Source organism: Brachyistius frenatus, unplaced genomic scaffold, assembly GCF_029030835.1.
Source record: "Brachyistius frenatus isolate BFR_SWC_R1_liver_20210118 unplaced genomic scaffold, ASM2903083v1 Contig_63, whole genome shotgun sequence".
In the NCBI taxonomy this organism is placed as follows: domain Eukaryota; kingdom Metazoa; phylum Chordata; class Actinopteri; family Embiotocidae; genus Brachyistius; species Brachyistius frenatus.
The window spans coordinates 39,849-184,027 of record NW_027210662.1 but is presented as its reverse complement, the minus strand read 5'-3'; the positions used below and the strand labels follow the sequence as shown (position 1 = coordinate 184,027).

Here is a 144,179-nt window from a genome sequence, read left to right as displayed (position 1 = left end):
TACACTCAAATGAGAGCATTTAACAAACGGTCTTAACATAGCAAAAGAAAATATGGACAATGAAGCTCGACTCAGAATTGAAGAACTGTGTTCTGTTCCTTTCATCACGGATTCTGCAATCTGCCTCCCAGTGCTTCAGTACATGCCGGACTTGTAATCCTCACCACAGAGCAGGAAATTATTGTATCACTCGCTGTCAAACCTGATGTGTGTTCCTCTTGAAATGCTCGTACTATTGTCCAACAAATAATACCAAAAAAAAAAAGGTTTAGCCAACAATGTAATTTCAGTGAAAATTATACTGAAAGACTAAAATAAGGTTTTATATCCTGTTATTAGTTGCAGACACTGAATTTGGATTAAAATGAATATGTAACATTGCAGTAACTGGGAGATAAAGCTGGTTTGCTGCAAGTGTATTTATTTATCTCTCCCCTCTGGTTTCAACCACTTTACTTCCCTCTGCTGTGTTTCATTATCAAACTACAGCCTGTTTGCGCTCCCATCTAAATTTGTGATTAGGCAATGCACTCCGCTCAAATTACATGCATGCACTGTTTATTAGCTTTTAAACGTATCGTGCTAAGTTTGCTACATTTCACGAGACCAGTCTCCATTAACCCTTTAGACTGTTTTACACAGGTCATTAGGTTTGTGCTCTAACCTCGAAAGATATGTCGTATTGTGTCTTCAAACCCATTACCTCGTTGTCTACTCGCATTTGACTGATTAATCCTCCTCTGTCTCCCGCTCAGGAGAGTCGGGTTGTTCATTCCCAGGTATTCAGGGGTGGCTGGCCTTGAGGCAGTGCCATTTCCCTGAGTCTAAATAGCCAATTAGCCGAGACCTTAGAAACCACAGTAAGGCAAGCATTAATAATTAGCCATTGACATTTGGGCTGCTGTAGTAATGGAACAGTGGGCTGATATTCAGACTGAATGGCCATTTTATTGAATCACTAGAGAAAATTTTAGATGTGGGCAGTCATTCAGAAGTCCAGGACCCGGGCTGGTGGTTAAGATGTTCATTTTTCAATAAATTCAAATCATTTTCTGGTCAATAAGTAACCCCACTGTTACATCTGCATTGTATCACAGGCATCATGGGATCTCATGAGCTAATCAGTTGATGACCGGTTTTCATCATCCTTTCTGACCCACAATCTGCATTATATTTTCCTGTAAAACAGTTGATACCAAGGCACGCAGCACAAGTGTTAAGCTCTCTTTCTCCGATAGCAAAGAAGAAAGGTGTTATTTGACTTTTATGGTTTATTCCTTGTTTTCCTTTGTGTCGCAGCCGTTAAAGGGCAAAGAAAACACAAGAAAGAACAATAAGTTGTGTCAGTTCGACTGAGAGAAATGGAGACAAAGCTTCAAGAGGATTTGAGAGATTTGAGATGGTGTCGAAAATACAGCGTTTGTCATTAGCATGTAAGAGAGGTTTTTTTTTCAAGTCAAAGTAGGCTAATCGTGGTTACTCTGAAGCTCAAGCCTTGTCTACAAGCAGCTGTGCAGCTAAAGCAGCACAAAAGCAGCATCTGGAGACCTCTGTGCTTTCTAAATGATACTACTGTGCAGGTGTTTTCATCATGCTACTAAACAAAATTCTGCATGAAATAGGGGAGAAAGTAGAACCAAGAGGTAGATTATCTGTTGTATCAGGTAGACATTCAAAAGATAGACAGCGACAGCTCTGTCGTTCGCAGAGCGGAGGTGTAAATGTGCTCCATTATAGTGTCATAATAATAATAATAGCTGCAGCTGAAGGTAAGGTGCGTTGGTTCTTGCAGGGTGAACAGAAGGTAGAACAAAAAAGGGTTTACCTCTGGGGATGGGTGTAAACTGGATGTCCAGGCAGTGAGTCAGGAGCTGTGTCAGCCTGAGCGGTAGTGTAAATCTACCTTTCAACACAACATCAACAAACTCCCTCTGACCTACATTCTCAGAGACCGACAATAACAGCAGAGAGAATATTGTGGAATTAAGAGCAAGCAGGACAATTTTATCAGGACGGCGCGGTTGTGGGTACGTTCACAGTTCCTCCAAATCTCCTGGGAAAGTCATTCATATTACTGGAGGCGGAGGATGATTTTTGTCAGGCATTTCCTGTCTCACTAATACAGCTATTGTTATTTTTGCTATTCTACGAGCAGGGAGTTTTGGGGGGAGGGTAAAAAGTATTTCAAGGCTTTCAAAATCAATTTTTCATGAGCTCCATGGCCTTCAGAGAAAACTGCTGGAGGTAGCGTTCATTTTAGTAGGACACAAATGTTTAAAATATTTCGGAAGCCTCTGGGTAAAACTTAAATTGCACATGAAGAACAAAATATGAATGATAGCTTATAGAGTCAGTACAGTGCAGTGATGGTTCAGATCTAAAAGTGTACGACTATTTGCAAGAAATAAAATAATCTCAGTGAAAGTGCAGCTAAAAGCATCTGAAGGACCATTTGCAGAATCTCAGTTGACAAACTCCAGATAAAAATACCATAGAGGAGCAGTAGTTAACCACATTTCCTCCACCATGGTGTTTCATTATGACAGTCCACAATGAAGATTTGTGCTGTATGATTGACACAAACAAAATGCTCGGAGATTCACTGGGTAAAATAAACAACATTGCTGAGGTTCAAGTGTCATCGATGATTTCATTGAGCAACACCTCCAAGTGTGATTTTCTCCATCTTCCATTCTTTAGCGGCTCACATCTCCAGCATGAATATTACTTTTTGGTATTATATAATAAACCTGATTTTATACAATGTCAAATGTTGGGCCATTCTCTGCAGACGCTGTGCCAGAGGAGACGACACAGAACAAGTGAGCGAGCAGAGAAGGACAAAGTGTAGGAGGTGCATTCAAAATGCCAACAGCTGCAGTCTCATCTGTAAAACACTCAGGTGGCATTTACCTGACAGCAGGGTTGTGAACGAGTAGAGTCTCTTTCCCTATGTCTATCAAGTCTCTGTCCCTTGTGTTTCCCTCCTCCTTCTTGTCCTCTTTGTCTTTTCCCTTTTTCTACCTGCACCAATTGCCCCCACCTTCATCCTCTCCTGCCTCCCCCTAAACTCCTCTCCACCCCTCTGTCATTACTCCAGATCAGCCACCCCGCAGGCGGGGACACGGTCTTGTGCAAGATGTGCGCCTGATAAATGAAGATCCAGACTTCTGCTACAGAGGGGGCCCCGGAGCTCACGAGGAGCTAAATCACCACCATTGATTGTGCAGCTTCAACGCACTGACAAAAGGCCATGATCACTCATCTTGTTAAAAGTGGATTATTGGCCTGTTTGTATCTTGTTACACCCATAAAGATTTTTCTTCCTCCCTTTTCTCTCCCATTTTAACACATTAGCTGTTTTTCTTTGGCCTAATTTGCTGAACGGATAATCCTCCACGTTGGGTTTTATCTCCTATGGAACTATGGATTTTGAAGCTGTTTAGTATTGTCTCTGACTGAAACGGCTGACGGTGTGGAGATGGGCTGATTCATTAAGTGGCTGCTTTGATTTTCTGGCCGGTAAATATGGCTGGCATGGTGAATGGTGTTCAGCTCTTGGCCTTGTCTGCATTTTCGTTGAAGCTGACAGATTATCTGTTCTGACTCCGCTGCTTGTCATACAAAGAGCGTTTTGTCAGATCTCCGAGAGGAGTTAATCAAACCTCCTCACCCCATTGTTCTCGAGTGTAGGAGCTTCGTGGAGCCCATGTCCACCTTTTCAATGTATAATGACATCCTCCTGATCCTATCTACAACGATTAACATATTTATTGATCAAGTAATTACACTGTAACTTATGAGAGAATTGGACCTGACGATGTGTTCTTCCACGGTGTAGGACTGAATCATCTGCATAATGGTTCATAAGAAAATTAGTTGTGCTGTTCTGACTCTGTCATGAAGGATTGTGTCATCTGCATAATTTTTTGCCAGCTTTCCAAGGCAGCATGAACGTATCTGCGTGAATGAGTGCGCACACGGGGGAGCAGGGGTCCAATGACACATGGCTGCCAAATCCTAAAGTCATCAGCACAGAATCCATTTACCTACTCGAGCTCTTTGTCCAAAACTGAGCACTTAATCCAGACAAATGACAAATGAATCCCAGAGGAAATGGAACACGAGCATGTCAAAGCTGTTGGTAAATAAACCGGGTGACTACTGTATTTTAATTACAGCTAGATGTAAAAAGTTAAAAAAAAAAAAAAAAGCAGAGACAAGTCTTATTCATGGAGCTGGAGAAGGTAGTCCCTGGATTTACAGTACATCCAGTAGCTGTTTCTGCACCAGACTCCTGAAAAACATTTATATACTCTTGCTTATACTGTGCCATGTAGATGAGGCGCACACAGGACAGGAAATACGAAGGCTGAACGGACATTGAGTTGATAACTTCTTCAAAATTTCAATTAGAAAAAAAAAAAGAGCAAAGTTCAGTAAATTTCCTAATTATCCAAATTACTTTTTACATGGAAGTCACATCATTTCAGACGGAATTGGTATTGTCAGCGTGATCTATGTCCAATGATAAGATGGGTAACCAAAGACACAACGGCCATCCGTTTTCTTTCTAGAGTTTAAGTGCTTAACAGATGATTGACAGACCAATGATAAGACTGACAGTTGTAGAACAGAAAATTATAATACTTTCTGAACAATTTATAAACAAAATAGAAAAGTAAAAATTAAAAATTGAGACCAGTTCACGCAATATAGAGATGATAAAAATGGAGAGTATAGATTTAAAATCTAAAATAACAGTACATGTAGGAAAATAGCGTGAAATTATATATACATTAAGAAAATAAGAATATTAAAAAAAACAATAAAAACAAAAACAATAAAATGCATCAGAGATAAAAGCTGTAATAACAAAAAGTAAACAATAATAATAAAAGTTAAATACAAGCTGGGATAAAATATTAGAATAGATTCTAAGGCAGATTTTCTGACATCAGTATCCATATAGAGCAGACTGTGTACTGACACTGTATATGGTATATATCAGAGGTCTTCAACAGGGGGTCCGCGACCCCTAGGGGGTCCGCGGAGGTACTGCAGGGGGTACGTGAAATTTTTGGTTGAGTCACAATTTTTCTTTTCTTTTTTTTCACATTTAAAAAAAATAATAATACATTCCACAAATTTAAATGTCTTTAAATACACATTAACATGAATCCAACATATTGTAGCGAATGAATAAATGGAGGCAGAAGATGTTATCTTTCAGTCAGAAATGGACACATTCAGCGGCACACAGGAGCTCTCTCAAGCTGGACACCGGTTCACTCACAGCGCGACACTAGCCTGGACCTGTCCCTCCAAGCCTCCTGCACTCCTCCAGTTTAATATAAAACACAATTTTATATAATATATATAGTAGGGGTCCCTGCTCCATCTCTCTATCAGTTTGGGGGTCCTTGGCCTGAAAAACATTGAAGACCCCTGGTATATATGAATATTTGATTCTCAGTGAACAGAGGGTTCTGAGGAAAAACTGGGAAGCAGACGATGGCAGGAAAGTTAACCATGGTAATGGTTAACTTTCCTGCTTTCATAACTTTCATGGTAACCATAACTAATAGTGTTGCACACACTGGTCATCCTGCTGCAGGCTAGTCTTATCTATCATAGCCGGTTCCAGATGTCTGTATTACCGCCCACATTGCAAATTTTGCTGAATAAATAGGTCTGGTGTTACTCTTGTGAAGAGATATTCCTCTTTCATGTTCAGGGAAACAACTCAAATTGTAGAAACAGAGGCTTTGTGGGTTGGTGGTTACTACTCCAACATCAGCACCACAGCAAGTGACTAGACACTGAAATCAAAAGGGAATAATAAGAACATGTAGAGCTTGTTTAGATCAACACTTCTGTTCCTACTGTAATTCAATCTGTAATGACGATTTTAATGATGGAACATCATTAAAATGTTCAATGTAAAATGTTCAATGATGCAGAATTGTGTCACAATATGAAGTTAAAAGCATAAAAGTGTGTTTGTGTATTTGTGGTTTGTCTTCTGGTGAGTTGTGGTCTAATGGCAGGTCCATGCGAAATCTTAAACTCCCTGCACACAGCTCATTTACCTCCTTGAGGTCTTTGTCCAAGGCGAGCTCTCAACACAGACAAATGAATCATAGAGAAAATGGAACACCGGCATGTTAGAGCCACCGGTACACAAATCCATTGTAGTGGAAGTGCCTGCTCCATCTAATTACAACCAATGGAGGTTAATCCCTGCTTTTAAAGGAAAAAAAAGAAATTCTCGATGGCGCTCTCCCTCAGCGAACCCACTGCATCTATCATGTCTGAAAATATGTGCCAACACGGCGAAGATATCCAGCCCACCTTTTAACTGCGAGCCCTCATTCTGCCGTTTAATCCTAATGACATCCAGTTAGAGGCCTCAGCCTTTGTGTCAAAATAACTTATCACTTTCCAGTGATTGCAGTGAGTGCAAAGCCGTTTTAAATAAACTGTCATTTCGACTGATTGTCAGATATATGGGAAATATTCCACATTTACCATGAACTAGGTTGAATAGTTGGCCATTGATTTGCTGATCCTTCCTCCTTTAACAACCTCATAACTGGACTATTATGACAAGTTAGCATAACAACTACTTCCTATTTTAAGGTTTATATTAAGAGTGTTTTTAGAATAATTATGATGGCATTTAGAAGTCTAAATAAATTGCATCTCCAAGTTTACAAATTGCTGAGGACACCAGTCGAGACAGAGCTATAATCATCTTACAGTGGAGCTTTTAAATTAGAATGCCAACCAACAACAAGGCGAGTCAAACCAGAAGAGATCTACAGGACCGCATAATTGATGATGTGTTTTCCTTGCGGTATCAAGGGAAATGAAGACATCTTTTGGGGAAATATTTGAATTAATGGTACTGGCTGGTGGCGTACGGCGTCAACCGTGCCAAGATTTACGTGAGCCGAAGCAACACCGCTTAGATGAAGTTGCACAGTTGCATACGCTGCACCGTTACACGTGATCCCGTGACAAGGTACATTTTTCCCTTTTCCACAGCACATTACAGCAAATTACACAAATCTAATAGGTTCTTCAACTGAGCTTCAGACATACACCACAGAATGGACAATTTATTGTAAATGGTTATACAGTTGTAAAGCCCTGCATGTTGAGAAAGCGATTGAAGAAGTCAAGCAGCAACAAGGAATCTGCAAGGAGAACAAATCTCTCCCTAAACACATGTAAACAGCATGAACACAAGACCGTAGCAGGACGACAACGTTTCAATCACAGGATGGTTAAGACATTTTCAGCAGCAAGTAGTGTAAGCTAATTCAGGTACCATGCCTAGGCTACCTTCTCCTCTACTCCCTTCTGAAATCTAGGTAACCTCTCAAAGGATTTCTTTCATCTGTCTTTTAGAAAAAATAAAGCATGACAGTTATTCAAACTGGTATCCACTAGGAATGGGACATGATTTTGAAAATGCAAGTAGTCATTGAAATATAAACAAATCAATTAGAATATGTGACAATTGCTCTTATTAATTTCCCGTTATTACCAGCGCCTGGTTGTAATGTGTTACTCCCGTCAGAGAGTGGCAGTAATGCACCTAATAGCTGTTACCATGAAACAACATAAGGAGAAGAAGAATGTTGCTACTCATGGTGAGATTAGATGCCATGGTGCGAACAGCAGAAACACACAAAGACAACTAGAGTGGTCAAAAAGCCTTTTCTTTAAAACACAAGTGAAGATGAGGTGCGGTGCAAACTGCACAATTAACAATCTAATAGTTCCAATTTGATTAAAATGCATATTTCTAGTATCCACAGGATTGCTATTAGAAATTAAATTCGTCCTGATTTTCACAAAGTTAATAAAATATTATTTTGAGAATAAATGGAATGTAAGGTGGATTAAATTCACCTCTAACAGTGTTTTCAGTTCCGGGAAATGCGATGTTAATTTAGTGCAGATAACTCAGGGAGGATGTTGGAGTTCATGACTGGCCGTGCAAAGCACAGGACAGGGTTTGAATTCTTTATGCCACGTGTAACTATTAAAAGACGTGATTTAGATGGTTAAGGGCTCAGCAAAAGAATCAACATGGAACCCAAAAGAAGCAAACTAAAAGCTGTGAATTATTCTGATGGTGTAGAGCATGAAGAGCAGATATCGTACCTATCGAAATGTATTTTTCACCAGACACAAAGAGATCCACTCTAATTTACAGACATAACTAATTCAAGTGAAGTGAAAACTGGGTTTTGTGCACACACTTTCCCTCTTTCTGAAAAAGGAGGTGACAAAGTGTCTTGGTATAAGGGTGTCAGACAGAAATTAACAGCAGTTGATTAGAGATTATTGCAGTTATAGCTATTACTGCTGAGGGAAATGTTGATAACTCCAGAGGGGCAGTGCTGCTCGGAGCAGAGGGGAGCTTGATTTATCGAGGAGACCATATGTGAGGCAGATTAAAGTACCAAACTACCAGATTAAAAGACTGCTATCCTCTCTGCAGCTGATGCCTACTGAACAAAATGTGACCGCTTCTCTTTCTGAAGGGAGACAGTCATATGTTTCAAGCTTCCTGTGTTTTCATCGTACATATGAAACAAAGATGAATGCTTTCTGGTGAAAAATTGAACCAGAGTTTGGAGCAATAGAAGGCTTTAAAGTGGTTAAATTAATTTTTGGATCACCTCTACCAAGGTCTATGGAGCTGGGATTAACTAAAATGGCTTCCTTGAGGGTGTGACATGAGGAACGCTGTAGTTTGTTTGCTGCTTTTCCTAAGCCCATAAAGTGTTTCCAGTGGCTGTCAGTGTTGAACACTTTTCGGGGGCAGGGGGTTTGCAAATCACTTCTCATTGTGCATAAACACGGCGAGACATATTGAATATGGCTCACAAACTTGACTGAATTAAGCCGCTGTGTCATTTACAGGGTGTCTCTGTGCCGCGACACAGTCCTCTGTGCATGTGAATGAGCACTGATTCTGAGCCAAGTTGGGAAAATCACCATTTAAATGTGCTAGCAAAATAAAACGGCAAACCAAAACCCTTGGAATGTAAAACATTGCTTAAATAAAGTGACACTTAAACACTCAGGATGCATTTTCTCAGTTTGCCCACAAGAAGAAAAAATATGTCCTTTTCACGTAGAATTAGAGGACTGCATGTGTCACAGTTTAGTTGCAAGGGATCTGAAATCATGCGCTGGTAATAGGATTATCTACAGCTGAGAATTTGTCCATCACTTTATCAATATCACTGCACTGATTCATATCAAACCACGCCACCTTTCACAAGATATCTGACATCTATCTAAGCTGCTTTGAAGTTGCTCCACCTGCCCTGTCTCCTCATTGATACCATCAGACAGAGCTGCTGCTGCTTTTTTTTTTTTTTTTTAACCAGCTGTCATGTTCCCCTTCAATCCTGTTTTCTGTGAGTCCTGAACCATCACTTAGACCATAGCCTGCAGTAAATGCAGCACATAAAAGGTCACAACATGTGACAGACTTCATGCGATCGCTACAACCTGCCACATGGTACGTTTCAGAAAGCCACACACACCTCACTGACAATGATCTTCTTATAATTGGCATTAATAAAAACAATGTGCCACTCTGATCAGTGCTGCTCAATGATTTCAAGGTGTCTAGTTTTTATTCTTTCGAGGCATCCCACAGGAATAGTGATTAGTCTGGACAGATGTCTCAAATTCAATCAATTTTGAATTCCAATTAGTATCCTAAATTAGATCTCACAGCAGTGAGTTTGAATACTCGAACGCAGATGGAACTAATGCATAACTATTAAAAATGGCTACATGGAAATACGACATCAATAATATTGTTCTTTGTGCTTTTCCTGCTATGACATGTCAAAATATATGCAGAATGAATGAAACTGAAATCGTGAGATTTATTCCACTAATGTGAAGACAGTAGATTCACTTTAAGAACTTTCCAGACTACAAGTAGCTTTCACGCCTGTCTGACCCGCAGCTACAAACAGTAACCCTGTCCTTGATGACAACAACATGACCACACAGGTCTATGACTGGCAAGATGGGTTTAAACAACCTGCGTTGGCAACTTGAAAATTATTTGTGGCCATTTTTGTGCACAGATAATAGGAGACAATTTGTTTAATTATGGAACTAGTTATGCAAAAAATGATAATGAAGAGCAGATGTTCAAAAAGTGTCTGATCTGAGGTTGTTATCAAGCCGTTACTTGGTAGTTAAGCTTTTTAGCACATGATTAGCTTAATTTCCAGTTATGTTGCATTAACTGCATCTTTGAAGTGCATAAAATAAAGTAAAAATAAATAATCAGTTTACAACAAGCAGCAACCCACCATGAAGTCTCCCACTGATTCGTAAACTGCTGATTTTAGGCGTCGAGTTCGGCTCCACAAAACCAAGATGGCGACAGACAAAATGTCAAAGTGGTCATATTTGGTCGAGGATTAGCAGAGAATCTGATTCAATCAAGAACCCGAGGACACTTCGCTCTGCCCAGGCCTGTCAATCAAACTAAACACCCCCAACTATACCACTATTTAAGCCCTAATATTTGTCTAATTTTGGAATTATTTTTTTTTAAGATGGACCACCAGGACACAGATCAGAGAGAGTTAATTTAACAAATAATTGTAACTTCTGGAATAAATTATTGACTTTGGCTCCATAGACTCCCATTCAACCTCTCATAAAATACAGAGGCTTTTCGGACTCAACCCCTAGCGGCCCTCGTTGGTATTGCAGTTTAATGCACCTTCACACTGGCCTCACTTTTCAAACAATGTCCACTTTTATATTCAGTCTATAGTTTACACCACAATCTTGTAGTATTTGTTGGCATATTTGTAAAGACATGATTCATCAAAGTTTAAAGAAAAAGTTTGTGTGATAAATATAATTTCACTGCCGTGAACAGGAACCTAGTCTCACAATCTATCCAGTATTATGGAGGCGATAACCTTGTATATAGCCACTTTCTTTTTTATCTGCCTTACTATCTAACCGCTGGAATACAATGACCCAAGGAGAACATGTATTCTTTTTTGTGCTTTAGCCTTAGATGGTGATGGTGATATCACTGTAGCCACATAAAACTAAAAGGAAAAGTGACAGTGTGTTTTACGGAAAGGACATTTTCTGCATTGCATTTTGGGCTTTTGAGACTGAACTGTCATTGAAGAAGTTCTGCTCTCGGCAGCTTCTGTTGTGGTTGTCTTCCTGTGTGACAGTTGAACATCAATGCAATATTGTGTCACTTGAAAAAAAAAGACGTTGCTCTTTGATACTGGTGGTATGACACCAAAGCCTGACATTTACTGTTGATGTTATTTTTCCAATAAAGTCTACTGGAGATGCACTGACATGTTTTTGACATTACATTACTTTATAATTGGTTATCCCCAGTGCAGTAAAGTAAAAAAAAAAAAAATAAAAAAATAAAAAAACACACACACAAAAAGCACACCAGCAGATAACAAAATAGACAGAGAAATTTAAGCTACACTGCCAACAGCTGTATCTTCCCAATGTTAAAATGTTTCACAGCAGATTGTTCCTTTTAAATAACCTGAGGGGTGTGTGTGTGTGTGTGTGTGTGTGTGTGTGTGTGTGTGTGTGTGTGTGTGTGTGTGTGTGTGTGTGTGTGTGTGTGTGTGTGTGTGTGTGTGTGTGTGTGTGTGTGTGTTTGCGTAATGTGTCTTGGCTGGCAGGAGGAGTTGTGTAACACTAGCGGGTGGTTGTGTCCAGCGGCGAGCGCATAAGGATTAGGAGAAACTCCAGCCTACAGAGATCTGGGTTAATTAAAACTGTTTCGGTGAGCTCGGTGACCCACCCAGCAAGATGCAAAGAGATGCCGCCTCCATCTGCTTAAGCAATGATAAAGCTGCACAGCACCGTCAGCGACTCGGTTTAAAGCATCGGCGTAGTAAATACAGGCTGGATTGTCTTTTGGCAACAGTTTTACATCCTGCAGCTCAGCATGTGTAGTGTGACCAGCGTGACACGAGCAACAAGTCTTGAATTATAAAGCAGTCTGGCTGTTTCTGGTATATATTAACGTAAATGATATGATGAACACTGATGCACGCAGTAGTTTTCCATTGATGAAACAAAGTAAGTGAAGTACAATGGCTGAGTTAATTGCTCTATACTTGTGCATATTATGATATAGATTTATTTTCTGTGCTACGCTACACTTTTTCATTACATTTCAGAAGTTACTTTTCAGATAAAGATAACAGTCTGGATACCGGACTCAACAGAACGACTCAAAACACCAGGTAAAGTTTCAAGATCCACAATCTGTGTCAGGTCAGTCGGCAGTCAGGAAGCCAGGAATACAATTGATGAAGAAGTGCGAGGAACAGGCGAGAAGGCAGAATTCAGGGGACCAAAGGTCAGGTCAATGCACGAGAGACTCACTGATCACAAAGCAATGCTGGTCCAATGACTAGAATACAACAGTGAACTGGTACTGGAGATAAGGAGCATGCAGACTATAGACACATGAGGGCGGGGAGATGTCACGCCCCTGAAAACGGGGAGAAATAATCACAAGAGTGATGTGGTGATGTTTCCTCAATGAACGCATTTACTGGATTGAGGAGAACACCGCGAATTCCCCGAGTTTACAGGCGAAGACAAAAGCAATCGACCTCAGGATAGCTGATCCCCTGAACTTAGCGGATGATTGATAAAACAATAATGAATTAATTTTGAACACAAAAATAGATTAAATAAACAATGAATAAATCACTTGATATTTTAACCTATTTATGAATATAAACGGACTCTTTTTAAAATGATTACAGACCATCAATATTTATACTTGTCACAGAGACAATTGGACACAGGTGGAAACAATCAGTGGGAGGACACGAGAACTGGAAGTGAAGCGGCCTAGAACAAGACAAGAGGTGAGTGATTGAAATAAAACAGGAAATGAATCATGAATGACTGAAAAGAAAAAAAAAGAGTTAAAAATCGGGATGAGATGTGACAGATTCTATAATGAAAATATATGTTGTTACTTTAATAAAATGTTCATCGTGAAACCAGTTATAGGTGCTACCCGGGTATAAGGATCAGTCTCATAAAGTCTTACTAACAGTCTCATAAATGATTAACCATGCTATTGGGAATTTTAATTAATAATTTGATTAACAGAATAAAAGGGATAATCTAGTTAAATTATTAGTCCTTGAATTTTGTTATAATTACGCTACAAATAGGTTTACAACACCAATTAAAAAACAAGATAATGAAGGCAACTGGGAGTACACTGTTGGCAGAGGATGGCTTCAAACAATATACGAGCAAGGGCAACCGACGACTTCTTTTTAAAGTATTGCAGGGGTTGTTACATTAAACAAAAAGTAGTTACGATGCAGCCAATAGTATTGAAGTATAAACACAAGGCACAAATTACAAATGCTAACTAGAGGAGACAACCTGCTGAAGCAGGGATGGTGCAGGCGCCATGGAATATCTAATCTGATTGAAAGCACTTTACAGTGTGGTTAAAGTTCCCCTGAAAACATTGTATAGGAAACTCCAGTAACATACATGAGGATTGCGCTTGCAAGCAACAAAATGTGTGTGAGGCTGTTTTTCTCCTCTGAATTGCATTAAATGTCTCCAGCGGTGTGGCGTAACGCATCATACCTGTTGTCTCAGCATGTCAGTTGCTTTGGGCTTTGCCTCTCTGTCACAGTGCAACCTGTGAGGCGATGGAAGGAGTCCATAGAGTCTTCAGCAATGGTGACTGCTGTTGTTTTCTCACATTACCTCCTGACAATGCCTGAATAGTCAGGTCCAGACATTGTCCAGAGTTGCCCTTTCTCACATGTTGAACACAGCAGATAATATCTGTGTCATAGTCTCACCTACTGGAAATACTCTTGTTTAGGGAACAGGTGGCGGCTGGGCAAAGTGTGTAGGAGTCATGATAGAAATGTCAACAACCTCTCTGCATCTACTTTGTTTTGTGAGATGGGCGGGGAGGCTCTTGGCAAAAACACAATGAGAAAAATGTGTTTCTTTTAACTTTCTCTGAATGACCATTTTATGCAGATGTAAATATACCTGAAATCATAGCACAGCCTATCTTTATATAATGTATATGGTGATTTTGTTAGACAACATCGTAATTATAAAATGTAAATTGTAGCAGCTAGAAAATGGCCTCCACCTGAGACATTCATGTTTTTGCAGGGGTGTCCCGTCTGTGGCAGTCTAGCAAATACATATACATGAATCATCTCATGACTCCCAAAAGTATCATGTGACACTTTGGCCGAGGTCAAACTCATAATAGTTAAAACTACAGTAGCTCCACCTTCAACAGCTTTCACAATACAAGTTATACACTGATGCAGTAGTATTAATACAATTGTATTAAACAGAAAAATATGCAGTCAATGGGAGTTTTTATATCACTTTCATATTTGGCGTATTTTTCCTTGAGTCTTGAATTTGAATACTTCCACTATTAATGCTGTCAATGACTTTGGAACCACTAGTGTGATGAAAAGTTTTGTGATTAAGAACATGCAAATTGTCCATTGGTAACTTAGACATTTGCCATTTTCAAAATTATAAAAATAATTCAGTCACAATACACAGCATGATATTTAAGTTATGTGTCCCTACCTTTCAGCTGGTCAACCCTCATGGTCATACATTTTTATAAATTCACTGTAAAGGCCGAGTGATTAAGAATAGTACCTTTTTACTTTACTATTAAAAACTGGACTTATGTACAGTGCTTGAATAAAAGTACTTTATATATAATTGCTAAAGGAAACTGGATTGAAAATTACAAGGACAATGGACTGATGCATGAGAAGAAAATATGCATTATAATAAATGTGGTCACGATTATGAAAGGTGTTACTAAGTGTTGGACTTTTTATGATGAAAAGTAGGGTTATTTATCTAAATCTGTTTGAAACGATCAGGGATATTAATATGATGGATCTTGTCTCCAGCCCCCGTTGACTTTCAATTTTAGAAGCAGGTATAGGCACATATCTGCTGAATTTCTGTTTCTGTCAAACACACCGTGTTCCCACCCTGCATCATTTTCCGTACGTCCTTCAGGTTTGCTTGCTTCTCTGTATACAGCTCTGCTGCGACTCCTCTCTCTCATACATCCTCCCAGCATCTCCCTTTTCAGCACTCACTGTGTACTCTCACACAAATTCTATCTGTCTGTCTCTTTCTTTTTCTCCCTCTGATCTCTCTTGCTGAGCGTGTCTCGGAGGCAGATTGGCCGCAGCCAGCCAGGCAGCTGTGTGTTGTTGGTCTTGTGCCACCACAGAGGCGCTTTGGCTAACCTGCTATCTATTTGTTTAGCGGAATTAAAGGATGCACTCTCTCCAGGGACCTCTGGCCTCCGCATCGCCAGAAGGGGCCTATATCAGAAAATTCACTCAGTAAACACACACTCAGAAGTAGTTAGACAGAGCTGAACTTGCTGAAAGGAAAAACTATCCATCACTGATCTTTGGAATGATCATTACATCTCATTCCCCACCACTGACCACTGCATCGTGTCATAGGGCTCGGGTGGGGTTTACAGATGTGGGCTTTTGAGGTAGCTCTCATGGGTGTGATTATACTTACTACTTGACTGCTTTCATTTTTGTCCTCTGTGCTTATAGGGGACCACAGGAATGATTCAATATCTGTTCTGCCACACAGTTTGCACTGCACAATAATGCAATCCCTTTTCTGTTTTCTACACACGCTTTAGGTACGGAGCAGGAGGGAGGTTGGTTTCCCTTTCCTGCTGAATCATAGACTGTGTATTTATATGTGTAACATGGCAAAACATTAATAAGATTTGTGGAAAATTAAAAGGGTGAAAAAAGTATTCTTATTAAGCAACAGATATGGTAAAAAAAAAAAAAAAACTGGGAGCATCAATCAGATGCCTGTAGGACGAGACTATTTGTTTAAAAATGTCCCTGCTGCCTTTCCCCAACTTAATTAATAGATGTCTCTTTTGAAGCCAAGCAATGTTTGTTTGTTGTTTCAATGTATGGACTTGCTGCATGTGTAATGGGAGGTATATAACTAGCTCAATGGGTGGGGAAAACCAAATTTTCTCCTGTCCGTTCACCTTGACAATCACAGTGAATGGGCTCAGCATACCATGTTATTTGCTGCTCCCACGCTGTGAACCATGTACGCACAGCCTGCTCAGCTTCGAATGGGCAATGAGCTGAGCTCACACAGGCTGATATCTGCTCAGTTGCCAGCAACTCTTTGGGGAATTGCATGACTCGGAGGCTGGCAAAGGTGAGCTTTAATTCTGACAAAAGACTAGCAGGAACAGTTGTACTCTCAGGAGTTCTGTGAAATTTGGCCAGCGCGCATGCCGAAAACACGATGGAAAATAAAAGCTGCATTTTACACACAGGGCAGAGGGTAATAGAAAATGCAGTTACAGCTAATTAGCTGCTATCTCTTTCCTTCCAGAAAACACACACTCTCGATACATGATCCCGTTCCTTGCATTAACCGGAACCCAAGGCTGCAGTGAAGTAGGCTAACGTTAAACTTTATTTTTCCTACTTGACTGGTCACACGAAGTAATTATGTTGTATATTGGTGGAAAAGAAACAACCATCTATATCCATACAGCTGCAGATAGAGGGTGAGACAGAGTTCTCGGCACGGACTAATCATTATTGATGGAGATTCACTTTCACTTAACAACCGGATGCCTGGCTGACTGCTGATGCTCGGAAGAGGAGGATTGCATTTGAACCGCCATTGGCTGCTTTTCACGGCCTATTGAGCCAATCAAGGTGACAGTATGAATGCCTCCTGTTGGGTGCCACGGAAAACTTTGTGGAGTCTCGGTTGAAATTTTGTCTAGTTCTACCACACTTGTATTCACCCCGCACTGAAGTGAAGTGGTAAGATTAAACGCTGTCATATTGGCACTCAACCACGTAGAGGTGGCCCGGCTGTCAGAGCAGCAGACATGGTTCATTTTTAGGCTAATTTTACAGCATTTCTATTGTGTGGGGAAACTCCAATTATTTTAATTTGGCTTTTCCTTGGGGCAATAAGAGAGACAATCTCCACAAAGAAATTGTACATAAATCATGTGGATGTATTTACAATAACATGCTCTTCTGCTTGTGTTGTTATGTTTATGCTTCACAGGATTACACTGTGCTGCATACTCATGTATATTCATGACCCATTATATATATGATCTCTCGTTACCCTTTCAGCTGTATTTACAGTGCTCTAAATTTTGCTACCATCACGCAATTTGTGCACCAAATTTATGTTTGACTGTATGACACGTTGTGTTAACCGGTGGTGTGTTCACTGTGATGACCGACGCCACCGCAGTTGTTGCCATCAGCATGGTGTGCGTGTGCAGGCCTGTGTGTTCACTGAGCATGAACGCATGTACCAGTTCTAGTCATGCGTCATTCACAGGAACATCCCCACTGTGAGTTGTCTATACAGGTGAGAGGCCCACTCTGGCAGGTGGACATGACTTCAGGCTGGAAACGCCGTGTCGGCTTTCTGCATGCAAAGTTCTATACATTGCTGCATGTTGCATGCACACGTCACTCCGCACTACATAAACTTCAAACTGGAGACAGCATGTTCAATTTGTGAGATGGAGGGCATCATTTTTATTCAACCTACTGCTATGGTTGGCCAGAAAAAGGATAGAGTCAGAACTATTGGTATTTCATTTGTCAAAATATGAGGTAAAAAGGAAAAAGTTCAAATTGAATGTGAATGTAACAGAAATGTGAAATACTCTTCATATTGATGCTAAAACAATGCAGCACTTGGTATTTTCAAAAAGAAACTAGACAAATTTAGATTTATTTTATTTTTTTTTTTTTTAATTTGAAGCACTTGTGCTTCCATACATTTTTCAATTTTCTTTTTGGTGTTTTAAGTGTTATTAATTCACTTAACATTGTATTTTTTTGTGTTTTTATATGAACTGTGGGGTTTGGGATTATCCTGATATAAATTGTATTCTCATCCCTAATTAAATACTCAATGTGAGCTGGTACTCACGAGCAAGCAGTTATCTTGGACATTGATAATGGCCCTAAATAATATGTGACGCTCACCTGTTTCCGTTCTCACCTGTAGGCAGCTATTTTAAGTAATGTCACATTAACCTTCCATAAATGTTGAGCTGACTCTAAAAGGGCAAAAAGAGAACTCGAACAGAGTCAGACGTTGACACAGCAGAGCTTCGAAAGTCAAATGCTACCCAACTAGTGCTGGGAGCAGCACGCTAACTTTAGCTCCACTAAAACTGTTTCACAAAAATGAAATAAGACTTTATGAACCCAAAACCAACTTTATCCCCTGCATGGAGAGAAATTTTCACAAATTATATGAAACTCTTGAGACAAATTCATTATCACGGTTGCTCAAAGATACTCAGCCCCTTCAGCGAGGATGTATCTGCTCTCATTCCTTCACCTGAAGCCTTGAAATATGATATTTTGTATTTTCCATCCACACGAAGAACAGTGGTCATTTTGATGATGTTGTTTACTGTAGTGTAGAGTTAATCCACTTCTTTTATGTCTATTAATGCACCTAGTATATTGCAAACAAGTATTAAGTTCAGTCAGTTAATATTTAGTTTCCATAGGGGTGTTTGGATATGTAGTTTCCACCTTAGTATCCTTCCCCGCTGCTATGGCTTTCATTGCTTCAAGGGATCCCAATATTTCACAACGTCAAGCATCTTTAATTAGCGATGGCTGGTCAACAAGCATCTCCTACGATTTGCCGTAATTTCACTATCCACCTCCTTTCCACACCTTACCAGCTGCACGGCCTGGTACCGGTACCGACGGTCTCAGGATACCTTTCCTCTGCCGGTGGGCTGCCTCTTTTCACTGCCTTGCCAAATTAAGGACCTGGGAATTACTCTCGGCACAGAATAATGATGAGGCGGTCCCTATCAGGACAAGCAAGTGTGTTTATAATGAGATCGTAAACATATGCTCGTGCCAGCGCAGCAGCTACCCATCAGCTTAATTGGCTCGATGTGGAATCTCAGCTCTCGTTGGTCCTCTTCAGATGAGGAGGGGTATGTGGAGGAGGAGAGTGCGGAGGTGTGTTGTGACATTAGTGTGATGTTATGGTGCAAAGTTGTATTTTTGGCCGGAACAACACAAATACAAGCATAAAGACATTCACAGAGCAGCGATCCTATATGATGCATATATGTAAGCACTGGTAATTGCAAAGACACACACACAAACGCTCACCATAGAAAGTATTAAGGCTAACAGGTACAGTAATTGGCACCTGCTCGGACGACATAGAGGGTAAACAGAACCATTGTGCATTGTACTTGCCTTTGTGAATCAATGTAATTGTGAAGCCAAATGGGGTGCAAAATAATGAATTGGCCCAACAATTGACAAAACATGATTTATGCCTGTTTCTCAGTGTAATCAGTCTCACAGAGGCTGGATGTGGTCTGGAGGGTAAGTGAATGAGCAGAGGTTAAATTGTACTAACCTCTGTCTGCTTAGGAACTAGTGGGTACAATTTGGCAGCCTGGAATAATAGGAACGCCATTAATCATCACTCTGCTCATCACACATGTGTGGACACACATTTGACACTGGCACACAGCCACACTCACACTTATCTGTCCATATAAGCTCCCTGACAACACGTCATGAATGTGAGCAAATCACAATGAGGGGAATACATTTCTGCACTGATTGACTCAACTCAGCTGCTAAAACTGGTGGTCAGCCATCCTAGCATCCAAAACCTCATGTGTATCGCTTAGGATATATGATGTGAATATTAAATGTTAAGTGTTAACACAGGAGTATATCTGGCGATCAATCTCTCAATGTAGTTAATGAACATCGTGGTGACAAAACTGAAAAGGAAATTTGAATTTTTTAATTTTTTTTTTCAGCTTGACAATTAAAGTTCCTACTTATGCATTCAGCAGATGGACCCTTTCATCCTTGTTGTTAATCTCATCCCTTCTCTTGGCGTGTTTGGTGCCCATGCATTCCTTGTTATACACTCCACTCGTGCACCCAGGGTAATCATACGTGTGATGATGTTCTACGTACAGTGCAGTATTGGCAGATTATGCATGTTAGCATGTCATAGCTCCCCTGTGGGTGCACTTATGAGAGGCTAGCCTGACTGCACAGGACTAATGTGTACTGTAGCTTCCGGCTATGCACTGAAAGCTCATTTCAAGCTGAGAAGCCACCAACTTAAGTAGTGACAGAGATGTGATGAGCCTGTGAGCATAATCCAAACCACCTGCAAATGTGTCATCATGCTTTATTGCAGATGAGCATCAATTTAGTTAAAATGACAGTTTGTTATCTTAATAAAGTCGCCTGGAAGTATAATCAATTTAGGCAGATGTGCTAATCAGTTACAGTTAGTAGGTAATAATCCAGAGTTGTGTGTTTGGTATGTGAAAGGACTTTTGCCTTTTTAAAAGCGAAAAAAAAAAAAGTGTGAAATTTGTGAGTCATAGATTTTTTTATCCCTCTTCCAGAAGTAAACATTAAATTGCTAAATGAGCTCCTGCAATAGTTGACAGGTTTAGTCACAAGAGCATTAAATTCAGTATTGCTGCAATTGGGTGTGCTGCAGACGTCACCAACCATGAAGAGTTTCTCTATACTCGCTTATTTGACACAGACATTACGTGTGACTATTTTTATGATGTTTTATTATGGTTCTATGTATGCTTGTGCAATCATGGAATTTACAGCCACAATACCATGAAAATCAACTTATGACATTAATTACTGCTAAATAAATGCTAAAATAAATTTACCGTTACCTCCTGGAAATCAACAAACACTTATCGGTGCCATATTTTTCTACCAGAGGGTCTAAATGTAATGCGCAACCAATAAAACGACCACAAATGTTTGCCCAATTGTTCCCCTACACGCATCCCTTTACATATAACTTCCTTTCCCGTCTTAGTGTTCCCACTGGTTTACAACGTGCAATAATCTCTCTTTGCATGAATGTCAAATAAAAATAACAACTCTCAAAATGCCATTTTGTTGCAATTTTAAAGGTTGGAGGAAATGCTGAACCGAGGAGATGTGACAGCCACAAGAGACACAGTCAACTTGCAGTTTACAACAGACAATAAAAAGGTGATTGCACATTTACCTTTTCATTACATTGCCATTCAAAGTTGCCAAAGGGTGCACTGAACGGAGGAAATTATCACAGGATTTTTCTTCTTTGATGCTCCTTCATCACTTTGAGCAGAAATAACCATCTTTATCTTTCAAAGGCGTGCTTGTTGAACTTTTTTCTTCTCGTCCACCCCAAAGAGACCATTTGCTTGTTGTTTTAATGCATTTAGTTTATATCTAGTTGTCACCCTGTTGTCAATGCCAACAAGGAAACTGCTTCTACAACCAGTTAATCAGATGTGGTCATGACATCTAAGAAGTTGAAGAAGCAGAATTTGAGTGGATGATCACAGTTATGAAGCATGTACTCAGTTCAGTTGAGAGACAGCCAGGTTATATGTCTCGTAACACAACCAGATGTTCGCAGCTGTTATTGCCTCACAGCTTTGGGCCCATAATATGCCTCCAAAAATCAGAAAGTGTGTCACATTACATGATTGCTTGTTTTGTGTACTTTACAGTTGCCATAGCAACTTCAACCTGGAGCAGTCTCAGCCGCTTTAAATAAAGTGAACCAACCTTTTGCTCAGTGACAATGAAAATACTTTCCAATATGTTCAGGACAGTGTCTCAGAGATACAAAGGTCAGAATGAAACAACGGATTGAGGCACTCACTTGAACTTGGCTGGCTGGAGAAAAAATATATAAAAGAATGCATTGCTTTTTGAAGACTTATCATCTTAATTATGTCCTCTAAACAAGGGTGCACTCGTACTGAATTTTCTGTGGATACTCTTTGTTGGCAAGCGATACAGAAATTTGATTAACAAGCCAATGAGTACAGCATAAATATGGAAAAATGGGAGCACAAGACTTACGCTGCGCATTATGATCAAATAGCTGTAGATGGAGTTTATTGCCCTGGAGGTTTTTAAATGCATTATATGTTATTGTTTTGATTTCCATGTAAAATTTGACACCAATAGACTTAAAACGTACACCATTTTTGTACGCCCCCCCCCTTCCCCCAATAGGTTACAGTCAAATATTTTTCTCAACTCCTTTTCATTTAGACTAGAATATGAATAAGTCTAATATTCACTCCTTCTTAGAACTTTTTGTCTCCACCAACTCCTGAATGAAAAATCTAATCTCATATCCAATAACTAGAATCTATTGCAATGCTATATTCACCGACTACAGTCCCTAGGTTTGTCTGTCAACAATTTAGCGCTGGTGAGTGGTGAGGGTAGATCAGACTACTAAAGTTGGTGGCAGAAAATTAAAAAAAACAATAAGCTGAAATATTCCAAAATGGATTGCAGAGCTGAAGGAATCTGCAAGGTAATGACTCACATTGGGTTTGTCATTACAAGTGATACCCTTCACATCATCTGACCTGCTGTAAATTTAACAATATTGAACAGTGGACCTGTGCAGTGTCAGGTTGTCACTTAATGAGCTGGTTTACATCAAAATGTAAACAAGCAACTGAGCAGCATATAAGTGCATGAAGAAGCATACTTTGCAGAGTTATAAGATAACAGCAACAAAGGCCAAATATGTAAAAATAAGTAAACAGGTTAAAGACAAGTCTGTTCCAACCTAGTTTGAAATGTCGAACACATCTGCTAAACATCAGCGCCTCTGGCCTGTCAGCAGCACACACGGGAGGGTGAGCAGTTGGATCGACATCCACTAAATCCTCGCGTGTGCAGCTTATTTTTCTCGATTACCATTTCATTTGTCAGTCAAATATTTGATTGGCTGGCCACTGGTGGTGTGTGTGGGGCGGCGGGACACTGTGTGTTAATCAGTCTGAAATGAACAGGCCTCTACCACTGTCCCCCGGACCACAGGGGGATAGCCCTTGTGCTTGGTAATACTGATTTCATTAGACAGAGAGGAGAGTGATTGTGGGAGTTTGTTCGAGAACGGAGAGGAGGAGGGGAAGGACATGGAGTTATACGCTGAGGGTTTCAGGGGGAGGAAGGAGAGGTATAAAGAAGAGAGACATGAAAAATACAGAAAAAGAAATGGAGGAAGGAGGATGATAATTATAATGAGACCAACATGATGAAAGGAAGGAAAGCGAGGAATGACCACAGGGGGAAGTTTCGATAGAGTAGGGACAATTGCAACAGTGGCCACATGTACAACTGATGCATATCAGATGGTTGTAAAATACAATTTAGTGGGTTAATCAGTTTGGTTATTATGTTGTCATGTGGCTGTAATATACTGTAGATAGATATGATCACATTTTACTGGGTCAATTAAAGAGACAGTGTTGAATTAAGTACAAAAAAAAATCCTTCTTTACTATTTGCTTATTCAAAAGGTACACTTAAAAGTTGTCTTGTGTACAATGGTTGTTGATGATTACATTCTGATTTATTCTTTACTCAAAGGTATAAAAACAATTCTTGTCTCGAAACATCTGCAAGGCAAACTTTTCTGCTAATTTTAAACCTGCATTGTTTACATTTATATAGCAAGAAGTCGCCTTATTCATACATTTCTGGGAGTATGTCATGTTTCTGGAAAATGGGTACTGCCACCAAGTGTTCATCCAACCCGGTCTGTCATGTGCAAGCATGAAAAACACTTTACTATCCAACCAAACCCGATCTCCATATGCACCCTTTATTACTCTTTGTCCTTCGGTCATGTGACCTCCTCCTTACACCCTGTTCATATGCGTGGACTTGCCAAAGCCAAGGCAAAACAAAGAAGTGATAGTATGTTCTACACAACTGACAGCTGTATCAAATGCTGTCGAGTATCACTGGGCTGGTTTATCAGTAGAGTAAAAGCAACAGCAGTATTGTATAAAATGGGGATCCTTTCACTCTATCAATTGATCATTTATTTCTCTATTTTGAACCAATTGGAAGTGTTTTTCTGGTGGCCAGACACTCCACACTTCATAACAAAAAAAGCTTCTACAGTTGCTCCTGTTATTCTTGCCGGTCAATAAAGGTTAACTGTCACACACTGCTCAATACCACCTCAAATAACCCCAATGTTTGGGGCCTAAAATTCACAGTCAGCCAGTTACGGTTTGATCTGTGCTCCCGCCAGGTGAGCGACGACCGACTCCTGTGCAAAGACAGAATCTCTTGATGCTACAATAATCCTGACTGTTAAAGTTAATTACAGGCACATATTTGATACTGAAAATGCCACCAATGTGTCAAGAATGGGCCACAGAAGAATACTTTTTAGAACATGGAAGTAATGATGGAAATTGGCCCCGGGCTAGCCTACAGGCAGCAACATCGGATGTCACATATTACACTGCTCAAAAAAATAAAGGGAACACTTAAACAACACAATGTAGCTCCAAGTCAATCACACTTCTGGGAAATCAACCTGTCCAGTTCGGAAGCAACACTGATTGTGAATCAATTGTACCTGCTGTTGTGCAAATGGAACAGACAACAGGTGGAAATGAGGCAATTATCAAGACAACCCCTGTAAAGGAACGGTTCTGCAGGTGGTGACCACAGGCCATTTCTCTGTCCTCGTCCTTTCTGGATGATTTTTGGTCACTTTTGCATTTTGCCAGTGTCCTCACCTCTAGAGGTAGCATGAGGTGTCTACAACCCACAGAAGTTGCTCAGGTAGTGCAGCTCATCCAGGATGGCACATCAATGCACGCTGTGGCAAGAAGGTTTGCTGTGTCTGTCAGCACAGTGTCAAGAGGACGGAGGACATACCGGGAGACAGGCCGGTCCACCAGGAGACGTGGAGGGGGCCGTAGGAGGACAACAACCCAGCAGCAGGACCGCTATCTGCTCCTTTGTGCAAGGAGGAACAGGAGGAGCGCTGCCAGAGTCCTACAAAATGACCTCCAGCAGGCCACTAATGTGCATGTTTCAGCTCAAACGGTCAGAAACAGACTCCATGAGGGTGGTACGAGGGCCCGACGTCCACAAGTGGGGTCTGTGCTTACAGCCCAACACCGTGCAGGGCGATTGGCATTTCCCAGAGAACACCAAGATTGGCAGCTTCTCCATCGGCGCCCTGTGCTCTTCACGGATGAGAGCAGGTTCACACTGAGCACATGTGACAGACGTGACGGAGTCTGGAGACGCCGTGGAGAACGTTCTGCTGCCTGCAACATCCTCCAGTGTGACCGGTTTGGTGGTGGGTCAGCGATGGTCTGGGGAGGCATTTCTTTGGAGGGCCGCACAGCCCTCCATGTGCTAGCCAGAGGTACCCTGACTGCCATTTGGTACCGGGATGAGATCCTCAGACCCATTGAAGACCATATGCTGGTGCAGTGGGCCCTGGGTTCCTTCTGATGCATGACAATGCTGAGCCTCATGTGGCTGGAGTGTGTCAGCAGTTCCTGCATGATGAAGGCATCGATGCTATGGACTGGCCTGCCTGTTCCCCAGACCTGAATCCAATCTGCATATTTTTTTTTGAGCAGTGTAAATCCCCCCCACCCCTCCTTCACGATTATCTGTTGGGATGGAAGAAGGGCAGAATGGTGTCAAGAGGAAGGAGATGGACGCTCTGGTTAGATCAACAGTGATTGACTCTCATGTGGCTGATTGCTTGGATGCTTAATTCATGGGGAAATTGAATGATTGATTTGTGAAATAATTGGTCATATGGTTCGTTTCTACCACCAAGGAGTCAAGGATGTTAACCAAAATTACATGAGGAAAGTGTTTGTGAAGCTCAGTCATAAAGGGATAATATCACGATAGCTCTACTGTACAGTACTGTATGTGCAATCGTGGCTGAAGAAATTAAATAAAAGCGAGTTTTATGTAGTCAGCAGCATCCCTTCTTGACATGCAGTACCTCTTTTAGAAATAGACCTTTTTTTTTTCATCCTACACCTAACCCGTCTCCTCCACTGTGTGATGAGCAATGCAAGTTGATGGTGATACATTGCTCTGACACCTCGCAGAATTCACAGCCTTGCACTTATACAGAGCTAAACCTAGCCACAATATGTGGCCTAGCGTCGTACTAGTTGGGCTGTATACAGACAAATATTCATAGCTAAAAGCCCGAGGCTGGAGATGGGCTAGTAAGCAGTGGAATCCTCAATGGAGAGCCGAGACGGAGATGAATCCCTGGGCTTCAACAGGGCTGGTGGATAAACCTGGCCTTGCTGAGACTGAGAACACCCACTCACATCTGCACCATCTGCTTTGTAGCTCTGTGGAAATCCCTCCCACCTTCAGCAGCCCGCTCACACACACACACACACACACACACACACACACACACACACACACACACACACACACACACACACACACACACACACACACACACACACACACACACACACACACACACACACACACACACACAGACACACCCTCTTCCCCCGCCCACTCCACCCCACCTCATCCTCCTCCCCTCACCCACGCTCGCACACCCACACACTTGTGACACTCGCACACCGCTGATACTGTCAAACACTTAAATGCCAGACCACCTTCCACCTACTGGCTGCATCCCACATGCACAGAGGAAGTGAGAGGAATACAGATATGCTGTCCCTAAACACACACACACACACACACACACACACACACACACACACACACACACACACACACATGCACGCACGCACGCACACACACACACACACACACACACACACACACACACACACACACACACGCACACACTTGTGGAAGCAGACCCGTACAGTAGCCTGCTGTCCTGGAGGGGACGGTTAATCCCTTCTCTCGCTCTGCTTCAGACTGTTCGGCAGCTTTTACTTCACCTCATGAGGCAACAGATGACCTTTTAATCCGTATAATTTTTAGTTATCCATTTTAGGCCTATGTTTAACATTTAAGCAATGCTGGATTTCATGACTGCTCCGGGCAATTTTATTTTGTCTTTACAAGGACTGTTTTTTAATTAGTGAACTACATCATTAGATGGTGTAAACTTTGTGTTTTGGGTATTAAAATCTCAACAAACCCAGCAGTAATAGGAAAATAAAGTGATTCTCCCTATTTTCCTTTGCTAGCAATAGTGGTCACTGCTTTTATACATATTATTAGCATGTGTTATACCAAGGCAGAACAGCCTGGATCAAAAATCTCTCGGCAAGAAGCTGAAAAGATCAAAACACAAGAACAGGTGTTATGGTAATTGGAATATATATAGTATGTACTAGTTGCAGGCGGTATGGTGGTGCCGTGGTTAGCACTGACACCTCACAGCGAGAAACTTCTGTGTTCTAACATCGGCTGGAGCCTTTCTGTGCATGTTCTTCCTGTGCATGTGTTTCTTTGGATACTCCAGATTTCATGTAAGGTTAATTGACACAAAGTCAGGAAGGCTAAGCACCAGCACCCCAGTGAACCTGTTCAGAATAAAACGGGTATAGATAATGGATTCATTAATGTATGTGTTGCAAACTTAATTGGGAAATCAATGTAATTGATTGCAACGTACTCTACTAAACCTAAGACATTAGAAGTACAAATCTGTGATTTGAAAACACATTGTTTGCATGATATCTTGGAATCCCTACTTGTATGAAACAATGAAATGAAACAATGAAATGAAACAAAGCTCAAACTGTAATTCATGAAAGAAAATGTCAATACTCACAAGTAGCAACAAACAGATACTGGTTACACCTGTGAATCATGGAAGCAGCATTCAATTTCAGAAGTTTTGCATTTATCTGTATGCTTGCTTTTGGAAACAAACCTGCGACACTCATATTAAAAGAATAGTCGACTGAATGAGGGTCGTATGACAACATTATAATGATATCAAATGATAACAGTGTCTCTCCAAAAAACATCAAAATCGATGAAACAGAGCCAGAGATATCCATCCTTTTTTATTCCCCAACTTCTACTCCCTTGTCAAAACCTGGTACCTATATCACCCACAATGCAACTCGGCTGAGTAGTTTTCTCACTTTAAATTGCGAGGCAATTAATCAGAATTTGCACAGCTCCCACAAAAGGCTTTATCCAACTGTTTCACGTATATAAACTGACTTTGATGTATACAACTGACACTGGTCCCCTTAAAGATGAACTAATACACTGCAGTGAATCAGGCATGCTCCCTGTTTATCATAGTAGATAAGACAATTTTCTAAATTTTTGAAAGACTAACAAGGAAACTTACTTCTTTGTGTTATGACATTTTAAAGTAATTAATTTAATAATTGCTTGACAATTTCAGAGTATGTAAGTTTTTTTTATTTATTATTCTCTGAATTTAATCAGGTGAAAGTCTCACATCTCACAGTCTTAACATTTCTAGAGACGAGAGACCGGGTAAAAAGAGCAGCAAATAAAAATGTTGCACCAACAAATAAGACAAACTGACAAAGGAGAACATCATATGTGCAACAAATGGCTTAGAATCTTAGAACCCCTCTGATCGTATACATATGTGTTAGGAGAAAATTGTTCTGTTACTCACAAACTAACGTGAGAAGCAAACCCACAATCTCCAAGGCTGGAACAGGTAGTTCCGGCCTCCCCCGCCTGCGCACAACAGACCGTTGTTTTGTATTCCTCCTTCCAAACTGTTATCACTTTCCCATGAACAGGGACTGCCCCTGCTCAGCTATGTTGTACATAAGCTTCTGCTATAAATAAAGGAAGAAGGAACTGTTCAGCGCGACTCTGTCATAGCGACGTGTGTGCGCTGTGCAGGGTGCCCTTTGTACAAAGTAAGATTCTGTGTCTGACTTCTTTGTTGTTCTCTACACAGGTCGAGTGATAATCTGTAGGATTCTCCCGACAATATGCATCAAGGTTACCTTTTTTTTATTGGAATGAATCGGATCCATCTTAAGAGTCCAGTATTTAGTTCGCATAATACATTGAGACCTGCCACGGCCTGTTTTGAGAAGCAGTGTTTATTGAGTTATGTGAATAAATGTTCTAGAGAATAACTGCAAAACATTTTTATGAATCACAGTTTCGGGTTTCCCCCCCAAAAGATGACCAGAAAAGTCAGTAGATCTGCTTCTTAACAGCAGCCGCAGGTGTACAGAGCAGAAAATCAAACCTCTCTCCATGAACTTGCCTTGGAATGAAACACATTTATGTCATATAAACTGGAAATAGAGAGATGCAAAAGAAATACTCATCTATGATCAAGGACTACTGTATATGTGTAGTAGATTCTGGTATATGTGGCAGCTGGTAATGGCAGAGAGGGACTCATTTCCGCTGCTTCAATTGATGAGATTAGTTTGGTGTGTGTGTGTGAGTGTGTGTGACAGAAGGAGAGAGAAAGGGAGAGACAGCGTAAGAGGTGAACGGATTAGAGAAAACATGATATTATTTTTATGAGAACGAGTTAAGAGAGGGAAAAGGTGAGGGAACGTGTGTGTGTGTGTGTGTGTGTGTGTGTGTGTGTGTGTGTGTGTGTGTGTGTGTGTGTGTGTGTGTGTGTGTGTGTGTGTGTGTGTGTGTGTGTGTGTGTGTGTGTGTGTGTTTTTAAGGGAGAGTGTCCCTTGGTTAGCCAGACAAACAAATAGCTTCCTATATCTCCCTCCAACACCATTTCAAGGTCAGCTGAGGTCAGAAGTGTTGAGACTGGAATCTGCATCGACCGCCGCCCAACCAATATCTGCTCCACTTTGTTTTGGATTTATTTCTTCTATCAGCACTGTGTCCCACAATCCTCTGCAGTGATTAAACAACTGAAAGGGAGTGTGAGTTGGGATGATGGGATAGAGAGCAACATAAATTTATATGTGAGCGCGCGTGATGGTGAATATTCTGGGGCTTTGGGTGGGAAAGAAAACAGCAGGGCAGAGGCGCAGACAGAGACAGATGCGACTCAGTGGTCGTGACTGCAACTGTTTACATTTAGAAATAGTCTCGCACACCTCAGCCACACATCATTGCTCCTTTCCACTGGAGCCACGCCAGCATCAGGAGAAATTTCCAGCACTGCTTCTTTGTCAAGGACTCCTACAGAAGGGGGGAAAACAACCAGAAAATGTTTAAACCCATTCCATCTAGGATTCTCTCTCTGTGTCATTGTCAAATGAACTGAGATAATAACCAATATTGCTGCCTTCTCTCTGCCTGTTGGTTTCCAATCTATTCTTATGTGCAACATAACAGAGAAAATCAGCATTTAAAGACCCAAGAAGGCTTTTTTTCTTCTATTTGCTGTTCTGCATTTAGAAAGGAAGTCGGATCAGCTCCAAGAAAGTATTCCCTGAGGTGTGTGCTTCGATGCTGATGTTGTTGAATGAGTGATTGAAGTTCATCCATCAGATTCCCTGCGTTATAGCACAAGGAGATTCAAAAGTTTTTATTGGCTACAAGCCAAGCTATAAAAACATCTAAAGATCTCACTAAACCATGTTGAAAGCACATGGAAATCATTAGTAGTATTTCACTGTCTTGGTTATGTGAGCTAGTGAGTGTTATTATTCGCTGGGCGTGCAGCAAGATAATCAGAACTTTGTGAGATGACATTATTCACAACCCACCACTTTCCTCAGTTAACATTACAATTTAGGTGAAATGCGATTTTATGTCACTCATGAATAATAATACCGTTTTTCTTTTAAAGATTATATTTCAACTTGTAATAAGAACTCGATGACAGCCTTCAGGTTTTTAAGATTACTTTTTGACAAATAGTGAAAAGGGGGGTGAAATGGTTCACTTTGTTGACTTGACAAAAGCCTTGTTTTGCTACAGTGTGACATATAATTCATGATTTCATAGTAGTCATTTCCTTTCCATGTTTTCAGGCATGGGATCAGACATAACACATGAATCACAATCAAAGGCTAAAGACATATACGGCAAATAAAGGCAAGGTAAAACATAATGAACGAGATAGAGATAAAGAAAATGAAAAGAATACTACTCAAAGTCACGTCTAAACAGTTGGGTCTTCAGTGGCTTTTTAAAGCGAGCAGTGTGCACTGACCTTGATAATCTCATTTTTAATTGCATTTATTCAGCCATGTAAAATAATTTTGTCATATTTAAGAAGAAATGTATAATGGAATATCATCTGCATAGCAACATGCCCTAAAAACGTCCTGTTATGCGCCTAAGAGGAATCATAGCCAGGACCCAGAGGAGAACCTTGTGGTATACCACACAGGTGAGGTACAGATGAGAAGGTTTGGTTAATAACAGCAACTGAAATGGTACTATCAGAGAAGCAACTCAGTAGCATACTCTGGTCCATGCATTAGGTTCTCATTTGACACTTTGTGAAATATCGTTTCAGTGGATGGTAATCTATGGCTACGAAACTTTAACAAGAATGTTGTTTTTTTACATCTAAAGGATCTGTGAACTTCTCCCACTACTTTTTCTGGATTTTGTCTAATAAAGACAGATCTAGGTTTTGGACTCCAAATTTGTCTCTGTCTGAATTGGTTGAATGTTTAGAATAAGCAAGTACACAGCCACATATAACAGAACTAGTTCTATAAGCACCCAGGGGCCGATTGAACCGATGACATTTTTAAACAAAAATGAAGGTAAAATGTCAAGCGGACAAGGGGAAGATTTCATACGGTTGACCAACAAATTTAGATGCACTCATGACATGGAAGAAAAATTCTCCACTTCCGTTGGCCATGAAATGCAGAGACCAGGACAATGAAATAATATTGGCTCGGACATTCTTCATCAAACTCACTAAGAGAGGGAGAAAATTACTGCAATCCGTACATGAGAAAATAAGCACAGCTTGACCAAACAGTGTATCCGGAAAGTATTCACAGGGCTTCACTTTTTCCACATTTTGTTATGTTACAGCCTTATTCCAAAATGGATTAAATTCATTTTTTTCCTCAAAATTCTACACACAATACCCCATCAGTTTCAAAGTGAAAAAAGTTTGTTTAAATTTTTGCAAATCTATTAAAAATAAAGAACGGAAATATAACACGTACATAAGTATTCACAGCCTTTGCTTAATACTTTGTTGAAGCACCTTTGGCAGCAATTACAGCCTCAAGTCTTTTTGAGTATGATGCTACAAGCTTGGCATCTATTCTTGGGCAGTTTCTCCCATTCTTCTTTGCAGGACCTCTCAAGCTCCATCAGGTTGGATGGGGAGCGTCGGTGCAGTCATTTTCAGATCTCTCCAGAGATGTTCAATCGGGTTCAAGTCTGGGCTCTGCCTGGGCCTCTCAAAGACATTCACAGAGTTGTCCCGAAGCCACCCCTTTGTTATCTTGGCTGTGTGCTTCGGGTCGTTGTCCTGTTGGAAGATGAACCTTCGCCCCAGTCTGAGGTCCAGAGCGCTCTGGAGAAGGTTTTCATCAAGGATGTCTCTGTACATCGCTGCATTCATCTTTCCCTCCATCCTGACTAGTCTCCAGTTCCTGACACTGAAAGACGTCCCCACAGCATGATGCTGCCACCACCATGCTTCACCGTAGAGATGGTATTGGCCAGGTGATGAGCGCTGCCTGGTTTCCTTCAGACATGACGCTTGACATTCAGGCCAAAGAGTTCAATCTTTGTTTCATCAGACCAGAGAATTTAGTTTCTCATGGTCTAACAGTCCTTCAGGGGCCTTTTGGTAAACTCCAGATGGGCTGTCATGAGCCTTTTACTGAGGAGTGTCTTCCGTCTGGCCACTCTACCATACAGGCCTGCTTGGTGGAGTGCTGCAGAGATGGTTGTCCTTCTGGAAGGTTCTCCTCTCTTCACAGAGCAACGTTGGAGCTCTGTCAGAGTGACCATCGGGTTCTTGGTCACCTCCCTGACTAAGGCCCTTCTCCCCCCATCGCTTAGTTTGGCCGGGCGGTCGACTCTAGGAAGAGTCCTGGTGGTTCCAAACTTCTTCCATTTATGGATGATGGAGGCCACTGTGCTCATTGGGACCTTCAATGCTGCAGACATTTTTCTGTACCCTTCCCCAGATCTGTGGCCCGATACAATCCTGTCCGAGACGGAGGTCTACAGACAATTCCTTGGACTTCATGGCTTGGTTTGTGCTCTGACATGCACTGTCAACTGTGGGACCTTATATAGACAGGTGTGTGCCTAAACTAAAAGCAGCACAAAAAATTCTGGTTCTGGATGTGCGAGCTAATTTCATTCCAGTAAAGTAAGAAATACAGATTAAAAGTCTTTATGAATAAATTACACTAATATTCAAAATACTTGCCGATGAATACTTATCTTCAAAAGTCTTCATACCAGCAGTATTGGGATTTTTTTTTTTTTTTTTTTTTGACTGGATTCAAAAAGATTCTCATTCTACAGAAAAAATTATGAATTCAAAATAAAAAAATATATATTTTTCAAATCAGCACGGTTGGTATTTGGGTATGCTGCCGTAGGTGGAAGACTTCAATACTGTTGTAAACATATGCTCCTTTTTCTAAGAAGCTGACACTAAGATTCTTTAACGTGATGTATTGTAGTGAACAACAGTCGGCCATGATACATCGGTGAGACAAACAGGCAGGCAGCCGAGCTGAGAACGATGAGATAAGAGTTGTGTTTGGGAATATGTTGGGTTCAGATGATACAGGTGAGCCGACTGACACAGACGAAGCTCTGTGCTCCGTCTGTCTGCTCCATGAAAGTTGATGGGGGTCTGCATGTGTGCTTCTAGTGCAGCATCTGAAGGAATATTCTCCACTGTGGAAACTCAGGATGTCTAAGTACTCAGGACAAAAACAACAGTTTGAAAAGAATATAAATAAACACCCACTCTGTGTAAAGACCATAATAGACAAATCAAATAAGACACACATGACAGGTACAGTAAGACATGTTAGGTGGACAGAGGGGACAAAGGTGCCATCATATTCTGAGGTGTGCTGATATAGAACTGAGCAAAGTGCTTGAGTGGTCCAAATAAAGACAGGAACCATCTTGTGAAGGGCTCATTACATAATGTGGAATATGGTCTCAATCCAGAATGTAAAGTGCAAGTCTCCTTCAAAACAATCCAAGGCACACTGTAGGGTCGTTACAAAATAAATTGCCTATATTTTACATGGCAATATGTATTTAAAATGACCAACAGGTCAAGGCCATGGACTGTATATAAAAGTGGACGTAGCTTGAGGCCAATACGGAAGTGTCTTAAGCTGCAATACAGCCGCGTGCCACTAGAGGGTGGCTCCAAAAAGCCTCCGGCTCCTTTGACTCCCATTCAACTAATCTCATAAAGTCAATAACATTTCTCTACGAGTTATCTCGATTTTGCTAGCTAACGTCGCTCCTTCTTATTAGTTACTGGCTCCGAACCACTTGGGACTCGCCCCACTTGGGCCAAACTTCGAACTCAAGGCTTCATAACGGCTATTCACAAACCAATGGGTGACATGACTGTTGGTTGCTGCTTGGTTGAGGCCCACACAGGTCTTCATCGGTGTCATTGTCAGCAGTAACTTTCACAACTTTATTGTTTTGTACTAATGAGTTGAGTGGGAGGGTAGATCCCCATTAGTGTGCTTGAAAAAGGAAGCGACACATCTTCAAATGTACAGAAAGGAAAAGAAGGAATAAATAATGAGAAAGAGGAGAGTCATACTCATCATGGGAAGATCTTTGCACTGGCAATAAGGCAATTATGAATCATTTGTTTAATTTGTGTGTGGTGCTGTGAGCCCCACACACAAAACGCTCCCATCTGACCTTTTGCCTTAAAACCTTTGAATCACTGTTGGAATGTTTTTATTATACCCACTGCTTTACGTGACAAAACAACAACAACGCAGTTAATGTCCCAGTATAACTATACACATGCTGTAGATTCAGCACATACAGAATTTGCACCACAAAGCAGTACATTTTCTCTGCAGCTCCAATCAAAGAACAAAGAATTTGATGCAGAGAGTGAGATCAAGGGGTGAGCTGGCTGGAATGCCCACATGGGACACAGAAGATGGAGAACAATGGGTGCGAGGGAGGTCTGTGAAAGTGAAATTGTTTTCCACAGACAGATTTGTAAACCACTGGAGCAGCTTGTAAGCAGCTTTCACTCAGATGAAACAATACCGACAATAGCAACGGCAACTGGCTTTCGAGACGTGTGCTTTCAACAGATGAATGTGTTCAACTTACAACTAATATTTGCCGTTATCTTGCATTTTCCCAGACGGGGGGGAAGCATCCCTGCTAAACAGCCTCATTTTGTGTACAATATGTGGCCTTTGCCGCTCACTGCAGCCAACAGTGTGTCTCAGAGCTGAGTATTAGCGGTGAGTTACGGCAGGGAGGTAGGGGAGCCGTGCGGGGCGAGCACGGCTGTAATGATGATCTTCACCTCACCGTGTGTGATAATGAGTGCTAAGGTAATCCTCGCCTGGGACCACGAGTGAAAACACACAAACTAACAAACACACGCACACAGTCGGGAACAAAATGCCACCAAGATACCTCACAAACACATATCTGGAAGCTCCCCCGCGCTGTGCCTGAGTCTTATCAGTCTGGGTAGTAAGCATGCAGGGAAATCAGAGGCTCACATTCTTGCCCCCGGGAGCCAAACCTATGGCATCCCAAAGGCTGTTATGATGATACTTCCCTTTTCTCCTCCTCCTCTTCTTCCTCCCCGAACGGTTTTATTCTTTTTTATCACACAGGCAATCAGATAGATAGCGGTGTTCTGAAACCTCTTCCTCCTGCTCAGTGATGGCGACCGTGGACCTCGCTAATGCAACCCCGGAGCCCACAGGCTTGTTAGTTGGAGTCATCTTTGAAAGAAAAGAAAAAGGGGGCGGGGGGTGGAGTGCTGGAGGTCTGTGTGTTTGTGTAGAGAGCCGAGAGAAAGGATGGTGGAGTTGGAGGTGTTTTTAAAAAACCATGTCTTCTGTGTGTGTGTGTGTGTGATGCTAGTGTAGAAGAGACACTGTAGTATGTCTGCAGATAAAAGGAAGTAAAAGCAAATCTTTTTCTCATGTGTCATAAGTCTGTCTCTTTGAATGTGAGTTAAATCCATCAAGTCAAAGTGAAAGAGCCTCCCCCCGCCCCTTCCCCCTCGCTCATTCTCTCTCTTCCTCGTCCCTCTTTGATCTGATTGTTTCCCTCTCTCTCGCTGGACCAAATCAATCTGCCACCCACAGATCATGTCATGACGGAAACAAGACAAGGACACGTGTATTTGAGCTGGCACGCATGACACTTAATGGTTATTTGCGCATGTCCTTCCGTGTGTGCGTGTGGAGCCTAAGTGTCCCCTCGCAACCACGACAGCAGTCTTCCTGCTCTGCTTATGAATAAAGATGATATTAATCCTCAAAACATGGAGGAGTGGATTACTCTGTTTACTACAGTCTGCGGAAATGGAGTGCTCTCACCCAGTGACGGTGGCATGTTTGGACTTCCAAAAAGCATTATGAAATGGCATGAAAGAGAAAAAAGAAAGGGGAAGAAAGGGTTGTGTTTCTGTGTGTGTGTGTGTGTGTGTGTGTGTGTGTGTGTGTGTGTGTGTGTGTGTGTGTGTGTGTGTGTGTGTGTGTGTGTGTGTGTGTGTGTGTGTGTGTGTGTGTGTGTGTGTGTGTGTGTGTGTGTGTGCGTGTGTGTGTGTGTGTGTGCTGGCTGTGTGTGGGTGTATAGCTGCCATATGTTCTTTAGGTTTTTATGGAAAATAAGAGACATTTTGGATTTTACTGCTCTATTTTTAGCACAGGCGGTCTCAAGCCATTGCTAGCGCTTCCATGTATTTAAATCTGCACCAGCAACTTGCCAATATTTCTTCTGTCTTCTCAAAATCCTCATCACGATAAGAGAGAATATGGGGAGAGAAAAAAGAGAGAAAAATTCAGAGAAGCCATGCAACCAATCTCCCAAAATAGGTCAGTTTGAAAGCACGATGAATTTTCATACAGCCTTTTAAAAGGGCTTTTTAGGACTGAGGATTGTGGAGGAGAAGATGTTGCTGAGGATCTCTTTCTCTCACACACACACAGCTGGGTCGAGGTTCATGTAAGGGCCTTGAAGACTACTAGTGCCCCCTGGTGTTTGCCATTTAAATAGTGTGTGTTTTTTGGGTTTTTTTTAGCTTTGGGTTTACATGCAATGGCTCGCCTCTACTGAGTATTTGGAGAGGCTAAAGCGTGTGGGCTCAGTCTCCTCATATGGGCATCATGATCACAACTTCAGTGATGTTGTGGGTGTCAAACACGAACGAGAACAGATGAGATGTCCATTCCACCCCCCTTCACATGCCCTCTTTCTGTAGTGGAGCTTACACAAACACAAGCGAGAAGGAGAAATCAATGAAGACGTGCCAGACGTGGCTTTTTTATCCACAAAATCAGAGCTCTTATAGGCTGCCACGTCACGTTCAGCCAGAGGTTGTATAAGAATAGAGGCAATCGCTGACTCATCATCCTAAAATAAAACAAGCAATTACTTGGTCCCTCTCCAAACAGGATATGAATAAGTTAATACTGCTGACATGGTTCTGAGCTCATCTCCAATTGCTTCGCCTTTTCAACTTTACGTAATGTATTTACTGCATACTATCTATAGCACATCTCTTTTTTGCTAAATATATTCAAACTGAGAAATTGGACTTGTGATTTAAAACATCCTGTGTCAAAACAGTTTGATTCATTCAAGAAACCGTTTTAATTCATTCATTTCTTCATTGTGTTCTGAAGAGAACAGCTCTATCCAATTGAATTCACTTAAGCAATCCAATTTTATAACCTTTATTTAGCATGTCTGTCCAATTAAGCCTGAAGCAGATACAGTAGTGGAGGCAGAATGCATGAATATAGATGAAAAAAAAAAATCTAATTTCAGTGCAATTGTGTGTAATTAATTATATGATCATTTGGTGTTTTGGACGGGTGTGTGTTTTACATGCCAGGTTGCAGCACGTACGACCATGTCAACTTAAAAGGTGATTAATGTTAGTTTTGTGTTCACAGCTTGTTTCTAATGACACCAGGCGGCAAATAAATCTGAATCTTGAGTTAGATATTCAGATTGTGGATTTGCTTTTGTTTATATAGTTATATAGTTAAGTGCATGAAATGTTTAGGCAATATGGGTGGTCACAGGAAGGATGTTAAATCACACTAATATGAAATGAGAGCACAACATTTTTTTTTAATTTTTTTTTTTCTATTGAAAGATAATTTTCTAATGGCACCACCTGTAGCAGACTAATAATCAGTGTGGGGGGGGGGGCAGGAAATATGACAAAGTAGCTGCAGTATAGCGTCACTCTGACCTTGGATGATGTGACCCACGACCAACACCAGCTGCTGTATCATAGCAAAGGCCAGTGGCTTCTCAGTGGAAAAGTTCTCAGTTGGCTTTTCAAGCTTTACAAGAGGAAGTAAGACTCTTTCTTCGGGGGAAAACATCCTCCACTCTACCTGAAAAAATATCTGATGTGAAAAACTGATTGCATTTCTGGACTAATGATGAGAATGCAGAAATTCAGGATAAAAATCACTGACCACCCTCTGACTAAACTGGAGCTTTGACCAGAAGAGAGTTCTTAATCACTTGTCCAGACATTAACTTTGATGTTTTTCTAATATAGGGTTCTTTTTCAGAGCTGAAGCTACGTGTCGAAAACCAACCTGTGGTTCATTGTTGGGGCTCACCCAGTGAGTGCACATGTAGTTCCACTAGTATTTCCCTGCAAAGCTGAAAATGTCAGATACAGAAGAGATTAGGATCCTTTTGTAGTGATATAGCTGATAAGAATACCAAATAAATTGGAGGAGTCATTGAATAAAGCGAAGCTATGTGAGCCAGTTCAGGCAGTCCACTGGAGCTGCTCCGCTCTGCAACATCCAACATTTGAAATGTCTCATACTGCATAACTCTTCTTCCTCACTTTCCAGTTTGGTGGCCTATTTAAGCTGCGGAACTTTCCCATCTCACCCTTTTGCCTGTCAGTTACACTGCTGCCCTGTATCAGTACTGTAGCCCGTCCACCACCCCAACATACACCTGTAGGCTCACCAGACTCCAATGTCGCTACACAGTCACATCTGCGGGGAGCGATGAGATGCCAAACTCTGTTCTCAGCTGTAGTAAACATTACAAACGTGAGTTGTCTGTCTGAACTGAAAGAGCTGATATGGCTTTATTCCCTTTAAGGGTATAAAGGTGAAGAACCACCATATTAAAGAGTAATTTTACCCAAATGAATGAATATTGTCCCTTTTTTTTCTGGTGGTGTCATGCAGATTTTTCAGGTGTTAAGTCACCTGTCATACGTAAAATTTCTGCCATCATGTCTTAAAAAACACAAAGAAACTGATGAGAAAATATATTCTCTTAGTATGTCTGAAGAAAGCATTTGTAGAGATAAAAAAAAATAACTATATAAAGGAAGTACGTTGTACATATAGGCACATTTTGGAAACCTGTCAGACCCATCCGGTTCAGTTAAACACGGCTTACTTTGGTTTAACTCTGCTGCCCTTACAAAAGCACCTCAATATTATCGCCAACAAATCCAAACACCAATCAGGTCGATCGCTGCTTGTCTGCTCACTGCAGCGCAGCAAGAAAACCTGCACAGCGGCTCTTCTCTCTCTCTCTCTGCTTTTATCTGAGCATCACTGGTCGCGTAAATGTTCCTCCTACTGTTCTGGCATGACAATTGGATCCCCATACCAAGAAGCATCATGCTGTGTTCGCCTAACGTGCTGCTTTCTATCCTGCAGTAACACACATGCAAAGAAGCGAACAAAAAGCCACAGGCGTACATGCAGGCAAATGGACAAATGCTCACGCATGTATGCATACAGTGTGTTGGTTTTAGAATGAAGTGCCAGTTTTATTCTAATGTAATTTAAAGAAAGAGCTTTAACACAATTTGATACAGGAAATTAAATTCCTGTCATCTCTCTATTTGATGTATTAAGGCTGAGCAATTTAGAGAATAAATAAACATCACACTTCACCTGCCAAGAAAATGTCATTTTAAGTATTTGAACAAACCCACATTGTGTTTTCTGCTGACGACATTCGAAACCTATTTGTTTTAATGATAGTGCTTACACAGTCATTTCTCCGAGAGCATAGCTTGCAGCTCTTGCAACACAACAGGTTGCATCAAGTAATACATAACTGGCATATAGAGAAATAATATTTGAATTTTCAGTATCATTGATATGGAAGATAGTAAGAACGCCAAGAAAGGATGTTAGAACACAATTTAATTATCAAAACAATTGTCACCACAAGGAAAGATCTGGGGAGGAAATAGAAACTTCCACACTGCTAACATACAGCATCACCTGTGTGATCAGTGTTTAGTCCATAAAGATTTATCTGGTTGCGTTTTCCCACCTTCACTGTGGTCATCACATATATGCAGGATTGAATTCAGATGCGTGCACCCACAAATAAACTCTCAACCAGGGGCACAGGCACACACACACACACACACACACACACACACACACACACACACACACACACACACACACACACACACACACACACACACACACACACACACACACACACACACACACACACACAACACACAAACAACATGTCCCTCCCCTCAGGCGTCAGGTCCAATCCATCCTGTGATTTGGTATTGTTCTTTTTCTTATTAAAAGAACAGGTGGCCATGAGATAGCAGTCTCATTTTTCACTGCTGCTGCACTCCATGAGTCCAAACTAATGATCAAAACATTGAGCCGCTCCAAATCATCTCTCACCCCTCACTGATAGATATGGGAACTGATGGGAGGAAGAGTGTGTGGCTGCAGGTGTGCTTGTGTGAGTCTACCCCGGCAGTACACTAATTGTGTGAGTGTGTGTTTGGTACCACACTGTTTTCTGTATGTTTGCATGTGGTTATGCATCCATCTGTTTGTGTTAAAAGCAGGAAAAGGTGAGAAATCGCGGCCTTTGAGGTCTTGGGGTGAGGCTGCGTGGCCAGCGGCAGTGACGGATCACTTGCTCTGCTCCTTTTGGGCACAGGTGGTATTTTCTAAGCAGTTTCCCTGTTCAACGCACACACAGGGAAGCCTCCCATCTTGTTTTGTTTTTTTATTCAATCGTGGCTCATTTGCGTTCCAACTATTCTAGTCACTTTCAAAGGGAAAGCAGCAGGCATCTCAAAGAGAGGAGACGAAAGTGGTTTAATGATCTATAATATATGGGCGCCATTCATTGGCACAGAACAAAAGGTTTAGGTGGAGGCGTAAAGGAGAAACGGAAGACTCGAAGAAGTCATCCCCCTTAATTGGCGACATTAAGGTAGAGAATTGTGAGGCTGCTGTCACGGCATTTGTGTTTTTAATTCTTCCTGGACAGTTTTACTCGCCTCCGAATGAGATTACGAGAAACACAAACCAGTCAGCGATGACAGACTGAGTGAAAGAAAAAAAAATAATTTCAGGGAGGGTTGAGGCGTGTGATATGTTATTTGCATCTTTTCAGCCCTCCTTGTCACAAAAACTGTGATAAATGCCAAAACGTGCCGCAACACAACAATCCACTCAGGAGATTTGGCAGACGATTTCAGTGATTTCTGTTTGACAGCACAGTGATGGCACCGATAGCGGTGGCACGGCGTGACGCTTTGGTGTGTGAAATAAAAGTGTTTTCTGTCACGCAAACGTGACAGCGCGCAGGACAGAAAACACAAACTTTCCATCTCTCCCTTCTTTCCTGCTCTTTTGATCATTTGCGCTCCATGCTGCCACTCTATGGGCCGATGAGATTAGTCATACCCATCTGTTGTGTTTACGACTCATTTGTTTACTCAATGGTTCACATCCGAGCTTGCTGTAGCCAGGGGGATTCGTTCAGCACAGAACTGGGTCTGGGCGCTGAGGTCAACTTAGCTCAATGATTCATCACATTTGTCCCTAAGTGGCTGAGATGATCAGCACCCATTCTTTTCATTTTTCACCATAATAAAAGGCAAAGTAATGGAAAAATGCCACAACAAAGCCAAAAGCAAAAGGACAAGCACCAGATAAAATGCACAATTCAGCAGCTGTGTCAGCTGAACCAACTATTTCACCACCCATGGCTCCATGTTTTAAGCAGAACTAACAATTGCTAATTTACCTGACACAGACTGACAAAGCAAACAGTTTGTATGTGGTTACTGTCCACTGGGAAATAGCTGCGAACATGAACATGGCTTGACTTCCAGGTGGTGATGTGAGGCGAGCCTGCCATAGTATTACATTATGTAGATGAGCAGTACAGACGCAGCTGGACATGTTCACAGTCAAATAAAACCCTGCTGAAACCCAATGTTGTCCACCATGATGTTTAAATGTATGCCAGGCTGGAAAGTAGCTCTTCATCTAAGCTGATTTCCACTGGCTCGTGATCAGCCAATCCATCCCTGCACCATTTTTTCCATACCCACTCATAGTAATTCTGGATCACAGGAGCTTTGTTAAATATTTTGTTATATGACATCATCTTCACATATCAATCACTTACAAGTTATAAAGCCCGAAGTACCATCCGTAAAGAAAAGCTCATCTCTACTCAGTGGCACCATTCTTCATGTGTATGAGAAACGCTGACAAACAAGAGATTGAAAACACTATTCATGAACAAATAATGTTAAAGATATACATATATGTATTTAACACCCCAAGAATATGTGCAACAAATAACTTGTGCAGCCGTGAAATAGCACACGTGAGCTTGTGGTTCCCTGGAAGTTGTGTGCACCGCATGCTTGGCATTCAAGTGGTTAAGTGTAAAAATGCAAGTTGCTAGGCAATGGCAATGTGGATGGTGGCTAGAAGCTACAAAGACTAACAATTTTGCAAGCAAACAGGGGGAGAAAGTAATGCAGGAAATGGAACCCAGTATCATAGCACATACCAAAGCATGCAATACATAAGCCAGTGTGCTAGAGGGCAGTGTGCCACGGCTTTGCATGGTGAGCCATCAAAATCATATGCTGTGTTCCAAATGGCATACTTACGTACTAACACTCACTATTTTAAGTGCATACGTGCGTTCACTGTGACAAGTATGGAAACAAGCAGTTCAGCAACCGGATGGCGTTCTTAAAATGGTCCAAAAGTTGAATATGAAACGCTGGACACCTTCCACACTCAACGGTCGCCATCCTGACTACACAGAGGAAAGGGAGTGACCACTGACCTAAAAAAATGTTCAAATTGCGTTGCCTGAGAAAGCTGCAGATGATGGCAGCTGCCAAAATACCAAACTTGAGTTTCAGAACAGCAGTTAACAAACCAGTGGGTGGCGTCGCGGTTGGCTGCCGCTTGGTTAGTTGCCCTTCACTTTCCTCTGCGTAGCCATAATTGTTCTAAGGGTGTAAAGTGTCCAACGTGCCATTCTCAAATAGTGGTACATTTTGAACACAGCACTTGTCTTCAGTGACGTTAAGCGTCACACAAACACACTACCCTCTAGTGGACTGGCGGGTGTACTTTGCTATGATACTGGGCTGGATGGAGTGACTGAATGGTCCTGCCTGGTCTGCAATGTAGTTCCATTCATTGAGTGACCCTACTTTACATTTAATCAATACATGTTTTTGGTTTTTTTGTTAATCAAAAATCTTTTGTTATTTTCCAGTGGTCTGATTTCATATAAAACGTCACCAAAGAAATATTTTCAAAGGTTTTATATCAAGATTTTACCAGCAGCGGGTTGGCTTACTTCAGGTCAGTGACTGGAAAGTAAAAATATTGCCTTTCTTATTTGTTTGGTTTATTTTTGTTTTCATTGTGGTTATGGACGTTTTATAGCTTCATATTTATCATACAGACATGAGAGTGGTATCAACTGCCTCATCTAACTTTCGCCAACAAAATAAATATGCATATTTTCCAAAACTATTTCTAACTGTATGTTGACTATTGAATATTTACTATTTAGTGTTACCTCTTATTGAAGGACTGTTTGTTAATTCAAGTTTTTGGTTTGTCATGAGTTGTTCTTCCGTAATCACTTTTATGTTCACCTTCTTGTTACGTGTTGCCAATTATTTTACTGGGAAATGTCAGCGTCTTGCAGAAAGTTAATAAACCTTCCTCCTTCTTAGACATTTGAGCCAAGTTAGCCACAGATGTTGTAGTAAAATATTGACAAGATGTCATGCAGCATTTTCACCGATGCTGAGTTGTCCTGTGCTTGTCATTGTGACTGTCCATGTAGAAATGATCCTGTGATTATAGTGCAATGTCAGGAAATACTGTCTACTGTTGAACCTCCGAGCTCCCCCTTCAATACTCCTCGTAACTAACGGTAACTGCAGAAACAGCAAACTGGATTTTCCTGTTGTGGTGAGAGTGGAACAGCAGCCAAAGGTCAGTCAGCAGGCAGCTTGTGAAGGAGTGCTGCTGCTGCTGCTGCTGCTGCTACCACAGTCAGAAGTGAGTACATTGATCTGACACTGGTTATCTGTTTAAATGTTTAAAAGCAGATGGTTTTATAAATCAGCCCTCTACTGTATTTGACTAAATAATTCCATCACAGCAAATTCTAGTCTTTGAAATAAATGCTCTGAGTTCAAATAAACTTTATTTGAGTGTACATGTGACACCAACGAATACACTCTTAAGTAGCGTATAAGTAACTCTTTTCTTGGAGTTGATCTTTTAACCCTTCTCAGGAGTTAACCTGCACTCAATTGGGAGTTAAACGCTAGTCCCATGGAGAGTAAAATACAACTTTTACCTGGAGTTGTTTTCTCTTTCAGTGTTAACAGTCAACACTTGAAAGTGTGTATTATTTGACACTTATGGAGTTAAAATTGCATTACACTGTAAAAGGTTTAGATAGAAATGACTACAAAATAACGTGGCACACATCTAAATTTAACAAATATATGCAACGTCATTTTATGCAGCATGTGCATCAAAAACACTGCATGAATACTTAGCTTGTGTTACAAGTTTTAAGCTAAATAATGACTAAGTGTAACTGTGATAGGTATATACTGTAGGTATTCACTGACATGTTCCAAAACAGCATTTTTTAACAAAAGTAAATATAATTTCTTCCCATCACTTAGATTTAATTTGGTTGCTTTATTCTCAAAAGGAAGAAATAACTAAGGCATGATGGGAAATACTAATATGACAACAAAGCCCCTCAACACCCAGAGAATAACCACTAAAATATTACTCCATCAAAGAGTATCCCTGAACACGAGCTTCAGTTCTCCTAGACCGAAACTTTGACCACCATCTCCTCACTGAGGATGTGATCACAAATGTTGAACTGAATGTGCATGGTCCCAGTTTTCAGTTTTGTGCACTGTGAGCCAGTAATCTCTCGTTTGCTGTGAAAAGATAAAAAATACATAATTCTCCTTCCTGTCAGTTCATCTATGGGCACACAAACTCTGATCACAGCTTAAGTGATGGCTGGAAAGCAGCAGTGAGCTGACGCATCCATTGTGCAGCAGCAAAAAAGAAAAAAAAAATCCTTTCAAAGTCCTCTTCCTGAAAAAAATAATGCTCTGTAAGTATTCAAATCAGGGTCTGTCACAGCATATGTAGCTGTGCTTTGAAAAGCAGAGGACTGCTGTGCGCTCCCATTGAAGGAACAAAGGCAAGGGCACCGCCAAACAAACAATCCAAGACGCCAGGCCGCGTGGAACCAAATGCCAGAGAAGACCAAAGAAATCGGTTATGTATGCCCCCCCACACCCCCCCATCATATCTTGCATAATACAATGTCAACACTCATTATGTAAAGTAAATTACCCTGTGCTAACTTTATTACATTCCTGTGTGCTTTAATGTAGGGAGAAGTGTGGGTAATAATACGCAGAGGTCGTGCTGGTTTTTCACTGACTTGGAGCTTGTGTGGAATTTTTCACACTATAATGCGTCCTCTAAATCAACTGAAGCTAACCAGAGAAAGTTCCCCGCCCCGCAAGACGAGATTCGTTGGCAAATGTATACCCAAAGGCACCTCTTACATCACAGGGAGACTTGATTCTTAATTAAACCGATAGAATACAGCAGCAGCAGTGACAGCTCTGTGGCGCTTTGCCTCAGTAAAACTTAACAGCCACTAAAGTTTCTTCTGAGTAATGATTAATGCATCCAATTTCTGTGATCTGTCTTGAGCGTAGCATCATGGGTAATTAAATGATGGTCTACAGAGCACTGACTGCTCTCGCAAAATGACAAGGCCATAATTATCATGAAGCTTGGTTATCCTCTGACTCTAATACTAATTGTGTATCAATAACCAGGCAGAACATGTCACCAAATTAAAACCCCAAACAACCCGAGCTGTGCAAACAACTCACAGCTACAATATTTCTCTCAATACCGTCCAGTCCTGCTTGTGTAAATAATTCTGTATGCTTTTGCTGATTATACAGCGCATATTTGTTTATTGAGTAATTTCACAGGTGCATACAGTGAGACATGTAAAACAAATAGAAACACCCGCTTCCACACAGAGTGTTAACCCATCAAAACACAACAAGAGCAGAGTGCAACCCTTTAAATTCCCTGTTATTCCCTTGCATATTATCTATGTCACAAAAAAACAACCTGGCAGGCTCTCAGGCCTCTCTATTAAAAGCAGACTCACTCGTTGAGTATTGAACGCTGTGTTTTCACTTGTAACACCTCACTGACCAAGAATATAGTTTCTTCTGGGAACAACAATAACAAAAGCTTTCCACTCGGAGAAGAGGAGGGATGTGTTGTGGGAAGACATTTAAAATCTCTCATCGATTCATAAACAGGCATTGTTTTGAAACTGGAAATACAACTTCCAAAAAAACCAAAAAAAAAACCAATATTACACCATAGCATGTCAGTCGACCGCAGCAGACCGAGTCAGACTGAAAAAGTATGCGGTTTAGAATAAAAACACATGGTTAGGCACCAAAACTGAAGATTTCTTTAAAGAAATCCACATCATCTTCTCACGGACTTGGACCCCGGTGCTTTGGGTAAAAGTCCTTTGTACTTTGCCAAATGATCTCCGTCACATGTCAACCTCATTTGGCCCCGGTCACATGTACTTTTCACGCCGAGGCGAGGCAAAACATGACACTGACACGCCATCCTGTCGTGGACAGATGTCTGAACCGAGACAAGACAAGAGACAAAAAAAACCCACAAAATATTGAATGTTTCCTTTGCTACCATTTAAATCATCCATGCTATTTTTATTATTGCTGTCCCTCTCCAAGATAAATAGGCCAATAAAAAGAGGACGCCCAGCCCAGCCCAGTCCTGTTGACATTTTAGGGAGTCCTTTTGGAGCAGTAAAGATGCCTACTTGATGGATACCAGAACTCTGTGGACAACGGGAGGACAAAATGAGGAATGCTTATGGATGCAGTGGCGGACGAGGAAAGAAACAGAGAGAACACAGGCAGTGCATGGATGGGTTGATGGCGGGTAGCAGCGAGTAATAGAGAAACAAAATCAGACGAAGAGAGTGACGAGATGAAACAGTCCATTCGCAAGAAAAGTCCAGGACATGGTCAAAGCAAACAAGAGGCAGAACAGACAGCCGTCAACTGGAGAAGATTAAAAAGATACACCTCAACACGTCAACATGCTTTGTTCGCTGTGGTTTCAGTACACTGGTCTGTAGAGAAGCTCCCCGGAGGCAAGTCTGCGTTTCAGCTCCTTCCACAGCAGCTCCCTCTCCTTCTGGGCACCCTTCATGAAGCCTCGGTTCTCCTGGGCTCTCCGAGACAGGTAGGGCATCACCTCATTCACCGGCCCGTAGGGGACGTACTTATAGACGGGGAAGCCGGCCTGGCCTGGACACGCAGTTTATGGGAGACAACGAAAGAAAACACATAAATAAGACTATTTCATTATTCATGTACTAGTATTATCAGAGATATTGAGAAAAAAAAGGTGATGTTGCATTTTCAGTTACTATTTTGGGAGAACATAGTTTTTACAGGTTATTTTGGACAAACGTCTCAATTGGCTTCCCTCTCGGACTGATTACTACAATCCCTCCAATCGGGCCAGACGGCAGAATTTGCACAGACGTCCTCAGTTTGCTGCAGTTCAACTTGAAGAGCCGCTGTTATCTGCTAATCAGATATCACATATGATACTATTTTGCCAGGGCTTACTCTTCCAATCCGCTGAAATACATATTGTTTGAACTGAGCCGCAATTATGAGCAAAACATCAAAACATGATACAAAACAACATCCTGACAAAAACATCCATAGCAACAGCATCTCAAAACATATCAAATAAATATGGCACATTTGGTGCAGTAAGTGAGAGACAAATAATAAAGGTCTCAGCTCCAGTCCGCTTTATCTTATTGAGCAATTTCTGTATTGTTTTCAGATTAAAGACACGGCATCGACTGCTCTATCCCGAGAGAGAGCAGCAAAGACACACGTGTGTGTCTGTTTACATCAAGACCGGTGAAGGCCATTTCAGCTTTGAGCCTCACAATGACAGACAATTCTCTGCCACCACGTCTGTCTTTGACTGGCAGACAAAGTGGTGAGAGCCAGCAGCGGCGCTTCGTTAAGACAGCTGGTCAATACCGAGGTGTCTCAGTTCATATGTCACTTTACGGGCTGCGACCGTCTTCGACATGTGCACGGCTTGCAGCTCGTGTATGGTCTGTGGGGTAACTGTGTGTAACTCAAAGCTACAGGGGAGGACGATGAGTACAGATTCTGCAGAGGCAGACATCAACTGTCAAATCATCCTTATGTAGGGCGCGGAAGATCGGTGCCTTGTCATTGTATGGTTGCATAACAGTGTGTGTGAGTGTGTGTTTCTCACCGAGTGGGAAGCTGATTTGATCACACATGCCCAGGAGTTGACCGAAGTATACCTTGTTCTCTGTGGGAAAGAGACCGAGCTCATTCATTCTGAATGAGAGAGAGAGAGAGAGAGAGAGAGAGAGAGAGAGAGAGAGAGAGAGAGAGAGAGAGAGAGAGAGAGAGAGAGAGAGAGAGAGAGAGAGAGAGAGAGAGAGAGAGAGAGACATACAAGATCAAATTAGTCAGGACTGATGCAAAGTTGTATAAAAGATAACTTTAACTGTTTTGTTTTTTTAACAGTGTGTTTGGGTAAACGTTAAATCTTACCTCCGCAAGGTGTGTTTCACCGTGTCCTCATTATGGGAAGCCACCATTACATTGGCGTTTCTGTGAAGGGCAATCTCATCCAGTATGTAGTCCAAGCACCTTCCACAAAGATACACAAAAACACACACAAGGGAGGCAATTTAGCTGTGCTATCATCCCAACAGTGCTGTGACCTTTTGTCTTTAAAGGAGGGAATTATAAAACACGCTTTCTACTCAACGTTTCACTATAAAGAGGCTTGATCAAAAAGTTCAGACTGTTCTCTAATGCGGGAATGAGTGGCAGCAGAGTAATGTGCCTGGAGCACCGAGTGAGTATTTAAAGTTATATCGCTTGATCAACATCAGCACCTCCGTTACATGCGTTCACCGGTACGAGCACATTTGTAACTTCACCATGAACTGGAAACTTAAGCGGAGTGCACATCAAATCGCCGCGAGCCAAATCCCGAAAATGTGTCGGGAGTGGAGATGGTGCTGTTGCGTCACACTGTGAGTGAGCATTGTCAAGCCGGAGAACCCAAAGTGCCATCGCGCCACAGTTCAGGTCATTTACACTCAATGTTTTCCCTCAGACGCCTCAGAACGTCGCAATACGACTCGGTGTTGACAGTCTGACCCTGGCGGATTCATTCACGATGCACAACCCAGCAAACGTCAAGTCAAATCAGCTGAGCTTTGTTTGTCCTGTATTGAAAATCGTATCGATCACTTTCGATTGGCCTTTCTTCTCCCTGTGCAAAACAACAGCTCCATCTGTTGGTTTCTTTGAACTCGCCTTAATCTACGAATGTCAGAACATTTTTACAACACAGTAACCCTGGAGCTGGCTGGTATTCTCTAACTTCCAAAGGGACAACTCAACAGGTTGCTGACACAAGTTGTTAAATCAACACACTCCAAATAAAGACCACTTCACGTTGCCGTCCAATCGCAGCACATTTGTGCCTGCAAGGTGGCCAATTCAATTCTGTAATCCTGAGATTCAAAGGACGTGTTTTCCTGCGGTGTCTAGAGTGTAAAACATGTAATTCTACCAATTCTATTCATTAGAAAAAGCGACAGAAAAGAAATAGAGGACAGCTTCTCTGTGAAGATCAAGATTTGTTAAAAAAACAAAATAACACGCCTCAGCTCTTACCTGTGGTACATCCTGTTGGTTGACTCATAGTCAGGGTTAATTGGGTCCTCATATCCAATGTATTCGGCCCTGTCTCGCTCCTGATACATGTAGGCTCCGCGCACCAGCTTTGCAGCAAAATGCCAACCCTCACGTCGAGACAGCTCTACGTCCATAGTCACGTTGTCATAGGCCTCCTGCAGAACAAAAGACGAGGAGCAACGATTCCTCGAAATCAAGTCCCCCAAGTTCATATACCAATCATGCAACAATGTTATTAGGGTTGTCAAAGTTACAGTGATGATACAGAATTAATACAATCACACTTGGATGCATTTGAAAATATATAGTGCTCTTAATGCATGTTCTATTTGACCTCATGAAGGACCTGCAGTTCTAGCTGCAAATTGAATGCCGCTCTAACCTTCCAATGAAAGAGATTAGAAGTCGCTCTGAATCAGTGAATGATGGAGAACGGCCTCCTAATCACAAGGTTCCATTTCAACAATTTGCCAGACAGCTCGCTTGGCAAAACTAAGGCTATAAGTAATTACTGAAAGGTTGACTTTAGTTATCACTGGAGTACATCCAGCTGACATTATCACTGACACCAACTACCCACACATGACAGTGGTAGTGTTGGGGATTATTCAAAGTACTCTAAAAGGCCAACCTACAGTTTACAAAATTATATTTCTTCTTCTGAGAAGTTTTTGAGTGAGATTTATGAAGCAATATACAGATGCCGAGACTGCATGTCTTGTAGATCAGTTTTGTGTTTTATGTTTGATACTACACAGCATATGAGTAAATATGAGTGAGTAAATAAAACTCCCTCAGTTTTCTCCTGTTCCAGTTACCTAAACCTGTTTAGTAGATTTGTATGAAGCATATTGTTTCCGCTCTTCTTAAAATAACCTCATTGCACTTAAAACGTTTTCGTGGGGAGCAATTTCAACAGTTTAAAAAGTGAAATGAATTTGTGATGAATCATGATTAAATGTTTTCAACACTTGGCAGCCTTAAGGCTTAAAAATGCTACTGAACAGAGTATTGGATTTCTATTCTTACTTACTAAATCAAACAGACCTGAAGAGACTATGGGGGTGGTGAGGGTGGGGGTGGGGGTGGGGGGGACTCTGTAAAAACATTAGTAGGTAGGTCCCTGTGTCACTTCCACAACCAGGATTAGCAGATATAATTTTATAAATCTGTTTCTGCATAAATTAAAAAAAACACACTCATGAAGAATAAACAGCATATTCTTATGAGCTGGCCTGATTGTGGTAATAGCAATGTCAGCAGCAAAGCAGAAAAGTATCATTACACACATCAACTAATTGTGACAACGTGTGACACACTATAATCTGTGTAGTTATATTTTATCCAACAGGATGAATGATATACGTTTTAGAGCCAATATACTTTGAACATGATAATAATAGTAATGTTGTAAAAAGGATGTCACAGCAGAGAGTTTGAAGAATATTTCCCACCAACATTATTTTCTCTTCTTGGTCATGATGCTGTTTCATCCTCAACTCGCCTGACTGAAATCCATTTACACATCGGAATTCACACTTGTCACAGGACGTTTTTTTTTTTTTTTTTTTTTATCATAACAACTAAAACTGTTGTCTCTGTGAATATTTATCATTTACAGGTCTGATCACTTTGGAGTTTTTCCCCTGTGGGTCCTGACCCCTGACCTTTAGGTAGCATTGGTAGGTGTTGAAAATGACAGGCTTCTCTCTGTTATAGATCCTCTGCATCTCCAGCGTAAGTCTGCTGATAGCCGGCTGCAAGTAGGTCTGCTCTGCATCCACCATCAAGCGAACGCCATTCTGCAGAGCATGCTGGGACATTAAAGATCTCATTAATTTGGTGAAATATCGCTATACCCACTTATTATTCTATAGCTTCATTAATAATAGTCTTGATAGTTTAATCAATGCAACTTGTTTTAACTAAACAAATGTGATCAGTGATTATTGACATTGTGACTTTTATTTTGAAATAGAAATACCTTTGATTTGTTATCGTGCTCATAATTAAAGAGGTTGGCGGCGCAGCAGCTGTGGAATACAGTAGCTGCCAACACATTTGTCCTGACTGACAAAGATCTTTTCGTATTAGTAAATGTACGTGTATTGTATAAGCATTACAAACAAGAGAGTTTGACCTTTCACCTTTCGTCAGTGTGTATGTTTGTGTGCAGTGATCAGTCTTGAAATCTGATGTGAGATTACCTTGGCCAAGATGTCCATGCGCTGTAACATCCTCTTCATTTGTTCCTGCTCCTCGACAGTGAACTTCTTCAGCAGAGGCTCCAGCTCACCAAGCTGGGAAAACAAACCAGGCGAGAGTGCACTGTGAAGTGCTAATGAAGCAGATATCACACAGCACGACACCTATTAGTGCTTCGTACTTTCCCGACCCATCAACTGTCCTGAGTTCAATATCTAGAGATATGTAGACGCCAACTTGCCCTGATTCTGTAGCGACGCAATTAACCTCGAGCTCTTTTTAACCCGGAGCAGAGTATTTCACACTTGGAATCCCAGTTCTCTTAGTTTTAAAACAGACAGTTCACTTAAAATTTACCAGACACTTGCTATAACCCCCAAAAAAATCAAATCCCATCATGAAAGGTTGGCGGCTGAAGAAAAATACATAAAGAACTGTTTATAGACCTGCTACTGATACACCACTGACTCCGGTTCAAGGTGTGGTTTCGGCAAAACTGAACAAAACCCTTAATTTGGACTACGGCAACCTGACAGAGAGGAACCGATTAGTACTGAATTATAATTTAATCAGATTTATTTATCTTTTGTTCGACTTTATTATTTCCGTTACTAGCAGTTGCTTCTGAAATGGCTTTCAAATGAATGGATCACGAGCTTGTTCACATAAGAGGGAAACATTAAAGGAACAAGCTGCGTCCCAATCCGTCTCCAACACGGCAACCGGAGATGATCGCTGGCATTCTAGACAATGGTTGTGATTCCACCAGACACGCTGTGGCGCATGTCAGCGGTGTCCCAGAAGCTAAAGATACGCGCTGAGTGTATTTTTGACAGAAGCCACGTCAAGCTGTGGGCAGGAGGTCAGACACAGGAAGATCAGGGAGATTCCGCTTAATTTTCACAATAAAACACCCGGTGCAGAGTCCCGATTTTACATCTCATCACTATCAATGTCTACTCCCAGGTCTTTCGAGTACGACAAAAGAACGTGTTTTCCTGCTGCGAACAGGCGTTCTGTGTGAAGCAGCTACGAAAAAACTAGATGCAAACTAAAACACAGCAAACTGTAACTTTGTCTGCGGGCTTCAGCACACGGTGGGAAATAACAACAATAAACGCAGTAGCCTGCTTTCCCAAACAAGAAGCATAAAAATAAAGGAAAAAGAAAAACATTAAGGAAGTCAACCAAATCGGGAGAACAAATGACTTTTTAAAATGCTCCCAGTGGGGTATGAAGCCATGCAGAGACCAGAACAGAACAGCATCGCACATGGAACATGACAGTCTGGAATCTGGAATAGCAAACGGTGAGTCAATTATTATCTGCAGAGTTGAAGTATAAATTACATCCAAACACATTCCGGTATATTATTTTCACTGCATTGTATTTCATGTATTGTCTTTCCAGTGAATTTCTCTGTCTTTCAGTGCTCCGAGTTGCTGACCTCTACATTTGGGACAACAAGCAGATCCGATATCTTTGTTCTGTCATCTATTAGGCTGTTCCAGTCAAGCACGTCAATGGATCTGTCAAGGAAGAGGAGGGAAAGGTTGACTGTTGGGATGACTGAAATATAAGAGGTAAGTGGGTTATTTTGTTGTTTTACTTTAGTCACTACAGCTAAGCACATTGTTAAAGATGATGTTTAAAACTAAGGAACGTGCTGACTTTATTCCTTCTGCGTTTTCATTGTATTTATGGAAAAGCAGTGAAAGCAGTAAGCAGTGTTTACAAACAAATAATTTGTCTTTCGACACAATATTATTCAATGCTGTGTGAAATAAATTATGAAAATGCATAAATAAAGAGTATTATGATAACATTTGTCTTTCCTTTTACATATTGAAAAAATAATAGTCATTCTTTAGTGATGTAATGTGACTAAATAATGATGTTAAGGATTACCAATGCAAAAAACATTGCAATATATTTGGACAAAATTATATTTTTTTCTTATAAATTTGTATCAAATAAATTCTCCAGATTGCATCACATGTACAAAAATATTTTCTCTGCATGCAGCACACAGAGAGATGTCATGTCTATTTCAGTAGTCAGTAGCTCTTGCTTACCCTGAAGACTCCTCTTTTCTTCCAGTAAACCAGCCATAGAAATCACCTTTTGCACCCAGTTTGGTCAAGAATTCCTATAAAGACATAGAGAGTAAGAGTACTGCACTGCACTTTCTGTAGCAGTGCCCTCATACTGTGTATGTCATGTGAGAGCACAGATGGGCTGTAACATTAATGTTTGGTAGAGACTGCTATAATTAAACATCACCAGGACCAAAGTGGAAGAATAAAAAAAACACACTACCTGCAGTTGGGTGAGCTCCAGCCTCTGCTCTAAGGCCTCCATGCCATCCTCCCCCTGCTGTGATGCCAGGAATGTGAAAAATCGACGCCATTTCACCAGGACCTCTGAGAACTGGAGCTTTCAAATAATAAAAGAAAAGCATGATCTCAGTCTACGACACCCCTGCTGCAAGAGTGTCCGCTAAATTGGTACACTGACCTTTTAATCATCCCTTAGTGCCTACCAGAAACGGAGGTCGACCAAGTGCAGTCATTTTAATGGCAGAAAAACCGTCTGTTGAACTCCCACCTACAAGTTAGACATATTTTGTTCAGGTTTTATAACATATAAAAATCAAAACATGTGAAGACAAAGATATGAAAATGAAAGTCATTTCTAAAACAAAGAAACTAAAGTGTGTGCTACATGTAATAAGCAGTAGATTACAGAACTGGAGATGTTGAGGGTTTCAGGATGACACTATTTGAAATATGTAGGACCATTATATGATCTAACAGAGTTACAAAGTGCAAAACCAACATAATGTCAAGTTGTATTTGTAGTTGATTTAGCGTAACTTCTGTTTACATACCGGATGCTTTGATGCATTTCAAAAAGGTTTCCATATGCTGGTCACATTTGGCCTCGTCGGCGTAGAAATACGAACGGGCTCCAGTCACGCCCCCGTGACGGTCGCCAAACTGTTCGCGAGCATCATATTTTCTCTGTCTTTGGTCCTCACCTGAGGGTGAAAACAAATTAGCATGCACATTACCGCTAATTGCATCATACACTGTGTCCACAAATGAGAACAAAACAAGGCAGCTTTACCTATGCGCTCTTTCTCTGCAGCGGATACGGAGGAGCTACAACAGAAAGAACACAGAAAGGATGAAGTTAGTATGCGCTTCACGTGGGCGACACCAGCAACGGAAGTTGCATCAGAGTTCAGTTTGGGAAGTGCCACTTTTTCTGTAAACATTCCGGCCTTGTGACAGAGGCACGCCGCAGGCTGATTTTGTGTTTAGTGACCCCGTATATGCTGAACTGTCCCGTTGTCTGCTGCCGACCCTCCGGAGAGGGAAGAAGTTGTAGCATCACTCCACACTTGACCTATTCCCCCCGTCAGTACAAGGCACCGGGGAGCTCATGTAACCAAACAGATGACTAAACAGTGAGCATGCCGGACTTCACAGACATCAGCAGGATTCAAAACCAGGAAAACTAAAGGCAGCTTGCTTCTTTTAAGGCTGCATGCTTTTGACAGGCACTCTGCTTAACTGTAGAAATTTGGATCACACTGCATTGGAATCCATCTGACACTAACTGAAACTGTTTTAATCACATTTTGTTTATTCATTTAAGGCCTTTGCTTTGATCTGATTTCTGCACACTCATTTTTAATTGTTAAAATACTGGAGCGGAAATATTGTCACTGTTTTTTTTTGTCATTGTTGGCATATACTAAATAAATAATGAATTAATTTAAAAAAAAAAAAAAAGGGTCTATTCAACAATGAAAATAACCATTAGTTGCAGGCCTCAAAAATAGAAACTAATTTCAGCTATTTAAATAGCTTTGAACGGCCGGGGTTAATAACCTCCTTTGTTATAGTGGCTTTGGTGTCTAATTTCAGATGTTTTCTGTGTTACAGTCCCAGAAAAGAAATATTGATGGGGGCTCTGATTATTAGTCATGTTGTGTACTGCCACAAAACACTGGCTTTCTCACAAAATACACCATTATCGGCCTTCAAAAGGAGTAATCAAATCTAAACAGTAAAGTCAAGGACTTTTGTTTGTTATACTAGATGGCCGATGCATCTGAAGTCTGATATTTTAAAGATCCTGGTCTCTACATCAAACCAGGGTTTGTCTCTGTTCCTTACATCTTTCTTTCCAGTGCAAGAAACTGACAAATGTTGTTGTTGCTATCTTGACAGATCACTGGAGAGCTTGTCAAACCCTGCCGTGTCAGATCAAGCTGGCTTAATGTGCCTTGTCCTGCAGCCGTACAATTTGAAGGGGTACGCTTGGCTAACAAAACCTTTCCAGGCTCAGATTTGATACCTTGTTTGATGTTTCCAAGCAGACAACCACAAGACAAAGTATATCAAAGCTGCACCGTGACATCTTGTTACTGGTGATAGGGTATAAAAAAAAACAAAAAAACATACAGAGTTAGAGTACAAGAAGGGAGGTGGCAAAGGCCCTGACTGGGAGTTTTATCACCTTACAGACTGTGATAGCACGATAAAACAATAATAGATGACAATCCGTCTGGAACCAATCAGCTGCAATCAGTTGTCACTTTACGTCACCAGACTTAACCATTGCATCTTAATATGCTGCCTAACTGCCTTGTATATTCACTACACCTACACCAGTCAATTGAGTCTTCTCCTAAATGAGTCAAAATGTCCACTTTAAAAAAAAAATAATTAAAAAATGGTACTATGAGATGTCCGAATTACTCGTAATGCATGAATGCCCAGAGCTGCAACTGACGTAGCAGTGCTGCTGCTGCCATGGGAGACTGCTTGCATAAGGTTAGTGCTGTCGTCCCAGTTTACATGTGATCCCAGATCAGATAGCTCCTGCCTTGTGCTGCCCATGTGACAGGATTCCCGACAAGTGAGAATATTTCTCCAGCCAGCCAATCCGGAGTGGAGGGTCAAGATTAGGCCTTCAAATCATGTTCTAAAGACTAAAGAGGAAAGTACCATTTGTTTATGCTTTTAATATTTGTAATTTGATATAGATAAGTACACTCATGATTCAGCTTGCCTTTGATTTGAACTACATTGACAATTACAGTATCAAATATCTTTTTTGTGTTTAAAATCGAATCAAATATTAGGTAATACTGCAACTTTCATACTCCATCTCCTTCTGCTCTGCTTCCTCCTGACTGATGTCTTCCTCGACACTGTAGTCCAGGACAGAGCCGACGCCGAAGGCCTGATTCTTTTGGATCAGCGGTCTGATGGTCCGGTGGTCCTCACCAGCCACAAACTGGCCATAAAATGTCATCTTCATGAACTGGTCAAAAGCTCTCTGGCCCATGATCTTCTTACCGAGATCCATTATCTAAGCAGAAAGAAAGATGACATTATAAACAGTTTATGATTATCGACAGATATATAATTCTGTTTACTAATTCCAATCTATTTGGTGCTGAATCGACATCATGTGGAACATAATGTCTGATGAAGGACCTGACAGACTATGTAAAAAAGACCAAAAGCAGAAAGCTGCTCTCTCATAAGCGAAGGCACTTAAAGCATGTTCTCACCCCCAAGCTAAAACAACAAAAAAAAGGTACAAAGAACGAACCATTGCAGCTCCACTGAAAAATCAGAGTAATGTCAGATTAGATTACTACTTTACATTTGGTGTCACCACTTGCTTTCACAACCACAGCCAAACATCGATCCCATTGATTATGTGAGGACGTGATGAATACGGAAAGAATGAGACTGCCATGCTGTGGAAGTCTATTAAAGCACTGTACCCCCATGCATCACAACATGGGGCTCCAAGAAAGAGCTTTTTATCAATGGGAAGTGTGTCTTGCTCCCTATGCATTTACATGGTACGTATTGGCATCTCACGACTGTAAAAATGACATTATATTTATAACTGAGGTTCCACAACATGAACAGCAGGGAGGTTCGCAAGCCGACTTGGAGGAACAGGTTGCAATTTGAGAGTAGTCTGTTCAGTCGGAGCCTGGGGTGCAAACTTTAAGCCTGTGGATTTAAACCATAAACATGAACACAATGTTCTGTTTTTACATCAAAGTCTGTGGCTCAAACCTGACATGCAGGAGTCTGAAGTTGTGTTTACCTTGAACACACCGTGTCGCTGTCACAGATGGGCGCAACCTACCTGTATATAACACACATGGTGAACAGCCTAAATGCCAAATATGTCCATCATTGTATTAGAGCCATCTAGTAGGCTAATTATAGAATACCTTAATACATGAGCGTCATATCATCTGGCGTCTCGCGCCTGGCTCACACCGGACACCTTGGTCCTTGCTACGTCACCAAGAACTCAACAATTACGCTGACCTTTAATAACCCGTCAATATAAAGTCAGTTTGATTGACACTAACAAACAGACTTCATTTTCAAATGTCTGCACGGTAAACTGGCGCCTCGTTACCTCTTTGTTCTGATCCACCAGGAAGTCGGAGGAACAAAGTTTGAAAACCACCAAACTCCTGAGCAGCTCTAATGAGTCCTTGCTCTTGTAAGCCTCCCGGGTCTGCTCAAAGTCCACGGAGATCTCATCAGCGGCGGTGCCGGGGCTGCTGCCGGGGCCGTCCTCTCTCCCAGACTGTCCGGGACGCTGCGACCGCGCCGGGGCGCTTGTCCTGACATCGTCCTCCTGCTGCGGCCGGGTGGCCGAGGTGGGGGTGACCGTGGACCGGAGTCTTCGGGTGAAGAGTAACCGTTTCACGAGAATGCCCGTCCATGCCCGCGTTGGGGCTGACGCGGTTTTCACGTAAAACATCGGCGGGGAGGAGGTAGATGTCGACGGAGCGGTGAAGTCAGCGGGCGGTCTGTCTCGGCTCGTTGAGGTGTAAACAAACTGGAGGCCAAACAGTCACATCGGCGTCACTTGATTGGTGGATTGGCTGTGACGCAGACTCCCAAACTTTTCCGCATCACACGCGCTGAGCAGGTTCCCCCAGCTCTTATAGACGCGTCTTCGTGATACCCACTACGACAGTGGAAGGATTTGTTGAGCCTATTTTTCAGTACCTTTATTCAGCTAACCCTAGTTCAACTTTACTGGAAAGACTTCAATCATGGCACCGTGCGAAGGAGCACATATCAGAGACTATAGTTGGCTGTGTAGTCAGACTGTTTTACTGACTGACTGACTGACTGACTGGCTGACTGATTGTCTTAATGACTGACTTGCTGTCCTATTGACTGACTGACTGGCTGACTGTCTTACTGAGTGACTGACTGGTTGGTTGACTGACTGTCTGACTGACTGTTTTACTGCCTGCCTGCCCGACTTCCCACCTTTTGGCATAATTTGCGAAAAAAAAAACAATATCATGCACGATTAGGCTATCTAAGTGATGAAGTGATTGTGGGATTCAATCCGACCCCTGGAATTTCCATGTGTGCACATGCACTACGCATCATAAGGACCTAATCTATTTTTTGACCACATAGTCACAATATCAGACAGCATTGTTCATTATTAGTGGTTGTCTCATATGAAACCATTAGAATCAACACGTCAGAACATGTTGAAGAGGGTTATGTATTTATTGAATCATTCTAAGATCTAAAAAGCCCGCAGGTAGAATTGCATTTTCTACTGTGAGAAAACAAGACAACTCAGGCACTTGCATTGCGCAACCATTTCTTGGGAATAGTCTTTGGGCTGGGTGTTATCAAGCATTGATGTAAACAACAAAAACACATCTTTCTTTGATTAACAGGCTTTGCATTTGTTTCCAGGATGTAATGCAGGTCGGGCGTTATACATGTATGCCAGCATCACTTCGTTGGTGTTAACAGATGGGGGAGCTATTGTACTACACACCCCTCCACCCCCCAAACAAAGGGACACACACACTATCCCCATCCATGTGTTACAAACTCCTTTACAATATGTTTATTAAAATGAAAATAGGTTACTATTGTACAAATCCTATATGTCAACCTGTAATGTATAATTTTGCATAATAAATCCAAGACCATTAAAACGTGCAACTGGCAGATATAATAATGACAATATTGTTCATTTCTATTAATTTAAAGAGCAATGTTTTTGTCATTATAGTCTATTCAGTGTTAAAATGTGAAATAGCCCGCATTTTTTGTTCTTTTTTTTTTTTTTTAACCCGGGCCATTAAAGCAGATTCTGTTGCTCTCAGACCTATGTAAATTTGGTGGCGCACGCATGGCTCACAAAGCCAATGATAGAGTAACAAATCAGGAATTTCCCTCCTGCCACTCCTGAGAGCGCAAGAGAGGACCAAAGTAACGGATAAAGCGCTTCTCCTCGGGGAGGGAAAAAGCGAAACGGACACAATCTGTTTCAATCTGCGCTACTTTTTGTAGAGATGATCAACAATACACGTTTACAGACGCCTTAAGGGCATTGTTTCAGCAAAAAGTTTTTGTTTGTTTTATTCTTTATGAGTCTGGAGCCATTTGCGTTATGGCCTCTTATGGAACGTCCCATGAAATAAACAGCGCACCGCAGGAGAACAACCTTCACCCAGAGTACTGTGATTTGCACGTTTGGCTTTTCTGACTTTTTTTTTCAGCTGTGCGCTTGGGATTGTTGTCTGGTCAGTTTTTGCCGCTGAGTTTCTCGATGGCGTAGGTGGTGGCACGACTTTTAGAAACACCTTAAGAACAAGGATCGTCCATTTAAAAGCAGCTACATTTGGATTATGTGCGTGAAAGAAGTTGGAGTGCGTAAAGTACAGTGAAAGCCCACCATCGTTGCTTTTGGAGGAGGGAAATGCGGAGTAAAAACGGCGTCTAGAAGGATGCTGCTGCTTGTACAATGGAAGTAAAGAACTCGTTTGCTGTTGTTGCGGTGATTGGGCTTTTCTTTTGCTCCGGTTTCAGTCAAGAACTCAACCCCAAAGGCAGGAATGTGTGCAAATCACCTGGGTAAGCATCAGTCCTTAAGAAAATAGGATATCCCACTGGTTTGTAATGGAAATAAGCTTGTTTTCGAAGTTTTACTTCTTACATTTTCTGCCTCACCTTCCTCCAGGATGCGCCAGAGTTGGGGAGGAAAAGTAGTGTTATTGCATTCTTTAAGTATTTTCCCATTTTGCTTGAAGAAAACCTTTTTTTTTTTTTTTTGACTGTGCACAAGACTGTCACAACTTGGTAAAACTGGCTTTTTTGCAGTGTTTTCCGTGTGCACAAATAGCAGTTGTCACTAAATTGGAAGAAGTCGTCTTTAACCTTTTAGTGAAACGATCCGCTGACTTCATGAACTTTAATTACTTTCATATCAAGGGGTCTTGCGTAGTTTATTATATTAATTGACGTTGACCTATTTCTTTTCTACATATAACACGTTCCCTGTCCTGCTTCTACACCAGGAGGAGGAGTCCATTGAAGAAAGCAGCTATACAGATGTGTGCATCTGGAACAGGAGTGTTTTCAGTGCTCTGTGGGGGGAGCGCTCATTGACCCGCACGGCATTCGTGGCACCGTTTGATAACACGTTGTGGCTGATAATGCACTTTTTAAAATGAAATACTGACATTTCAGAGTTAGGGGAAGTTTATTAAATGATGAAATGAATAGATTTTGGTTAATAATTCGGAGTGAAGATCAGGTATTTTTTAAAACAATAGAATGATCTAAGTATCCAGAAAGCCTTCTCTTTAAGGTTAAGGTATCCAAGCGGCATTTCTTGGTGATCCCTTACTGAGCCTGTGGATGTCTAGCGCCTGTTGTAACTTAACAGAAAAGTATCCAAGTCCACAATTGCTGTCTGCAGCATCCAAGCTTGTTGGACTGATCTATTATTGTGGTAGGCCAGAAACAGCAAATGTGGTGGATCATTTCCCAACATGTTCTCAACAAAGTGTCATAAGGAACCATGTGCTCATAGATTTTTTTTGTTTGTTTTTTTTCTTCACATATAGCCTGACCAACTTTAAGATGGATGAAAACTAAATACTCTTGGAGCAAACTAGAAAACAGCTTATCCAAAAAGCTACACTCTCCATTTTCCTGGCCACTTACAATGAAAGTAATCATGAGCTGCTCTTCAAAAGCAGAAGTTGTGCTGTCATCTCATAGACGTCTCTCTGCTTCACTTGGCAACAAATTGTCATTTATCTAAAACATATAGCCCTTCACTATTTTAGGCCCTTTTGAAGCCCGGCCTCTGCTCTACAAGTTTGACATCGTGCCCTCCTTGCTGTATTTAACAATCATTACATTTTGAACTCTCCCCTCCCCACTCACTTGCTTTTTCCATTATGCTCATAATGTTTGTGCTGACTTGGATCAGATGAATAGAAGGAAGTAGTTCAGCATTTATCATTACTAGTCAGCGTTTCCAATATGTGTCCTCACATTACAAACGCCGAATGCAGCTGGAAGGGCAACACATCGTAACTCAACTACTGTATTTGATGATGCCTTCAACACTCTTTCTTTTCTAGCTTCAAGTGTTTCTAAAATGTTTGGGGAAAAAAAAAAAGCTGTTAGCCTTGTGATGTTTTCAGCCCTGATGCAGAAAATGTTTTTTTGAATCAGTGAAAGAGCAGCTATTGAAGTCCTTGGCGAAGGCTGTTGTTGTGTTTTGTATGACAGAACTGCAGCTTTGCTTCTAAACACCAAATTAATTCCACAAATGACTGAATGTAATTTGTCTTTGATGACATGGATTGAGTTTGCATTAAAAGTAGAAATGGGTCAACTTCATGTGTTAATTGGATTTAAGTGGTAAAAAGTTAAATCCACCACCATATTAAGTATATAAAGTGGTAAAAATCAAATTGAAAAACCGTCTCCCTGTCACAAAAAGTAAAAAAAAATACAGAAGTGAAAACCATGTTCTCTAACAGGTTCCTATTTTGTCAAGATAAAACAACAATGCTGCTCCCTGAATGCACACTGCCATCTTCAAACAATTTAGGGGAAGCTGACATGTTGCAGGGACTCCACAGAGGTCACAGGCGTGGGAGGAAGAGGAGACGCATACATCCTTTCCTGTCAGGCCTTAAAATGTGTCCGCAAAATATCGTCTCTGAATATTCACACTCCTTCCTCAAAGCTGGGGAGGTTAAAGAAACTGACAAACTGCACAGATTCAGGGGTTAAGGGCTTGGGAGTGTGTGTATCTAGTACAGATTGGACCGACCCACATTGAGATATGTGAATATGCACCATGCGCAATATGTTTGCAGAATCAACCACGTCAATAAGAACTGTAAGATCAGAGAGGTATGAGTTCAGTGCGGTTTGTTGCCGCTTGTGTTTGTTTCGCTGTATTTTAGTGCTTCATCTTCTCCCTCTCATTCTGTCTCTCATAACTTTGTTTCCAGGTCATCGGGATCGGTCTGCTGCAGTGGATGGGGGCAGCTAGTGGATGAATGCCTGACGCGTACGTACCGTAGCGCTAACATTCATCAGCACACGTCATATGGCTCATTGTGCAAGCCAGTTAAATAATGTGGCCTATTTCTTTTCCACCCTAGCTCTCTGTGAAGGCAACTTCACCTGCAAGGAAAATGAGGTGTGTGTCAGGCCGAATGAATGCCGCTGTCGTCATGGATACTTTGGAGCTAGCTGTGACACTAGTAAGGGATTCTTTTACTTCATTTTTGACTGAAAAAATGTCAGATTAAAGCAAACATTAAATGGCACTTTTAGCTGTTTAGCAATGCTAGGTTCAAGGCTTGAGGGACGGCTGCATTTTACAGTCAGTCAATTAGTCAAGCATTTTGTTCCAGACTGAATATTTCAACAACTGATAAAGGATTGCCATGACATTTTCTAGTGACAGTCATTGTTCTCAGAGGATAAACCCTGCTGATTTTGGTGATCTTTTGACTTTTCCTTTGTGGTTTTCACCAACACCTTTGTAAACATATTCATTTCTGCTTAAAGATGATTTGTAATAACCATTATCATCCCTTTCCATCTAATATCTTCATCAGGTGTACAAAGTTTTGAACAGTGACCATCAGCCTCAGCTATTTTTGTTGTGTTCAGTGACGATTAGCAAATTTGAGAACGCAACAAAAAAATGTGTACGAGGGTGGATCAAAAAGTTGTGGAGCTGCTTCTGTTGCACACAAACAGAGCGCATGCAGCTCCGTTCTGTGCAGGGGGAAGCTATAACCTTGAATGAGTGTTACAAGTTTCACCGCTTGGACAACATCAGCCCCCGAGTTGCACACATTTTTGTGACCACCGGAACAAGCGCATTTGCGATTTCCTCATGGACTTAAGCAGAAAGTACAGTTCAAATTTTGTGTGAAACTCCGGAAATCGGCAACCGTTGAAATTCTTCAGAAAGCCTTTAGCAATAAAGCAGTGTGCCAGGAGAGGTGTTTTTAGCGGCATTCACTTTTAAGAGGGTCAGAACTTCACTGGCGCCGTCAGGTCAGGAAGGCAACCAAGTGGGTTTTCTTTGACGTTTGCAGGGTTGTGCATCATTAATTCGTCCCTCAGGGTCAGACTGTCAACTCTGGGTTCATCTGGGATGTTCTGAGGCATCTGAGGGAAAACGTGGTGAAACAACCCGAACTTTGGCACGATTGCACTTTTGTTCTCCAACATAATGTAGTCGTTCACAGTACGCTGAAAACACACATTTTTCTCCATCACCACCACTAGGTGGATTTGGCTCTCTGCGACTTCTTTCTGTTCCCCAAAAATATGACGTGCGCTCTCTGCTTAAGTGTAAAGTCCATGATAAAATAGTTGTTCGCGAAAGTTATAGCTTCCACCTGCTCTATTCATTTCATGTTCATCTGTTTACACACAAAAGGGGCATTCTCAGAACTTTGGATTGCCCTTTGCTTGTTGGCATTAGCATGTGCAGTATCTCAAAGCATTACTGTGCATTAAGTGTACAGCATCAGAATTTGATAGCCTGGTGACAGACTCTTGTTTAAGGATTTTTGAAGAATTTTCCCATTTCCTGATTGCATTATTTTTTAACAGAGTGCCCTGCCCAGTTCTGGGGCCCTGACTGCAAGGGGAAATGTAATTGTTACCCCAATGGCCAGTGCAATGACTTGACCGGCGAGTGCACCTGCAACCACAACCGTTGGGGACCTAACTGCGAGAATGCGTGTTTGTGCCAAAAGGGCAAGTGTGACCAAGACACAGGAAAATGCACATGTCACCCTGGTGTCTGGGGTCCCCAGTGCAACAACAACTGCTACTGCAGCATCAACTCTGTTTGTGACACGATGACGGGGCGATGTCTCTGCAATCCCGGCTGGACGGGGAGGAACTGTGCAAACCAGTGTAACTGTAACAACTCACCGTGCGACCAGTTCACGGGACGCTGCCAGTGCCGGGAGAGGCTGTGGGGCCCACGCTGTGAACGATACTGCCAGTGCGTCCACGGCAAGTGCAACCAGGTCGACGGCTCATGTACCTGCACACCAGGGTACCGTGGGAAGTTCTGCAGGGAACCGTGTCCTGCTGGATTTTATGGTCAGAACTGCAGGAACAGGTGGGAGAAAAAACTTGGCAGAGAGCAAATGTACCATTTCAAAAACACAGGAAACATGTAGTTTTACAGAGGCCTAATGTTCACTTTCCTCATCTGATCCATATTATTGTGTGGTTTTGTGGTTTTGATAGGAAATAAGATTTTATATATGCTGCAGCTGATAACCCTAAAAATATCTGAACATGTTACTTAATGGAGCAACGATGAAGTGAGATTTGGGAGTTGGTATTCGCATTATCCCATAATCATCAGCCAACATGTAAAAGCAATTCAGGTTAAGTGCTTTACCTTCCATGGACTGAGCTGTTCTCACACGATACAGTTGCTATAAACACAGCTAAAGTTCAGTGTCATTTATTTCCCTCTTTAAATGATCATCAGAGCAACAATTTAAAGCATACCAACGTACATGCTTTCCTTATGTTGTGCATCATTGTATTTCACTCCATTTTAGATGAGATAAATGATAATACATTTTCTTTTCTTTCCCCCAGGTGCGGGCACTGCAAAGGCCAGCAGCCGTGTAAGGTGACGGAAGGACGCTGCATCACCTGCGACAGAGGCTGGAATGGGACTCGATGCGATCAGCTCTGCTCCAAGGGCTTTTTCGGCGAGAACTGCCAGGAAGTGTGTCCCACCTGTAAGGACGGTCACCACTGTGACCCCATTCACGGCAAGTGCTCTCACTGTAACCCCGGCTGGATTGGGGACAGGTAAGAAAACACATAACACAATAAAAACATGCAAACAAACACGGTGGTACTTTGTTGTTCAGTCAGCCCTGATTACCTCGAGAGCTTTGTCATTATATTCATGGCAGTATGTTCTACTACTGGCTACTGTATTACCATTGTCTGCACTGTGATCATTTCAATGACGCATATACTTCTAAGCTATAGAATGACTGTAATCATGGCATTCCTTCTGTGTTTTTTAGGTGTGAGGTGCGCTGCCCCAACGGCACTTATGGCGAGAATTGTGAGAACAACTGCAGTCACTGTTTTAACGGCATCTGTCATGTTGTCACAGGAGAATGCCTGTGTGACCCGGGCTTTTACGGCACCTAGTAAGTCATGAGACACCTCATAGCCAAAAAAGTGTATGTTTATGCCCTCGGCAGCTTCATAGCACGCAGTGAAAAGGTTTGATGGCTTTCACATAACGTTTGTTACACACTCATATATCTGAGGAATTGAAGGATTGAGCCTGTGTTTTGAGGGATATTTTAAGTGATAAAGTACACTCTTGGAATGGAAAAGTAAAATAGTCTCATCCCAGAGAAAAATGCTTGGAACAAAGAGCCGGTCACACGTCTTTCCTTTCTCTCTATTTCTTTGTCCCATTTTACACATCTGTCACTTGGAATAAACATTAAACAGATGTTGTTTTTGTTTCTTCTCTGTGCTCAAGCTGCAATATGACCTGCCAACCCGGCCAGTACGGAGTCAACTGCAACCAAACCTGCTCTTGCAATGACAAGAACTGTGACCCTGTGTCTGGGGCCTGCCATCTCCGTAAGAAAAATCCACATTTTTCTCAAGAACAACCTCATGCTTTGCTGTTAGTTAGTAGTCTGAAACCGCTGTTTGAAACTCGTGCAAAGCCTCCAACTCTACTGCACAAACACTTTGAGCTGTTTATCCAAAACTCAGATGTCTGTCATGCTACTTTTGCATTAAAAGTCAAATAGTTGGCTGTACATACCGAGTACCAGCAAACACATCTATTCAGGTCAGTGTGTGCAGTGGGAGACTCGGCAGCCTTGATAGCGTTTCCAGACCTCGACCGGTGTCCTTTTTATGGCTGTGTTTGTTGGCTCTGTTCCTGTTCAGCCAGAAAGGAGAGAGAGGGGAAGGAAGGAGGAAGAAATAAAGAGGGGGATGGAGGAAAGGAAAGAAAAAGAGAACTTAAAATGGAGACAGAGAGTATAGAAAAAAAAATTGTTTGAAAAGCAAATATCAGAGGCAAGAATAGAGAATGCCACTGTATAACACAGAAAGATAGTAGGGATTTTAACCTAGTGGACGTGATGCGTGGTGGCAGGTTGGTCAGCGATTTCATAAGACAATGTCACTTTTACCTTCCCCCTCCTTCCAAACAAGCAATGACAACATGCCACACCCAGACTGCCCAACAATCCATCTCCGACTCATGTGGCAGCGTAAAGAATTGAGGGTCACTGCTATTTACCCCTTAACTGATAGCTTACTTCTCTTCTGCTGTCATCTGTCCTCGCAAGTGCGAAATTTTGTCCACGTTTGTGCAATACAGCAGTTATTATCTTTGGGGTGTATTCCACTTGAAGAGGGAGGGGTGCTAATAAATCATCGATGATTTATGGTGAAGGGCGTGTAGTAAAGAGAGGGTGAGAGGAGGAAGTTGATTGCAGGAAATCGACTATGAAAGGGTAAGTGGTCCCATGTATTAAAGGGAGGTAACTTTAATCATGAACGATTTGTTTTGAATTTCAGCCAATTGCAATTTCATTTCCTCAGAGATACCTAAATGTCAGGCAGCTATTGAAATCAATTACTAATGCAGCACCATGCTCTATCTTTATTATGAAATCTATTGCAGGACCAAAGATTATATAAGATCTCTATACTTTAGTCGTTTGAATGTACTTTTACAGTAAATTATAATAATTCACTATATGCCAGAGATGTAAGTGTTAGTTATGACAGAGGGAGATTTTTGTTGAAACTGGCATTCACAGCTTCCCTGCACCAATGTGGCACACCCAGAATTCCCTGCATTTCGTCTTTCAGAGCCCAACCAGCGGATGGGTGTGATTGCTGCTGGAACCCTGGTCTCCTTTTTACTGATTGTCCTCCTGTCGCTGCTGTGCTGCTGCTGCCTCTGTCGACACAAAGACGACCACAAGTGAGTGGCAGATAGGTGTCTTCACCTCAGTAGTGAATGCTGTATGGGGTTTGAGTTTCAAGAAGAAGGCTCAAAAATATTGAACTTTTTCTCCCAGGTACCAGGTTGTTAAATGAATAAATGCATATAAATTGTATTGAAAGTACTTTTATATTTTGACATTACAGTGCGAGGAGCAATGTCAGCAGCCTCTGAGCCCTCAAAAGAGGCAGAAGGCCAGATTTTAAAATGCCTCTTTTGAATGATTCATTTGGATTTCCATGGCGTCATCCCTTTTTCAGTCCTAACCAAGACAACTCTACCAACAGCAAAAAAGCCAAGCGGATCTTGTGTGGACGATTCAGCCGAATCAGCACTAAACTTCCCCGTATTCCACTGAAGCGACAGAAACTGCCCAAAGTAGTCGGTAAGCCCCAAAACTCTCTCATATCCATCCTCAGTGCAGCCAGAGGCTGCTGTGTTTTATGTAATCTTTTCTTTGGAGCTTGTACTCCACTGTGTGCTGAAGTTGTGTCCTTCCTAACTTCACTGGTGATGGATAATTAGCACATGGCAGGAATGTAATGATGTTCAGATTCTGACAGACAGTTTCCTGTTGATATCAGTGAATAGAAAAACTCAGTTTGAATGCTTTGAGATGTTTCCAGTTTGGAGACAATGACAGAAATGAATGGCAGGGTGAGCATTTACCTTAGTCTGCCACTTACTGTAGATGATGAATAGGGTAGAAAAGTGTGTGGTGGCTGCCAGGCGAGTATGGGGTTTCATTTGAAAGGAATGTACTGGTTTTAGAGCCCCTTATTATTCTTGGCACTCTCAAATGCCATGTGTTCATATTATTACAACTCTAAACTCGGGCCTTCTTTCTGCCCATTTTCTTTACTCTTTTCCATCGTCTGCTTCCCCAAGAAAATTCTCTCTTGTGCTGAGGAGGAGGCTGTGTTATTAAAAGAAGGCCCGTGGTGGTTGTCGGGGGAGGGAAGGGGGGGCGTCTGGTGGTGAGTGACGCGCTTTGAAAGGCTGCACTGTTTGGGTGGACGCTGCAGCCCTGCTGCTGCATGCGCAGGTCTCGTGGTGTGTGACAGATCTGTCTGTGACCCCAGTCTTTTAGACAGAGACGATATGCTGATCTTTTAAACCCCAGAACAAACATGGCTGTTTGTGTGCAGCAGGGTTCAAAATGCAAACTTCATTATCTGAACTTCTTTAGAAATTCAAGCGTTTGTATGAGCAGAACGTTGTCTTGCCTCTATTAGCGATGTGACAGTACATATAAATTTAATTTATAATTTAAAAAATGTCCCCTCGGTTAATAAAGTAACTACCTAACCTAACCTAACCTAACATAAAACAGTAAATGCAGTTGCAGGATGTATTGCCATGTACTGCATATCAGACCACCCCGGCAATATTTTTTCCACGTTTATATCTCCAATATTTTTAAGATACACAGAATTGTTATTCTTACTGTATATAGGAGCCATAATCATGAAATATTATTGACTCAAGTAGGAGATAAATGTCGAGCTAACAACATTAAGAGAATATAGAGATGACATTTACAGTAATTCTTAAATGATCAGGCAATTACTAAATTACTTCACTGACATAAAATCTTCATCAGTCTTTAACTAACGACAAAGTTAAACATTCCCCAGTTCCAGCATCTCAAATCTCAGGACCTTCTGGTTTTGTCAAGAAGTGCACTTTGGACTCTTCACCATTTTCAAAAATGCTCTAGACAAAAGATTGATGAACTGTTCAGTGACAGAAAGCGTCCCATCTTGCTTTGGCTTCACTATGAAAAAGTGGATGCTGTAAATGAGGTCTTTTGAAGTGAGTGTGGTGTGGAAGGCGTTAAGACATGATGGTCTAGAATTCTTTTCCATGTCTGAGCAGCATGTGCTTCCTCAGTTATCCAGCTGATTATTTAAGCTAGAATCTGTCTCCACTACGCCTCAGGTCAAAATAAAACACTGGGACAGAGTTGCCTTTGTAATCCTGGTATGGAACAGTAACACTTGTTTGTGAAAAACTCAAATAAATCATAAAGATACAGAGATGTGTTTAGACAGAAATGAAAATCCGTTTTAAGGCCTTTATGGTCAAAACTTCAGCATTTTGACCATGCCGAATATTGGTCAAATCTGGCAAAACTCGTGCTTAGTTAAACTGGTTAATGTCTCTCTTCTCCCTCATTGGTTTGTTCTATCTACATTTTTTGCCACTTTGCTTTCTGTTGGTCTACCCACAGAAGCGTGGTCTGCCAACATTTAGAAACTCTAACTCTAGCTGGAGCTACACAGTCCAGCACACACACACACACACATTCCTGAGGGGGCCCATTGGGGCTGGAAACAGGAAGTGGTCAAATTTACCGGAGCTAGTGTCAGAACTGTGATTTATCCACACCAGGGTCAGTGGCAACAGATGTGGCAAGACAAAATTAAAATGAAACGGGGGAGAAATGAGGGACAGAAGACAACATTTACTCCCAGTATAGTTTGCATCAGAGAAATAAACACGCTGTCACCTATTCCCCTTTTGGCAAAACTAAGGCTGTTTGCTTATAGTTTAGCATTCCATACTAAGGGTATTTACTCCACGCCCTCCACATTCACTTCTGTCCGGCATTCCTTGCATCCTCTGTGTCCAAATGCTTCCTTGAGGATGAGTGTTGAGAGCTGCACCACCTGCTTTTTTTCATTTTTATTTATCCAGGGAAAGTTGTCTGGGATCTCAAATGTGTTTGCAGTAATGCTTACAGTGCAGTTGTGAGCTGCCTCATAAGATGGGCAGAAACACCCGAAACTCACACTAAGTGGATCAGTTTAGATGGGAAAAAAAAAAAAGATGCCTGAGTTTTAATAGTATGTTGTAGGTGTGTAGATATCTTGATAAAATTGATGAGTGATTGAACTGATGGATGGCACTTAATTTAATATTTGTTTGCAACCCAGTACCACAGTAAAGTGTGAAATAGACACGGCAGCCCACTACAGCAAAATGTGAAATAGACACGCTTTGGGCTGTCTAAGCGTGAACGTTACAAGTTTTGAAAGCATGAAACTTACACGCAGGTAAATGTCATGTGACACAGGATCATGTGACCAAGGTCCCGCAATAGAGGCAATAAAGGACATTTTTTTAGTGGCATTAGGAGGTATGAGGGGTGACTTGGTGGTATTAGTTAAAGACTACCATGCAGGATGATGAGGTTCGTGTCCAGAAGGTGACAGTGCTTTTGTTGTTTTTGTTTGTTGTTTTTTTGTACATGCAACCTTGTAGCCCTGACACAAGCTACATCAGGCTAACACATATTGAGCCTTTTTATTGGCACGTTTCCATTCCACGCCCAGATTTCCCAAGGTATTTAAACGAGCAGCTTTTCTTGTTGTAGCCCACGTCTCTAGCCTCTAGCCTACCCCTGCCCCACTGAGCAACTGTGGTGGTGGAGCCCTGCAGCTGGTATGTATCAATAATGCCCTGTTGTGTGGCGGCCTCCACGTAGGGAGGGATCATAGTGGCGTCCAGTCTGCAGTGCAATCTGCCCCACTGGACTCCAAGTCTGGAGGAAGCAGCTTTCAAGGGCAGCAGTTGTTCATCACTGCGTATAAGTAAATCTCGCAAAATGCCCATGTGTTAGCTTGTTGACTAACATGACTGAAAACTTTGCATAGGTTAGCTGTTCTACATTCCTGAGCCCCTCAGAGGCTCTTCCTGTGTGCCTGCTGCTGCACAGTGAGGACCCGGCACAAGAACAGACAGAGCACTTACTGTGATCTGGTTCATTTATTTATTATTATATTATTAATTTACATCTTTCTTATTATAATTTGAAAACAATGTGTCTTACTTCTGTCTCTCATAGACTGGTAATAATATATCACATCCACACAAACCTTATGTCTCCTTAACAGTACGTCTAGCCAAGAAAATAGTGCCATGTAGACTTAGAGTCCTTTTTATAGCCACATCAGTCCAACATTAAGAGCACATATAGAACAAGCAGGTTGGTATTTTTCTGGTAAACAGGATATCCTTAAATAATCACTAATTGTGTGCCCTTGAATGGAAGTCCCCTCCACGTATCAAAATACTTGCTGTTTTTGGCCCGTTTTAACCCTTTCACACACATCTGTAGCCGCTTATTGTTGACATGTTGCAACTGTGTTGACATTGCACGAGTGACACAAATACATTTGACTCCCAGACTCTTACATGTGGTTCAGAGGTTTAGACTGCTTGCTTTGGTAAAATGTAAGAACATCTGTTTAAAGAACGATTGTTTTTAGTTAGTATAGAAGACGAGCGTAATGAGTCATATTGCCTAGGTCAACAGTAAGATTTTAAAATAGTTGTGAAGTAGTGACCTCCAGTGAAAATCTAAACTAGAAAACTAGCAGCCTTAAGGGGGGAAACAACAGCAAAAACATGACTAAATGTGGTTGTTGCTCTAGAAAAAGCTGAAAGCAAGAAAGGCGCAGCAGAAAGTCACACAGTGTGAGCCAGATGGATGTACATGGGAAGTAAGAGGGTCCAAATTTTACGATTAGATGATGAAAAATAAATGATAGCCTACATGTTTGATATGGTGAGAAGATTCTAAACAGAACATCTTCTTGAAGGAAATGTTTCAACGTTTTCGAGATAAAGAATTTCTTGTTATGCAGCATTACAAAACTACGTGTATGAAACATTAACTAGGGGGATGTAATGAGAATGTAAAACATCTGTGATGTGAAATATGAGTGATAGAAAGTTTTTTTTGTTCCAGTAGTGTTTCTAAAAGTGACCGAGTCTGCAAAAATCCAGCTGCAGATCTCTTTAAGTAGCACATTGTCTTGGTAATAGTCAAACAACAACAGCTAAGGAGTGAGGATTTGTTCCTGGCCAGAGTCCTGGTACAGTTCGCAGGATTCCTTCCATAGAAGGTTTATCTGAGGTCTGAACAAACGAATGGGCCCATGTGTCATCAGCGGGCATGTAAACAGGAGCATCTGATGTGGTCAGTCATGTCAAGTTAACGCCCAGCACAGTTTAGGCCGAAACTGCACTGTTCACACCAGAGGAGGAGATTAACCCCAAGTCTCCCTCAGAAACCACAGCTGTCCAGAGAGTGAAGGGTCAGCAGAATACTGCAGTGTCTGAAGGAGAGGACAGAGAGAGCAACAGTGAGAGAAAAAAATGGATCGGTGACATAGAGGAGTCACTGGGAGATGACGAAAGACCCATTTGTGGCTCATTTTGCTGAACATCAAAATACCAGAGAAGAGTAGAGATGTCATGACATTGCAATGGTTCAACTTTGATTCCAGCTCTTCATTAATACATCAGATATTATACTGTATGTCGGTGTTGTAATGAAAGATTCCCTGTTGCACAGCTTCACAAATTTTAAAAGGGAAAAGATCACATTTTAGAAGATATTTTTATTGTGTAGAGGCTAGCAGGTGTACCAACTTCCTATTTCTCTTCTCGTTCTTTTCCTGTTTCGTGTCTCTATGCCTTTAAAGTACAAATGCATTGGTCAATTCTCCTTATAACTAGAAAGATATTTTGGTGTCACCAGAGCTGCTGATCCACAAAAAGCAATATTGGTAATCTTGGTGATGACTGATAATTTTGTCATACAATGGTTTGAACTTCTTTTATTTACTTTTACCGGCTAAGAATGAAACTGTGGGTAAAACCAGAATCTATATACTGCAGATGTGATTGTTTAGTTTCAACCTTCAAATTGTGCTAATACTAAACAGCTACATTGAAACTATCACATTTTTTTCACTTATTAAAACCCATAATGTCAGAGTTTTTGTTAGCTCATATAAAATACAATTTTTTCCACAGTCTCACTTTAACCAGCGCTCTGCTGTGAGACTGAGTGAGAACAGACTGTTGTTCTTGTAACACAGTACAATAGCCCCTGACTGACCTTTTGGCTTCTGCATTTGTTTTCTGTTCTCAGTAGCCCACCACGACCCAGAGAACACCTTCAACTGCAGCTTCATCGAGCCCCCATCTGTGGCCGAGCAGCCCTCCCCCTCCTCCTGGTCGTCCCAAGAGTCCTTCTCTTCCTTTGAGAGCGGAGACGAGGGGCCGGTTTACTGTGTTCCCCATGAAGGTGAGTCATCATATGAATAAACAAACAGTTTTCTTATCTGGAGTGACACACAAAATCTACAATTTGTCTTTGGCATCGGGATACCCAAGCACACACACACACACACACACACACACACACACACACACACACACACACACACACACACACACACACACACACACACACACACACACACACACACACACACACACACACACACACACACAGCCACATGTTTCTGAAGAAGTCAAGAACTCCAATGTGACCGTGAAGTGACTCACACACTTCTGTAAATCTCATTACGGAGATAGTTGGCTTTTAATCATATGCCATCTAGGCCCAGGTTTTCCTTTGAGAGCGAGGAGAGTATAAACAGGAAATGGAATGGTCAAGTCAGCATGTGGCACAGATCCAAACAATGACTAACTCCTTGAAGTTTAGTGGAAAACACCCGTTCCATCAGTTTCTATTCTGTAAGCATGACACTGCAAAGTTTGATAATTTTTTTAACTGTAACATAATAGTTTGGTTTAGTTCACATTCTCCCTGTGAACGTTTCAAGGACTTTGACACAATGGATTCTCAGTAAAAACCTTCAGGCATGAAATAATATCTGTAAACATTATGAGAGCTTTTTGAATTAGAGTTGCACAGTAAGGCTCTTTTGTATTGGAGTTGTTCTAATTCAAGTATGTGTATGAGAAAATGAAGTGGTAAAGATATCAGTCTTTAAATAACGTATTTCTGTAGAGAAAAAATATGACAAAAATGTCTCTACAGAAGGAACAATGAAAAGCTACTTGTGAAGGTCACAGATACAATGCATTGTTCAGAAGTTTCAGATTTACAGACTACTGTTTGTCTCTTCTATTACTTTAGTGTATGTTATTATTATTAATTGAAGGTTTTGATTTATTGACTTACAGTACACAATTATTATGATGATTATTTTTGTAAATGTGAAAACATTTAATTGAGTTGGCAAAATGATTCAGGAAATTCGCTGAAGGAAAACCACATTGCTTTCTCAAACCCTAGTTTCCTGGGTGAAAGTCTGGGATTTGCTCCATTGAACTACCCCAATCCTTCCTCCCATTTTGGATTTTGCTCTTTTAGTAATTCGTCAAATGACCTCCGTCACATGACATTAGTCACAAGACCTTCATCACATGACTTCCTTCTTTGACCCTTGTCATACATGTGTGTACTTTTCACACCTACGCGAGGCAAAACGTCACGCTCACACAGTATTCTCTTGTCGACTAACAGGTATGTTACATGCTTTGGCATGATACTGGGCTGTATATAGTAAGCCATAAGCTAGTGGTCATACCAGAAAAATTAAGGCTATATTAGCAACAAAGTGAAATGAATTAAAAACAGCATCCTTGACTAATGTCTTTTAATCTGCCAATGATCCACAGAATCTATGAATGAATGCAAAGAAAGTCCAGCAGCAGAGCAGCTGGAAGCTGTCCCTGACGAGGACGATGCAGGAGAGTACACCTCCCTCAAAGACACAAGTATCACCAAACCAGAAGGCAGCGAGCAGCCTCTACTCAAGTCCTCTGACAGCGAAGGCTCCACCAGCGGCTCTGAGTCCACAACTGCAGCCCTCTATGCTCGCATCGCCCGCCTCTCCAAGCAGTCCAGAGAGGACGACAGCAGCGGCAAGGAAGGGGATGGCACTCCTACACCGGAGGCCAAGCGCAATGGAAAGCCACCACCTTCACCTGGCAAGCCCAAACCACGCCCACCAGACCCATCCACTAAGCCCAAGGTGTCGTGGATACATGGTAATACCACAGGGTCTCCCCAGCCAGAGCAGCAGTGTGGAATTAAGGCTGTTGCAGTGCCGAAGGAAAAAAAGAGGAGCTCCAGTGATGGCTCATCCAAGAGTGAAGAGCGGCAGAAAATGAAAGAAAAGAGTCGTGAGCAACAGAAGAAACAGGAGGGGAAGGAGGCTGATGCTCATGGCTCCCCCAGCAAACACAAACCTCTGCGAGGTAAGAAGTCTGGGGATGAGCACAGCAGTCCTAGTCACATGGAGCACATCAATGGTGTTGTTCAGAATGCCCTCAAGAAGATTAGTAATTTCCACAGCTCCTCATCTGAGAAAAAGAGTGTTGACAATCCAAAGCAGACCCCTAAAGAGCCACCCAAGAGCCCGAAGGTCATCCATCCTCATATGAATTCGGAGGCTGCCACGCTGCTGGCCGCTCAGCTCAAGGAGAAAACCCAAAGCATCAACAGGAATGAGGGGACGGGCCTGACAAAGACCAATGGTCTCTCCACGCCCAAGGGACACCGAGAAAAGCCAACACCTCCACAAAAAGCCAAGAGGAGCGCCTCCAGTGGATCAAGCCAGCAAGGCTCCACCAAGCCCCTGCTGCCCACCTCGAGCAGCCTCCAGAAGATGGTGGCGCCTGTCACCACCAACCTTGGGACCCCTGAAGCCAAGAGCCCGGAGAAGCAGGACTTGAACGGCTCCAGGGCAGGGGACCCGTTGGATCCTACACCAAAGAAGACTCCAATAAAAAAGCCACCCAGGAAGAAAGGCAAGGAGGGAACTTTGGATACACCGGAAAGTAAAACACCCCAGCAAAAGACAGCCATTATGCCACCACAGGTAGTGAAATAAGTGTTTTTAACAGAAAATTGCACAAAGAGACTTAAATGAATTTGTTGGAAAGCGAACCAGCACGTAGTTTTTCGACCAAGGAATTTTAAACAATGTTTCTGTGTGAGTGTGCTATGACTGTAGGACCAGTCAAGAGTGAGAAATGCTTTCAAACCAAGGGTGCAACTGAGTTGTATTGGTGAGGTGTATTATATGATAACCTCTATACACTATTGTATTACATTTCAAGAATCCTTTTTTGCGTAACTATGTATCAACCTCACACCACAACCTGTGGCTAAACCGGACACAACTGTGAGAACAGTGGCGCAAAGACATAATCCAAAGTTCATTCATCTCTATTCCTCTGCAGTATGTCCACCACTATATTTATATATGGATTGCTTTTGAGGTTGTATAACTGTAATTTGCCATCAGAAAAATAGCTATTTTTATGTATGCTCATCACAGGTACTAAAGGTACTAAAAATAACTAGAAAATTAGATCCTTTGAGGATTACAAGCTAATTGTTTTATTTGTTTTCTCATTTGGATGGACCAACATGCAAAGACATATTTGCAGTTGGATAGTTAAGTTATAACCCTCACTCCTAATGTCAAGGTTATTCTTTGCAGATGATGATGGACTTGAATATTGATAGATAAGAGCAAAACAGTTTCGGAGTGATTTGCTGGAGAACTTTGATTTTACCAAAGAAAATACATTTACATTTTGATTTTCACCAAATTTGACACCACGAGGTACACAAGTTATGCAACATTTAGGACTTGAATGTCTTCCATACTTATGAGACACCTTTAATTCCTCATAGAGTGTCATTCTGGGTTTCAACGCTCTTCCATACAGAATTTTTTTGGATGTTGAGTCTTAGCCCTCATTTGTCCAACTGTCAGACATGGTTGGCTAAATCCCACACAAGCTCTTTGATCTTTCTGTAATAAAGGGCTGTTTAAAACTTCTTTCATACTTCTGCTAACACCAAATCACCAGAATGTGCTCTTACTGTATTTTTGATTCAGTCAGCTAAACCACTAAACCAAAAAATGAAACCCCAAGCTATGCCTTATCACTTAATATCATGCTTATAAATCACTTTAAAATTACTTTTCGCTCTATAATAGAGGAGCATCTGCAGTTCCATATGCTCTGTTTATAGGAAAGCACACTGCAAGACAATATCCTCCTTGTAGATCAGAGGCAATAGATAGTTTGGTTAAAATAATCGCTGTAAGTAGCATTTTCTACAGATCAGACAACACAAGGACCCTGTCATGTGTCTCTGTCTTCGTTCAGTTTAGTCAAGAAATTAGGTCAGTATCACCATTTGAGCTATTCTCATTACACATTCACTTGTTTATGCCATCAGGGTACTCTGTGTAAAAAAAAAAAAAAAAAAATGTCAAAGCTGTTTTGTCCCTCAAGGATAATATTATCAGATGCTGGCAGATTAATGCTGAATAAAAAGGTGTTTCAGTGTCATTGCTTGGGGGTAAGACTGTAAGACTAAATGGTACTGTGCCTCAAGTGTTCAAATGTGCCTCAACTGTAGATCAGTTTAAGCAAAAGAAGCTCTGTTTTCCTAATGCTATTCTCAATGTTTATTTCAAGTGTTGAGCCTTAAATAAGTGAACCAAAAAAAGTGTTGGGGTGGGTGGGATACTTCAACTGGACTAATTCAATTTTGCAAGGTGAATAAACCATTTTTATTTCAGTTATTGGTAGATCGTTATCTTGTGAGTAGCACTCAAAATTGGTATGTGTTAAGCAGAGGAATATTTTACATTCACAGCTCATTTGAAAAAAAAAAAAAATCTTGGTTTTACATGTTTTTATCAAGGTACAACACATTTCTTTGGTTATTTTTTTCAACATTTTTACTTGTATACATTGTGTACTTTTTATTATCGTTGTAAGCTGTGCTTATATGACCTTTTAGGTTCTTCTGTTTCCCTTGGTGTCAATGAACTGGCTTTCATGTTGTATTTGCTTTTTTTTGTTTTTATGTTGCTTATTTTTGGGCTCTGAAGCAAACCTGCAGTATGAGTACTTTCCCTCTTGTAAAGTTTACATTGGCTTTGTAATTGTTCTCTGTTGATGTTATTGTTTGTGTAACACTTAACTGCATGACGCAGAGTGTAATTATATGGCATTAATAGCTGCAGAGGAAATCTGTAACCTTCTTGTTCCCTCCATTTGTTATTATTGCCTCCCATAAAAAAAAAAAAAAAAAACTAACTCATACAGAAAGGATTGTACAATACTACTAGCATACCACTGTTGAAACAGTTGCATATACTTAAAACCATAATATTGTGTAATTATGAAGTGGCAATTTTTATCTGACTGGCCCGTGCCTGTTTTTATAGGCTTACAGTGCATTTTTGTAAAGAAGGGCCTGAAAAAGCTGCTTACCAACTGTAAGGTATATTTTGTCTTTTGTGGTTTGTTTATTGCAACTTTGATTTCCATTTGTGTATGGTTATTAAACTGGTGTTTCCTCATGTACTTCTTTGGAATAAAAGAGCAATACATGTAGCTATAGTCAAACCAGAATTTAAAAAAACAGTCCTCATTTAATCAATTTACATTGACAGTTATCGTTTACTAATTAGCTTCCCCTGTTGGTTCTCATGGGTTCATGACCTCTTCTTAGCTTCTTTTTCCAGTGTCTGATTCCAGTGTACATTCCACTACAACAACAATACGGATATACTGAGTAAAACACCACATAAATCTTCTATTGTATTCTCTAAAGAGAATCATTAGAATGCTGATTGATATTTGACCCTTTCCTGTGACTCGGGGCTACTAGACGGTTGAATCCCAGAGACGAGGCAGGAGTCCTGCAGAGTCGTTCAGTCACAGCGGATCTTCAAAGAGCTCGAGGGGAACCAGGGGACTGTTGATTTGGCTCCTTCAGGATGGGGGGGGGGACAAGAGCTCCTTTCATGGGGGACAAACAGTGGAAACTCTGTGCAAAGGAGTTAATCACACGCTGCATATGTGTCCTCTTTTGGAGGGGAGAAGAAGGATATTGCCAAAACTGGGCCACAAGGCAGATGAATAGATGCATATAAGGATGGATGGATGGATGGATCATTGGAACCAGAAGGTGAATGAGCTTTGTTTGTTTTGGAATACACCAGCCAGTCCACTACGGGATACTGTTTCAGTGTCACGCTTTGCCTCACCTAGGCGTGAAAAGTAAGGTGCCTTAGGTTTAGCCAACACAAACCATGCGGTTAGGTTTTAAAAACCACTTGGTTACGGTTAGGAAAAGATTTCTTTAAAGAAACCCACGTCTCTTTCTCACAGACTTCAACTCTGGTCTTCTTGTTGAAAGTCCTGGGTTGGATCCATCCAACCCCCTTTGACCTACCAGCTTTATTTATGTTGTACTTTGTAAAATGACCTTCATCACACAACCTTGGTCACATGACTTTCTTCTCCTATCCATACATGCATGTACTCCTTACGCCAAGGCAAGGCAAAACATGACACTCACACTGTATCCTCTAGTGGATTGACGAGTGTATTACATGCATTGGTATGGTTAGTATTCTAAGGGCATTAAAACCTGATTTATTAGCCCGATTTACAAGGACCCATCACGGAAATACCTCCTTTGATAAAGCCTTGTCTTAAAATTGATAACAAATGGATTGGTGGTTGCACTTTGGTTTTTGACCAAATATCTGTTAAACCAACCCAATAATGTAATGCACCCATCAGTCCCAGATTCACCGCCTCACCTAGGCATGAAAAGTAAGGTGCCTCAGTTTAGGCATCAAAAACCACGCAGTTAGGTTTAGGAAAATAACACGAGTTGGGTTAATTGTGACACAGTTGCAATTTGGTTCGGGTGAGACACCCAAACAACTTGATTCGGGTTAGGAAAAGATGGTTTGGGTTAAAAAAGTAATTTCAGTCATGTATATTACATACGTTAAGTAATTTACATTATGTGTGTAACTTAAAAAAAACACATTGACTTTTGCTTCCACATGAAGTCAAACAGTTGTTTAAATGAACGACCTGTGTTTGTTCTGCCCATCTACCCCCAACCTTCTGCTCACGGAGGTCACATGACCTCCTTCTTCATACGTGTATGTACTTTTCACGTGTCGGTGAGGTAAAATGTCACACAGACATGGTTAATAAACAAACCGTGTTGATGATTATCCATCAGTCTTGTTGACTTATATTTGGATAAAATGTTTTGACCTGAAAGCGGACTGGCTGAACTAATGTTTAGTGCTGATTAGCAGATATTAGCAAGCCAAACCTCAAAACTTACATGGTTATCATTATACATGTACCTGGTAAACATCTGAATGTTAAGATTGCCATTGTGAGCATAGTTGCAAGCTGATATCACCATAACATTGAGCTCAAAGAACCGCTGCGTGCGGCTTCACAAATCTGCTCTCTGTTTAGTCTTTCATAGGTCACAGTTTGACATGGTTTCAGTCTCCCCTGTTTTGACTGTTTGATACCTGCTCCTAAATCTGACAACTGCAACGTTGATTTTTCCAAATCAATTTCTCTTCCTTTACGGATTGTCAGCCAAACCCCATATTGGAATCTTTACCCCCCCGCCCCAACTCCCTGAATCGTCCCGTTTTTCATGTGACAACGGTTTGAAGTCAGATTTATTGCCAGAATAGAGAGGAATGTTGACACAACTGCCTCCATCTGCCCGTGCTGAACACGCAGATGGGGAAGAATCTCAGCTGAGCATACCAACACATGTTGTCAGGCTTTTCATCCTTGACACATTGTGGGAAAGTCGCAGATTGGAAATGTGCATTGAAAGTCACCACTGCACAGCATTTCAAGGTAAACTGTGTAGATTAAGCATGTGTATGACTTCTGATGGATTTCTGTGCCTGCTGCTCGTGGATGGACTTGAATGGGAGAGGTTTATGATTATGAAACTTGGCTTTTTTTTTTTCCTTTTTCCTCTACAGTGAGCTAAGAGTAATATTTTGCTCATTTTATTGACTTGGTTTCTAACGTTGACGTGTGAAACATAAATTCGCTTTGGCACAGCAACACAAAGGAGCAACTATACTGGATAATGCAAAGCTTGGTCAAAAAGTCAGGTATTGGAGAGTGGGAAGGGGGTTCAGTGACATCTTGGCTGCCAGTTTAAACATGACTTGGAGCTGGGGCGCCCTCAATGTGCCATGTCTAAAGAAACAGCGAGGCTTTAAAAACTCAGGCCCTATGAGTCAGCCAAAAGCCCTGGACTGAAAAAAGCTATTCCAGTCCCTGGGTTTCCATGGCAACAGGAACAGATTGGAACCACATCTGGTAGCCATTTCAGTCCCTGCAAGCAGAGGAAGAAAGAAATTTATGAGTGAGGGGGAAAAAGACAAATATTTTCTGCAATGCAAAGCAGAAAGAAAGTGGAGTCGAGTTACACTTGAAAGTGGTTGAAAATATTAATTCAACCGTGGAGTTAGTCGAGCAGCTTTTCAGTGTCCATTTAAGTTCGGGATAGTGGATTCGGCTTGTGAGAAGTTTTTAGTTGAAAGCAATGTATACTAGCTGAATATACAGATGCGCTCCAGAAACAAAGGCATGGTTTCATGTAGTCCTAGAAAGACGTTTTCTATGCAAATCCCTTTTTTGTTTCCGATAATCTGTTGTTGAAAGGCTTGCAGTGTGATGAACTAACACAAATTATTTCCTGAAAAGCTTAGTATAACAAAATGTCTGAGGTTTTGATGTTTTTCAACTGAAAGGTAGCTTTTTGTTCTCGTGTTGAAACGACTGTCTGACATGAATGTGTGTCTGCTGCAGCCCGATTTCCTAAAATGCTGTCATTTCCCCGGCTGATTCATTGCATCAGACATGGCCAGAGGAGATTTGAAAATGCTGTTTTCGTCTCTTATCCCCGTCGACGCGGTGTCTGCAAGAAACACTGTCTAATTGCAGTCCTTCTTACATGTTAAATGTTCTTTCTCAGCCCTGTGGAAATGCAGTAACTATGAAATGACATTTACTGGAAATGGAGCTGCTGCTTTTCTTGAGCCAAAACCACCGAGATCTGAGGTCAGCGTGCAACCAAAATGGAGGTGGGGGGGCCGCATCGGCATCAAATGTGTGTTTATAGATTTCCAGTGACATCTACACACTCTGCGATTTAAGACTGTCATTATAACGGACCCGAGACTCCATGCGTTGGCACAGAGCTAAAATAGGCCGATTTTAATGCACAAATTAAGAGAAACCACACAACAAGCCGACCTCCCAAATAGATGCTCAGACAAGCTGGTTAGGTGCTCAAACTCAGTCAAAAGACTTGAGTCTGAGCCTGGGATGGATATATGTATCAGCATTGTACTTAAAGTCAATACGTGAGACTAAAAACTACTATTTACTCTTGTTCAACCCATTTTGTTGCGTCCGAGACGCCTCAAACCACTTTGACCCGAGCTAATGCATCTTTGTTCTAGCACTGCTAGGAGATGTGAAACTTCTGGAAGACACATACACACAGTTTTCATCATGACTCGCTGTGTAAATGTGGATAGACAAATGAATATGACTAGCCAGATATGTAATTAAGCTACAGCCTGTCTCTCTATCCAGATGGAGACTTTTCCCTCTCTTTTTTTCTTTTCTTTTAAATGGGTGGGTGTAAAACAGTTGTCTGGAACTTCAAATTGCCCTGGATTTTCCCCCCTTTGTCAGCATAATTCCAAGGAACGAGTGTATTAGCGAAGAAGATTTGAATGGCTAATAGAAAGCAGATCAGTCAGATGCTTTTTTTTCTTTCTTTCTTTTCCTTTCTCTCTCATTTCTTTTTTCTTCTTTTAAAGCCTCTCTCCTCCTCCCGTGTCTTTCTCTGTGGCCTATTTTCCTTCTCCCTCAGCCCCCCATCCCCCCCTATTTCCTCACACACCCATCCATCCGCTATCTGTGCAGTAAAGTGGGACTTCAGACTTCATAATGTGGCTTGAGGTTTCAGCTTTCACATAATTCCACAAGCTGACCCAAAGTTTTTTTTGTTTTTTGTTTTTTCCCCTCTGTTTCTCACTCACTTCATCCCAGAGCAGAAAAAAAAGAGCGATATTGGGACGGAAAATGATCACAAGACCCAATGTGTCTGCCCAAACCTAAAGGAAAATAAGCAGATGGCTTATGTTTTTATGCACTGAACCCCAGCTGTCCCGACAATCAGTCCTGTCTGCGACCGACCAACTGTAGCTTACAGCAGCTTTGTTGTTGGAGACGCAAACTTTCTCTCCAATTTTATATTTTTTTTGCCAGAACTAGTCACAAAAACATGTTGACGCAGAGTTGTTCTCCTTGAGCCTGCAGGAACATTTCCCCATTTTTAAAACCACATCAGATTTGCTTTCATCTCTTTGTGACTGAAACGCCGGGTCAAAATTATTGCCACCTTTCTCATCCACCTTATATTTAGAGAGAAACGCTTTGTCTAACGAGGCAGAAACATTTCCCTCCTTAATGTCAGGATTTATTTACAATATATATTTGCAGTGCATTGGTATGTGACAGGAAGTTTCAGCTATATATTTCCCATCAGCCTGGCTTTGTGTTAGTGTGTACGCACACCAGTAATATACGTGACCCTCACATCCTCGTTCTACTTCACAAGACAACACTGGAGTCATTATGGGGAGCCATGTGTTTCTGATTACCCCGGCACAGATTAGAGGGAGGGGAGCAGCGCTTGCTGCCTGCTTGCCCACCGGCTCCTCTGATGTGGCCAACAACTGGACATCCATCACTGCAAATCCCTCCACCACCCTCACCCCGATTCCCACCTCCACAACAAACCTTTCCCCACATCCGCCATTATGCCATCTATCACCTCATCCTGTTCCCCACTAAAATATGTAAATACTGGAATCATCGTCATATTATTATTCCTACTTGACCTACATACCGTGCCAAAGGCCGTCACCGGCGCTGTATTCTTTAAAATGTGCTCTTGTTGCTAGATGTTAATCACAATTGTGGCTCGGGCATGTGACTACGGAGGACAAGAGTGTGGTGTTTGTTGTTGCTTTAGCAACATGATACTTCTTTGACACCCCCCACCCTGTTAAAGCAGGGCAGAAGTGAGGGTCAGATACCGAACAGTGTATGAGGAGTCTCATTGACTTGTTTCAGGACGGGAGTGGGACTATATGTTGTCAGTGTGTTCGAACCCAGACTGAGATTGGAACACTGAACCTGAAATACACAAGCGATTTGTTCACATCATCTATCACACATGTCCAAGAATTGTAAAAACTGTCTTACAGAGGTAGGTTTGGATGGAAGTGATCATCTCTCAAATTATAGTTGTGACAGATCATTTGTCCACCACAGTGTTGCCAGCAGTCATTTCAGATGCATTTTCTGTCAGTGGAGTTTGAGTTTCTGTTGGTGAATAGGTTTTTTTTATTGGTCACTGGTCCATCCAGTTTTGCACTGCTAATGAACTACAGTAGATTGTGTTTGGATGTAAAAAGTTTTTTTTCTTCAGGATGCAAATTGCATCAAAATACTTTTTCGTGAGTAGAGTGCTTAAATCCGTACAGGATCACTCACATGGAGGAACTAAATCTGTCCTCAGAGGAACGGAGCCACATGACAAATAATAAGGAAAGTGAAACACAAGCTTCTGGTTCAACAAATGAGCTGGGAGCAAGTGGAGGCACACATATTTCATTTCATTCAACAGCAAACAAAAGTTTATTCCCTAGATCAAAATCACACAATCACTGCTTGATGGATGTTGGAATGGAGAGTTGGTGCCAACTGTTGGACCATGGTGTGACACAGCTTCTACACTATAGCTTATATCGCTAAATCCTCTTGTTTTGCTCTTAATGTCACATTGCTTTGGTTCCTCCATTACTTCTCCTTCGGATTCAGAACTTGTGGATGAGTGAAAAGCTGCATTTTGGCCAACACGGTCTAGGGCTCTTGGATTTTGCCTAACTTTAGTATCTTCACAGACGTTTTCTGTTGGACATGGAGCCACTGACGTTAACTGTTGGATCAGAGTTGTTGATGGTGCTAGATAAAATGGTGTTTACCTTGTGTGAAACGTCCCTCTCAACCAGTGTTGTCGGCTTTTGAGAACTCCTACAAGTCTACTGTAGGGAGATTAAGAGTCTCGGCAAAGCTGGCCGAGAAGAAGACTTCCAGGAATGTGTCGTACAAATCCACAGCTACGGGTTCCTCATATTCGTTACAAACATTGTCAAGATGTAAGTAGCGCAACTTTGTATATTTTAACAAAAGTTTTAGGTTTTAGGCCCCCTTGGTTTTACAACATTTGTATCGTAAGTGTTTATTTGATTTCAAACAATACTTACGTTCAAAGTCCTCCACCACCGTTTTGTCCGTGTTTGCTGAGTGGTCCAATGGTCACTGTGGAAACTTGCGGTCTTCAGTATCTTCATGTCACTGTCACTGCATATCTGTTCAGCTCACTCTACATCGGGGGTGTCAAACATACGGCTCGCGGGCTGGATCCGGCCCGCCAGGGGGTCCAACTCGGCCCGCCGGATGACTTTGCTAAGTGTGAAAATTACAGAAAGACATAAATTGCATTTCTATGAGAATATGGAGGTTTATGAGTACAAATGTTTTGTTATTTTTTTTTTTTTTAATCGATCCAATGGAAGACCAAAAAAGCGAGGAGGCCAGCCGGTGTTCTCAGCAGTACTCTCTGAGAGGCCACACACACATAGCTGGAGTTGCCAAGTCAGCAGCCATTTTAATGTCGCATTTCAATAAAAATGTATTAATATCGAACGTATCACGAGTCCAAGTCGCACTAAACTCACCAGTGCACAACCTCGGGTCCCCACTAACACACCAACCCAGTTTGAAGCAGATGGTGCAAACGGTCCTCGAGCAAGGCGAATGACACATTTACAGACTTACAGAGATTTCCAAAATTTGATTGCGATTATTTCAGATGAATAATTTATGTGCTGCAGCTGGTAAAAGTGGAACTAATTTCCACTGTAATGTTGCTTGTTTTCTTATTTAAAATTTTACTTTGCAAAAGTAAAATGTTTTATTTACACGTCAAATAAATATAGTGGAGCTGTATCAGGTGGCATAAAAAAATGAAATACTCACGGACAGAGTCGTTTATTTAAGTGGTGTATTTGAATATGTGTCTTTATTTACACACCAGTAGAAAGAGTACATCTTCCACAAGGTACTGTATTATCAGTAAGAAGTAGACACCCTCCTGCACCTTTCACTATCAACATATCAGAGACACACCAAACAAGGTCACTTGCAGCAAACCTTCCTCATCCTCCACGCCTGTACGCGGCAGCTCCTCTGCCAAGGCCAGCGGCGTCCGCAGCCCTCTGCGGCCTCCTCGCGTGGTGAAAATTGGAGCCACTTATTTTGGGTCGTAGGTTCAAGCTAACCACGAGCTAAATCAAACTGGGTGACATTCTCATTTACTCCATGAGCTGTGAATTTGCTTACAGTCACTGTCACGCATAGACATTTCCCCATATTCCCCCTGTTTTTATTTCTTAATGCGCTGTGTTGTTGTTGTTTTTTTTTTTAAAGTTGTATCAAGCTGCACAGGAGTCATAGTGAAGAGAGCAACACAAGGAATTAATTCTGCAATTCTTTCTTTTTGTTAACACATACTGCAATGTCACTGTGTGGTATGTGCCGGATGAACATTTTCAAAGAAGAGAAAATAATGTTTTGCATCTTGAACATCAGCCACCACAAGGTCACGTCAGCTTATTGTAGTGTACAGTGGAGCACATTCATTAGCATTGAAATCCTATTGAAAGTCCTCCACGTGGCCTTCGCTGCTTTCAATGCTGCCTCTTTTCTTTATGAGCAGACTGGAGCGCAGCAGGCAGACAGGCAGAAGGCTTCCCCCCAGTTGCCCTGAGGCTCCAGACAGATAAGCACACACACACACACACACATAGACGGAGATAAAAGTTTAGAACTGACTGAAACTACATTTTTACTCATCTCCCCTGCTTATCCTTAAAAATACAAATTCATATCAACACCGGGGCACAGAGAAATAAGACACTTCAGTGAAATATTTCTCCCAAATCTTAAGAGAATAGACACACAAACTAACTGACTGGTAGGCAGCATCCGGTGCTTTGGAGAAACAGGAAGTGTGTGTGTCTTTATAACAAGCTCTTTGAAGGAGGCAGGGTTGCACAGAGGTGTTTCGGCGTTTGATCTTTTGCCAGCTGCAAGTGCTGCAATTTGACAAACCTCCTGCTGGAAAAAGTTGCTCAGTGTGAACTTTTTGTAAATGTTTTCATCATCCACGTCTGAGCTCCGTAACCCTCAAATGACTGCATTTTTCCCTTTGTCAGCACATTAATAACAACAAGCCCTTTCTGGCACGCACCACGTGATGTAAGCTGAAACATGCTGATGGTGAACACATATGGTCTGCATCCACACGTATAGACTCAGCCTGTGGAAGACCACCCCACCCCCACTGCTCATTGTGTATTCTCCCCTCTCACCGATGTCATCAACTCTTTTCTCTATTTAAATTCTTCGAGGCCGAACTTTGCATTGTGAGAAAGAGGAAATTTAAGATGCAATGATAAAAATTTAAAAGTCGAGCATGGAGGAGTGTACAAGCCAGGAGATTTACAGCGGCTGCCAGGAGGAGGAAACCCTGCTAAAAAAAAAAGGGGGGGTGGGGGGCTGTTTTATGGCCATTTGACACATAATCCCGCACAGTACACACAAGAGCACAAGACTCTGAGCTGCAGAGCTTCATGTCTGGAAAAGATAGAGACAGCAAGATGGTTTTGCTTCAGCATTCCAGGCAGGAATGGTTTATTTTTGTTGGAAACATAATTGTCTGTGGCTCGGATTTGGAAGTACACTTTACCCGCCAAACTGCCAGGAAGTGTACGTGTGGGTGTTACCGCCCTCTTGTGGTGACCTCATGAATTTGCTTTTTTCACAACACAATGAGCACTTGAGTAAACTTGGAGAGGGGAGAGGTGTTTTCTTCTTCCAGGGTGTTGACACAGTGCAAATGTGCTACGCTGTCACAAGGTCTGATTTCGTAGAGAGAGCACAGAGGAATTAGACACGGCGTCCCACGCAAGGACAGCACTGTGACACAGAAAGCAAGACAAGGAGGGGGATTAGAAAGAAAGACTGGAAGCTTATTTTACCGTTTGGTTGTATCTGAATGAAGGACATGCAGAATACAATAGTGAAAACTTCACAAAAGTGTTTAAAGGCAAAATCGTACACAATATAGAGCAGCGGATATGTCACTAAGACTTAAAGGATTAGTCTGACAGTTTAGAAAATGTCTTTCATAGTGAGAGTTGTAGGTGACGATCATTACCGCTCTCGTGTCAGAGATCAAGAGCTGAAAGGTGATTAGCTTTGTTCTCGATCGAGGACATTGGGACTTTACTTCTGCCCACCTTTCATTCAAGTGAGGGTGTAACAGTGAGGTAATGTAGTGGGTTTGCAGGCGTATAAATATCTCTTTCAGGTTGTACAAACAAATCTACATGCAACTGATTTGACTTTAAATTATTATAGGAAACACTATGTAGAGAGGAAAAAGTACAATGTTGAATAAATCACAGGGCTTTTAGATGCGTTTTGTTTTAGCATCCAAATCTATAGTTTTATACTTTGTTCTTGATTGATCTATATCTATAGTTTATGTAGCACACTAGATTTCCTGTGTTAAGTTTAGGAATGCCTTTAGGTTATTTATTATAGTTATTAACACACGCACAGAAAATCAAGGGAACAGCATAAAAGAAAAATAACAAATTCAAATAATAACCCCAATACCGGTATTTCTCCCAGTCAGTCAGTTTCAGTCTCTTGTCTTTCAGTCTACTACCCGGTAGTGTACGTCTGGAGGCTCTCAGACTAACTCTGACCTGAATCTTCTTGCTCCTCGGTGCTCCGGCAGGAGAATCCAAGAAGCCCAAATGCAGCTTCACCCACGGAGAAGATGATCAGGGGTCACAGGGTCACTCAGCTCCAGCTCTGTGGAGGTTTCTGGGGATCGCTGTCTCCATCACAGATCCATACAAAAAAAACAATCTGTATACAGCAGAATTTAATATGATGTCAATACTGTAATTTATAAACTCTATTGTTGGTGTAACAGTAAATGACCAGTAAAATAGTATTACACACAGATATATATATATATATATATATATATAATATTCACTATGGTCAATATTAACATAGCACCATATTTCACACACACATGTACTCATGTCTCAGTGACATCCATCACTTATACCTAACACGCATTATTTAAACGTCCACCGTTACTAAGCAACACAGTCAACAGCTGTTCTCAATCTGACCGTTAACTTCTGGCGCTAAAAACAAGAAAGTGACGTCATCGTTCCCGCTCGGTTCAACAGCTCGCGACGCGTTAACCCCTCAGTGCTTAGCTAGCGCTTAACTAGCCCCGTCGGTCACATGTAGCTCCACAATCACAGATATCAACCACGTAAAATAATATTCAACAACAAATTAATATTTATCTCCCACTGGTTGTTTTGTTCTCTTCTCTCCCGATAGATATCTTTAGCCCAACGAAACAACTGTCCTCCTTTGTATCGCTACACCAACGGCTAACTGTGAACAACGCGTTCACTCACCGGAGATTCTTCTCAGACTTAAATAAACTTTTCCTTCGGAGTCGGTCTGGTTAACGATCAAATAAATAAACATCCTCAACAGCATCGAGCAGAAATCAACCAAATGAGATTCTTCCTGGTGGAGATCATGACGCTGCTGTTTCCTTGGAGACATAAAGGGTCGTCTCCCGGGAGACGGCTTTGATCTCCCGACGAGCACCACAGCGCCCCTCTGGTGAACGTCGGTACTGCATGTGAGAGTTAACCCTTTAGTTGCTGGTAAAACTAACGTGGGTTACGTTTAGAAATCCCCACGAGGACATCATTTTTGCTTAATAATTAAAGCTCAGGTCTCAGAAGGATATTAGGGTTAGATCTCCTTTCTGCTGCCCACAATTAGCAAAAAAGTGTGGGTGCACACAAACACACACACAACGACACAAACATACACACACACACACACACACACAAGTATGCATAATGTGTTGTGTAAAAATGTTTTGGGGTTTAGAGGTAGTATTGAGAAGAAAAGTCTGGTCTGAGGTGTTGTTCCATCACTAGACAAAAGTCCTGTCTATAATAACTACAACTAAGTACAATAACAAAGCTACGAGTTTTAGAAATGTTCCGCTTACGTAGACAATGCGGAAATTATGCTTTGAGATCCAGATATATTTCCATCTCGTATACAAGCCAAACACGTGTCTCAGTCGTATTTGAAAAGGGATAAATGGGGATGATTGTAAGTAAAATCAGCTTTGGCTGAAATTCGTCTGTCAGCAGCTATGAGCGTGTGACCTCCTCTCAGAGGTCATCAACCACCTGCACAAGCGCTGTATGGGAAAAAGTGATAAGAGCGCAGATGTTCTGTGGATACTGTGGTGGAAGAAACTATCAAATATGAAGCCCGGGGCCTTTTCATGGCCTTTCAACAATCAAACACCCCCTAATAACCGAGACAGTTATAAAAATAGGTATATGATTGTAGATCAGGTGGTGAGCCAATGACCCACTTCTCAGATTAGAAAGGATTTATGGTGAAGAAATAACAAGAAGGAGAATAAGAATTCAACCCAGGTGGGCTCTGCTCCCCCGTGGGAGCGTGACATGGTCTTGTCCAGCCCTGAGAAACTGTCCAAGCGGACCAGAGCGTGACATATTGTTGGTTATAACTCAGGTAAAAGAACTTAAAGACAGAAATATGTCCTACAACATGTGGGCCTTCTTGGTGCTCACTATTACCATTAATGTTAGAGCATCAGAAACTAACAATGACACAGCGGTTGAAGAACAGCAAGTTGTAGCCAGAGGTAAACTGCTGGTGAGTACAGACAGAAACCCATACACGTTTTAAATTGTATTTGGATAACTTGTCATGTTCGTAAAATGTTCAGGATATTTGGATGTCAGCGGAGCGGCAAGTAATCTGTAAAAGTCTGAAATGAAATATGCCCACGACAAGGGGTGAGGACACGGTCACAACACTCAACAAGCAAGTGGGGAAATGCATCTGGTGTCATGTGCTGCCATGTCAGTCTGTATTCTGCTGGGATATGAAACCTGTTTCTGGCACTTTTGATCGCACAAAAAAACAGAGCATGCACAATGCTGTTCATCATGCTGTTTTAACAACTGTTTGATTTCATCCCCTGCAGGCTCCCAGTGTGGTCGGATGAGGCATAAAGAAAATGCCCGAGCTCCATCATTTCATCATGGAGCGATGGGCTTTATAGTATCCTTGTGCTCTTTTAATGTTCAGGCTTTTCTTTTGGAGCGAGACCTGACCGATACACAGAAACACCACTGATTTTCTCATGACCTCTTTCATAAACAAAACAGTGCCTCTTGCTCGTTGCCAAGTCCAGTGCCAGCTCTGAGAGCTTTCCAAAACTCTGCTCTTCCAAGTTGAAATCATGTTAAGTGAGTCTAAAAATAGCATGAGCAGATGGATAGGGCTGATTCTTCACAACACCGCCTACCTGTTGTTTCCCTTGATCCGCTTTTTTTTCCCTGTGCAGCCACAACTTGGAGTATGACTCATCAGAGGAGACAAATCCCCGTCTGATATTCTATAACGAAAAGGACGAGGTTGTAAAGGTGAGATGTGAGTTCAGGGATCTTTTGCTCATCCGCCTTGTGATGGAGCTTATCGCGGGGGTGCCAGGATGTCGAGGCAGATTCACGTAGAGAAGTTTTTAAGACTGTCGGATCTGGTATCAGATCCACTGTCGGATATCAGGTCACACAGAGGGGGTGTGTTTGAAAGAGTGAGACAGAGTTTCAAAAGAAATAGATAAATTGGGGATTCTGAGAGGCAGCTCGGCAATATTTTTATAACCGAAACAGGAAAGTTGATATGAATACTGATATGAATTTGAACATTGTACTGCCAAAAAAATAGAACTTACAAGTGTTTCCGCTAATATCAGTGTTTAAAAAAAAAGACTATTATTGTCCCAGCATGTGACAATGAAACTGTTCACTGAAACCAATAATCATGAATGTCCTTAGTGCCACTGCTATGATTTAAACTGCTGCCATACTTCACCGCTTTCTTCAGTTGAGTTATATTATATACTTATATTTTCCCCTATAAAGCTATTGTGGTAGTTTTTATTTTGTCTTATAAGCGGCCTATTGTTATTTGTTTTCATGGTTTCCTAATGTGGGCTCCCTTTGAGAATGTAATGTGACTTTAAATGGCAAAATATTTGGACAAATACTCCACTTCATAAACCTTTGACCAAATCCTGACGCTAATATGTTTGTACTCCTGTGTGTGTTAAAAACATCAGACTGTTCCCGTGAAGAAAATGAAGGCGGACGAGATCAGCAGCTTGTTAGACTCACTCGGTTTCTACAAGAGGTCCCAGAAAGGGGAAGAGGTGCCAAAGGAGTTCCAGCATTTCCCCCTGCCAGCCCCGAGGGACGAGCTGTGATGACACCTTGTGGCCAGACTCTGCTTCTGCACCCAGGCTCACATTAATGACGAGTGTGGCCCCAAGGCCAAAACAAAGCAGCCAGGCTCCACTCTGAGGGCTCGTTGATCGGGTGCAGTGTGCAGGGTTTTAGTCATTGCTGTGTCATTTTACTACATTTAAATAAAAAGGATACACAATACCAGTAAAATCATAGAGTGAGTCACTGCATTCATTGTGCTTGATAGTTACCTATATGTATTCAAACACAGAACAGCATTCAGCACTCCCTATTTGATATGTATAAAGCTTAAATAACTATTGAATTATCTAATTGGCAAAAATTTACGTAGCATCATAAATGGCCACTAACTGACTAACAAACTGCCATGCTGCTACTTCAGCTTAATCCTCCACCCGCCTCCTTCACAATAATCTGATTAGCAGTCGTGTCTGCCAGCATGCATCTGTGTGTCCAATTGTATCTCTATGTGCCGGCAACTGTGCACTCGTACGACTTAAAACAACAAGGATTAGCAGCAGAGCCTGAAACTCAAACACAGTTTTGGACTGTTACATTTCCTGACTTCTTTCTGGCTCGGGTCATGGTCACCAGCTCTACCCACAATGCCTGTGTTTTACTCGCCTGTTCCCGAGAACCTGCAGATGGGTCTGGCCTATATGGGAGGCTCCGTGTTCACCAACAACAGGACAGCAGACAGTGACTTCACCAGGGAGCAGGAGGATGCATCTGGTTAGTTACTTGTTCCAAAGACTGTTTGTGGCTATAGTGTAGTATTTTTGCCAAACAGTACAATGTAATATAGCATAGTTAGAATCCAGAATGCATGCAAGAAAACTGAAATACACAATAATATGAGGTGAACACAACTACTGCATGTTCTGAAGTCGATCACCAGTGTACATTATCAAGGATCACTTTAAAAAGAGTTGGTTTATCCGAAAGAATTTAGTCTTAGAAATTTGGAATAAATTTCGGCCCTGGGAGTTTTAAGGTGTGATCAGCGTTGCTTTTTTTGTCAATGCAGTTTGCCATAGCTAATAATGCTGTTTTTAGCTTCTGTAAAAGTGACACTTGTTGCTAATAACTGGTATTTTGCCATTAAGCCCAAGCTTAGCAGTATTTACAATGAGCACTGGGCTACATATAGGTCAAATCAGTGTTAAGGTCAGCTTTCCTAAGACAGTTAGTTTGTGTATCTGCAGTATATGGACAGTTGGGAGGCATTTTTAGCCTCAAACAGTAAAAAAGGAGTGATTTATGTGAAAAGGCTGAATATTCATGAAAACAAGTGGCTTGTATATTTTGTATTTGTATTTTTTTTTTTTTAGTTCAGAACACTTTTTGAGAGATTTGTTGTAACTTAAATCAGATCTCTATATGTATCTTTTTTAGACTATCACATGATATGATATGACATGATTGTTATGTGTAGGCTACATAATACTGGTACAATGATGAGTGCTTGTTTACCGTTATGTGCCTTGCAGTGGTCAACGAGCTGGTTTCTCACCTTCCACTTCAGATGCTCCTGTACTTCAACATGTTCTACTTCCCCTGCTGGTGGTTCTCTGCTGTCTTCATGCTGGAAGTTAAGGTTAGTTCAGTGGCAGGAAAAAGACTCCAGCTTAGACCCTTGTTCATTCCTGAAATTAAGGAGATTTTTTTTTTTTTTTTAAAGCAGGAAAATCAGATCACCCTGGGACAAATATTTTTACAGACTAGATCATTCATGTTTTTTGTTTGGTTTCGCACCTGTAGGTACAGTAAGTCTTCTTGGTGTGCACAACAAGAACAAACAAAGAGACACTGACTTTTAGTTTAAGCTAACACAGACCTATAAAGGCACCAGGAGGTGCAAACATAGATCAAATAGACTGATAGCTGGCTCCTTTATTGGACCTGATATATATATCCATCCATCCATCCATCCATTATCTATACTATATTGATATATGACATGTATATATATATGTATATATATATATACATATATATATATATATATATATATATATATATATATATATATATATATATATATATATATATATATATATATATATATGTATATATATATATACATATATACCACCCAAACACAATCTCCAAGGGTATAATCAAAAAGATGTTATTTTCTTCAAGTGTATTTAAGTTTCACCCACATTTAAAAAAAAAAAAAAAACAAGACGCAAGTATTTAGTTAATCATGTCTTCTATTTAAAAGGTCTTAAAAGTTATATTAAACTAAATCTACTGCTTAAATTCACTGCGTGTGAATTGGAAAACCTGTGACTTTGGCACCATCTAGTGGCACCATCAAAAAAGATCCTGCAGTAATTAGATGTAACCAGGGACACTGAAATAAATAGTGAAAGACAAACAAACAGTGGATTGCACCACTTTGACATGGTGGTTTGATCATTTTAAAGATACTCTAATTAAAAAAAAAATTCTACACAGAGGCTTTGAGGTAAACGTTTTAAAATGTAAATTAGTACAATTATACTTTTATCTGTGTTTTCATTAGATAAAATAAACCAAAGTATACGAATCCCTTTGAGGATATCACAGTATACCGTCTTGTACACTGGCATACTGACATTGCAGCTCTGCTCTATATTTCCAGTTCTATTATCTTCCTGAATACTACCAGGCTCTGCTCATAACCGGGATGATCCTCCTCACAGTCATTGAAGTGGTCCGACTTTATCTGGGCTTCATTGGCAACCTTAAAGAAAAGGTAATTCAAACCCACATTCGCTCTGAAACACAACACAAAGCTCTTTTGTGGACTCTGGATAACACCGGGGAGGATATAACTGCTTAAGTATTCTACCTGCATGTGTAAACAATCAGCTCTTGGCTACAACCGTCTATTCAGCTTGTGTGTGTGTGTGTGTGTGTGTGTGTGTGTGTGTGTGTGTGTGTGTGTGTGTGTGTGTGTGTGTGTGTGTGTGTGTGTGTGTGTGTGTGTGTGTGTGTGTGTGTGTGTGTGTGTGTGTGTGTGTGTGTGTGTGTGTGTGTGTCTCTGTGCTTTCATGTGGAAAAGACTGAATCACTCGATGGCTGACTGCTCTATCTTTACATCACCTCTATGCACCAACCCAAATTCTATCCCCTCCCCTTCCTGTCATCAGGTGCCAGAGCTGGCAGCCTTCTGGCTCCTGTCTTTCATGTTTCAGCTGCCGGTGCTGCTGTTCTTCCTGACCGACGAAGGAATTATTATCCTGCCTCTGGAGAGAGCCGTTCACTCCCTCTACCTCCTCTTCGTGCTCGCCCAGATTCTGGCCTCCTTCTTGGCACTCAGGACCATGACCCGAAAGCTCACCCTGATCTTCCACCTCCGTCAGTTTGGCAAAGTGGAGAGCCTCCGCCACACGGAGATGAGTCCGGTCTACGGGCTTCCCTACCACCGCAGTGTGCTGCCCGTGTCACCCACCTATGATATGTACCATTGAAGTAAAAATCCATCATCAGTTAACGAGATATTTTCAGGCCCGATCCCAATGTCCACCCTAAAGAAGCCTAAACCCTAAACCTTAACTGATGTCACAGCTGTAGTGTTTGACTCTTTGAGTGGAATAGAGCTGAATCAAAGGCAAATGGGTCCCTCCATTTGCTTGAAAAAGAAAAAACCTAAACCTCAGAATAAATATCAAACTGTGAGTGTGGAGATTGGGATGGGGCCTAAATGTAGGATGTCCAAATTTCCCAGAATGCCTATCAACAGCTGCCAAAGACCGTTTCTAACAGTTGTAACATTCATTGTGAGCATTTAAAAAACAGCAAATTTGTAAAACTGTTGTGTCATTCTGTATATATTGTGACTGCATTGCATTCTGGCCTTCTGAAGCCTCTGTTGTGCAGAAATCTGTGTGTCCCATACGTTCCTGTATGACTTCTGATCACTGGTGTAAAATGACAGGTCTTTGGAAAAAAAAAAAGCCCATAACACTGATGCCACATCCCGACATTTACTGTTGATGTTTTAGACACATAAAAAAACAATTGTTTTAGCCCCAATCTAAGTGTCAGAACATGATGGATGCCATGTCAACCAAACTGTCATGGAGTGACGTGACTTTACAGGGGAACAAGGAGAAAACAGACCATCGAACAACAAACTAGGATCGGAAATACAGTAGCTGCTTTGCTAAAATATTGTTAAAAGGTTTCATTTTTTATTTTCCTTCTTTAATGATGATGGATGACAGAGGCTGGAGTGAGAACACATTGTTTTGCCAGGGTAGATTACATTTTTTACCCATGAGATGAGATTAATGTTTCCCAGGTATAAAGCAACTTGTTCTTTTATTCCTGGAAGGAACGATGAGGTGTCAATTTCTCCAATTTATCTTAGTCACCACTGCAGTATATAATATTACCCGTGCAGTTTGATAAGTGAGATGCAATAATCTAATTTCTCTCCAGGCTTGTAAATTGACAGAGTTTAAAGCTAACTGCAGCAGAACTGTGTTAAATATGTATGACCACACAGTGGCAGTCAGTGACCAGAAAAAAGATGGGGAGTATTTGACAGTGCTGCAAAGTCCAATGAGAACAGATTATCATGCAGCACATGTGCTAATGAGGAAACCTTCTGACAGCGGAATAAAGGTTAGGCCTGTCTACAGTACAACATGATGTATTATTAGATAATCTGTAACTACAGCATGGAAATCGATTACATTTTGTTGTCTGCATCTCTTTTTTTCCCCTGCTTGAATAAAACATGTTGTCGCTATAGATGCCTTGCTGGTTGTACAACAAGCTTACAGGGCAGTATTTGGTGCTTTATTGTTTCTTTGCTGGTGAGAAATTATTCAGAGAGTGGCGCACTAGAGTCAACAAGCTGGTTGTGAGAGACATAGTTTCTGTGATACAACGTGCTTATTCCGCTCTACTTTACATTCAGGAAACAACAAGCTGCAGTGGTTGCTGCACTGTTTGTGGACAACAGAAAATGGAATCATATTCAGAGTGGGGGACAGAATTTGCGCTGACCATTTCATGAAGCAAACACAGAAGATAACGTGAACATTAGATATTATATTTGTGATGACTGTTTTTAAGACCTGAAAGCTGTAAGAGTTGAAACAAGTACTTGAAAGGTCTTCCATGATCACAACTTCGGTCATAAATACTTTGAATTTGTTATAATGTGTAGTGTAACAGCCATCTGTTCTGATTAATGCTACAACTAACGATTATTTTCATTGTAAATTGAGCTGTTAATTATTTTCTCTGTTTTGGTCTTCAAAATGTCTTAAAAATGGTGACGACTGTCAACATGTGTTTCTCAAAGCTCAAAGTGCAGCCTAAAATGTCTTGTTTTTTCCACACCAACAGACCACAACCAAAAGATGTTCAGGTAATCATCACAGAAAGAACCAGAAAATATTCACATTTAAGAAGCTGGAATCAGAACATTTAAGCATTTTTGTCATTGAAAAATGCCTCAAAATGATTAATAAAGTATAAAAAATAATTGGTGATTCATTACCTTCAACTTAACTAATAAATTAATCAACTAATTATTGCAGCTAATGAAAAAAATGAAAGAAAAAAATACTTAGAAAATGAGAAAAGAACAGTTTACTCTGTTTTAAACAGGTGATACTGTTTATGATAAATGTTCAGCAGCAACAAATTATTCCATATTTAAAAAGGAGAAAATGTTTTTCCAAAGCCTGCAGTTTCCTATGAAAAACGATGCTGAAACACACCATACATGATAGTGGGGTCATATTTATGCTTATAAATATGTGCCTCTACATATTGTACATATACATTTACATATACATAAAGTTAAAAGAAAATTTGGGCATCCCCTCACTCCGGCCTTTAAATGTCTGTACAGTATCTGCAACCAGACAGAAGTCATGTGAGGAGCACAATTTAAGGGGCTGATCAGTGTCATTTGCCATTGTGGATGTAAAACATGCAGTAATCATAAATAAAATTTATGTTGTTTCTGAAATCCATGACATATGTGACAGGAAATATCTTTAATTTCTGATCATTTCCAACTTTTTTAGTTAGTGTTATATTTTCTCCTCTTTGTGGTTTCTTCCTCTTCTACTCACTTGATGTTGTCCACCTGCCTGCCCGGCTGCACCTCGTCACTCATTAGCTCTGCAGTTTAGATACAGAGGGCAGTTTTCAGCTGCCTTTTCCCAGTTTGTGTGTTGTCTGTCTCTGGATGTAATGCCTCATTATTCCTGTTTCACATGGCTCCCAATTCCAGTATTACAAACTCTGACCGTGTATCACGTGTGGACACCGAAACACAAATATTCCCTATCTTTAAAAATAACTGTGCAATTATTTACCTGGTTTAGTGGATTGGTTACAGCGCAGATCATAACAAAAGAAGTTTCAAAATTCTGATCAATTTCTTTAATCCTCACCACATTGACTCTAAGATTGTAAAATCAGACTGAGCAGGATCTGATCCTGGCAGCTGCTGCTTTTTCAATCTGATCCGATTTGAAAGAAAATCTATCATATTACTTCACACGACATAACACAGCAACAGGACTATCTTTGTGACTGTAGTCTTTCAGTGCAAACAGTGCTCAAGCTGTCTCACAGAGGTCGGTGTAGAACTAAAGTGTTGTGCTCATAAAAAAGTCACCTCCGATATGTTAATTTCAATTTATTGAATATTTTGTCTGCCCTTTCTTCAAACCAACATTCATTGTGAATTAATTTACACATATATGGTGATCGTAACAGTTGTGCTGGTGTCATCTTTTGCCGAAACTGACACTGGCCTGTCGTGTTCTGTGTTCTAGCATCACTGTCCCACCCGCCACCTTCCAGAGAGTACTTTATGTTCACCTTTTCAGCTTTATATCCTGTTTTAAGTATGAGCTCTATTAGGTGCTGGAGAGGAGGATTAAACAGCTGGTGGTGGAAAAAAGGAATAGAAACTCCCCCTGGAGATATGGTGGTCACATCTGAACCAGCTCTTTGCACCTTTCCTTTCATCAAATTGCCTTTCTTTGGTGTGTGCTGAACAATGGCCTTGGATAGTCTGGGGACACAATGTTCTTTCTCCCAAGACATATTGTTTGCTTCATGCTTTTGATGCTTTTGCTACTTCTGATCAAAGTTTTCCTCTTCCCGTCTTGTCCACAATACAGCGGCAGCGCACATCGTCAACCGGGCTTTAGTGAGTGTGTCATCACCTTAATTATGATTGGGTACAGCTCAGAGGTGATCACAAAATGTGACTGACAAAGCTGCGCTAAGCATCGGTGGAAAGCAATATCTAAGACGTTACAGGGACATCCTCTCGCCTTATTTCAGTAATCCTTCACGGTGGAGAGCTTGCCGACCCTGCCTACATGCCTGGAAATGTTCCCATCCTCTTAATCCCAGGTGGTTTTACACTGAGCCTTAACCCTCATAAACTATTGTAGTTCAGCTTCAATGTGAGCATAACAATTAAAGGGTGCGTAAACAAATTCTAAAGAGAATTCCCTTAAACAAATCTCCTTTAAAGACAAAACAATGAACTGATCCCACTAAGTTTTGACTAAAAGTCATCACTGAACCACACCTGCACACTGGGTGACTTCTCTCTTTAATGTTGCAGTAAAGACTCAACAGGGTATGAAATTTTAGCCTGAAAATAATTCCACTAATTACTCTTGTTTGAGTAATCTTTGCTAAACACTACAGTGCATGGCTGTCCTTGCAAGTCATTTACCTAATTTAGAAAAATGAAACAATATGTGATCCATTTTAGAACAGCTGAGAGCCAATACATTACCACTGCTGACCAATGAGTCATTCTGAAAACTGTTCACAGCAACATCTTTCACTGCTGTGAGATATTTCAAATACATGGAGACCCCAAAGGATCTGGGAGACGTTTTTTTTAAGGTCCAGTTGCACAACCCCACGAATGGCAAAGAAAACCTACCTGGTTACGCTCCTGATGCACCCTGTACGGTTTTGGAAAGTAACTTTTTGCCTCTCCTGAAATGCAAATGTTGCTCAAAACACCTTGCTTTTTTTTTTTTAAGCATTTCAAAGGTCTCCATTGCCAATTTCCAGAGTTTGACACAAAGTTTGATGTGTGCTTTCTCCTCAAGTCCAGGGTGAATTCGCAAATGTGTCTCCACCAGTGGTCACAAAAACGTGTGACACAGATGCTGATGTTGATCAAGTGACATTAATTGGAATACTAATTCATAAAGGTTATAGCTTCCCGTTGCTCCGTGTAGATCACTGTGCTGCGCTCGTTTAGCGCACAATAGAAACAGCCATGCAACGTATTAATTGGAACTTGTTCTTCCAGGTCAACCAAAGCTTACCTCAATGGCAACCTGGTTATTATAATAAACATAATTTCCTATTAGTTGTTATTATTATTATTATTAGCATTATTACTATTTACTGACTTTGGAGTTTGATTAATTTAGTTTACATGCATTTTACAGGAACATTTTCTTTATTAATATTTATATTACTTGAATATTTTCCAGGTTAAAAAAGTTTGAATAACATAAATTGCAATTATGTGGTTTGTGTACCATTTACAATGTTTTAATTGTACAAAGCTTTCTTGCAATTTGGGTCAACCAGTCATGTAATGTAAATCTGCGAAGCTAGGAGAGAAACTCATTACACCAGTAACACTTCGCCAGCTGACCCACCTCTACAGACCCCTGCTATTCCTCCACAACCTGTTTCCATTAGCAACGAAAGAATATACTCTCAAGAATACACTGTAAGCCTCAGTCGAAAGGGCCTGCTGGGAGTGTCTAGCTGTGAGCCTACTGCGAAACCCTCTGGGACATTCTTCAATCTGTCTTACTCATATCCTCTGATATGGTTGGTAGGACCTGGTATCTGCAAAGAAATGGCAATATTATAGTTGATGGGAACACATGTATGGTTCCATTATTTCATGTCATTCCTCTGACCCAGCTGCTTCGCCACTCAAATCAAAATAACCAGAAGTGACTTTTTGGGATACAGAATACATATTGCCCAATTATTGACCTTAAACGATATCGGGCCATGAAATTCAAATCTCATTCATAAGCCACTTATATTGTCTCCACCCATACAGCCTGCAGGAAAAGCGACATCATACTGGCAGGCAAGGAATATTGAAAGTCAGACTGAAATTGGCGGCTGGATATTTTCAATTTGGGTCTGATTACCTGGGTGAAGGGGAATGGCAGGGCAATTTACTTTTCCTAGTGGTTTAAATGGACACCCAACATACAGTACAGATAAATATGTTATCAGTGGGGAGAATATTCAATCTGCAAAGCTTGATGACACACGAGAATGAACTGCCTTCAGAGCAAATCACAAAAAAGGTGTTATATCTCATTTATGGAGGTTTTTATTTTGCTATGATTTCAGAGGGTTTTGAATGGAGCCATTTCCAAGTTACCTGTTTTTGTAATATTTATTTGATTCTAGGGGCTGTTATTTTTTCTTTCAATAGCTCAGAATGGGTTTGGAGGACATACAGGAAAAGAAAATACAGCAGTGTGTCAACTACTGCACACAAGCTATTTGCTGTCCATATTTTTGCCTTGAAGTTTTTTTTTTTTTAGCGCTGCAACTATTTTACTATTTTGGTTGGTTGGAGGATGACTAATAGTAGTGTGTGACATTGTGTTGAAAAGATGTTCCATATATCTTTGAAATCTCACAATATTTGATACAGGATATGAGTATGTTTGCGGTGTGGTTTGTTTGCTTCTTTGTATGTGTTTGGTATTTTTTTGTCAACAGGATTGGGCCAGGTCCAATTTTCATGAAAGTTGATGAAAGGGAGCATGGGCAGTATGCATTTGATTCTGAAGTGAATCTGAATCATGGGGTGAATTCATAAATTAATTTAGGTCTATACGGTATTACATGTTTGAGTGTATGAATGAAGAAATCGCACATATACTGGGAGTTCCTATGAAACAGAAACATTAGGCAAAACAGGACTGTATCTCAATCAAGTCTGACTTCCACCTTTTTCCCTTCAGGAAAAATCAAGCCAGGACCTTTGCCAGCAAACATCGTCCATCCATCCAACCCCAAAGGTTGTAAATCCCCTTCCATTACAAATAAAATTTTATTACACCATAAAAGTAATCCATCTGCCTGTCACATCCCTTGTCCTTGTTGAGTCCTACAAGTATGCTTAATGTGTAGGAAATGAGGCCTGTAACAAAGCCAGGAGTAGAAGTCAAGGCCACTAAAGACAATAGACAATATTAAAGATGCTTTAGATTTGGTGGATAAAGCTGGTGACCATTTATTTAGATGAGCTTTGTGTTTGTCATAGGGAGATATGATGCAGAAGGCAAAATTAACTGGATTATACAAAGAAAAAAGAAGAACCCCTTCTTGTGTAAATGAGATAATGAGGTAAATGAAAGTCTGGGGTTTGTCGTGATCACAAGCAGCACAACTGATCAACGAAATGAAAAATGATCCTTAAAAATCTTTCAACCAACAAGTTCATACAAACAAGCCTGATCTTTGGTCCTTCTGGCTTCTTTATTGGTAATTTGTTGCCATCTTTTCCAAGCCCGTTGATTATTTCCGTAGACACATCAATATCTCAAGGTTGGTTTGACAGTAACCACTCTCACCCGTGGTGAGCTGAGTTCATCTTAGGAACGAACAGATGACATGACAAACATCGCACTTGAGCATGTGTGAATAACAGTTTAGCCATTTATCCAATCAAAGGGTCTGTCATTATGTGAGCAGGTGGGGTTAATCATCTCTTTCTCAAGGACATTTCAGCTTGACACTTGATGGATCTCCAGTAACCTTGGCTGTTGCAGAGGCTGAACACACGAACTGTCTCATCTCTATCTGCGTAATTAGGTAGAATGACCTTCTCATTTAAAATGTGATCTGTGTTGTAATAATATATCTCATAACACGTTGGTGAAGTGAAATAAGGGACTTCTTTTATACATAGTTTGAATCAAATCGTCCTAAACGTGGGCCCTCATGACACTCTCTCCTCTCCCCCCGAGACAGGGTATCGATAAGGTCAAATTCGACATCCTGATCCTTGACCATCCTCTTCAGCTTAAAAGAGGGAGACTCGAGTTGAAGATTCAGATTCATTTTTAGTTTGTTTGAGATTTGATTCGTTTTTCTTTTGGACCATTTAGATTCGCTTCAGCTCTCTTCCCTTCGTTTCAAGACTCCTTCAAGTTAGTTTCGTTCTTCTTCAGTTATTTTTGAGTTTTGTTAAGCTTTGACTTAGTCATTTTTATATCTGCCTTTTTGTTAAGCTTCTAACGCACATAGATAATAAAGGTCTTAGAGTACGTCAGCAACTTTGCTGATTACGTACTTAATTCAACCCATTTGACGAGCCTGTATCACTATCAGTAATTTTGTTAACGTCGCGAGCAAGGCCAGCTCTAAGCGTTCATCAGTTATAAGTAGTGATGATTAGTAAATCGCCGACCCAAGCCTCAACCTGCCGACGTCCAGCCTGACCAAGACGTCTTTGCCTGATGGACACCACGGGACCTCAGGCCAGATTCGTAGCCAGACGAACAGATTGGGAGCTGAGAACGGGAGGAAACTCATATTATTCGACTCCCATCTACCGGACCTTTGAGCGACAGCATTTGGACCCGTCTCTGAACAGTGTTAGAATGCCTGGTCTCAATCAATCATGTGACATGATGGTTCATGAGAGAGTCTCCCATTGCACTCAGGTTGCTTAAGGACATCTTCAGAGCAACTGACTTGAATCTTGGGAATCGAAGTAAAACCTAGTATCCAGCATTGTTTAGCCACGGTGGCTGCTGAACATCAAGTTATGCAGCCTAGCATTATAGTGTGGTACAATAGGACTTTGAAAAACATGGGAAGTGTCACAGTGTTTTTTGTTGAATGGGATAATTTTTGGGGGTGGACATGAAGAAACACTTTTCCGTTTAGGCCATTACAACTCAGGTTGATTTGGTGTATGTGATTTTTTTTTTCTGTTAAGTCAGATGGAGCAGCAAAAATATGTTGTCTTAAAACTGCCGTACGCATATAACATGTCATAATACAGAGATGATGTATGCTGGTAATTCATCAAACCAAATGTAGATCTCTCAATATTTTATATCCACTGTTAAATTATGATTTGGACAACTTGTTAAAGAAGTTGTCATTTTCTTTTTGATCTCATTGTGAATTTCAGACCGTACTTTTATAGTGCATATTCTGTATGATGTTGGAAGTCTTCAATTAAATCTCCTGCTGTTAGTGGCTTTAGATTAAGCCTTCCTTTGTTCTCAAAAGACATTTTGATGATATGACTATGAATATAAATATGAAGGCTCATTTGGGTCCCTTCTATTAAACAGCGGAGTTCCACTTCCAAGCTCGGATGAAGCAGTCTCAGGCCTGCCAGCATTTGATTCAGGCTGGACTCTGATATCTGTTTGAGATGTGTTCAGACAAAGTATTAAAGCTGCTGGTCTGTGAGATTCCAGGAGGATATGCTAATTGATCGGTGGGATGCAGACATGCGGTGAGTGTGTGTGCTCAAACACAAGAATGCTCTAATTCATTTTTGAATAATAATAATTTATTCAGGAAACATGAGTCATTACTCCAACTCCCCTAAAAGTACTTGCTGATGAACTCTCTTTTCTGCATGTTGTGGCTGTGTGTTTTTGTCAGGGGGCAGCAACAGCAAAAAGCAGGAAGCCACTGAGCTTCTAAGAATTCTCCACAGGTTCTGATAGGAAAACACAGTTTAACTGTGATAGTTAGTCGGATGATCGAGCTGCGTCCAAGCTGACAAACCGTTGAGGGAAATCACAGCAGAGAATGACGAAAAAACTCAACTCTTTCCCAGCTTGACAGTTCTTCAAGTGAAGCCCAGCACATCAAAGAGATAGAAAAATACTTGACAATTAAGGGAAGGAGATTCAAATTATGATCAGAGGAGGGCACAACTTTCATCTCATGGCGCCACGTTTATCATCACCCGTTTCATGAAACATTTATACAGGCTTATGTATAATGACTTGTTTATGTTGTTTTCTCAGTCCAGAATCAAGCCACATGTATTCTGAAGAAAAATGATGCATTTATATTAACTGGCTATTAACCTCTTTAAAGCCTCCAGTTAATGCACCCTTAACTATCTCATGCATATTCCGAATGCTCTTCTTAGTACTTTCTACCCACGGGCCGCTGGTAGACTCCTGGGGAGACAGCGACTTCAATTCAATTAAAACACAAAGTTCTGTGACTCCTGATCCAATCAAAGTCTTGGCTCCAGTCCATACCCATGACGTGAATGATAATGCCACTGAAGACAATTGCAGAGACAGACAGAAACATGACACCATAGAATCATGCAGGCGGGACCGTAATGGAAATTTATAGCCCTGAGAGGAATTAAAAAACAGTTAGGTCTAAGCATATGTCTGTAAGTCACTGCAGCGTGGTGACCAGATGTCTAGAGACTGCAATACTGGTTCAGTTTGAATACTGGAAGGAAAGGTCGGGGATGAAAAAAGCTCCTACCAATGCAGCAGAGTGTGCTGCACTGCTCTGTCATGACTCTGGAGAAGGAAAATGCAACATTAAAGTATGGCAAAAAGAACAATGACACAGGTATGACAGAAATTATCATATTTAAGGTGGGAATGATGTTTAAAATACCATTTAAGATTGAAAGTGAGAATACTGATTGTAACATTTATGGTACAACTGTCACCGCAGCTATAAGAAACAATTATACAATTAGCTATACTAGCCTGGCTCTGCCTGACAATTTTTCTCGGTCTTAGTCCTCTCAGAGTGGAAAAACTGAAGTCTGCCCTTCTTACAGCATCTTTTTAAACTTTTGCTGCATTTTGTGATCCAAACCACGAATGTTTTTTGTTTTTTTTATCACATATATAATGATGACATAAATATGTGACGTTGAGGAATAATCTCTGTACTTTTTGCATTTGTAGAGGAAGCACACATATTACAAAGCCTTGTGTCTGCAGTCATACTATAAATCCTTCAGTACCTTGTGTCACTGTCTTCTGTAGCACCACTTCCTGACACCTCTGCAGCACAAAACCTCTGAGCCTCTGTATCTGCACTGCAGTTGTCGGGTATTATCCATCCCTGCAGTGGAATCTGACTGGATTGATGACCGCAGGCAGGCAGAGGGTCACATCCCTAAATGTTGATATCCGAGCTCCCTGAATTTGAGACATTACACACTGCTCTTCAAATTAACTACAGGTGGCCTTTGGCTTCCTGTGACCTTAAGCTCTGTGAAGGTGAAATAATTAGTCTTTATTCCAACTGGATATTGTTAGGTAGGAGAGCACCTTTCAGCTTTTTGTGTAAAAGGAAAGTTACACAACCTCATGTATAAGTTTACAATGACTTTTGATAATATCAAAATCTCTTTGTGTTAGCTTGGTGTTACAAGACCCAAATTTCTCCTCATGAAGATATGGATCTGGCCCAAGTGGCAGCCAACAGTGATGTCACCAATTGGTTCATGAATGGCCGTTATGAAGCCTCGAGTTCAGGTATTGGCTGTCGCCATCTTGCTTGTTCAGACCAGGTTGGAGCCAGATGTGAGCATATTTGCTCTTGAATCGAGCTTAATAATTCAAAGTACATGCATATGCATTTGTTCAACAGCCAGTAGAAATTCCCTATCTCTGAAACACCCAATGATTGATCTAAAGTCTCTGTTGTGGTTTACATTTTCTAAAGGTACCTCGCAGATCCCCAAAAAGCCTTCAGAGAAAGCAGTGATGACCAACCCATGCGCAGCTCTTGAAGCCATGATGAGTGAGGAGCAGCTTGGAAGCCCATCTGGACATGACCCAGGATGACCCAGGATGACCCAGAACGAATTGATTGAAGAGGGTTAATTCAGCTTTTCACGGGACATGGAAGAAGCAGGAAGAGCATCAGTCAACAAAATACAAGCCCAAGAAAGTCAATGCTAATACAGAAAGCATGGAACAGGCATCAATGGATCTGTACATTGACACTATTATAAAAGCATGAAAATACAGCAGTGGAATGGGCATTCGCTCAAAAACAGATACGGGTTCCCGGGTGATGTGATACCAGTGAATGTGTTTCACAAAATATTAGGAAGTATTGCGTTGGGGCTGTCAGACAGCAACATCTGTGGGAGTGCGTGGTGACGTCAGAGACTTCAAGTCTCCGCCTGCGACGTCGCCACCGGAGGGGATGATTCTGTTGGTTACACCTGTGGAAAAAAAAGAAGAAAAACACAAAACGCAAACAAACAAACAAACAACAACAGTTTAGCGTCAATGGTTTGTGAAATTGGGTTTTGCCCGCGAGTTTTGAAGTTAGAAGTAGTTCGGATAACTTATCTCGTAATTGGAGTGGTGGTAACGGTCCCTCTTTCTGATGGGACTTTTGCCGGCGGGGCATAGTTTGTTTAGAAAGTTTTTTTTAGCTTTTTTCCAGCATGGCCAGTGGCGTGGATACGGTTGGAGGTGCTCAGAGACTCCCTTTACTACGGGAGAGTGCTTGAACAGGTGAAGGAGTGGAGCTAGTTGTGCCAGTGACTTTACAAATGGATGTTCTTCCTTGGGTAGAGGATGGCGGAGATGTTTCTTTTTTTTTTTCTGGAACTTCTCCCGACGGCGATTGGACTGGTGACTGCCTTAGCTTGGTCCTTGGTGGGTTCGCTGGACAGTGTGAGGACCATCTGCTGAGCGAAGAGGACGTTGAAGGATAAGGTTGATGATGGGGCCAATCCCGCAGGTAAAATGAGCGAGCGGCGTGGCGATCCAACGGGAGCGGCGCACGTGCTCCAGCAGCAGACAGATGTGGCGGATGGGTAGGCATTTATAGGCACATGCCCATAAGGGGAGTATTTGAGGTGTGGTCCTGCTCCTGAAATTCAGATAAAATGTATCTCCAAGTAAATGATCTTGAATTTTATAACAAAGCTTCATATGAACATTTCTGATCCATTTGCAAACCCTTCGTTGAGGAGCTGTCATTACAACAGAGACAGAAAACAAAAAAAGAACTACCTCCTGGCAAAAATGAACTCACTCCAAATAAATTGAATCAGTAAATAATGAAGAGAAAATAGAACTTGAAACGTCTGGCAGCTGTAGCGAGCGCTCCATCTGCACCCATCAACTCCAGCACTGATAGCATCAAATAGGTCCTTATATCCTCACTCACATAGGCAAACTGAACTTCACCTTGGGGTCAACTTGAATGACATCTCGTCTTGGCAGGAAATATAAGATTGTTTGATTTCCTGGAAGTGTGCTGATTACTCTTCCGCTCCCGAGCTGTGAACGTGCCGGACGAAGAACGGATCGGGAGGAAGAGGCAGTCTGAGGTGGACAGACATGTTGTTTCAGTGATTGGCAATTTCAAAGTGGAAGTTGGTTCTTTTATGTTTGGCTGTGTGGAAGCCTGTCATATAACATATTCGATATTCAGTTTTAGCTGTTGTGTTTTTTTTGGTAAGGCTGACACGTCTTTTGTAGGATGAGAGTCTCCTTGTCTATCATTGTAAGGATTAAATGCTGTGCCTTACTGTAGACAAACTTTTTTCCGAGTTAATGCTAAACCGCTGCAGCATTTTTTGCTCAAACACACAGAAAAAAGTGTTTTGAATTATTGTCTCAACTTTCTCTTTTTAACTGATAGAAAATGTGGTAAACTTATGTATGGGAGGCAGAGGAGTGGGCACTTGTGTTTCTAATGAGAGTAAAGTGGATCTATTTTACAGCGATGTGTATTCATTTGTGGCCCACAATAACTCAGGTCAATGTAATTGATCATCCTGAACTTCCCTAAATGACTTTGGTCTTTTGCACCTTTGTTTACTATTGACTACTGTAGATGATATAACGACTCGGAAAAAATAAAGCATTAAACCATTCTAATTCTACCCTCACTAAAATGCAAAAATGAAAGAAAGAAAAAAATCATTAATAAGCCAGAATCCCTGGATTCATCTGTGGAGGCTAAACAGGCTCATCAGTAATGGATGAGAAATGTCTCCATTTTTCTGCTGCTGCTGTGAGAAACCGTCCTTTTAATCACTTGCTCTCTGTAGGAAATATTGCAGCCTGATATGACTGCTAATGTCCCTATTGAAAACAATGTGATCAGATGCAGCAATGTGCACTGATACAAATTGCAGTACTGCAATTTCAGAACGGTGTCTCCATGTGTAGATCACAAACCAGTGATCTGTAAGCAGCATGGCCAGTGCAAATTCATAATGATTGGCAAACACTAGACACGATCCCCTGACAATTCACTGGATAGTGCAAATGTGTTTAGCACCTTATTGGGGAAATGATAATGATCTGCTGTGCTCACGCCCAGGAGAGGGACGACCATTGAATGAACTGTCTGAAACAAGAATGTGCAGCCTCTTTTCAAACCATGAATTTTCAAACATTGGCATGCACATTTGCTATCTGTGTACACAAATGCATAGTCTGTACCTGACTGGAAGCAATTAGCAATTTAACTTGCAGTGTTTTCCTGCCTACATATTGATATCCTCCCTACTGAGTGTTTGTTTAGCTATCTTAATATCCTCTTAAGAATTGTGACATCCCTAGAACAAAGTTTTATCTGCTCTAATTTACTCCCCGCTATAAATAAATTTGATCTTGTGCGGTATTACACCATATCGGCTTAGCCCTAGTGCTCATGTATGTATGGTAGAGAAGAAAACATGCTCAATTGCCCATTTTGTTTGTGCAGCTGTGATGAGATTAACATAACTTCCTCCAAGGGTTCACATTGCTCTTTAGTGTCATTAGCACCCATATAGGGCTCATGCAATCTCTGGTTTTCGAGTCATATTAAGAACCATGTAAAACCTTGTCTTATTCTTTTGTAGCAGCAACAAGATATATATATATATATATATTTATTTATTTATTTTATTTTTTTTTAATGAAAAGCCTTTAAGCTTTGGCAAGAAGGGAGGTTGTCCCTGGGTGCAGCAAAGGCACTGGTGATGAGCAGAACTTTAGTCAAAGCCACGTACAGACTGATGCAATAGTGCTCTTACTGCGCTGCAGTTGAGTAATAAAGTTACTGTGAGTCACTGATCTCGGAGGAATCTGGGATAAATCTGTCTTCTGTCCAAAAAAACGAGAAGTCAGACTTCTCCACCACCATATAATAACTGACAGGTGCCTCTTTTTTCCATTATGATTTATGTGTTGATGTGAAACTTCATTTTCTGACCTCCATTGATCACCAGGTCACCATAATGGTTTGTTGGTCATTGCTTGCTGAGTTATTTCCTTTTTGTGTCTCCAAGGTTTTTACACAGCACACGAAAAAGATGAATGTCATGCCAGTTATTTCCTTTTGATTACCACTGCTCACCTTGAGGCATTCGGCTACTGATTAATGTTGAAACAAAAGATGTGAAATATTTTCCTATTTCTTCCCCCTCTGGGAATGACAAAACCGTTACTCACACTGGCAAATACTTTGGCTGCCATTTGGTACCTTGGAGCCATCAAGTTGAAAAAAATCTGTGAAAGGACACAAAATAAATAGTATTAGTGAGCCTAAAATTCCACAATGGATTAATGCATAAAAAAAGCTGCCCAGAAAATGTATTATAAATGTTCTCTTCACGAATTCCAATTTTCCTTGAACCTGCAAATCTTATTTGCTTTAATTTATACTTATTTCTGACATATTCTTTGTCATTCTATGATGTATATTGAAGGATGTTTTATGTTGCTGCTATTTCACTTCATGTGTAATGTGTATATTTCTGCACTATTAAGTGTTTAGAGCTTTTAGCAGTTTATATATGAATTTTCATGCAATATCAATCCTCAAAACATTGTCAAATTTCAGAGAAAAGTTAGAATGGCTCTTTTCACAAAAGGAATTCCTTCTTTAAATTTGGTCAGCAATATTGCAGCAGAAAATGTATAAAGAACAAACAAAAAAAAGCCTGGTAACTAAAGACTTTGCCCCCCAGTTTACAGTATACAACTGGAGCAGCCACAGAAGCGTTTGATCCACCCTCATATGTACAACTCTAGTACCCAGAGAAGTGGCTGCCGGTGGGCTGATGGAGGAACTGGGAGCAGGTGGGCGTGGCAGGCAAGGGACTGGGCAGAGCGAGAAACCGGGAACTTCTATTGTTTGGAAGGACTGATACAAGGAACAACCACACTAAATGTTTTACTGAAAGGTCGAACCATAACACTTTTGCTTAAATACCACCCAGTGATGTTTTGTAGAATACTATAATAATGAGATCCAAGAAAACTGTTGTTCTGTCACACCAAAACACAAATATGTCTGATTTCAATTCAATTCAATTCAATTCAATTCAATTCAATTCAATTCAATTCAATTCAATTCAATTCAATTCAATTCAATTCAATTCAATTCAATTCAATTCAATTCAATTCAATTCAATATTTATATCGCGCCAAATCACAACACAGATTATTTCATGGCACTTAACACATTAAAATCCTTACAGCAAGACTTTACAATATTATACAGAGAAACCCAACAATTCAACAATTCCCACATAAGCTAGGAGGGAAAAAAACTCCTCCTTAAGGGAGAAAAACCTCCAACAGAGGGAAGAAAAACTCCCTCTTAACAGGAAGAGACCTCCGACAGAACCAGGCTCAGAGGTGGAGAACATCTGCCTCGACCGGTTGGGGTGAGAGGAGAGCAGAGAGAGAAAAGGACAGCATAGAGATAGCAGAGAAGAACTGTTGGTGGAGACGACAAGCGCAGGGCAGAGACATGCAGCTCCATGACGGGACATCTGCAAAAGAAAGAACAGAAACTATGCGAGCGAAGGAACTGAATGGAGAGGCAACAGACCATAACAAAAAACTATGGGAGAAAAAAGGATGGTGAGGTATGAGTCAATTTAAGAGTAGGAGGAAAGAAAAGAAGCTCAGCATGTAACGAGGTCCCCTAGCAGCCTCAGATTTGCATGGTATATTGTATAACTTTTTGTTGGTTTTATATGACCCTTAATGAGGTAACACTTTTCTAATTCAATTGTTAATCTTTGAAAACTATTTCCCATTTATGTTGTGTCTTGTTTCCACTTAAATGTAGAGAAATCTATAGATGTAGGTTAAAATACACTTTAAATGGAGTCTAAAAGAACAATAACCTTGAGTGGCCAAATGGACATGTGATTTATTGATTCAGGCTCATTGAATGGGGTGTCACCATTAAAGATTAAAGAGCTACATTTTGTACACCTTTGCAGGTCACCAGAAGCATCGTCCTATGGCACAATGTGATTAAAACTCTGAATCTGTCTTTCAACAATTAACATCAAAAGATTTTTACCATTCAGAGACTGTTGTTTGGATCAAACTCAGTTTTGGGACACAGAGTCTTTGCCTTCTGGCAATCCAAAACGCTCATAATCTTTTCACCACCTACTTGAATGTTCAACTCAAGGAAGGAACATGGCGCTGTGAGCAAGAGATCGTTACAAATAGCAAGTCATCGCATTTGCATGCTGAAAAGGCTGAGATTCTTCCAAATGTGAATAGCAAATGTGCATGCAGTATCTGTATGTTGCCTCACAAGGTGTTTCTGGATTTTAGTTCTCTTACATTTCAAGCCATTGCAGGCCGCCGTAGCGAAAGGAAATGGCACAGTGGGATTCGCTGGTCTTTGCTTGTTAGTGCACCAATTTAAGTAAATAAAGATCATCAATTAAGTTTTAACAGTGACTTTCTGGGTAATTTACGGATTACGCGAGCAGCCTGAGGATCGCGAGTGGACATAAGAGATATAAGAGGCTATTTTGTTGGGAAAAATGTGACAGACGGGGCCAAAAACACTCTGATAAGCCAAAGGGCATCTTAGAATGGAATACAGCGATCGATGGGTTCAGCCAACCTCGGAAAATCCATCACTTTCTATGGATTTCAATCTGAAATGCCAGGATATCAATCAATAGTATGAAACTGATCCTCAGCATCCCATAGAGTCATCTTAAGCTCTATGATCGAGGCTTCGACAAAAAAAAAAGATTCCTCAGAAGCGTAGACACAGTTCTCATATGGTTTTATTCATGTGAAATACCATTCCACACACATAGAACATCAGGTGAAGTCAATGAACAGATATCACATGTTCAATAAACATTTTTGCAAGATCCAAAGACAAGTATCAAAGTACAGTGTAATGGAAATAGAACTTTCGGTAGACTATCAACATGTTCCTACAGTTTTTTCATCTGTAAAAAGAAAATAAATATACTGTTGGTTCGTACGTTTTGCTCTGGTGATAAATAATAAACCCATGTTTGGTGAATTTTTATGGTGATGAACAATGTCAAAAGTATCTCAAAGAATAAGGCAAAAAAAAAAAAAAATCAAAATATTATTATAACTTTATTCCCCATGAACATGTTCCTTCACTAATGATACTGAAAATGAATGAGACAGTTTAATTTCCGTCGGTTAATATTCTATTCCATCACATTCTTATCACAAAAATAGATACATCTATGGTGAAGTGATTCGTTATGTCCAAACTGTTTCTGGAAATGGATGAACAATCATGGCGGTGAGTTGTTGTGCGCTGCAGCACACATTAAAGTGCAAAATGGAAACAACGTTTTTTTTTTTTTTTTTTTTTAAATAAATGGTCTTTTTCTCTTTTTGTCCGAGCGTGTTACCCACAGAGTTGACACTTTTGACAAATTGCTGCGGTGCATCAGATAATCATTACCCTGTCTGGCTCCGGCCGATCGGATAGTGTAATTTTGTTGCCTCTGTGAGATTCTGGCTCTTTTGAGATCCAAGTTTGAGGAGCTGCCAATGGCGATCCTGAGAAGGCATGTTTAAAAGACATGAATTATTTAAATATTTGTATTGCAGTGTCTTGTTTTGGGGGGCATTATTAAGGTCTTATTTCTTGGTGACTTTACAAACACACTTTTTCCCTGTTAAACATTCAAATTTGGTTTTAAAACAAAAGTGTTTTGTTGTTGTTTTTGTTAGGTAAGATCAAGTCTTTACACACAACGTTCAACTGTTCAGACAATCTGATATCACGCTAAACTTACTTCCATTACTTAAGAGAATTCACGTATCAAACAGCACTCATCTCCGTAGTCATTCATGAGTGTACTTTTCACACGTTATCCTCTGGTGGACGGACGAGTGTATTACAAGCTTTGGCGTATTTGAATTTTGTGATCTCAATAAATCATGTACAAGACACTGCAGGATTCTGGTTTCTCTTCAATAATTCAAATTTCATCAAACCAGTTTGAACCAGTCTCATTCTCATGTGGCCCAGTTCTCTAGTCACAGATCCCTCTGTTGCTTTGGTAATGTTGGTTTATATGTACAACACAGATTGACAGCGACAGACCTTACCCGGATGCATGCACAACAATCTAACCTACACCCAATCAAAGTCATGTGGTGCTTCACAAGTATTCATATTTTATTGCGATGGTTTAAACCATTTGGCCGCTGTCAAACTTCAACTTGTTGGGCAGCTTCTGACACAGATTTACAGTAGTCTGTCTGATCTTTGTATCTCACTGAATATAAGGGTTGTCTCCCCGTTTGCCCATCAGAGCTAATGTTGCCGTCCTATTGCCAAAGCCTTCATTTGAGAAGTGCCTTTTCTTCAGTAAGTAGGTCCACTGGGTCTTAACACGTTCAAGGATCCTCGTTTCCTCAAAGCATTGTGAGATGACTATTTTACATACAATTATTGCTCCATAGCAACGCATCCAGACGGAAAACTACTTGAAAAGAACTAAATACATTCCTGCACATTTGTATCCTCTCTACCAACCAGTTCAGTTTTGATGCATATTCTTTAAATGTTTGAGTGACCCATCTTGAAGTCCTTTGCTGTCCTGTAGCACTGAGAGATGATCATCAGCTGCCCGGCAAGGCAAAACGTCCAGAGCCTAGCAATCCTGAAAGATTTTTTTTTTTTTTTTTTTTACGAGCAGGTTCTAAAGCAGCCCTTCTTTTTCATGCACTTGTATGCTTTGCTTTTGTTGTGATTGCTGATACTCTGCACCACACACAGTTGCTCACAGTTGTCGTTAAGTAATTGAAAACAGCTCTGTTGCACAGTCATAATGTTTTATACATTGATAAGAACTTCTACAAATGTGTCAAGACAACTGTTTACATCCATGCACTTCATGCATAGATGATGGTCATCCTCTGAGGCCTGCAAAGCAGAGAGAGTCAAGTGTTTTCTGCATGTCCAGACACTTTCCAGCCAGTTACCCGTCCATTCAGACATCAACACCTTCCTCCAGACAACTGTTAACCTGTTTGACCCGGCTCCTTCCTGCTTAGACTGAATCCACGCAGCTTGTGAATGAGTGAAACAATCCACAGTCACATCCACCTTTCTGAACACCCCTCTGATTTTCTGTCCATTTCTTACCAAGCTTTGTTATTTCCAAGTGGTTTTTGAACAATGTTGCACCACACAAAATATCTCCATGGCACTGTGCACTGCAGACCTTGCACATAATAACACTTTTTTTTTTTTTTTTTCAGCCTCAGTAATACATTTCCTCCAAAGTCCCGGCGATATTTCACAGATTCTTCCTACTTGTTTCTAATAAACCGCATGGCACACTGGACAAATACAAAACTGGACAGTCACTACACTTCTCTCTATAGCTGCCACCATACTCAATGCAACACTGCTCAAATGCACATAGCTAATGGATACTAAATGTTGTAGTACGAAGAGTGATATGTATAGTCAGCCGTCCACTTCAACACACCGCTGTCTCTTTGTACGGGAGGTCCTGTGGTCCTTGAAACTATGCAAGTTGTCAGCATGTCACTGTCAAACAGACAAATTCCTGCACATGTATTGTCCTTGGTTATTCTGCAGTCGTATGTGAGCCTGTTTCACAGCCGTGTGATTGTCTGTTGTATTTGTTTTTTGAGTTTTATCTCCTCAGTCATTTGTCGGGAAGCCTTTCGGTGTTGTTCGAGGCTGAAAAATGCCAAAGCTCCTATTTCATGCCGCTTCGCAGCACCTGATTAGCCGCGATGAGCATGACGCTGATGATGAAAGCGATGGCGAAGGCGCATATCAGGCTCTTGCGCACACAAGTTTGTTTGACTTGCTGCGTCGGGCTGGAACCTGGAAAGAAAAGAAACGGAAAATTACCTGAAGGTCCAACGATCAGGTGTTATTTAATGCTGGAAAGATATCTGATAGTCATTTCCAAATGAGAGAGCTCATCACAGAACCTAAAATTACATGAACACAATTAAAACGGATGAGCACCGCCAAGAACATTTCGTTTTCACACCTGTATGCTGCTTTACTGCATCTAGATCGAAATGTTGATTAGAGTTGTAAAAGAACAAACAAGTGGATTGGTACCTGAGTGGCACATTAAAGGATGCTCATCAAAACACTGGTGCTCCAAAGGAAAGAAAGGTAGAGAGTACTTCACCTCAAGTGGGAACAAAGGCAGCTGAAGCAAAGGAAAATGTTCAAATAGAAACGGATAATCTGCTGTACCATATTTTTGTCCAAACGGAGGATATTTATTCTGAACTATCTTTAGATTTTCCTATATTTCCTCCAGAGGTTATTGCTGCTGTTGGAGAAACCACCTCACATCTTCAAAAATGCTTTTCCAACAGAGAATAAGACATTTTCTCATTGCAAATGGGCATTGAATGCATCCCTCAGTAAATTAGCCATTAAAGGAAAATTCAACAATAATTTGCTATCCTCAGTAAATTTCATTTATCTTGTAATGAAGATGTGTAATTTATGTTTTTTCTTCTTCATAAAACTGCCTCCACTTTTGTTTCAGTAGGTTTCCTGCATTTCTGACAATGACTTTCAAATGAGCCCCAAAGAGTGAGCTTCACCATGATGAGTCTGTGTAGGCGGATGGAGCTTCAGCATTCATTTTTATAGGTGATGAGAAAGAGGGAGATAAGAGGGAAGAATGCTACAGTTTATCATATTGCAAAACAGCAGCATTTCATACACTGCTATTTTTTATATGCCCCCCATTTTTCTTATGTCTTTAAATACACATTAACATAAATCCAACATATTGTAGCAAATGGATACAGTTGAAATAAAAACGTCAATTTGAATAGCTTGTATGCATGATTATCATGCAATTGACAGACAATGTTGATATTGGCATCGGTATCAGTTGACAAGGTCTGTTTATAAATGGCAGCGGCACGGCCACCCTACTCACTGTACCTTGCACATGTTTAAAATAAAAACATGAATATAGGAACCTGTGTATTATTTGAGTAGCTTAGTGTTGAATGCACAATAACAAGGTATGTTTATACTTGGTACTCGGCCCAGTTTAATATAAAACACTAAGTGCAAAGAATGATACAAGTTTGAGTAGGAAGGCGGTATGGAGGTGATTGGATGGCTCAGACCCAAGACTTTCCCCCAGGACATCAGGGTTTGGGTCAGGGAGAATGTGACTTGGATTTCTTTTAATTAACTTTCTTAACTTACGTAATGGTACTTGTGTAAAATTGAACCCGAACCCTGAAGTTTCCCCAATCAAGTCCTTTTTTCCAGGTAGCTTACACCTGTGGTATTTTTTACATCTAGGTGAGACAAACCGTGCCACTGACAGGTATCCTGCAGTGGACTGGCAGGTTTTATACTATCTGGTTGATGACTGGCTGGAGCACATTATGATATACTGAGACTCCTGACGGGAGAACCTGGTATCGCTGCAGTTCTCCTCATGTGATTGCTGGATTTTGGTGTGAAATGGGGAGACTTAAAGAAGTCTTGATTGTAAGAAATGTTAACGATGAAACCTATAATCTAGAAAAACATTATTATTATATTGTATTATATTTCAGTGTTAACAATAGAGTCTTTTTCAATATGATTTACATTCTACTCAAGACTGCACTTTTTTTTTAACTCTTAAAAATAAATATCATACTTGTGACCCATACATGAACGAAAGAGCTTGGAAATAGCTCATAAATTTGACGATCATTTGTGAGAAAAGATGCTGGCACTATTTACAATTTGTGTGTAAGTAGTGCTCGTGAAATGCTTTTGTGAAACAGGCTCTGGTCTGGGCCGGTCTCATCTAACCTGGTAGATGCATGTAAAATAATTGCAATGTAGCCAATAACATCTTTTTCTTTTTCTCCTCATTGCATCACTGTCAAATTCCAGAATTGCCCTTAATGATAAAACATTTATATTAAAAACTGATGTTCAGTTTTGACAATGTTTGTTTGTGGAGAACCAGAATTATTATTGCTTGTTGCTGCAGACTAATCAAGTATTCATTTGGAAATGTTCAACCACTTAAAATAAAATTCCATTCACCTCACTCCAAAGTTGTCCCTTGAAATGCAAAGCCCAGTGTAAACATTAGAAGTGTGTTAAGAGTACAGGAGGTTCTTCCTTACTGTCTATATCCACCTGGCAGTCCCCCGGGTTCTCTATGTGATTCTCCTCAGTCATGATGATGTTCTCGATGTCTTTCATGGAAAGATGATCGCAGAAGGTGTCGTACAGAAGCCTCTTCAGCTCCTCCACCGTCAGCTTCTGCATGTCACACTGGAGACACACACACACACATAACTGAACATTAACGTGAACATGGGCTGGCAGGCACCGTGCACAAACACACATTTACAAACACATGCACACAGTACATAAGGCACACACAGACACACAACGTATAGAAAGTATGTTAACAATAACAGTATAAATAGAAGTGCCGCTACACTTGAAAATGTGAAACTATGCTGTTTTTTCAATGTGTTTTTTTTCTCTCTCCAATAGCTGTAAATTATTAGTTTGTTCATTCCAATAAAACATTTAATGCATGTTTATGGTTGAACCTATTGATTTATTTGGATACGATATGAACTGGCGGTGAAAAATACATCAAATCAATGTCAAATATTTTGTGAGATCAATTGCTTTAAACAGAAGATTAAAAATCAATACAGAAATGGATGATTTGGATGAAGGGACATGTTCAATTTCCAACTGATCCAATCAAAATGGATGAAGCTTCACTGGAAAAATCTTATTTTCACTTGAACAACTTGTTTTCAGTGTAAGCTCTTTATTTTAAGTCAAATCTGCAGCTGTTGGGAGGAAAATCTTAACAGTTAAAACATTATCAATTTCATTGTCTAGTGTGATGAAAAAGAGGCAAACTCATACCTGATCAAAGATTATAATATTTTCACTAAAACACAGTTACAAAATTCTAGCTAAAATAAAACCTAAAAATAGAACTAAAACGTATGTTTTGCTACATTTGAACAAATACAAATGTATTATGCAATCACGGAAAAAGTAAAAGTAGCAATAAACTACCACCCAATCAAAATGCTTAATTACAAGTGAACGTTCTGTAATCAAAATCTTAGCTGGATGAGAAGATCAAGACAGTATTTAGTATTATTACACAGCGCACTTAATATATTAAGAGGGAAAGTAAAGAACATTATGGGTTCTGTCAATGTGGATAATACTGTCATTTTGAATGTATGGTTGGGTGAGCAGCTATTTACTGGTGTACTGTTACTGTGAGGTTGTTTAGCCTATATAGGACGGTAAAAGCCAACCATGTGTTTGGTCTGTAAAATAGTAGTCAACCGATATTAATTCAGTGGAGTAAAATATATAATTTCTGTTAAAACATAAAGCATAAGGTAGCAAACAAAAGGGTAAATGTTTGTTATAATTCACCAATATCATTATATTTCAAATTTGAATCAGATGAAATCAAGACGGTGTGAATGGCTGAGCTAAAGTAGAAATTCCTTGCAAAAGTTTGAGTCCAGGGTCTGTACCTGTTGGGGAAGCTCATGTACTGTATGTTACTGATGTTCAGCTGAGCCTGAGCCGGGCTCACCTGTGTGACCGGAGACTCTGTGTGATCAATCCAGCAGCACATGCTTGATACTACTATTCTGTTACATAATGTTGTGTGAAGCTTTGCGGTTTTTGCAACAGTCCCTTGAGCTCCTCGAATCTCCCAGCAGGTGTCGTTGGTTGTGACTCTTTTAACGTACACTGAGTGCACCACCGATTCTCATAAATCGTCTGTCTTTCGCACTCGTTTTGAAGCCTCTCTTTCTGAGAGGCACTCCTGTGCTGTTATCACGCAACTGCAACAAAGACAGCTTTGACAAGAGCTCCATCCCACTAATTTCCATCCCACTGTCAAAGTGAACAGCTGATTATCTAATGAGGTGTCTGTATGCAAATTAATATCTATTTTACATAAAAATATTCTTTAATTTTGAAAGTAATAAGACAGTCACCACACACAAAGGCAGAGATATCAACTCAAAGTGTTGATGAAGGACACCGTTCTTTAGGGAGTCCAACCTGTTCCAAGATTGAAATCCTCCCATTAATGACCCAGTGGACGTGACAATTAAAACAAGTTTTCCTTTAAAGTGTTCGTCTAAATGTTTCCAAGCTTGTAGGTTTGCAACTCCTCTGTCTACCTTCTCTCTAATAAGCAGGACATAATCTCTGAATAATGAGCACCTTCCAAAAGACTGAATCAAAGTCAGTGCCGTTGAACTTGTCTGGCACCCCAGCTGCCGTCAGCTTTGGACCCAGAAGAGTGACAAACTCCTCAAAGTCCACCTGGCCATCGCCTGCAGAAAAAAGGGACAGTTGGTGTTTATTGTTGCTGCTTTTATCTGCCCACTGTGGGCGAAATGAGAACAAGGCTTCTGTGATTTTGCGACTTAAGATAATAAAACCCAAGCTGTGTGACGGGCTCACCGTCCATGTCCAGTCTCTGGATGATGACTTCCAGCTCCACCTCATTTGGCATGTAGCCGAGGGAGCGCATGGCCATGCCCAGCTCCTGCTTCGAGATGAACCCGTTGCCATCGCGGTCAAACACTTTGAAGGCCTCACGGATCTCTGCAGAAAAGACAAACACATAAGCTGAAGTCTTGGAGCAAATCAGGGTAAGAAAGAGGGAAAGTTTTCCAGCACTGAAGATACATCTGTTGTACCGCATCAATGGTTGAGTCATGAGTTATATGCGGGTTGGCAGCTCAGGAGAACAAATTCCACCAGTAAACTGACAAAAAAAAAAAAAGAGCCAAATTAAAATAAATACCTTTAGACAAAGCTGAGATCAGGACAAATTGTAAGGGTAGTTTTCTGCCTTGTATTTACAATTTCATGGGGGTGAATCAAACCTAATAAGACTTATTCTCTTGGCTGCTAAAATCTAAACGAGCTTTAATGCCAAAAATAACCTAAATGTTCTGCTGCCATGGAAGGAGGGGAAAGTGAATCATTGTGGTGGATGCATTTCCTGGATTTCCTTTAATTTCTGAAAAAGAAAGACCAATGAATGACAAAACGATTAGAATAAGATGCCCACTATTTTAAATAAATTAAAACTGCCAACTCAAAATGATTGTTGAACCCCTAAATTGGATTAGTCATAATTAAATCAAAACAAATCACTCTCTCTCTGAATGGGATCACAAGAAGAACTGACACACTGACTTTAAGCTAAAGCCACGGCACAAAAATATGTGAATGGGAAAGAATATGTATTATTCAGTGATCCAGAGAGACCCTAATGTCTGCCTGAAGACTTAGTTGACCGAGTCTAAATGAACTGAAAGTGATGATTGGACATCATAATTATGTAGTTCTCTGTGGTTAGAATGATGGGTTGCTTATGTTGTATTTGGTGTCAGTGTTGATATTGCTGTCAAAATGTAAATGTAGGAAAAAAAAATCTATGACTTTTTGATATATTTGGATATAAAATGTGCTGCCTTCTGTTGCCATATAAAGAGAAACCACAGTTTTTGTTGACTGTGACAGGAGCGATGAAAGGGGTCAGGTGAGGTAGTATAAAGAGATACATTCACAGATAAGGAGGGGGACATTTTGTTGGACGGTTAAAACAAAGGATTTTCAAAGAGAATGCTGTTTTTCTTTCATATAAAACCAAATATCAAAGCAGACTTATTATAACCATAGACTGAAAATTAAAATGGATATAGACTGTGGATCTAAAAAAATAAGGCATCTACAGGCTGGCACCAAAAAAAACAACCTGGCTCTTGTTCATATGGTATTATCAAATGGAAAGGAAGGAATAGAAAGGTGTTTCACAGCCAACTTTAATCATGGTCAATCAAATCAGCTCTTCTCATTCCCTTCAAACCGCTGTAGTGAAGTGGACTATCAGTGTCTTATTAATGAAGGAGCTGACTGGCACCGCAATCAAAACCTTAAAGCAAAAATAAATTGACATACTTGTCTGGAGGTTCCGGATCTAACCACTGAATTTATGGTATTACGAATTGATCTCCACGGGCTTATCGTGTTAAATTGACTTTGAAAGAGGTAACTAATATCAGGAATAACTCTTCCTCTGGTATTATGAGAACCACTGCCTGGTGAGAAAGCAGTTCAATGATATTAGACCAAAACCTGCATCTTATGGGTGCCAAACAATGGCATTAAATGAAATGTCAAAGTAAACAAAGAACATTCATCCAATATGGTGAAATCAGGTGCTGGAACAATGTTGGGGACTGAGCAGAAGTAAATTACGGATACTTAAAGTTCCTGATGCGATTAATTTATTAACAACACTGATAAAGAGCAATGTGCTCCAAAAGTCACTGATGCTGTGTTAATAAATAAACTGCATTGGAAGCTTTCAGCATGCCTAATTTATTTTTGCCACAATACGTAAATGGCCTACACTGCCATGTTTAAATTGTTAACTTCTGATCAGTGTCCTCTTGTTCTCCATCAGATCCGCTGCTCCGCCCTCCCCCTAACTTCATCCGGCTCCAACAAACAATAAATAAACAAACAGCTAACATGTCTGCAGACTGGAGGTTTCAGAATGGCAGTTCAGAAATCACTGGGGGAGGTGATGGTAGGATGCCACTTAGCTTTAACTAACTGTTCTCTTCATTTTTTGTATTAGTTATTTCAGACATTAAACTATCCAGGCTGTTTCTGAGCGTAGAATATTTTTTTCTCATCAATTTATTTTATTTTATGACAATTTCAATCCCTTTAACTTAGGGACAGTTGTAGTGCACTTGCTTTTGGTACATACATGATGTAGTTATTGTTACAAATTTGAAGCGAGAACAGAGGTCTTTTATTTCTTTAATTTGTTTTATCAATACTTGCCAGCAGACCAAACTCCATTTCTGTAGTTTGAATCTCATTAGTGTATGTGCTGCTTGTTTCTTTTCAATTTGTATTTATGCTTTTAGTGTACTTTTGATGGATTTGGAATCAACATTGTGTTTCTGGTGATAATAGTGGTTAATTCAAAGTGTTAAATCCTCCGCTGTGAGATTCTTCTGTTCTGGGTGCAGAGCAGCAGATGAGTTGTAGGTGTGGGCTGATTAGTGCTCTGCTTTTCAGGCATTCATTTTGTTTGAGCATTTGTTAGCCACTCTGCCTTTAAGATGCTGTCATGTTGAATTCCAGCTTCTCTGTCCAGTCCATGCAGTCCCAACGCCACACTGCTTCCAGGATGCGACAATTCAGCACAAAGCCTGACTCACCCAAAGAACTGAAAGAAAAAGAATATATCTGCCGCCTCTGCTGCACAGATTTTCACCATTTACAATCTGTTTCATGTGACTCCACAGACTTTATGGAAGTGTGACACTACCACGAGGTTATTCCTACAATATAGAGCTCAATGGTGAGAAACTGGAGTGATGTACTTGTCATTAACAGCAGCAACAGCAGTTACTTTACGATAAACGGAAGAAAAAAAAAACTGGAGGCCTGAAAAGACAAAAAATTTAAAAAAAAAATTAAAAATACAGAAAGTTAAACCGCAGGGTTATGAAATCTAATAAAAAGACACCACAGCACCGGACCCACTTTGAACTCTGAGAAGTAGTTTAAAAGTTTAGAAGACGCAATCACAAAGGGAAATCTTTAAGCACTTAATTCCTCCTTTCAGCCACGCTGCATATTTCCCCGCATTTCTCTGCGTGTTTAATCTTCACGAGAGACTGAATCTCTTCATTTATATGCAACAACATCCACAACCGAGTCACCTACAACGTTACGCTTATCACATCCTCGTGTCACATGTCTGATTAGCACACAAAAGAGAGGAGCTAGAGATGAATCTTGAGATACAGATGATGCACGGTGTAAAAGCCTCCCGTACATCACGTGTCATATCTGTAGTATTTTTAATCTGTTTGTCGGAATAAAATACATCGTTGAAGCTACACGCAGGCGTCAGGTATTTTCCACAGAGAATCACATATTAAGACAGAATAAAGATGATTCATGTTTGTAAATGAGAGTGTTGAGTGGGTTTTCAATGAATAATGAAAACAAAATAAGAAGTGAAGGCTTATACCAAATAAAGCACAACTTCTGTTATACAACTGACTGACATTAACAGCTTTGTAGGCAAGCTAAATAAACATTCTAATGCTAATTTAAATGGATTTCACTTCTCAGTTTACAGCCAATTAGCAGCTATTAAGTTACTGAAATGTTATTACAAATTCTATCAATCCGTTGTAAAGCCGACAGTTTTGTAAATGGGAACTGCTGCGCCGCTGATTTACCGGTGCGTCAGAACTGCGACGAATGGCCAAGCCTCAGGCGCAAATCCACACTCGGACAAATATTTCATTTGGAAAACAAAGCATAGAATATCAGCAAGGGCAGGAAACAGCGTGTCAGTCTGTCTATAATGTGGTAGCGCAACTCCAGGAAATAGTTTGTTGTAATCAAGTGCATGTCCATGGAATAGAAACCATGCCACGGGGACAAGGGTACTTGGCAAGCGTGTCTTACAATGGATTACATCTAGGCATGCAGTTTATACAACCAAGCCCATTGACATTCACAGCGGCTTTTCCATATAAAATGTCTTACATATAGGTATAGTTTGAATCATTGAGAGCCTCCAGCTGCTATTCTCTATTCCTTCCCAGGATGTGATCTTATTGTTTATAAAATAACAATACCTCAGTATCCACCTGAGGTCCTCGCTCCATCTGTTTACTTTTGAAAGAGCAGACACTTACCGCAAAAACATGTTGCCGCCTCGCAGGAGGCAAACACGCTCTTAAATAAGGTGCCAAAACAGTTTCAGCAAATACTCTGTCTGTCTTGAAGGCTGTTTTTAATGCTCAAAGGCCAAGGTGAGCAAAACATCCCAGCGGCTGAGTGGTGTATAGTATAGATGTAAAAGAGTTTGCGTTGTATAATTAAATACAAGCCCAATTTGTTGTCAGGAGATTTCATATGGCGCCACAATCCATTTACAGAATACCAATGCTGTAGTGTTGCAATGGCCAGAAATATAACGAATGGCTGATCAAGTCTAGCGAGATACACAATCAATGCTAGAAGATGACAAATATAATAAATAAACTACGTAGCTCTGCTTGAAATCAGGACCGAGTGCTACAAAAATGAAGGAACAAACCTCTGAAGTAAAGCAGACCATACATAATCTCCACTCCAACAATTCATCAGAAGCGGCTGAGTAATCATCTAACAGACTTAATTTCTCTTTTCGACCACACGCCATCCAGATACATAAACTCTCAAAGAGATAGCACTCTATCTTAATTGTCCCCTGGAGACACAACTCCCCCAATTTCACTTTATTCTGTGAACGTAAAATGGGCCAGATCCACATGCACGCCTCATCAGCAAATCTATTGTAATTGAGAAATTGCCTTTGTGAGAAGAAAGTTTTATCTGAATAGCTGTGATATTGGTCTGTGCCTGCACAGACGACCTGAATTACTCAGAGATAAGTTGTTCTACGGCTCAATGTGACGTATTTCAGTCCAAAACATCATTTTCATCAATTAACTGTCATAAAACAGAGACTCTCAACAAATGTCCATATTCGGCATTGTTATTGATTCATGATTTAAATGATTAATGCAATTTTGAAGGTGTAAATACATTTTCTGCAGGCTGAAGCGATTTATCAGCCATCATGTCAGAATTTTTAAAAGTCAAACTGTCACCACCTGCCTGGAGCAGACTAATTGATTTTTGCTTTCTTCGGCGCAATCAAAAACCGTTACGACACTGCTCCTGTTGCGTTCATGGAGCAGAGGGAAACAATAACTAACTTATAACTACAACAACCGGGTGGATTTCCTTAAACATTCGCGAGGTTGTTCAAGGTGAATTTGTCCCTCAGGGTCAGACTGTCAACAATGAGTTCTGCTGGGATGTTCGGGGGGAAAACATTTGGAGCAAACGTTGGTGCAATGGCACTTGGGTTCTCCAATATGACAGCGCGCCCACAAATTGTGTTTGTGTTCAACGTGCTGTTGAACACAAACACAATTTTCCCCGGCCTCAACAACACAAGTGTCCCTCCCCACCACGCTTCCTCACTGGATATGGCTCCCTACAACGTTTTTTGATGAGCACTTTCTGCTCCAGGTTCAGGTCCATGGTGACATTGCAAACGTGCACCTACAAGTGGTCACAACAACTTGTTTAACTCGGGTGCTGATTTTTATCGAGTGATGTAATTTAATTTAGAATATATTGACTTCTCCAGGTTATTGCTTCCCCCGACTCTGTGCACAGTACGGTGCTACGCTCCATTCACAGGCAACAGGAGCAGCAGCTGAATGTTTTTATTCAGCCGTATACGGTACATTAGCATTGCAATAATGTTTGCATCTGAAGTCGTTTCTGGCCATCCAATAATTATAGGTGCAATGTTCACTCGCCTTTTAGCTCTGGCTGAGTCTTTGAGAACTAATAACAACACTTTTTGGACTTTTTTAAGCCAGGCTCCAACTAAACACATTAAGCCCGACTTTGACACAATCTAGTCATCCCCAACAAATTTCCAAATATGAACGTTGGGAAAGAGAAACAAGCCTAATAGTGAGACGTAATAGAAGGAATCCCGGAAACAGCACAACATTTCCACAAAAAGTCTAGCACTTAGCAATTTGTATTTTTTTACCTGCCTAGTATGACATATCCTACGACCGGTTTCTTCACGTCAACCAATAGAAGGACAGACTGCTCCCTGGTGTGCATTTGTAAACGTGGTGAAAGGATATCGTGCCTCTGCTGCCATGACTGACAACTTCTTGTCCCACTTACCTGACAACACAGGAAGGTACAAACATGGATGATGATTGGTGCGGGGAATACTTGTCGTGTTGTCACTCAAGAATTAATGACACTTGATTGTCTAATCTGACAGTTACAATCGTGAAAGGCAAAAATATATCTCAAAGTCTGAGCGCAGCTTTAGCTATGATATTCTCCTATGTTCATCGCTAACTTTGTCGTTTTGTGCCGGACATCAGAATCTACTGGGTTTATCAGGGTGAAATATAACTGCTGCGGTTGGAATCCAAGTTAATGGTGAACTAAAACAGTACCAGCAGAGTCGGGTTATAATTCAGCGCACGTTTGGCTCCACAAGCAACCACTTGTGAACAATACATGTCATTTTTTTTTTCTCTGGTTAAAAATCTAATATTGATGAGTGCAGATTTGCATTCTCCGAGTAAGAAAAATAGTCATTTGGCTGGAATTTGTGGAGCTGGTTAAACTGGTATAAAAACAGCAGAAATGATAAATCTGCCGTTTCATATAAAGAGAAACAATTTAAGATTTTCCATCTTTGCTGCAGGTTTTATTATTGGTACTGGCCTTTTTCAGCCTCAATTACATTTTACTACATTGAGTTAACTAATATATATATATATATATATTTTTTTTTTTTTACAGAATTAGAAGCCGCTGTTGTTGAATCTTCCACCCGGTCTCTGGGACCACAGCTCCACCAGGGAGACGTGATTATTTTAGTTGAAAGCACGTGGTATTTGCTTTGATGTAGAGAGGTGCTTGTTGGCCTTCAAAGATGTGATGCCATGCGGTCCCCTGTGGAGTGATCTGAGAGAGGATGAAAAGCCCAAGTTAAGATCAGGAGCTGAGAGAGCCAAGCATCGAGAGCTGAACTCCCACAAGAGAAAGGTGCAGTGTACTCCTATTGCACTGCTCTCCCTGAGCACTTCTATATATCAATGAAACACGCTGGATCTTTGCTGCAGCACCGAGACGCTGAACAGTCTGTGAACTGTACACAACACTCGTCAAAGCGAGGAATCACTTGGAAATGGAGCTGATTCATGCAGACAAATAGAAAACGTTTGGATTCATGACGAGGGGCATGACAACCACTCTATGCCGTGTTTTCTATTAAGCCACAGTGTACATATAATGATAAGAATGTCACCATCTTTGGCTGTATGCACGATAGAGGAAAAAAGTAATCAGGAAATAAAATGAATGAAATGATCCTCACAGAACGGAAACACATCACATGGGAAATATTTGGATTTTCGAGGCATGGCTGGAGCAGAGCTTTACCCCTTTTTGGGCAAAATTTAGCATCAGTGAAAACTTTTGCCAATTACACGTGGTGCACTTACAGCGGAGCAGACTAATGTCGGGGCTTTTGCAGCAATGACGTGTCCGTGAACGTAATCCAAGGCTTCTTATTCTGGGCCAGAGATCCTCTTTGCCTCAGTCAGAACCTGCATCTGCTTAGGGCCGCTTTGGATCGGTAATTGCAGCACACCCACTCTTTATGTAAGACCTTATCAGTGTGAGGAAAACACTGCTCTGCTGTGTGTGTATGTGTGTGATCCTCGGGTGACTATTTTTAAACACCCATAGCAACGTTAATCCATCTTTAGCTGGATATGAGCCAACTTGGACACCCCGAAGATTTGAATATTACCATAACAGGCCTCTAACAAGGCTCTGGAGAATCCATTCGGAGTCCGTGGCAGTCTAAGTTGTCTGTGCACAAAGGAAAAAAATCCCATCTCTGGGTTTTCGATTGAAATTCCTCCTACCATTATGAAATTTGAGACACATTAACATCGCCAATGCATCACTGACACGACTACAGGGAGGAACTGGAAGAGGCAAAAAAATATATAAAGTTGGAAAGGTCAAAGTGCTTTATCCTCAATAAGAAAAACATCACTCAGCCAATTTCTTAAAACCCACTTGACCTTGAATGATTGAAGGCAGTGAAATTTTAGTCCTGCCGTTTGGTTTTTCCAGAAGGGAAGGGGGATCCTTGATCTGTCTCTTTTGGCCTTCCTGTCTCTCTTGTGTTTTCAAAGCTGCAAGTTTTCATCATCACAGCCGACACCAAGCTGAGCCGGGGCCGTTATCCACCCAGTGAGAAGCACCTTGAACAGAGGTCAGATGTGAACAATCAAAAGCCTCCAATGCATCACAATTTATCCAACACTCGCTCATCAGTTCCACCAAATTAACAGCACACGCTCGCCTATGGATGCTGTTTCTCCACTGCTATTATTGTCTGATGTAGACTTTGCTGTATTGTTCATCAAAGGGAGGAAATATTACACCCGAGAAAAAGCACTTCACCATCCAGAACTCATCACAGTTCATTTCACAGGTAATAAAGTCTGCTGGATCCACTCCTTCGTGGCAATCGATCAAAACGGAAACAAATGACTTCAACCTACCCGACAGCCATAATTACTGCATTTCATGATATTCGCCGCCAATCTGCACCTCATGTTCCCCACCAAACTCATTTGGGCAAGGTTGGATGTCATACCAGATTACAACGACGGAATAACTAAGAAATTATACGAGCGTCTGGTTTATGATGTGATCAAAATGTGAAATGTTCAAAGTAACGGATGCCATTTTCAAGACTGCAGGTGATTCTCTTTCACAATAAATGCCAATAAATAAACAGCTTTTGGCTGCAGGGAGAGTTATTCATTTAGAAAAAGAGGATTTGCTTAATACCTGTAAAGTAAATACAGAGCTAACGCGAGCATCTTAAATTAGCACAAAGACTGGAAACAGTTGTGCACTTCTGCACCTTTAAAGCTCCCTAACAAGCATGTTATATCTTGTATGTGTGTTCCACACAAAAGTGTAAAAACAACACAACATTACTATCTTTCGTGGGGTCGTGTGCCAGATTATTTCTTGGCGACTAAACTAAATCTGTATCCACCTTAAAACGACAGATTGTAATTTTTAGATTTGTGTTTTGAAATGCTTTAAGAAATGAGATAAACATCACGCGACAGCAAAACATGAGATAGCTGCGCTTGGCAGTTACACATCGTGCTGTATTCCAGCGTGTCCATGTGGGGATCGAATCCAGGAGGCGACAAAGTTATTTAGTTGGTTGTTGTTGTTTTTTTTTTAGCCATAACCATGTTTCTTATCCCCCCGCCATGTGTTTTGGCTAATTATTTCATATTCTTGTAAGTCCCATGGTTGTCTAGCCCACCTTCTCAATTCCAATTCTAGTTCAGGGTCTTCATATTACAGCCCTGTTGCATGGGAGGTGAATTGGAGAGGGTCTACGGAAATATAGATTTTAGGAATGTGTCTACAACAGCCCAATTTAATGGTGTGACTCTGACTAAGGTGCAGAGAGGCCTGATTAATTTAAAATACAGATATACTGTCACTGAGTTCAAACTCCCGTGCATTCATATGTAGCCCTGTTTAAGACCTTACTTTCTTTAAGTTGAAATAACATTCCTTTAACACATGAATATTTAAACCACACATTGAATGAGATGAGTCAACATTTATTACAACTCAAACAGTAACCACAGATAATAAAAAAACACAATAATACCCGGGATTTGATAGTCAGTGTGACGGTACCGTAATGTTGGCGCGCTTGTTGGAGCTCATCTAAATCCTCCAGGAAGAGGAGTGGTCAGTACTCACTGTTCCTGAGAGAGAGGTTGATAACAGTATTTGTGTCCAGCAGGAGGCGCTGTGATTAAAGGACAATCCGTCCTGTGTCTCTGTCCCTCCCATGCAGCTCAGTCCTGAGCGAAGCCGCTCGCTTGTTAGCAGCTAAGTCCACATGGGCAATGACCTCAGCAGTTTTACGACCCACACGGCTCCCAACACGGTTCAGTCTGGTTTTATTTGACCCTCCACAGCTACAACAAACTCCCGTTCGAACTCAAACAACTAAACAACAATAAAACACACTTTCTTGTCATATACATCTAGCAGTACATCTCTGTGTGTCTTCACCTGCTTTCCTTCATCTCCTCTGCTTCTCTTTTCTCTGCTTCCTGCTCACCTGTCGTTAGCCCCGCCCCTCCAAGAACCCGATAGGTTACCAAAAAAAAACGTTCTCTCTGCTTGTTCTGATTGGCTGGCAACACACTGACACCTGACCAACCAATAGGTAAGGATACGGAGAGATTCAAGGGCAACTCAATCTGTAGGACACTTAAGTACTTTTCCAAACTATACTTCTCTGCCCATGAACACAAATGCAAATGTACGGTTTTACAAAAATTACAAAGAAACACATGTAAACAAATTAGCAGGGCGCTTCACTGGCCAAAGGTTTCATGTTCCTAGAAACCACTACAGGCCAAAGTGTGTAATAGACGCGCATCCTCTACAGCAAAACATGTAATTGTCACACCTGGACATAGCTATTGCAGATTTCGCTGTAGCTGACGGGCGTGTCTATTTCACGCTTTGCCATAATACCACGTTGCGATGAACCATGTTACTTGGTCAGCTTCAGCGGTGATGGAGACAGATTTGTTTGCCCTCATATTTAGTGTGCATTTACCCGTAGTATCAGTCAACCGACTCCCCTCCTGAAAGCCAATAAACTGCCTTTATAATGTCAAACACTGAATCAAAATGAAATCTTACAAAAGTTTAAACCAGTAACAACCTCCTAAAATGTTCTAATAAACCATTTTTGTATACACCTCAGAAGTGGGTTTACAACCCGTGGTTCTCCAGCTGTGAGCCACATGTCACTTTACCCTCAGAGAAACGGCTCCTTTCTGCTCATTTCTTGATCACCATCTGTGTCAAGTAGAGCCTTTTCATGACACATCCAGGCAGGTGATGCATTCAAGAAGGCTGTAATCCATTTCTGCCTGCCAGCCTGTTTGTCTGGTTTGTCTGCCTGTTAATCCCATGTCTTGTACGGAACCAGAAGTCCCTCCATTTAATACAAACCCAAATTCAAATTGTGACTCTGAACGTGTCGCAGGATTTATTGGCATTTAATTTTGGAGTAATTTAACAATTACAGCAGTCAGTGCTGTTGATGCCGCGTGTCTTTTTTGCTTTGTTAATCATTGTAATCATCATCACAAAAGCTGCCTGAGTTATAAAACAATGTTTGCCAGACTTGTAGCATTGTGAAAAGGATTGGATTTGTAAGTGGAAGTGTAATGGTGTTGGCAGTCGACAAGTACTTCATTTATTAGCTTGATTCTCTCCATTGTCACATTTTTTTTAGGAGTGAGAATGCTTGGAATAAACCCTCTTGTGTAGGAAGCTATAAAAGCTCTCATCTTTGCAACAGGAAGCGAACAGTTTGTTTAGTGGATCCATTTTGAGAGTAAAACAAGGTGTATTTTTCTGTAGAGAACAATAATTGAACTAATTCTGGCTTCCTGGTAGAAAGCCCCGCCAATAGCAGTCAATGGCTAAAGTGAACAGAAGAGAAAAAGGAGTGTTTGGTTTTGGTAAACACATCTGGATCGTTTGCACCCTCCTGAAAATGAGCCAGCATATCCTCTCCCTTCATGATTGGTCAGTTTGTTCTGTGTTGTTGTCCAAATCTTCTTAGCGGTATACGCTTTAAAACGGTCTTGGTTGACCCGTTAGAAGTACACCCCCGCAACGCCCACTGATTCTGCACCAGCGATACGTTATGTGCATAATTTCTGTCTTCACAAGCAGATGCCGGTGTCTTTAAATATCTTCATTTGTATTCATGTAAGTATTTCCAAAGGAGTGGAAGTCAACCCTCCACCTCAGGGCAAAGAAATGAGTCAATGTTGCTGCTGCAGCTACTGTAGGAGTCGAGCAGAAATATCAACAACGCCTCACAGGCAGTTTACACCATTAGGAACACAGTGGTGTCAGTGTTGTTTTTTTTGGAGCAGCTGTCAGTCACAACGATTTCCAATCCCAAAAACTCTGCCGATGGAAAGACAAAAAATGTTGAAAAAGAAGCCCCAGTAATATGTGTTAATTTTCTTTTCTTACTGCAGAAAGCAAAACTACTTTCAAAAACCATATGCAGCAGTGTAGAAGTATGAATATATTAAGAAAATACTCCTAAAAGTGTTTTTATGACTCAAGGAGGTACATGAAGAAAACAAGCTCCACAGTTAGTCCAGCAGCTAGAAGTGTTGACTTTCATCATCCAGATATGCAGACTTCACCCATTTCAGCTTTACAGATTGTTTTTGAAAGGATTCAAATTCAACCTGACATCTCTTTCCTCCCAGAGTTACTTTTTTCTGACTCAAATCAACCCAATCCTGAGCAGTTATCATCGCATAAGGCGCTCAATTTAGCAAAATTTATTTGTTTGGGAGGCTTGCATGCTGTGATAAATGATCCAAAAAGAACTATTTAGTTCCCACCATCACTCCACGACATATCACAAAGTAAATATGAAAATGTAAATACAGTTACTCTAAATCCAGTTTTGAGCCTCACTGACTTTGGTCCCATTATTCCAATCACTTCCTGTTTCCAGCATCCCTGCTCTCTGTTTAGGGGGCGAGTGACGGCCCAATCTGTGTTTGATCTGGAGACGAGGGAAGCCCCACTCTGCCACGAGTGTGAGCAAATGGAGAGATAACTTTGTGGGCTGCGTTGAACCCGATCACTGCAGACAGTTACTGTGTGAGTTTTAAAATGCTCCTTGAGAGATTTTTGTCCCTGCTGGGGCTCTGCGACAGGTCTGGCTCCAGACACACTTTCATGTCTCTGAGACTTGTGATTAAAGAGAAGCCTTGCATGCCCAAACCAACACACTGGAAGTGGAACTGAGTACAGAGAAAAACAGGTTTCAATAAACATCACTTATTAAATGAAATGTTGGTGTGTCTTGACATTTTAATCTGATATTAATCTTTTTCCATCTGTAGAATAAGAGGACCTCCTCCAATTATATGGCTCAAATACAACTGTTATGTAAATATCGAATTTTCCCGTCTGCCCGTCTTTCTCTTTTTATTCATGCCGTATTTGTTGATGAATAATGCTGCAGGCATATAAAATAGCTGAGACTAATTTGTATTGGCATTTTGCCTTCAAAATGAACAGCTTTAGCATTTGCATTATGATAGTAATGCAATCGTTTTTTGTTATGAATTAATACAATTTACGTCTCCAGTACAATTGCAGTCATAATGTTCTTGTTTTGGGGCATTAAATTCCCAACTAGTGCATTCTGTTTTTGTTCAGCTTTTTTCTAGCAGCTCGCTGATGTAGCTATGTCAAATGGATCAGTTTATTGACTACTTATGAATGAATTGAGTTTTTCAGACTGGTCCCAAATGAAAAAAAAAAAGTGTTTTGAGGTTTTTGGGACAATGCCCTTGAGAGTCTGTCGGCAACAGAAGGAACGGGGGCCTAATTTATGACATCATGGTGAAATACAACTGCATTAAAGCCTAAAAGATTATTTCTATGGTCATAAAACTGAACATGAACAAAAGGGAAGAAATGGGAATGTGTATGAACATATGTAATGTCAGTAACAGAACAACAAAAGTGAGGACCGAAGAGAGGAAAGTCGGAGCAGATCGGAACGGCAACGATAGACGAACTGCACTGATCACAACTTTGGCAGAACCCTGCAAAAACTTTGCTGCTGTCTTATCCTCTGCTTATGTCTACAGGAAACTACCAGCATCTGTTTACACAAGTCTCACTCTGGGACCAGTTACAAAGGCTATAATCTCAGCTCTGGGACTATTTGAAAGCTGCTTCCAATAGGGCTGTTGTTAGGCAGTGTGGAAATGGGCTACCCACTTAATTCCACCTGCAGTGATATTGACACTGAGCTTCATGTGTGTGTGGTGGTGGAGGAGGTCCAAACTATATTGAGCTCATGTAATATGACCAACTGTTTTTTTCCCTCTTGTGTAGGAGGGGAAATGGAGAATATGGAGTCCAGTTCAATTTATGCTTGCGTCATTGTGCATTACGGTACTTGCTGCCACCCCCCACCCTCAACCACACACACACACAATCACAGACAGGCTTATCGGGCATCGGAAGAATAGCGTTTTGTTCCAATTATAGCTTTGACAGCCTTCTCGGCCGCAAAGTATGGTGCCACCGGTCCATTCCCTGAGGTGTCCAAGCCAGTAATTGAAAATCAAGTCCTTGGCTATGCGCGCCAATAGGGCCTGAGTCTCCTGCCCCTATACATGCACTCGCACACACATATTCACTAATGTGCAATTTCGTTTTGTGACAAAGCTCCATCTCCTCGACGGCCGAGCTGATGTGTGTGACACTCCAGACTTCCAGCCAATTCTCGTCCGTCTCTCAAGAGATGAGAGCAACTGACGAGACACTGTCGCTTGAGCAGCGCCTTTCTGATCAGCAAGTCACTTATGAAGCGTCACCGCTGTCAAAATCCCATCGAGAGCTCCTGAATATTGTTTGTTATATATTTTGATATAAAACGTATCAAGGTTTGCAGTGTCTGCAATCTAGCAACCACAATAACATTAACCTCTGTGTTTCGTTGAAATTGACTTCCTTTGCGTTTAGAGTCCCAGCTCAATATTTGTCAAAATCATAATAATAACTGCAAAACCAACAATTCTTTACCTATAGATATTTTTTCAACCCTTTTGTCACAAAGGTTGCGATGGTTACCCTCCTTTTGCCACAAATTGAAGACCATAAAGCATTATCACGACACAAAACATGAACACCTTTAATTAACTGTGTTATAATGGCTGCAAACAAACTAAATTATATATTTATTTATTTTATTTACATAAAAGTCGTTAACAAAAATACACATTATATTCTCCTACTAAGTGAAATGGCATTTGTTTGTGTCAGTTAGACCCCGAAGAGGTTACCTTTATATCACTGATAGAGTCAAATGCCATTTCAGAGGGTAATGCTGCATATAAAATATAGTCAACATTAATCCCAGTAATGTGTCGTATTTTGTAGCTAACAACTGAAAGAAGCCATCAACTCAAAATCATGTTTATTAGTAATTCTCTTAGAATCAGGCTGAATCATTTATCGAGCCGATAAACAGAGTGAAGTGGGTTTTTGAGTAGTCACCAAAAACAACACTGGGGTTTAGTTAAATTACTAAATCAGAGTCTAAATCCACAAACAAACAATCAGCATCAGCAACATAATATTACTGGAGAGAAAATGTGTTTAGGTGCCTGTTTGCAGCGCTCTCTTCCATCCTTGATATGATCATTGTAACAGCAGTATTGTTTCCAAAAGCTACAGATTTAGTTTTGACAGCACAAATCTTGACACATTACTATTAGAGTCACTTATTTGAATTATTAATCAACAAACAAATGAGACCTATCATGTTTATATTGTTGCCATTAGCATTATTTTGTGTTCTAGCAGGACACGATGTGAATCCACACTCTTGTCAACAAACAACAAAGTTCAATCTTAGTGGCACTAAAGTGTGCTTCTTTCACACCCTCTAAGACACCCCTCACACTGGATCACTAATACACTCCAACAGTTGAAAAAAGGCTGTCTGTCAGCTGTTCCCTCCACACAGGGTCCTGATGCCTCTCCAGTCAAACTGCCACTATAATTTGAGCTGTAAAGCCCATTCGGCTCACTGTGTCTCGTGACTGACAGCATGCAGGAGGTACAAGTGGGTTTGGCTGATTGGTCAAATATGCTTGAGTCAAAATGAGGGCAGCATGGTGGTGCAGGGGTTCATAATGTCGCCTCACAGGGGGAGTTTGCATGTTCTCCCTGTGGCTTTCTCCCACAGTCCAAAGACATGTGTGCTATGTTAATTGGTGTTTCTGTTGCACCTGTGATGGACTGTTGGCCTGTCCAGCGTGTACCGCCTTCACTCCAGCCTCCTCCTGTGACCCTGTTCAGGGTAACGCGGGTAAAGATGATGGGTGGAAGGAAGTTTAAATGAAGTGTTGTCTGTTTATTGCGCCCCAAGCGGACTGCAAATTAATGTAGGAGGGTGAAGAGGAAACTGAGATTCCTTAATCTCAACAAGTTTCTTCTGGAGTCAATAAAAACGACTGAATTATGAGACACCCATCTTTTTTCTTTTCTTTTTTTTATGTGCTTATGTGCACAAGGTCTCTTTACACTGGAAATCATGTTTGAATGTAAAACACTGAGTGATGCGGTGCTATAACCATGGGCATGACATCATACAAAGATCACGTTTGACACTGACACGTTGCCATTTCTCTTTCATCACAGATTCAGTTTGTTGAATTTTAAAGCCCAAAAAAAGGCATTAGGGTGTGAAATACAGAGAACACAGTGGTGCCTTAAAGCAGCCTGACTTATCTCACACCTTTTCTCGTCTTTGTCTTGATGTTTCTGATGCATCTTTGTGTTCTGAAACAGGTGCTATGTGAAATGTGTTCATCCTTTGAACACCTTTTGGGAGTCAAAACCAATTCATATTCAGCCCCTTCCACTCAAACTCTTTTCATTAGTATCAAACTCAGTGCTGAACAGCATTCTCCTGCCAACCTTGTTATGCGTGTACCAGTTTGTCTTTGTGCGAGACAAAGGGGTGTGTAACTGTGTCATTTCACACTGCAGGTACAATTAACAATTTGTGTCTGGTTTCTTTCTGGGAAAAGTCTGCATCAGCACCCACAGACGAGTCCCAGCTTGTCTGTTGTTCACACATGCATTTCAGTCCTCATCAGAAATGCATCACTTTTAAAGATTTGTTCAGACGCTGATCTCCATGAATCTACATCTGTGCATTGCTGCCCTCACAGTGTGCATTATTAAGGTACCGAGGATAAGAGGTGCAGTGAACAAATCATTCAGCAGGAACATCGTCAGCTACCTTCCAGCATTACCGCACCGCAAACACAAGCATTTACTGTCAACACACGTACTTTGGGACTTCATTAATAGCTGCATGTTGATGTGCAGATGTCACAAGAGCTCCGGGCATAAATATTCTCTAGATACTGAAAATAAATAAATAAATAAATAAATATATATCTGAATAGTTCTTATGCTTGTTGAGGAGACACAACTTATTCTGCTCTTAGAGGTGCCACTGCAGTGCTGTAGAGGTTTGAATGTGAATATTAATGTTTCAAATTATTTATTTTTGGGGGGGAATAACGATTTGCCCTGAATGTTCGTTGAATCATTTTGTGTGAATGGTTGTCTGTATTTCTGTGCTGGTCATGTCATGGACCGGTAACCTGTACAGGGTGTACCCGCCTTCACCCAAAGTCAGCTGGGATAGCCACCATCCCCTCTGTGACCCTGTTCAGGATACAGCAGGTATATATGATGGATGGATAGATTCGAATAATATATATATATATTTTTAACAACATCAGCTTCACACTGAGGGAAAATGCTGTAAATCTAAATGTATATATTTATTTAATAAAAGGAAATGTTGCTGATTTTTCCGTGGCACTGATAAGAAAGTGGATGATCATTTTGCAGAAACTGTTTCATCTATCAAGAACATAAAAAGGAAAAGAAGAGAGACCGTGAACATATAAAACCCCTAAAATTCAAGTTATCCGCGTCCTATACCAGAGAGCTCAGAGTGCTGTCCATGGTCCTGACCGCGCGTCTGTTTGAAAGCGGCTTCATTCACCGCCACTGCATGGACCTGCTATCAATGAACACCTTGTCTGTGCTCCCTATAGTCCTGATAACCTTCAGGTCTACGTGAACAGGTATCACCTCACCTTCAACTTCGTCTTCGGGCAGGTTCACCGGGGCGCTGTAGAGGATGTCGGGGATGGTGCAGATCCCCCGGTACATCAAGGTGGAGGTGACTGGATGCATCGGCATGGCTGCGACCTCTGGTTGCGACCTGCGCCCTCCTCATACAGAAATGTCTACAGAGAGGATCCCAACTTCCCCCCACTGTCACCTAGGGAAAGGAGATGCGAGTCCATGGATGGGGGGTGAGGGTTGAGGCAGGGAAGGGTGGATTCCGCAGCGTGTCCGCCTCAGTCTTCCTTTTTGATCAATGTATGAAGAGCAGGAAAACAATTTGGGGGGTGTCTTCTTACCTCATTGCAGTTTTCTTAAATTTTTGAGAAAAAATTACACTCAAAGTCACTGAAGAACACTACCTAAACCCGAGAAAATGCGCACACATGTACATCACCATCTGCTCAGACAGGCTGAGCTAATTAGTGCAGCTTGTTTGTCTCTGATGTAAACCGACCAATCGCTACAAAATTGTAGATTATGAATCCACTGATTGCGTGTGTTTCCAGTCCAAGGGAAGATCTGCTGCGAGCAAATTCATGAACCCACTTGTTGGATACGTGCGCTCACTTGACGCACTCCCTCCTCAAGGTCCAGCCACCTTCATATGATCCACAGAAACGACGGCTTTACAAAAAAAAAAAAAAAAACGATGAAGGAAAATGCCTAAAAAAAAATCGGAATGTTTCTCTTCAAAGCTTGCTGAGATGACTGATCATCGCGTGTCCGCATCCTTATCCGGTAATTGATCGCTCGCTCTTAATTGGTCGTGGGTACGGGGGCGCATTGCGATCCAGTTGTTCAGTCTTCAGTGGAGGAGTGAAGGAGTGTTTTTTTTGTGAAAGGAAGCTCTCTGTGGATCAGATATGTAGTCAGTCTCCCCTCTCTCTCTCTTTCTTTCTCTCGTCACTCTGTCCCTCAGATACATACGTACGCACTCAAACACACACTCTCACACACACGCTGGGTGTAGGCAATCCCCCCGCATAGCGCACACTCACCCTCCCTCCCTTCTTTGTCTCTGTCTTTTTATTCAGTTACTCTCATTGTGCGCATTCCGGTTAGTCACCGACGATACACCAAAACCTTAAAGTGTCATTGATGAACGTTGTATGGTGTGTGGCTGATTTTATATCCTGTCGAAGCTCTAAGAAAACAAAATGAAACCCCTGCGACGCCACTTGCTTGAATTACAACCCTTGAGGATGATGGATAGACACATCTGCGTTTGAACTTTTGTTTTAACGCAAAACCGGCTCCATTGCGGTTTATAGAATGACGCCACAGGTCACAACAGTAGGAAGTATTTTCTAGTTTGTGAAAGAGTAAAAGGGGCAGAAACAAAGTTCAAAGTCCCTGTAGCTTTCTGTCCAATCACTTTCATTTGTATGCTAATATAGCTGCACCAGAGCGGCCCTTTGACATGAACTTAAGTTGACGAGTCGATTTATAAAGATGTAGTGGGGCGATCATGAGTGGAACGAAGTGCATTTTTTGATGACAAGGAGCTGTTTTCTATGTAACTCTTTTTTTGCTTCAAGCACATGTCTAGACGTTTTAAAATGTCTTTTTTTTTTTCCTTTGTTTGTTTCTTTGTTTGTTTCTTTTTGGGGCCTTCATCCACTGTGATTGTGTCATTAATTGGCCTAATTCCTGCTTTACAAACACAGCAACAGCTGACTATATCTAAAAAATATTATTTTACGGGTCTGTGAATCCGTTTTGGGAACTGGAGCAGTCGAGGTAATATTATTATATGCAGGAATTCGTCTAATCAATGTACTGACTCCAAAGTTATTGTTTTCTTTTAGTTTTTTTTTTTACTTTAGGTTTGCTTGTTGTCACACAGACCTTGCTGCTGTGTGTGTTAAAAAATAGTATAATGATCCCAAAATTCACAGTTGTTGTTTTTCTTTTGCTCTTTCGCCCCCTTCATCTGACCTTGCTGTGTTTAGAAAGGCATTGAGGTGGTAAAACGGCTACTTCTGACAAACTGAACTGATAAAAGTGTTACAGTGTGCACATGGCCTGAATGCATTGTTCTAACTTGATTTAAGGATTTATTTATTTTTTCATTATATAGGCTACGTAAGCAAATATACAGTACACTCCTTTTTGTTTGTCAGAAAGTCGTTCATGTTATCTTTTATGGTGATGTTATTTCAATCGTTCAATAAAACAGAACTCTGAATAGACTGCTGCCTTAAAGAATGAAGAGCAAAGACATGGGAAATATCAATAACAAGGTTATGGATGTTTTTATGATAACAATACGCAATCTAATTACAGAATATTAACACAGTTTGTCACTCATAATTATGGACCTATGGAGAATAGCGCCAGAATTGACAGTTCCCCCACAGAGTTACTGTATTTATTGACGTTAAGTTCATTGTGTGTCTACCTGGCCAGCTACATTTATGTTTTCCTTCATTCTCACTGTTCTCATAGCATTGTTCTCTGAGGGGAAAAAAATAATCTAAAAAGCCACTGTACACTTCAACAGACACTAAATGGTTAACATGGTGGAACGTATAGCATTTAAAGGGCCAGTTATTTCCCTCAGGATCTGGGTGAAAACTGAAAACAGAGTCAGAATTTGCAAAGTCTAAATTGGTTATATAACCACTTAATACAACATAAAACTTCTCCAAACTACTCCAAGTCCACACATAAAAACATCCGCTCTGCTGGCTGGCATTTTCAAATGTTCAACAGACCATTGGTCAGTGCGACAGTGTCAGCAGTGTCCAGCAACCGCTGGCTACACACAAAAGGGCACAACCGACTCTGTATCCTCCGGTCACATGTGGCACCTTTTATTTTCACAAAAACGGTCCACCTAGGGCCCTTTGAACAGGAGGAAACTTTGAAGGTCAGACCACTTTCACATCCAATAGCCACAATGTTCAGACTCCAATGCGTCACAGGGCTCTTTTGTCACTGGAAATGTTTAATGATTACCCCCCTATAAGCGAAGGTCTTTCTAGTTTTCATTATACACCTTCTGTGTATGCGGTAGGTGATACGGTG

At 41.0% G+C, this 144,179-nt stretch overlaps 5 protein-coding genes across 5 annotated transcripts; 3 read left to right on the top strand and 2 right to left on the bottom strand.

Annotated features, from left to right (window-relative positions):
* Window positions 1-40,648: 40,648 nt before the first annotated feature.
* Window positions 40,649-59,455, bottom strand: prodhb (proline dehydrogenase (oxidase) 1b). Its single transcript, XM_069706467.1, has 14 exons — window positions 59,020-59,455; window positions 57,728-57,936; window positions 55,678-55,712; window positions 55,439-55,588; window positions 55,091-55,155; window positions 54,868-54,984; window positions 54,624-54,697; window positions 53,996-54,077; window positions 52,551-52,643; window positions 52,011-52,157; window positions 50,323-50,498; window positions 49,183-49,281; window positions 48,875-48,963; window positions 40,649-47,871 (listed from the first exon to the last, which is right to left on the bottom strand). The coding sequence occupies exons 1-14, from the start codon at window positions 59,368-59,370 to the stop codon at window positions 47,681-47,683; spliced, it is 1,878 nt and encodes a 625-aa protein (XP_069562568.1). The 5' UTR covers window positions 59,371-59,455; the 3' UTR covers window positions 40,649-47,680.
* Window positions 59,456-59,513: 58 nt separating this feature from the next.
* Window positions 59,514-80,586, top strand: scarf2 (scavenger receptor class F, member 2). The gene is made up of 11 exons (XM_069706465.1): window positions 59,514-61,508; window positions 63,914-63,972; window positions 64,067-64,168; window positions 65,541-66,060; window positions 66,555-66,773; window positions 66,998-67,126; window positions 67,471-67,574; window positions 68,829-68,943; window positions 69,252-69,349; window positions 74,912-75,067; window positions 76,474-80,586. The coding sequence occupies exons 1-11, from the start codon at window positions 61,399-61,401 to the stop codon at window positions 77,688-77,690; spliced, it is 2,829 nt and encodes a 942-aa protein (XP_069562566.1). The 5' UTR covers window positions 59,514-61,398; the 3' UTR covers window positions 77,691-80,586.
* An 11,958-nt stretch (window positions 80,587-92,544) lies between these two features.
* selenoe (selenoprotein e) lies at window positions 92,545-94,433 on the top strand. Its single transcript, XM_069706580.1, has 4 exons — window positions 92,545-92,652; window positions 92,987-93,063; window positions 93,350-93,428; window positions 94,127-94,433. The coding sequence occupies exons 1-4, from the start codon at window positions 92,545-92,547 to the stop codon at window positions 94,268-94,270; spliced, it is 408 nt and encodes a 135-aa protein (XP_069562681.1). The 3' UTR covers window positions 94,271-94,433.
* Window positions 94,434-94,876: 443 nt separating this feature from the next.
* Window positions 94,877-97,923, top strand: LOC138625584 (transmembrane protein 17A). Its single transcript, XM_069706590.1, has 4 exons — window positions 94,877-95,003; window positions 95,762-95,868; window positions 96,901-97,014; window positions 97,412-97,923. Exons 1-4 carry the CDS (start codon window positions 94,877-94,879, stop codon window positions 97,730-97,732), a joined length of 669 nt encoding a protein of 222 aa, XP_069562691.1. The 3' UTR covers window positions 97,733-97,923.
* A 17,421-nt stretch (window positions 97,924-115,344) lies between these two features.
* On the bottom strand, window positions 115,345-142,096 carry LOC138625511 (calcium-binding protein 7). Its single transcript, XM_069706464.1, has 5 exons — window positions 141,116-142,096; window positions 123,090-123,233; window positions 122,847-122,959; window positions 120,737-120,887; window positions 115,345-118,442 (listed from the first exon to the last, which is right to left on the bottom strand). The coding sequence occupies exons 1-5, from the start codon at window positions 141,219-141,221 to the stop codon at window positions 118,312-118,314; spliced, it is 645 nt and encodes a 214-aa protein (XP_069562565.1). The 5' UTR covers window positions 141,222-142,096; the 3' UTR covers window positions 115,345-118,311.
* Window positions 142,097-144,179: the final 2,083 nt, after the last annotated feature.

Coding starts and splice junctions, on each gene's coding strand:
- prodhb (XM_069706467.1), bottom strand. CDS start 59,370: ATGTTTTACGTGAAAACCGCGTCAGCCCCAACGCGGGCATGGACGGGC. Junction 54,078..54,623: donor AGAAAAGAGGAGTCTTCAGG/GTAAGCAAGAGC, acceptor CTTCCTTGACAG/ATCCATTGACGTGCTTGACT. Junction 47,872..48,874: donor TCAAATCAGCTTCCCACTCG/GTGAGAAACACA, acceptor CTGCGTGTCCAG/GCCAGGCCGGCTTCCCCGTC.
- scarf2 (XM_069706465.1), top strand. CDS start 61,399: ATGGAAGTAAAGAACTCGTTTGCTGTTGTTGCGGTGATTGGGCTTTTC. Junction 69,350..74,911: donor GAAACTGCCCAAAGTAGTCG/GTAAGCCCCAAA, acceptor TTCTGTTCTCAG/TAGCCCACCACGACCCAGAG. Junction 75,068..76,473: donor TTACTGTGTTCCCCATGAAG/GTGAGTCATCAT, acceptor AATGATCCACAG/AATCTATGAATGAATGCAAA.
- LOC138625584 (XM_069706590.1), top strand. CDS start 94,877: ATGCCTGTGTTTTACTCGCCTGTTCCCGAGAACCTGCAGATGGGTCTG. Junction 95,004..95,761: donor GGAGCAGGAGGATGCATCTG/GTTAGTTACTTG, acceptor TGTGCCTTGCAG/TGGTCAACGAGCTGGTTTCT. Junction 97,015..97,411: donor TTGGCAACCTTAAAGAAAAG/GTAATTCAAACC, acceptor TCCTGTCATCAG/GTGCCAGAGCTGGCAGCCTT.
- LOC138625511 (XM_069706464.1), bottom strand. CDS start 141,221: ATGCCGATGCATCCAGTCACCTCCACCTTGATGTACCGGGGGATCTGC. Junction 123,234..141,115: donor GCCCGAAGACGAAGTTGAAG/GTGAGGTGATAC, acceptor TCTTTTCTGCAG/AGATCCGTGAGGCCTTCAAA. Junction 118,443..120,736: donor CTGCCAGGTGGATATAGACA/GTAAGGAAGAAC, acceptor TTTTCTTTCCAG/GTTCCAGCCCGACGCAGCAA.